This window comes from Plectropomus leopardus, chromosome 17 (genome assembly GCF_026936395.1).
Source record: "Plectropomus leopardus strain MGB_pleo_1.0 chromosome 17, ASM2693639v1, whole genome shotgun sequence".
NCBI classification, from domain to species: Eukaryota; Metazoa; Chordata; class Actinopteri; order Perciformes; family Serranidae; genus Plectropomus; species Plectropomus leopardus.
The window spans coordinates 15,946,228-16,088,681 of NC_142192.1; the positions used below are offsets into that span (position 1 = coordinate 15,946,228).

At 40.7% G+C, this 142,454-nt stretch overlaps 9 protein-coding genes and 1 long non-coding RNA gene across 18 annotated transcripts; 5 read left to right on the top strand and 5 right to left on the bottom strand.

Annotated features, from left to right (window-relative positions):
* The first annotated feature begins 887 nt into the window (after positions 1–887).
* On the top strand, positions 888–8,367 carry dazl (deleted in azoospermia-like). Of its 3 annotated transcripts, none has more exons than XM_042506679.2 (10): positions 888–1,018; positions 2,412–2,534; positions 3,186–3,277; positions 3,754–3,805; positions 3,901–3,967; positions 4,083–4,222; positions 4,746–4,826; positions 5,056–5,106; positions 5,529–5,601; positions 6,912–8,367. In XM_042506679.2, the coding sequence occupies exons 1-9, from the start codon at positions 1,016–1,018 to the stop codon at positions 5,571–5,573; spliced, it is 654 nt and encodes a 217-aa protein (XP_042362613.1). In that variant the 5' UTR covers positions 888–1,015; the 3' UTR covers positions 5,574–5,601; positions 6,912–8,367. The 3 variants fall into 3 exon arrangements, with proteins under 3 accessions (XP_042362613.1, XP_042362614.1, XP_087946843.1); XM_088090717.1 differs by lacking the exon at positions 888–1,018 and adding an exon at positions 1,234–1,369; XM_042506680.2 differs by lacking the exon at positions 5,056–5,106.
* A 1,590-nt stretch (positions 8,368–9,957) lies between these two features.
* rftn1a (raftlin, lipid raft linker 1a) lies at positions 9,958–39,303 on the top strand. The gene is made up of 10 exons (XM_042506953.2): positions 9,958–10,217; positions 18,622–18,773; positions 27,586–27,769; positions 30,276–30,384; positions 33,499–34,237; positions 34,599–34,802; positions 35,805–35,914; positions 36,110–36,213; positions 36,776–36,851; positions 37,162–39,303. The coding sequence occupies exons 2-10, from the start codon at positions 18,626–18,628 to the stop codon at positions 37,567–37,569; spliced, it is 2,082 nt and encodes a 693-aa protein (XP_042362887.2). The 5' UTR covers positions 9,958–10,217; positions 18,622–18,625; the 3' UTR covers positions 37,570–39,303.
* Positions 39,304–39,306: 3 nt separating this feature from the next.
* Positions 39,307–48,633, bottom strand: oxnad1 (oxidoreductase NAD-binding domain containing 1). 3 transcript variants are annotated; one of them, XM_088090490.1, is made up of 9 exons: positions 48,315–48,633; positions 47,850–47,979; positions 47,641–47,749; positions 46,474–46,537; positions 46,203–46,306; positions 43,888–44,029; positions 42,018–42,263; positions 41,494–41,602; positions 39,307–41,327 (listed from the first exon to the last, which is right to left on the bottom strand). In XM_088090490.1, exons 3-9 carry the CDS (start codon positions 47,745–47,747, stop codon positions 41,170–41,172), a joined length of 930 nt encoding a protein of 309 aa, XP_087946616.1. In that variant the 5' UTR covers positions 47,748–47,749; positions 47,850–47,979; positions 48,315–48,633; the 3' UTR covers positions 39,307–41,169. The 3 variants fall into 3 exon arrangements, with proteins under 3 accessions (XP_087946616.1, XP_087946615.1, XP_042362691.2); XM_088090489.1 differs by having other exon boundaries at positions 47,844–47,979; XM_042506757.2 differs by lacking the exon at positions 47,850–47,979 and having other exon boundaries at positions 48,315–48,504.
* Positions 48,634–56,466: 7,833 nt separating this feature from the next.
* On the top strand, positions 56,467–59,140 carry LOC121958214 (uncharacterized). The gene is made up of 2 exons (XM_042507082.2): positions 56,467–56,886; positions 57,354–59,140. The coding sequence occupies exon 2, from the start codon at positions 57,374–57,376 to the stop codon at positions 57,776–57,778; it is 405 nt and encodes a 134-aa protein (XP_042363016.1). The 5' UTR covers positions 56,467–56,886; positions 57,354–57,373; the 3' UTR covers positions 57,779–59,140.
* Positions 59,141–60,677: 1,537 nt separating this feature from the next.
* On the top strand, positions 60,678–70,831 carry wipf3 (WAS/WASL interacting protein family member 3). 3 transcript variants are annotated; one of them, XM_088090234.1, is made up of 8 exons: positions 60,678–60,998; positions 62,990–63,096; positions 64,324–64,462; positions 65,167–65,328; positions 65,824–66,531; positions 67,032–67,169; positions 68,515–68,616; positions 68,702–70,831. In XM_088090234.1, the coding sequence occupies exons 2-8, from the start codon at positions 63,007–63,009 to the stop codon at positions 68,740–68,742; spliced, it is 1,380 nt and encodes a 459-aa protein (XP_087946360.1). In that variant the 5' UTR covers positions 60,678–60,998; positions 62,990–63,006; the 3' UTR covers positions 68,743–70,831. The 3 variants fall into 3 exon arrangements, with proteins under 3 accessions (XP_087946360.1, XP_087946359.1, XP_042362641.2); XM_042506707.2 differs by having other exon boundaries at positions 60,682–60,998; positions 68,512–68,616; XM_088090233.1 differs by lacking the exon at positions 68,702–70,831 and having other exon boundaries at positions 60,679–60,998; positions 68,512–68,669.
* On the bottom strand, positions 70,825–75,518 carry LOC121958219 (peptidyl-prolyl cis-trans isomerase FKBP14-like). Its single transcript, XM_042507090.2, has 4 exons — positions 75,205–75,518; positions 73,838–73,989; positions 73,154–73,281; positions 70,825–72,208 (listed from the first exon to the last, which is right to left on the bottom strand). Exons 1-4 carry the CDS (start codon positions 75,396–75,398, stop codon positions 72,050–72,052), a joined length of 633 nt encoding a protein of 210 aa, XP_042363024.1. The 5' UTR covers positions 75,399–75,518; the 3' UTR covers positions 70,825–72,049.
* Positions 75,519–75,900: 382 nt separating this feature from the next.
* Positions 75,901–85,348, bottom strand: LOC121957772 (uncharacterized). 3 transcript variants are annotated; one of them, XM_088090307.1, is made up of 18 exons: positions 84,905–85,348; positions 84,109–84,218; positions 83,414–83,523; positions 83,189–83,308; positions 82,921–82,965; positions 82,735–82,761; positions 81,215–81,286; positions 80,975–81,037; positions 80,277–80,303; positions 80,142–80,186; positions 79,808–79,843; positions 79,655–79,735; positions 79,218–79,314; positions 78,949–79,088; positions 78,704–78,823; positions 78,015–78,144; positions 77,430–77,532; positions 75,901–76,883 (listed from the first exon to the last, which is right to left on the bottom strand). In XM_088090307.1, the coding sequence occupies exons 2-18, from the start codon at positions 84,203–84,205 to the stop codon at positions 76,814–76,816; spliced, it is 1,383 nt and encodes a 460-aa protein (XP_087946433.1). In that variant the 5' UTR covers positions 84,206–84,218; positions 84,905–85,348; the 3' UTR covers positions 75,901–76,813. The 3 variants fall into 3 exon arrangements, with proteins under 3 accessions (XP_087946433.1, XP_042362483.1, XP_042362482.1); XM_042506549.2 differs by having other exon boundaries at positions 84,109–84,223; XM_042506548.2 differs by having other exon boundaries at positions 84,109–84,242; positions 84,905–85,347.
* A 529-nt stretch (positions 85,349–85,877) lies between these two features.
* LOC121957822 (cytochrome c-a) lies at positions 85,878–89,539 on the bottom strand. The gene is made up of 3 exons (XM_042506609.2): positions 89,327–89,539; positions 88,092–88,269; positions 85,878–86,887 (listed from the first exon to the last, which is right to left on the bottom strand). Exons 2-3 carry the CDS (start codon positions 88,258–88,260, stop codon positions 86,742–86,744), a joined length of 315 nt encoding a protein of 104 aa, XP_042362543.1. The 5' UTR covers positions 88,261–88,269; positions 89,327–89,539; the 3' UTR covers positions 85,878–86,741.
* Positions 89,462–95,226, top strand: LOC148186630 (uncharacterized). Its single transcript, XR_015779454.1, has 2 exons — positions 89,462–89,571; positions 94,257–95,226. It is a non-coding gene; the product is annotated as an uncharacterized LOC148186630 (long non-coding RNA).
* npvf (neuropeptide VF precursor) lies at positions 93,341–94,462 on the bottom strand. The gene is made up of 2 exons (XM_042505927.2): positions 94,231–94,462; positions 93,341–93,730 (listed from the first exon to the last, which is right to left on the bottom strand). The coding sequence occupies exons 1-2, from the start codon at positions 94,408–94,410 to the stop codon at positions 93,341–93,343; spliced, it is 570 nt and encodes a 189-aa protein (XP_042361861.2). The 5' UTR covers positions 94,411–94,462.
* Positions 95,227–142,454: the final 47,228 nt, after the last annotated feature.

The following is a 142,454-nucleotide window of genomic DNA, read 5'->3' on the forward strand; positions in this document are numbered from 1 at the left end:
TTGTCATCTTCACTATCATCTAGTGGGAGGGCTAGTTCAGCCTTTTTCATGATGTACCATAAAAAAAAATTGCATTCATTCTGTAAATGGAAGAAAGATGTGTCAAATATCATCATATGCAATGTGGAAAGGACTCACAAAGTGCATTATTATAATTTATAGACTATAGAAGATCAGTGTACACCAATGCAATTGCAAAGTAGGCCTATATACAAAATGTTATCAACATGCCAGGCTAGCAATCCATAATGGTACGGTGTTGCCATATGGCAACGTACACATTTTTAACATTTTCTATTATTTATTGATCGACTACAGTGAAACTACATGATAATGAACTTAACTAACCTATTGTTGAGTGTATATTTTTTTTCCCATTGAAAAACTTCAAAAAAACACTTTTTTTGTTGAATTTTTAGGCGTCAAATGGTGAGGCTCCTCCCGTCCATGATGTCTGCAGAAAAGGGTTTCAAAATGGCCTATAGAAAGTAATGTGACAAATTTAAACACTGCAATTGGTTTACTTAGAACCCCACCTCTTTTTTAATGCATTGCATCATAACTTTGAATGTATTATCTGTGTGTAGAAGGCTTAAAATGGGGTTGTTGCCATGTGGCAACGCTGTACCATAGAGGGTTAAGAATTGTTTTGTTTGCATATGTTTACCTAGCATGTCAATCATAAATTTCAATTAAATTTACATAGATGCACTAGCCTACCAGCTTTTATATGATGATATATCAACATCAGTATGTCGACGAGCAAGACTCTGGTCGGATTTTAAAAGTGTAAAAATGTTTCAGTTGCAAAGTAGTCCTACCTAGCCCTGCGCAGGACTGTTAAAATTTAATTTTGTATCATTTACATATCTATCATTTGATAGGATGTTTGATGGGTCATGTGGACTAGGCGTGGTTTTGGCTGCTGTGAGGTGGCTGTTGTCAGGCAGAAGGAGCGCTGTAGTTTGCTTTGGAGCGTATCTGGCTAACCTATTAGTTTTAACTATTTTTAGATATGGTAAGTTTCACTTAAACGTTTATGTGCATATAATTACATTGTTACAATTCTAGCCATATAATCGATGTGTTTAATCAAAGGCGTTTGTTGACTTGTTAATCCCTATGCTAGCTAACCACGGTGTTAGCCTTGTTGCTAGCTAGCCGTATAATTAGCGACCTTCCCCTTGAAAACTGAAAAAGGCGCACTAGCTGCGGCTAACTAACATTAGCTAGGGCTAACACAGTTAGCGTTGAGCTGCGTTTAACATTAGCCAGCAACAAATAATGTTAACGATAACTTAGCTTGTCCCTGCTGACTTTTTGGTGTTGCCGTTTACCTTGTTGCTGCTTCACGGTCGGACATGTCAAGGTTTGGTCGTCGGAGTCAATTTAACGTTTAGCACAACACTGTAAAATATCATTATCCTGTTTTTGTATTATTTTTCCCCCGAGAACGAGGCGACACGCCCTAAGTGAAAGCAGTTTTTTTCAAGCACTGGTCGGTTGTGAGACTTTGGGCTGTTCTGCTTCCACAACGTGTCTTTCTTCAGTATAGTGGAAAGAAACGTGGATAATACCAATATAGGTGTTTAATTCAGTTCAGATGTCTGTTCCAGAAATTAATACCAAATGTTATATTTGGTTAGATAATCTTCATTTGTATATTTAAGTATACAATTTCAATTAATTTGTAATATTAAAAATAGTCTTAAGGTAAACAATCAGAGTTTGGGTAAGTTTTATGGTGATATCTATGAGTTTTTTATCATTACTTAAATTTTCAACTGTGTCTCATATTCTTGGTGGAAAAAAATGTATGTGATTTTATGAAACATTTTTTTCCCCATGATCTGATCCACAAATCTTCACTTTAGTAGCACATAAATACACCAAACTTTTCAGCTTTATTGTTATTTATTTTCTGTGTTTTTTATAGAGGGTTTTGTCATTTGTAGCCTAATTTTATCACATTTTACACCTAAAAACAAGACGAAAAATGATTTTTTTTGTTGTGGTTTGTTTTCATATTTGAACCTTTATCCAGGGTTTCTGTTCTGGAAGTTTGTCCATATCAGTGCATATTTAATTTGATAATATTCCATTTGCGTGTTTAAACAAGCATTTAAAAAAAAAAAAAAAAAATTTAACAAAAAATGTCTTACTTTAAGTAAGGCATTGGTGGCATCTATTACTTAAAATTTTGTAAACATTCACCTGGGGTGTCAACCCTAAAGAAGGAAAGTTTAAGAAAGTATATTACATCGCAATGAAAGCTTGCCAGTCATTTCAGTGTTACTTGATCACGAGTATTCTTTTAAATGTTGGCCCTGATATAAAATTAGGAATGCTCTTTTGTTTTTTCCTCCTGTCATGCAACTAAATAATTCAATTTTTTATTGTTTTATTGTAAGGATAATAACAAGCCCAGGAGCAGCACCCAGACTTCACCTTCCCTGAAGTTGTCTAATGGTTACATTCTGCCTGAAGGCAAACTGACTCCCAATGCCCTCTTTGTCGGTGGGATTGACATGAAGGTAAGATCAGAAGTATTTTGTTCATATATTACATCTGGTGGAACTTAATGACTGACTTTTTCCAGTCACTGATCTGGGGCCCAAGCTCTAATGCCAGCTTAATTAATTAAGATTTAATCTGGGTTTATATATTTAACTCAGTCATTTACTGTTTTGAGCATGAAATCACATATTTGAAATGGCTCACTCAAAAGCAGAAAAAGAAATTGCACTGGCATAATTATGTTATCAGAATCAGACTGCTGCCAAGTATATCAAGTATAAAATAGCTCTCCTACCCGCATGCTGCCCACACATTTCTCAGAAATAAAAATGTATTCACTTGAAAGTTTTACTCTACCTTGAATTAAAATTTCAATGTCATAGCACATTTGAATTTTTCGCCACTTGAACCTAGTAGATGAATCTTTCATTCCAATGTTTAATCATCGAGAAGGGACCCATGGCAATACAACCATATCTGCATTTAATAATTTTTACATAAATAATGGTTGAAAAATCTTGGAAACTACTGTTTTAGTGTCCTTGAAGTGCACATTGTGAACAAGTGTACTGTTTGCTTTTTTCTTTAGTATACAATGCAGTGCAGAATAAAAAGAAGTATAGAAAGTAAAATTCTGTTTGTTTTTCTAAACTGATTTAAACATTCAGGTGGATGAAAATGAAATGCGGGAATTCTTTGCGAGATATGGTGCTGTCAAGGAAGTAAAAATCATCACATACCGTGGAGGGATCTGCAAAGGGTGAGTTCTACCCTTGGTTGTAGGTGCTAAGTTTACAATTTTTGGGCCCCTATTGTTTTTAAGTTGACTGTTGTTGCTGCAGTGTACTTTGGGTGTATAACACAAACTAGCTAGCTTTTAATGAATGGGTCTGAGCTATTATTTTTCATTTCAGGGATTAGAAGAGACAAGGAAAATGAACTATGCATCAGTGTATTGCACTGCAGTCGTGTGACCTTCAGTATTTATTAAGCATAAATACAGAAATCGTTTTGAGTCATTAATTTTGCTCCATAAAGAGTATGTTCTCTGTGTTTGTCAGTTAACTTGTGAAAGTGTGTGGGTGTGATCTGGGGGATTGTTCATTTGCATATTGGTTTTATGAATATTAATTAGCATGGTTTGAGCTCGCTAATTTCTTTTTTCAGTATTTTATTGTAATATTGAGTCCAAATGTGTTTACTTATTTTCTGAGTTTTGTGTACTCCTACATGTAGGTACGGGTTTGTGTATTTCAGTGAAGATGTCAACATTCAGTCAATCATTGAGGTGAGCGGATGTCTTTCTGTGGAGCTGTCGTTCTGGGTTTTTTTCAACTCCAACTGAGAATAATGTTTCCTCTCTTCATATTTTTTGTGCCATAGCAACAGATCAGTTTTAAAGGCCGAAAACTCAAGCTGGGACCTGCCATCATGAAGGAAAGGAGCGCTCGTATGTAATCTGAAACACTTATGAAGAATTTCATCGGCTGCTCGTTTGGCAGTGAAACTTCAAGATTTTGCCACAGGTGCTTCATACATTTTTGTCATTTTTTTTCCTCATCTAGGGTCCATGCATTCCCGTCTGGTTGGCCCGGCTCCCTGGATGAACCCCACTCAGTACTTCTACTGCGCCTGCTGCTCGCCCATGGGAGGGGGTATGGCACAACCTTCGCCAATCCTCAGTGGAGGCAGCCCGTACAGTCAGGTAATGCACATAGCCAAGCTATCAAGAATCTCATTTCACTAGGTAGACAGATTTAATTCTTAAAAAGCAAAGTTGACAAGCAAAGTAAACACACCGTGTGTGGCATTAGTAATGCTGTCACACACACCTTTGTTTTCTCTCAGTTACACATTGTAAAATAAAATGAATCTTATTTTCTCTGAGGGGAAGTTGGCTCATTATCCCAGCCAAGAATAGAGGTGGAAGGTGGAGAACAATTTATCAATTTACTTTTCAATTTACCACAAAGGATATGAAAAAATAAAGTTGGCTACGGCGTGATTTATGTCATGGCTAATAATATCCAAGTTGCTGAATTATTCAGACAACACCAACTGTGAAAACATTAACAGTCATCGTGCAATACTTAGAAGAACGCCTTTTCTGTAGCCTTTCAGTCTGTTTTAAGAACAGTATGTATTTTAACATGTTTTTCTCTGTTGGCTATAAAAACATACTTTGCCGTACTGTGGTTTGAAGTGTTCCTCCTTGTTCTCTTAACCAGCCGTACTCCTACTCCAACTTTGGAGGGGTCATAATCCCACAGATGCCAATGAACTACGCACAGAATGCCTACGCCTACCAGGTATACACACTCACACTCACACACACTAATTAGACAACAGCATCCCGTGCAGGGTCTCCAGGGCACTGCACATATGCTCCTGCATATGAGATGAAGGGTTCAGGCTGACTTAGATCCACCTGTCCCTGCCCACCCCACCCTCCGCGCCTCCCCATCTCCTGTAGAGGCGATTCTGGATTTGTCTGTTGCCCTCTGTTTCACTGCTGACCCCTCTTCCCCCCACACACAGTACGCTCCACCTCACTGGATGGCGGACCAGAGGAATCAGCCTGTCAATCAGGTGACTGTGCATTAGATGTCACTATAATGAAGTCTCAAAACAACGCAAATCCATTCTCATTTGAGATGTTTGTGAGACCAGTGGGGGGAAAAAAACATTGACGGAGAGTTTCAAAATCCACGGGATGAAGTTTAATGGTTTATTTGTTTTATTATTTCATTTATTTTACAGTAGCGTTTGTGGCAACAAATTGTCCTCAATGTGCAATTTTCATGCAGGCCACTAGATGGTGTTGTCTGGCCAGTGTTCCCATCACTGGACCGCGTTCATCAACAATAAGTTCTTATATTAGTGATAAATATCTGATGTTTTGTATACTTGACAGTTTTTGAGAACCTGTTTTACGTTGGCTCTTTGTGTCTTTGAAACATCTCTGACAGATTGTTCACACAAATCTTTGTAATGTTGTACTCTTTTTCCAGAACTTTGTGGACTGTGGCGTCCAGACTATGATGACTGTGATGTAGTCCACAGTCTTACTGAGCCCCCTGCCAGGTAAAAACACTGTTTCAAACAAAGTGCTGTTGTTCCAGGGATAAAGTGGGTAACAGTTTGTCATGAAGAGCATCAGCAGGCTTCAACAGTTTTTCTTAAGAACTGTGTCAACATATATAATATGACTGAAGTGATATTAGTATTATAATTTTATGACTCGCTATGACTATTTATGACTAAGAGAGAAGTGTGCAGGGTTGTTGTCAAGTGGCATTATTACTTCTGCCAAGGAGATTATGATTTTGCCTATTTTGAGTTAAAGAGGGGAAAAAATGCTTTTTAGTAATGTTTATTTTTATAGTAATTTTTTTAGTCAGCTACAGTCTTGCAAAACAAGTTCTCCGTTCTAATATTTTTTTTTATCGTATCATGCACACATCTGTCCTAACTGACAGCGAGTTGACAGAGGGAAGCGTCTGAGCTGCTGACATAGAGCCACTGTGGTGCTTCTCACCCACATGACTAGTGTTCTTCATTGCCACTCACCGTCCCTCAGCTAGGCTCCGCTCCCTCCAGTTAGCTATGTTTGCGACGTAGTTAATCTCAAAATGTATTTTTGGTTCAGTGCAATTGATTTGGAAAGAGCAGGTCACAATCCTCTAGGTTGGTGCTTAGCTGTCATTATAGTTATCTTGTGAATCTCAGCAGCAAACACCAGCTAGTTAACGACACTTGCTTTTCAGACAAGTTGTATTGCCCCCAGCAGACACTCCTTTCTATGTCAAGAATATACATTGGATTGATTTTGATCGGCACTTAACGTGTGCAGATGTATTCTGTAGAGGAACGATAATACAGCTGCACAGTGCACACTTTAGGGAATGGGAATCAGTATCGGCAGATGTTTAATATTGGCCAAAAAAATCTTGATCTTGAAAATCTTGACATCCCTAAATGCACCCTGTCAAATTGATCTCTGTGGGGTGCCGTGTAGCTCATCTTGTAGAGCCGACGCCCAATGTACAAACCCCCAGTGGCCGGGGGTTCAGTTTAACCCTTTACTTTATTTACAATTTGTACAGTTATCTTGAAACAGATGGTTGTGGAGAAAACAATTTTATCCTTGAAAATAAAAATGAGGACTTGAAAAAGTACTTGAAAGTCCTTGAATTTGACTTGCCCTTGTCTGTATGAACCCTGATGCAATAGTCCTATAATTCTCTGTCCTCAGAGTCTTCTCATTCTGTACTACAGTTACACAAATTTGCTTAATAGTCCTTTTAATGGGACTAATCCTGTTTGGGTATGTTTAATGAAGGAGGGAACCGTTCATAGCTTGTGATGTTTTTTTTTTTCATCTGCTCTTTTAGATAAACGCCACAGTGGCTGCAGTGAGTCAAAATGCAGACAGGATGACATCTTGATGTTCCGGACGGCTGGAAGCAACCCAACGCCTCACACTGTTTCCTGAATGCCCTCCTCTCTCCTCCCCTTCCCTCAGATTCTTTTGAGACCCATTTTAACACCAGACTGCAGGAGCTCTCCACTTCCACTGTTCTAGTTTGATCACAATCACTTTGACCACGACTGGTCAGGACCACTGTCGTGTAGTCAAATCGTTTTTAACCCACATGGATCACAGTGACAGACGCACAGAAGGCGCAGAGCACCCTCACCTTACCAGCTGATAACATGGGCTCACATTCCTCTTCTTTTGTTTGCCTTTATTAGTTATCCCAAAGAAAAAATGGAAGACTTTTAAGCTCACCTTTTGTGCCTATTTATATTTTATGTTTATTTATTTTTGGAATTATTTTAAATGTTTGTTTGGGGCTTTTTTTATTCTCTGCAAGGGCTCTCTGTACATAAAAGGTATTTTTTTGTAACAGTGTCTTGAAGTAGAACGCTACTTTAACTCAAGTTCAGGTCTAATGCTCCTCTGATTAAGAAATTTCATTAACTTTTCTACTACAGTATAAGGGCACTTGGTCATTCCATTAAATTCGAGCACTCACATTTATTTTGTGATCTACTCTATTGCATTGGGTGGTGATCGAGGCAGTAAATGGACGGCAGTTTTGTCACATTATAGCACCTCGTCAGTATATTTGATTGTCTTGGTCAGGCTTTTCAAATTGAGTTCCTCAGAGCATGTTGCAGCACACATATCATCTGTGTGCTTTGTTTCTACACCGTCCCATCCTGTGACTGGGTGTTTCTCGAACAGTTCAGGGGTTCACACACAAGGACAATCACGGCATCATTTTTTTCCCCATTACTTGTCAATCAACTCACATTTGAAAGGAAGAAAAAAGTGGAAAGCAGTTTTGATCCACTTTGAAAATGAAGGACATGATTTAGAGTAAGGTGCTCTCTGTCTTGGGGGAAAAACACACTGTACATGGTTCACTTTATACTGGTTGTTTCTCTTTGGGTTTTAATCTAGTCGCAGGTGATCTTGCACAAAGCATTTTACTGTCCTACAAAAGCAATGATTATTTTATATATTCTTTTTATTAAGTGCACTTCATTTGTTTTCCTTTAAATTTACACAGAAAAAGAGCAGATATGCGTGGTTGGAGATGCACATTTGATTTTGGGTGTACGTCACAGATATTTCTTTCTCTTGATTTAGTGCTGCATAGTTTTATCAGGACATGGACCTCGAGGTCTTCTGTGTGCAGACATCTGATTGTAGTGCTAGAGTTGTTTTGTTCAGAGAGTCTGGGCACTGCACTGTTGGGTTTCGTTTATTGTCAGTGTTCATGTTTTGGAGGGTTTGGATGTTTTGGTTTGAATAAATAAAAGTTGACGTATGTTATTTAAGCTTTTGAAGGTCTTTAGTTTTCCTTGCATCATTTTCAACCCTGGTTGTGTATTTTTAGAGGGATGTTTGGATGCTGGAGCACGGGGATTTCAGACTGTTGTTCCCAGCCTCTGTAAGCCTGTCAGTGGCTGCTGGTTTTCAGTCAGGGTTGGATTCCCTGTCTTCCCTGGCAACAGGCCCATCATCTTTTGGTCACAGAGCGTTTTGTTTTTGTCACAGTCTGGTAGTGTGACTGGGCTCCCCAGGGTGCCTGGTCCAGCCCGTGACCACCCATCAGCCCCACCCACCTACTCCCCTGTCAGACGTTTCTGAATTATGGATTAGTCTGGATAGCTTCTTATGAAATATGAATTTACTAAAGGAGACCCCTGAAAAACACAAACACCTCCAACCTTGATTTGAGACCCACATCCCTGTGTGACGAACACACTGAGCCAGAATCTTAGCACTTTGACTATTGGGGCAAAGGCCTGCCCTAGACTTTTGGGGACCCCTTTATTGTAACATGGTGCCAGTTAACACGGCACTGAACCAACTTGTGTAATGGTAGCACACATAATGTATGAACAATATTGTGAAAGCCAGAGTGAGACCTCTGAGCCGTAATGCTGTGTTTAAATAGACTACAGTAAAATCAGTTTTTGTCTATTAGCCTCAAACCTTATGAATGGTCATTTTCTGGTCTATTATTTTTGTGGAAGTCCTCCTATCTAATTCAACAAAGAAAAGTTGTTTTGCTTTTAAACCAAAATGCTTGTTTTGTAGAGGACAGTAAATTACTTACTTTATTTTATTATTATTTCTTGTTTATTTAAAAAATACATTTCTAAAAAGCACCTGCACATATCGCTAAATTGGTAGGACTTGTTCTGATTGGGGCTCAAATATCTGGATACAGTTGAAGTTGCTTATGTCTATGGTACTTTTTACATTTTGTCCTCACTTTTAACCCTTTGAAACACGGATCAGCATCACTTTCCTTGTGCTGCCTTCAGATACGTTAAGTATTTAAATCTTCAAAGTCTGAATAAATTGGTTTGCTGTCTGTTGTTAAACATAGGAAACATGCAATGGGCAACTTGAGAGGAACTGTTCTGCAAAACGCAAGAAATTAGTAGATTTTAAAAATTATTTTAAAAAGTTAGAGCAAATGTTAAAAAAAAACATAATTATCATAATTATATATAAAAAAAAAATTTTAGGAATCATTGTTATTTGTAAGCACTTTTTTCATGTTTCCTTTTTTTGTTGTCCTTTACTTTTTCTTTTGTTTGTTTTTTCAAGTTTTCATGTAAATATTCTTGTGCTTTCTACTTTTTTTGTGCTCATTTTTGGGTCAGTTCCTCTTGAGTTGCTCATTGCTCTTTATCTAAAAGACATCAGGCCGTGTTGCTTAGGTCTCAAAGGGTGAAAGTAATTTACTGTCACTGAGGCAGTTTTATTCATATAAAAGCCCACAATAGGATTCATATTGTTTCCCAAAGTGATCCCAACCTGAAAAGCAGTGAGTGAGAAACAACAGGGAGGAGAGAGGATGAGTATAAAGCGCCCTCTCCTCCTCCTCCTCCTCCTCCTCCTCCTCACACACACGCTGGTGACTGAGAGGTAGACGCAGTGTTTATCATGAGCCGCCCGTGAGATCCAGCAGCAGTCAGTTGTAGTGTGTAAATGGAGGATTCATGTTTTGTTCCCGTTGGATCTAAGCAGCTGACCTGATGTGTGTGTTTGCCTCCAGCAGCAGTGACGGGGACAGACAGTGAGGAGAGGAGGGACGCACATCCACAGACTCAAGTGTGAGGAAGATTTCAGTCCAGCTTTCACTTCGCGCTCACTGCACACGACTTGACTGGTGAGTCCAACTCTTGGCTGTATTTTTTTTTTACTAGCAAAACAATAATTGGCACGAAATTGTGTTGACATTTGTTAGCCTATACAACTGACCGGACGTAAATGAATTATTTTTAAATAATATTTTTGTCTTTCTTATCGTGCCTCGCTGTTAAACATGTGATTTTACACGTTTGGGAAAAAAAACTTTAAACAGAGTTATAGACATGTATAGAGGCGAAAATGCTCTCCTAAAATGAAGGTCAGCAGTCATAGAGAAGTGTTTGGAAACCTTTCACAATAAAACACTCGTGACAGAGAGAAATCCTCTCGGTTTGGACGCTCAGCCGGGCGTTTGATTTGTGTTGCGTTGCGTGCCATTTGTTATCCGTGGCGGAACGAAATGAATAAGCCCTCTGCTCACTGTCACAGGTTGAAGTGAACTCAAGATATGCGTGACGGAGTAGATGTCTCGAGCGCAGATGGAAGAGAGAGAGAGGGGGAGTGGAGTGTGTGTGTGTGTGTGTGTGTGTGTGTGTGTGTGTGTGTGTGTGTGTGTGTGTGTGTGTGCGCGCGCGCGCGCGCGCGTGTCAAAACGTGAGAGATTTGGTGCGTAAGCGACCTGTCATGTATCATTTCCCATTCGCTAAACTACCGGCGTTAACGGGCAGCACCAGCGAGCCACGTGTTAGGTGTGTGTGTGTGTGTGTGTGTGTGTGTGTGTGTGTGTGTGTGTGTGTGTGTGTGTGTGTGTGTTTGTGCGCGAGGTGGGGAGAGACGTTGAGGTTGAACGCACCAAAGAGTGAGAACCAGAAACATGTAATTTCAAGCTAGGCTGCACCCACAAAATGCAAGGAGCATCAATTAGTTACATTGCTATGTATGGGCACTCACCCTATAGCTTGGAAATCTATTTGGAAGCACTTGAAAAAGCGCTCATTAGTAGTGAATGACATCCAGTTTATTACACAGGTCCTATTCTATAAGTCAGTGTTTCTCAACTTCGGCCTGCGGGCCAATTCTGGCCGCTTAATAGGGTGCTGGGTGGCCACCAATCATTTTCTAATTCACAGTAAAAAAAAAAAAAAAAAAAAAAGATTCATGCTGGAAATTGTTTTTGCACTTATGGTATACTTAAGGTGTCAGAGTGCATAAAACAGCACCAAAATCATAGAAACACGCTAAAATTCCAGAAACATTCTTAAATCCCAGAAATGCTTGAAATGTCCTAAAGTCAGAGAAATGTTTGACAATCCTAGAAATATCCTAAAGTCCTAGAAACATATGGGGCTGCTGCAACTGGCCCCTGGCCCCCAAGCCAAGCAAACAAGTTGAGTACCCTGCTACAAGTCATCCTCAGAAAGAGTAAGAAATTTTAAATAATGGCTATATGCATCCTGAGAGTGTACCTCAGGATTTGGTAAATTGATGCCCCAGCCCAAACAGTCTTCCTTTGTTAATAAACTGTTCTTTTTAGAGTGAAATAGGCTGTGTGAGGCGCTGCACCACACACCAATACATCAATGTCATAATTTGTTTTTATCCTCCCCATGCAGCCTCATTAAAACACTGTTTGAGGTGACTACTTTGGTGCTTGAGGGAATCGCACCTCCCTCCAGGCAACTTGACATGCTCCCAGTCTGCTCCTCTGTCTGTCTTCCTCACTCTCCTCTGTCTGTCTGTGTTGCCACCCCCTCTTCTTTATTCCCTCTTCTTGCTGTCCTTCCCCCATTCTTGGATAGAGTAGAGCTCCAACCCAGTGGGAGGAAAGCCCACTCCCCAGGTCTCAGTCTGTCACCTCTAATTTTCAAATTCAGTGAAACACATCCAGTTTAATGCAGTAATGATGTATTGACGACAATGGGACCATTTTCATTCACATACCTTCCTGTTTTTGCTGTCAAACAATAGCACGTCGATAAAAAGTGACTTAATACAGAGTCAAACTGCTGATGGGCTAAAACCATTCCTTGCATAGACAGTGCACTCACAAGCAGTAGGAATTAATGGCTTCCTAGGCCCATAAAGCCCTATAATAAAGGAGACTGGAAGCCAGTAATGAAAGTTTTAATTGCTGATGCTTGCTATAAATCAGTTAAATGCACCAGGTATAAAAAATAAACACAACCAACTGTATATTACATGCAGCAAAACAAAAACAGTCCTTCTCGGGTGGCTTGTAGTCAGCAGTGATGCCAGAAAGTTTGCGCCTTTTGATAAAAGCTTGCTCAAGACCCTGAAGTGGTCAAATATTTGTAATCCCTGGTCAAGGGGGTGTGCCAAAATTACCCCCACCCCCTTCAAAAAAAAAAAAAAAAATTGGCATTCTAAAAGATAAAAATGGAAATGGCAGAGTGCATTAGAGAAAGAGAAAATAATAAGGCAAAAGCTATGCAGGAGGCAGTACAAATAACAGAATTGTGTGACCTGATGGGGGGGGGGTTCTTTCTTTTTTAAATTTGCATTTATTTATTTTTTTTAAATCTTGTGTGTGTGTCCCTTTTTTATCAGTCCGTGTCCCCTCTCTAAATCTGGACATTTTTGCTGGTCTGTGAAGACTGCGTAGGTGGAGCTCATCATGAGTTAGTTCCCCTCAGCTGCAGTTTGAGGAGTTTGAGTCACAGGGTGGATAATTTATCTGTCACTCCGGTCAGAGCGGATCAGATGATTGGATGAGAGGAGCAGCTGCTGTAGAGGCAAAATGTAAAATTTGAAAACCAGGTTAATTAAGCAGTTTCACTTTCACTGCCCCTGGTTTTCTGCTGCTCCCTCTGTGGCCAGAGTATACTCTGTGATCAGAGAGCATTGTAAAAGGCAAAACTGAACAGTCAAGCCTACATACTCTGCCTACAGCGCTCCTAATGAATAGTCCAACTCCAAAAATATGACATCAGTTTATTGTGGCAGATGTTTTGGTGGTTGTGGGTCACCCCAAATAAACGAATGCATGGAAAACCCTACACATACCATATTCTTCTATTGTTTTTTATTTATTATTGTTCGTAAGCTAAGGTGTTTATTTGTGATCATTTTTCATTAGATCTTGTTTTTGTTAGATATAAATGCATGATGATATCGGCACGTCATTGGTATCAGCAGATATTGGCTTTAAAAGTAAATATTGGAATCGGCCAACATGCTGATTTCTACCGATATTACAAACAGCATTGTATTTCATGTCTCCATCTGCTGCTGGGCCATTATGATAATAGTATGCATAATAAGATGTTGCTTCTGCTACGGAAGAGACTTGATGATCAGTAAAATTAGGTGGGGAAAAAAGTAGAGATATTGATATTGGTAATTAGCCAAATGAGTTGTTATATATCGGCATAGTGGATATTGGTAAAAAAAAATTTTAAAAAATAGTGTGCATCCCAACAATAAACATAAAAGATTAAAGAAGAAGAGAAATACCTATGTCGTAGGGGGAGGGAGTCCACCCAGAGAAGCTTGCCGAGGGCGATGAATGTGCTAGGTCCAGCACTGACGCTGGTCTCTCTTCAGTATTTAAGATGCAATGTTCATGTTGAAAAAACTACCACGTCAGACAATCAAGTCCTTGTACCCCTATTTACTCTGACCTCCCCACATGTTACATTTTGCTGAATGCCACATTACTTCTTGCGTTGGCATCTGTTGTTAATGCTAATTCACAGGAGACAGTGTTGTGAAGACTCATGTGTGAAGCTGGATGGCATTTTCTCTGCTAAGCCCATAATTATTGGGATGCTTCAAAGTGCATTATACCGTGACCACAGGAAATACTGATTGACTGGCTGGTTAAAGTATTATAATGGGACTAGAGCGAGACAGTGACACTGGGCCAGTTTATTGGCATTCGTTAGTTAATTCATATACATCAGTGTCGGTGATCATAGCGGCTGATGAATAACCATATGCAGTACAGAAACATCAAAGATATGTTTGAGGTCATTTAGAAACAGTGTCATTATTGCTCACTTTTCATCATACCAGCTGTTGCTACCTGTAGCTAGTCAGCACATTAGTGGATTCTGATAGGTGGATTTAAATATATACATGGTAGCTATAAAATCAATGGCTAGGACGATATAAAGGTTTCAGAGGAAAAGATAAAAAAATGAACTATTGGAGAGCCTCTCTGATGGTTCAGTCCATATTTACTGTTAATTTTCTGAAGTCTATGCCCATCTGTAACTCACCCTCTGCAGGGGATGAATGTTGCCTCTTGGAAAGCAGACATCCCCCAGCCTGAGTGGCATAGGAGGTAGCAGAGCAGTGGCACAGCGCAGACGGATTATGCTCTCGCGTAAATCCGCTGTCATTTCAAAACTCTCAGTTACAAGAGATTCTCTAATGAGAAGCCCTCTGCTGCTCCCTGTCTATCTCCCCTCTTCACTCCGTTCTCTCGTTTTCACTTCTTTTATCTGTCTCTCTCTCTCTCCCGTCTCTCCCCGTTAAATGGATGTTTTTTGCTGTCAAGGCCTTTTTCTGTCTGTGTGTTTGTGTGAGAGCAAGCGAGAGATTCTGTTTGAAGTGAACATGTAGAGGAAGAAGGCCTCATATGTTGCAAAAAAGGCCTCGAGTCTTGAAGGCGACTGAGTCTCTCCGGTACTACAACCACCTTGGTTCTACGTTGTGTCCAATTACAGATATCTGCTTCTAAACCGCACAGACAGAGTTCACCGGTTAAAGCGAGGCCTTTTTGTTTTGAAACAGAACCCTCAGCGCACAATAAAAAGGATGATGAGATGTTGGATCAAACAGTAGAGCTGCAGGCTAGTCTAGACCAAGACTTGAGCCAATCAGGTTTTATTTGAGAGCAATAAAACCAACTGCCACCAGCAAAATAGTAAGCGAGTTATTCCAAATTGTTAGGATTTTTCTTTTTTTTCTTTTAGCTCTGAATAATACATTATGCATTAATACAGTTTTGAAAATTGAGATGATTTGCATTAGGGTGGGGTAGAAAGTGGATCTAAGGAAAGACTTACTAATAGAAGAATGCAAACGAACCTCCACAGACATTTCTGTCTTTCCTGATAAGTCATTATGTTCATATTTTGACCCCATCTTTCCTCTACATTTTTTAATTTTCATCCCCTTTTTTTAATATCCAGCCAGAGATGAACCCTGCTGAACGTCCTCACATTAACCTGCCCCTTGTCCCTGTTGCAGACAGAGCGTAGCACAGCCCTGGAGGGAAAATGTTTGGGAGCGGATCTACATGATCCAACTTAGTCATAACCGAGGGCCTACTTGACTGGCTCGCTGTTTGTCTGGAAACATTGTAGTAGTTTTATGGGACTGTAGAGGCTCAGCAGGGGGGGACTTCAGCTGTGAAAACTCACTGGGCCAGCAGACAGAAGGAAAGGACAGACAGTGTTTGGAGGGTGTGTGGAAGGGCATGATTTTAATGTAATGACAGGAATGATTGAGGACAGCGGTGCCACCAAATATCTTTCATAGGGGTGGCCAGATGGGGCCACTGAATCTCTTTGGGTGACACACCAAAACTGAAAGCCATAACTGAATTTCAGGAATTCGATCATGTTGTTGAAGTATATTGACTATTTGAAAACTATCTCAATATGGGAGTTAACCCCTTGAAACCTGGATTGATGCCTTTTTACAAGCATTTATGATCTTTGTGACACCTGATCAAATTAGTTTGATTTCTTTTGAAAACAAGGCAGTGAGCAACTTGGCAAGAAATGTTCTGCGAGTTGCCACAGATTTAGCAAAAGGTGATAAGAAAAATAACATGAACAAGAAGACTGAGGATAAATCACCAGAGAAGTAGCCACAGAAAAAGACAAAACTTGTTGAGGTAATGATTTATTCTAATTAAATATTCATTTTAGTACTTACCTTTTTTTCCCCAAGTTAATTACTTGTGTTTGTTTTCAGTTTTCTTTTTACTTTTTGTGTGTGCCAATTTTCAAGGCTTTTTCTTGTAACTCTTACTAACTAACTCTTTTTGGGTCATTGCTTACAAAGTTGCTCAATGCCTTTTTTGATATGTTCTACAAAGAAACCAGGCCACTTTGTTCAGGTTTCAAAGGGTTAGGGAATCACATACTGACATGCTTTTCTGCAGTTGAGAGTTTAAAGGACCCCAAATTTTAGCCTGACTCTGGAGCGATGTTTAGCCCCCTTTCGGACAAGCCACAATGACATGATTGATACCAGTTGATTCCAGGAACAAAACATTTAATGGCAACAAGAATACTGAAGCTTAGGGGAGACTGGCCGATATCCATAGAACCCATTTTCATTCAGATATCTTGAGGCTAAATTTGAAGTGCTATTTAGTCCCCTTCTCGACCAGCTATGCCAATATGGTTGTTACCAATGGATGTCTTAGGTTGTCTAGTTTCACAGATACCACTACCTTCTAGCTTAAAAAAATGAGCATGTGGCAGCCTCTTAAAGACGGTCATATCGGCCTCTGTATATTTTTGAGGCCCTGGAGGTGCCACTGATTGAGGAACTGATTGTGCGACAGTGATCAACTAAAGGACAGAATCGGGAGACTAGAGTTTTGGGAAGAGGTTGAAGGGGCAAGACTGGAGGAAAGTTGATACATCAAAAGTGGACAGATGGAGTGAAAGTAAAAGTCAAAATGAGCTGGTAATAAAATACTAAGGTTCTTGTTAGCAGGGGAATGAAAAGAATGTTAGAATGACAAAAATGGCTAGTTTACTGTCAGACTAATCAAGACCATTGTACCAGTAGAAAGAAGGGAGTTGTCCTAATCAGGATAGTGGACAGGAGCAGAGCAGAGGCCGAAGAGAAAGAGGTGATTAAGGCACGGGTCAGACAAGATGACACATTGAAGAGCTAATGGTGTGAGAGTTTAAGAGGGGAGCAGACGGGTCAAGAGGAGAGGGAAGGATAATGGGAGGGAAGAATGAGATAAGATACACTGTTGCCTCTCTTTTTCTCCTCCTCTGGAAGCTTTGCCTCCTCCGTCTCTCCTCGTTTGTCCTCATTATGAAAGACCACGTTGTATTGAAAGAATAATGACTCTTAATTGCTTGTTCTTTTCAAAATTTAAAATGACAGAGTGCACTGTCTCAAGACAGATGAGGTATGAAAATGTATCGCGGATGCTGCCTTTTGCAACTTTGTAACCTTTTCGAAATGCACGTACGGCGCAATCAAAGCTGTAAGTCACCAAACGTGCGCACACACACACACACACGAACACACACCAGGCTTAATGTCGCCTGTTAGGATCGTTAGCTGAGTTAATGTCTGTACACTTGGCCCAATGGGAGTTACTGTGTCATTCTCCATGCTCCCTAAACAGATACAGAGATGCAGATATAGACCTGCCTCTAGGGAAGACATATGCACACACACACTACACACACACACACACACTCGCACACACAGACATGTAGATGCGCACCTCACCGTGCGGGTCTTACAAGCCGTGGCAGACGGGGATATTTAGCGTAACTGTGGTGATGGTTTGAGGGTACAGACGCTGTCACATCCAATTAGCTTTACAAAATTTGACCACGCCCTTTTTTGTCCTGTCTTTACCCCACTCTCTTGTCCTCTCTTCACACCTGACACCCATTCATCATTCCTGCACTTCCAATTCCCAAATCATTTGTCCCACCTCGCTTCTTCTTGCTTTTCTTTTCATGCAACTCAAATCTTTGGGTCTAAATTGCCTGTTGAAATTCAGAAGAGGAGGAATTTAAAAGGAAATTTCAAGCTTTCTCCAAATTGTATTTCCAATCATCCACCCTTGAGGGTATCTACTGGTCCTTACGCAATCTGAAAAACTCTTACAATAACACAGATTTCTTTGTGCTTCAAGGCTACCCTTGGATCAACATTTAAATTGGTTAGCAGTGAAACATGTTTAACGTCTCTCCTCTCCTCTCCCCGTCTATCTAGTCTCATGTCGCTTTGCTTGACAGGGCAGGAAATCGGTCTCATTTCTGCTTTAATTCGTTCTGATCAAACATGTCGCTCCCAATCAGCCCCATTTGATTAGGAGATGCCCGTATCACAGCCCACCAAGCAGGTAATGGCTGACACTTTCATATTTCAGTTTTATTGCAGTGTGTGTGTGTGTGTGTGTGTGTGTGTGTGTGTGTGTGTGTGTGTGTGTGTGTGTGTGTGTGTGTGTGTGTGTGTGTGTGTGTGTGTGTGTGTGTGTGTGTTTGAAAGTGAGAGAGAGAGAGTTAGAGACGCACATATTTCCCACAGCTTGAGCTTGCACGTGAGCAATAGCGTTCAGACTTGTGTGCGACTATCACACACACTATTGGAAGTGCTAATGTGTTCTGTATATTTAGAAACTCTATCAATTTCACGTCTCCTACTCCAGTCTCTGTTAGCACCCTCCTCTGTTTTTCTCTTTTCATCTCCTGTCTTTTTTTGATGTTCTCTCCTCTCCTCTCCTCTCCTCTCCTCCACAGAAATATGGGTTGTAGGCTTCCTAAGTTCCGGAAGGCAGAGGAGAGGCGAAGCCCGGGCAATATCTACTCCACCCTTCGACGGCCTCAGGTCGAGACTAAAGTGGGCGTGGCCTACACCTACCACTTCCTGGATTTTCTGTTGGGAAAAGAAGGTATGAACACAACTGTCCACATAATGTCAATCATTTTCGTAGAATAGTTCTCCTGCGAGCACTCAGTGTTGTATACTCATTCATGTGCAGAGTTTTTCCTTTGTCCTTTTTGGGTTGGGCTTGTGAAACCCAGTGAGATTTGTGCTTCATGTGACTTCACTTGACTTCTCCCACACTTGCATACTTGGAATAGTCATGTGTTACTTGTTTCTTCATGTGACACTTCTCTATCAAAGATATTGGACACAAAAAAATGGGTGAGGATGATGATCTAGCAACTGAAGATTTTTTAAAATCTTTTGCAGGGACATAAAAATGTTTTATTTATGATCACAGGATAAACTTTTCCTTCACATCCCATTATCTTATCCCCTTATTCTCTGAGATGATTGATGGGGGGCTGGGGGGCTGGGGGCTGGGGCTGGGTTGACCAGGGCCCTCTTGATACAATTGCTGGCTTCCCCTTTGGCCCCCTTGGGGAAAATAATTGGGAGCCAACATGCGCTCATTTTTTGAGCAAGGGGTCTTTGAACACTCACTGCAAGATATGTGACTGAAATGGGTTCTAAAGGTACTCCCTAATGTTGAGAAGACTTGTTCCCAGTAACTGTTTCGTTCCTCACAATCAGTTTACTCCTTTCAAATTAAGGCAGTGGACTTGACTTTTTAAGGGAAGGAAAAACATCACTTTATGAAAAAAATTAATCTACTAATGTGTAGATATATACAACATTAAAGCAGGATTGTTGTAGAACTTAACATAAACTGTACTTGTATTAGTCTATGCATATTGGATAAATACTCATACTAGCCGTAAAATAAGAAACGAATTTATCCAATTTTTGAGCTCTCCACATTGACATAGTTTTTATCTAACCTTTACACGTTAGCTGCATAAGCAAACTCCTGAATTCAGTCGTGGCTTTTGATTTTAGTGCGCCACTCTAAGATTTTCAGTGGCCACATCTGGCCACCCCAATGAAATATGTCTTTCTCAACAGTAAAACAATGTGGGTAGCATCCATTGGCTTATTTTATGCTAAAAATCCCACAATGCAGTGCCTCTGTGCTCCTAAAATGTAAAGTAAAGATTAATAAGTTTCCGAATTGCCTCACAGTAGAGAAACTCACTGAGTGTTTATTTTGTCACTGGGGAGCAGTGAATGAGTGAGTGATAGAGGAACTGATTTCAGAAACAGCTCAAATTCAAGAAACACAGCAAATCTTGGCTGTCGGATGCAGCAGGCAGTCTCTATTCAGATTTGATTCACATTTGTCCCACTTCCACTCTGGCGAGGACAGTCTCCAAGGAATGTGTCTTCACATTTGGTCACAATTCAAAGGAATTACTGAGCACCTTGTTGCTTGTACGGTTGTCTACTTTCCGTTGAACCCTTTTCTGCATCGTCATCCTGAACTCTGGCTTCAGTGTTTGTGTGTTCCACTCGTAAAATAGCCACAGTTGCTATTCCAACTTTAACCAGTTAAAATGAAATGTTTAGGTCAGCAACTCTGCGGAACTGTGTGTGTTTTTTTCGTACTGTAAGTATCTTGAGGGTGAAAAGTGGTTTATAAGCTGAAGTTGTGTCTTTGTGCAGCTCCTGTTGCAGAGAGTTCAAAGACTTCTCTGATTCTCAGATTCAGCTATATTGTGCACCGTGCAGCCGTGCCCTCCAACTATCCCCCTGCACCTCCCTCGCAATATGACAATACACTAAAGCTGATGTGTTACAATAACACAGTTGAACTGTGTGTGTATTTTTGCAAATAAGAAAAATAGTGATAATGTGTGGGTGTGTGTTTGTTTGTGTGTGAGTGTGTGTGCATGCTTGAGGCGTCTTGAGGATGTTTGATGAGAATCCTCCAGAGGCATCTGGTTTCTAAAAATACTAATTCTGCCATTGTGTTGGTGTGGACTGTGAAGAGATAGAAGAGAGGGATGGAGCGAGGAGGAGAAACAGATAGTGTTAAAGCCGATTTTTTTTTTTTTTTTTTTTTTTTAAACAACCTCTTTTTCCTTATGGCTTAATGTTCCTACAAGCCTGCTCCATGCTCTCCTTCACCCGACAAGCTGAAACAGGTGCAAGTAGCTCACTGAAGTCCACTTTTGTTTTAGAGCACTTTCCAATGCAACACTGTAACAGACAGCAGGCAGAACGCCACAGCCAAGTGGCAATGGTCTGTTTGCCAGTCGGCTTCATTTTCAGCCAGCCCTATTATGTTTGGCAAATTGGTTAGGCTGTAGTGTTGGCTGGGAGAGATCTGGCAACTCGGAATGGTGATGGTGACCAAAACAGACAATAGACACACAGGATTTGCTCGTCTTTCTCTTTGCTAAAGGCAGGAGCAGATAAATTGTCTAATCGCACGGGCAGCAGCGGCACACACATAGATACAGACAGACCGCACACACACACACTGTTCAGACAAGCAGCGATGGCGGCTCATTCACGCTCACACAAAACACTTTTATAGCACTTTAGTCAACAGAGTTAGTGTTATCTTTCAACCGACAGGCAGGTCATTTATATGGTAAACTCACTGACGCCACCTGAGCTGCTTAAGATGGGTATACTCTATTTTAGGATAAACACTGCTACTGTGAATTGATTGTGTTTGTGTGTGTGTGTGTGTGTGTGTCTGTGGTTGTGAGTAGGTGTATGCCTGCCTCTCTCTCTCTCTCTCTCCCTCTCCATTTGTGATAGAGAGACCAAGAGAAGTGAAGGATTCCTGAAGGATTATCTGATTGTTTGTGGAGATTGAGAGACCTCATTCCCAGCAAAGGGATTTATTTGTATTTGTGCGTTTGTCCGTGTGTGTGTGTATGTAGGAGGCAGATAGAGGAATCTGTATGTCAGTCCATGACATTGAGGAAACCCACGGTCAAATCCATGCTTTAATTCAATTTGGCTTCTATTAATGACATTATTTTCCTGCCAGCGTGACTTGATGACTCCTACACAGTAGTGAAAAACAAACATCTTTGCCGGCATCACTTGGTATGTGAGTCTAGGTGGCTGTTTATTAAACTAAGTTATGTACTTTGGAAGAGGAGTTTAAATGTTGGAATGAAGAGGAGTGCAGCGTGGTTTGTAACATGACCTTTGACTTGTGAGTGATGAAACTCACCAGAAACAGTGTTGCTGATAATGTAGTGTAAGCCTTTGTTTTATGGGCTTTGCTCTAACTGCAGGAGTGTTGCAGCTGAGAAATATTTCCGTGTGACTAAGCCCGACTTGCTCACACTGGGTCAGAGCGACCCTGTGGTGAACACAGGGAGGATGAGAAAAAATGTGTTCAGTGTTTTAGGCATTTGTTCTGTGCTTCTCACATGGAGAATGTATTTGATTTTCAGCTTCAAAACCAAAGTCTTATTCTACAGAAGCCTCTCACCAATCTGCTGTACCTCGACATGCACCTTTACAATAGGTGCCATGATGTTCATTATTCCTATTTTAAAATGGATTGGTTACCCTGACATGTCGCCATGGATGTCGAGTATGAAATGTAAGAGCCAGGTGTGACATTTTAACCCTCCTTTGTGTCGAGGCTGTGCTCAGATAATGAGCGGAAGAAAGCGCGTAGCATGAGCAGAAAAGAGGTAGAGTGGAGAAGAAAAAAAAAGCAGAGTAGAAGGGAGGCAGAATAAAGTCAAGGAGGTGCGACAGTGAAGGTGAGAGAATGAACTTCACATTAACAATAAAAAAAAAATAAAAAAAACAGGTTACCAGCGTGTGTTAGTAGGGTCTGGAGCGAGGAGGGAAGCAGAATGTCTCCAGAGCGAGGAGGTGTGAGAACGAGTGAGCGAGCGGGAGTCAGGAATCTGAGAATGTGTGAGGAAGTAAGTTAGGTGTGATGCTGCGTGACTAACGCTGGTCTCTGGAGCAGACAGTGAGGAGCTGAACTCTGCTGATGACTTTCTGCCTCCCCGCAGAGACAGAGACCCACTCGGCTCATTAAAACTTACAACATGTGTCTAACGCTCAGCGGCGTATGTGGGCGTGTGTGCCTGTGTGGCTTTTTGCTACTGTACACCTGTGGGCAAGTTTATTTTGATTGGAGGTACATATCTGCTGTGCTTGTGTGTGTACACGACCTACACATGAATTCTGCGATAGATTATTTCCTCTGTTGACAAAGACTAATACATCCTCTCTGCCTTATGTGCTACATCTTTCCTATCTGATGTATTTGGCTCAGAGAGCAGGCGAAGCGAAAATCCATCACTTTGCGAGATCTTTGCTGCCTGACACACTTTTCCAGGCAAACTTTTTTTTTTTTTTTTTTTAAATTGTTCAAACCATTTCTCTGGATAGTGCTTTTTTGCAGTTTTAGTCCCATTGAGAGACAACCTAATAGCCAAAATAAGTGTTGACATTGTACCTTTGTGCTAACCACAGATATGTAACATTGACATTGGTACGTTATTTTATAGTGGGTATGGTGAAATTTTGTTTTTTAACATTTCAACAATTCCGTGGTTAACGTGTGGTTATGTTTAGGCACATAAACCATTCGATTATGGCTAGAAAAAGCCAAATGTGGCTTAAAAATCTCAGTTTTGGAACCACAATAATGGTTGCAAATGCTGTGGATTTCCACAGTTGCTGCTCAATACGCTGGTGATAAGTTGCTATAAAAAGAAAAAAAAAGGAAGAAAGAAAAAGAAATCTTACTGCTGTCTAGCTAAAAACGCCTGGTTTTGATGGCAGAGTTGCTGCTGGAAAATCAGTTGATGTGTCACTTTAAAAAAAAAAAAAAAACGTTTCTGATCTATCGCTAAAAAACCACCCAGTTTTTAATGGAAAAATTGCAGCTGGAGATGCCACCAGTGTGTTGTTTTTTTTTTTTAAAGAAATGTTGCCACTGACTTACTTAAAAAAATCCAGCTTTGGTTGCAAAATTGCTGCTGGAAATACTGCTGATGTCTCTATGAAAAAATACAGATATGCTGCTGATGTCTCGCTAAAAAACACCCCATAATGCTGCCAATGTCTTGCTAAGAAACACCAAGTTTTGGTGGCAAAATAGCTGAAAGAAATGCTGCCATGTGTCACTAAAACGACACCCGGTTTGAGTGTTTGTTGGTCCGCAGCTTGGCAGCTTTCTCACCTAGGTGTCACGCCTCCACATCCCAGACAGCTTATATAAATATAATCAGAATTATGTCACTCCAGAAATGTTGCTAAGATACATGTGAGATGCACAAATGGAAACAATCGTGGTTTGCAGAAATGTACAATGCCAACATTTTCTTCTGGTGACTGGGCTGTGAGAGAATACCAGCAAAGACGGCACACTCGCAGCATCACACGTACATTGATACTTTATGCGCCTTAAGTGCCACTCTGTCTTCTCCTGCTTGTACTGTACTTGTCAGCCATTTTTGTCAGACATTTCCTCTGAAGCAGGCCTTCTGAGGAGACCAGGCCTCATTTTGACAAAGCTCAGATGCTGACCAACATCTCTCACAGCCCCCGCGGCTGCATTCCGAAAAACAGTAGGGAGCTCCTGGCTCCAGGAAGCTGATTATTTTATAGTCACTGTTTTGGCACATATCCTTGCCTAAAACCTCTGCAAGTCATTAGAAGGCTATTTAAATAAACGTGAACCTCCAGCAAGCACAGGGATAAGCCTTGAGGTTGGCTCTGAGTAGTAATCCCCATGCATCACCTAGCAGGCTTAGTGCAAACTCTTTCTTTCTCGTTCACACACGCACACAGGCAGAAGAGATGGCCCCTACACACTGGCTGAGATACAGTGGCACACATACACTACAGAATATGCTTTACAGTACACACACAGAAATACAAGGATTTTGTACAAGGAATTAATAAGCCCTTTCAAGCGACTAGAGGGAAGGGGGATGACTCTCACAACTTTGAATGCAGCTTGTGAAATCCAGGGTCAAAAAATGAGGCGTTGCTTGCGATAAACAGTGGCTGTCATGTCGTCAGAGCTTCAGGGTGGAGATGGGAATAGCAAAGCACCCTTGGATTTCTGTATCTCACTTTTAAACATGCATGTATGGATGCAGATATTCCCACTCCATTACATACTGCATATCCCCACACTCTTCTTGTCCGATCCTCAAAGTCACGAAAAACACTCCACTCCATCAGCCGTCTCCCTTAAAGGAATACTTCACCCCATAAAGTACTCGCCCAGTGTTATGTTGAATTATGAAGAAAACTTTTTGTTTTTCTTGCATGCCTCCACAAAAATGGATACATTTTTTGATTAAGTAAAAGGACTCAATGTTTAACACCAACAACATTTATTCCAAAACATCTGTTTACAAACTCTCACACAACTAGTGCAGTGTTGTCTACGTCTCATTTATCCAATTGTATGCTCAGTTCAGACCACCCTCTCCGAAAAGGAACTGAAAGTAAAACGTGTCGATGCCCTCTTCAGACTCCACTGACAAAAACAGTAATTTTACCTCGCTGAACATGGGAGCTGCTGATCTATCACTGCCTTAATCAGTTATTGTGGTACTGTAGCATTTTCAAAGGTCAGTTCTGATTCAGCAAAGTCAAACACAAACAAACAGATATCCAGATATTTGGGCCAAGACATCCCCCATTCACTGGATATTTAGACTAATCTCTTTAAATATGTATCACATATGAATGTAGATAGTGGAAAAAAAAGCTAAAAGAAAGGTAAATCATCATCAGACAATAGCCGATGGGTTCAGAGATTGCATATGGGCCCATGTATTTTGTCTGTTCACACATTTTTTTCACTGAAATGTGGTTGGTTAATGCTAAAAATGGATTAGACAGTGGTAGACCAGCAGCTCCAGTGTTTAGAGAAATAACATTGCTGTTTTTGTTAATGGAGTCTGGCTTTGAAGAGAACTTAGATAACTTTCATTTTTGGCTCAGTTTGAGAAACAGCTGTCAGTTTAGGAAGTACTGAGCACACTAATGGATAAATGAGATGTGGACTGTACTGCATGAGTCATGTTAAGCGTTGGTAAACATATGTTTTGATATAGATTTGCTGCTGTTAACCTAACATGGAGTGAGTTACTGACATACAAATGGTCATTTTTTGGGAGGCAAAGTATTCCTTTAAACATATATGCTCACACACAATCTTTGCACACTCCCAGCACTACACCTCCCTGCCCCTTACGAGCTGGCACTATAAAACTCCACCCGGCTTTTCTGCCCCTGAGCCGTTCCCATGTTCCCATTCTGGAGCGGAATTGCAGCCTTCCTTTAAATCCCACTGTGGCAGACAGTATAAATGAAGTCGCTTCCCAGCCTAAAGCGCCACATAACACTCTAATAACTTCTGTATGCCTTGCCTGAATTAGCTGCGATGCCTTGCCCGCGTGTTGTCGGTGGGTGAGTGCCAGCCGTGCGCAGCTAATGACAGCTAATGACTGTTTACGGCGAAAGGATCGTTGTTATCCCCCTCCACCACCCCGCCCCAGTCTCCAGCTGTTATTATTATTATCATCACTGTACTGCTTTTGATAAGTCCCCACAGACACCCGTTTAAGTGTTTGCTTGATGAAAGGCTCTCGTGGTTCCAAGCAGTTATGCCAAGATGATGTGATGGTTGTATTTTCTCAGGGAGTTTTTCTCCCATTGTTTTAACCGAGGTGGGAGTCAAGAGAGTGTGTGTTCACATGCTTGTGTCCTAGCAGGCTGGCCAGCCTCTTATGTGTGTATGTTTGTGTGTATGTGTGAACACGCCAGATGATGGAGAACAAATTGAAAATGAGATGGCTTGCACATCTTTTTTTTCCTCTCCCTCTGTGTGTGCATGTGTGTGTGTGTTTTTGTGTGGGTCTAGTTAATTTATTCAGGTTATTTTCTCTTCTCCAGACCCATGCAAATGAGATTGAATGGGAAAGGATGACAAGCATTCAGGCACAAACAGACAGCCTCATCTCTCTGCTCTCTCTCTCTCTCCAACACTGCTAACTGCCTCTCTCTTTCTGTGTCTCCCTTTTCTTCACTTCTCTCATCTCTTTTTCCACGCTCCTCTCTCTCCTGAACACACCTGGCTTCGCTCAGCGATACAGAAACACACAGCCATGCATGCACGTGTTCCCTTAAAAGCCCCGTGAACAGAGAGGGAGCTTTACTACAATGTGCCGACCCTGAGAGGGCGGTTCTCACAAACATTGTGCTCTCCCTGGTGGATTTGCAGTGACAGTTTGCTCCCATACGATAAGCTCTGCTTACCATTTCCACTGAAGTAAAGGGGTTTTCTTTCCATTGTGTTTGGTAATAAGGGAACCGGCTCTGTGTTAGCGATTGGTGCTAATACCACACGCCCAAACAGGCAATGTGATAGCATTGTTTTTCCAACCTTTTGATGTATGTGTGTGTGCATTTTGACTATATTCAACTGCCTGTTAGTCTAGGTGAAAAATATGTTTATCTGTGTCTGTAATATGGATGAGTGTGTGTTTCCAGCATGCATATACATGCATCTGTGTGTCTGTGTGTGTGTTTTCCAAAAAGCAGGCTGCTGGTGACAGTGAGGACAGAGGCTAATAGTTCTGGTGTAATTAGTTTCAGATTTAGCGTGAAGATGCCATGTGTTGTTGTTCAGGGGGAATTATCATAATGAAACATGCTCGGTCTTTGTTTCTTCACACCCTTTGTCCCTGTTTCTCTTTCCCCCTTCTTTTTTTCTTCCCTCTTTCTCTTAGTTGCAGCTCTTGCCTATTTCTTTTCTATTTTTTTCTGCCTCTTTTGCAAACTGTCACGTCCATGTGTTGACTTCTTATTGTCTAACTATGTGATTCTCCCTCCCCTCTCACCCATTGTCCTCCCTCCAGAGGTGCCGGTGTCGTCCGTGCTTTGTCTCTCCTCTGTGAGAGAGCTACCAGTTCAGGTCAGAGAACTCTATGCGCAGGGTTTTGTCCTGGTCGCCGTCCATCCATTTGTCCATCCCTGTGGCCCTCGTCACGCACACATCCAACGCCAGCTCCACAGGGCCGTGCTGGTCCGAGAGACTCCGAGGTACGCACACCAAACACACCTTTGTCTTTAGCAGGAACACCACTTTCATAGAGAAAACAGGTTTGGGAGTAAGGATTTATGCAGCAGATTGATTAAGATAAATGAGCTTTTCCATCTGCAGCCAGATTTATATAATAGTTAGCAGCTTTTGCAACTTCATTGTTTTGACATGGAAGCCAATTGAGACCCATTACCACAAGCAAAATTCTGCACCTCACCTCTTTCTCTTGATGTAAAATTAATTGCCGATGAGTCAGCCACAAAAAAAATTGTCTAACTTTAGCTCACTGTCCCAATTCTTTCACTTTTGACTGTACATAATAATATAGTGTACTGTGTGACTACACTGCTTGCTGTGTATCTCTTTTGTAACCCAGTTATTCTCTCAGAAAAACTATAATATTCACATCTATATTTGAGCAGAGCATTATGGTCATACTCTCCTACTATCAGCTCTGGTACAGCATGAAAGCTGAGCTTTATTCTCAGCAAATCATTGTGGAAGTTATTGACACATCTGCTCCAAACGCCAAGTACATGTACGCAGAGACCTCTGAAGTCCCTATTGTGAATACAATTGTAGCTCCATTTCAATTTGAGTCTTAAATAATGTCAATCTTTTCCATTCTCACACCAGTTTTGTCTTTATATATTTATTGTTTTTTTTGGGGGGTTTAGAGGCATCTGGCAGTGGGGACTGTAGATTGTAGCTAAAAATTTCCCCCATGTGCCAAGTGTGATCTCCCAGTTAGGATTCCTTCAGTGTCCATTGGAGGTTTTTACTGGGAGCCAAATTACCTGCAGAGGTCTCATCCTCTCCAAAACATACAAACCAAAAAGTTAATACTGCTTAAACACTGAGTAAAGCAGTTTCAGAAAAATCTGTGTTTCTCTGATGCTGTTGAGCTCATGGCGGACAGTCACTAATTCAGCACCTGCTAACGCGTGCTCACCCTTTTTTCTCTAAAATCCAGATGTTCAGGAGGCTTTTAGTGGGAGCCGAATAATTTGCAGCAGTCTCCTTCTCTCCTAAACAAATGGATTTAAATAGTAAAAACACTGAATGAAGCAGTGTCATGTTAAAAATCTGTGTTTTTCTAGTGCTCGTCGGCGCAGCCAGAGAGGCTTCCAACCAAAGTGGCTGGTGCAAAAACTGAATTAACCATATCTAGAGCCAGTGTTTCATTGGTCCATTAAATGTCATGGCAATGTTTTGAAATGTTGTCCATTAATATGTGGGGAGGTTGGATAAAAGTAACATCCATATAACTCAGGGATCTTATATCCTAGTATTTATTGTCAAACTTTATATATAATTCCCTAAAACACAATTATTTTCTGACAGTTCCCAAACATATGTGAGTGATCTACAATACATCAAATGATCCACCCTCCCTCCAACATATCTGACAGATATCAGCTTATAGAACTTCATGATAATTTGGATGAAGAAATGTCTCTGTCGTATAGAGACGGGGACCCCTGTGGATCAGTCTTTGTGTCTCTTCACTTAAATAACCATATGTTGTCACTTACTCTTCGCAATTAAAGGAGTTACTTTGCTTAGCCCACAGTTTTGGGCATCCTGCCGCGTACTGTGTACGCTTTGTAATGTGAATTCAAGGCGTAGGGTACTGTATACACACTCACTCACACGCAAACACCGATGCACACACACACTCTAGTGCACAGGCAGGTGCCGGGCTGCTCCTTTGATGCCCCTCCTGCCAAGTGGTCCTGCTGCTTCCTGGCACCTGTCACCGTGGAGACGGTTGATTGCATCATCAGCGCTCGCCAGAGGGGAACGGCACGCTGAAAGAGAGAAACCATCTCTCCATCCTTTCATCTGCTTTCTTCAGTGATGGCCGTCCCCCCTTTTCTTTTGTCCTCCTCACCCCCCTCTGTCCCCTATAACTCCGCCTTTTATCTCCCCATCGCCGCCATCCCCTTTCATCAAAAACCCTAAAAATGAAAGAAAAACAATCTGACAGATCTAGTGTTTCAAATCTAGCTGAGAATGTCACTCACGCCTCAGAGCACAAGATATTACCACGGCCTTCCCACTGACCTCAATCCAAATCTGAAGAGGCGTATCTGAATACTCCTTTTATGATGGTGTCTTGCAGTGGGAGCAGAAGGAAATTCAGTCCCTTTTTCTATCTAATGAATCTATTGTGATTGTGGTGATTGTGTGCTCTCCTTAAATGGAAAGTTCAGCCTGCACCAGAATTGACATTATGTTTTTGCTGTGATCATTCTGGGTCAATGAGTGCTCGTGAACATGAGCATGTCAGCAAGAATCTCATTTAGACTGTAATGTTACTGGGTGATGGAACTGCTCTGGTGATAATGGAGAGAAAAACAAACCTAAAGGAAATGCAATGTAACAGTACGAGAACATTTGACATGTTTTGGTTCATAAGAGAGGAATTGAACTGAAATAAAGGACATGATTGATGCTTGATACTATATATTTGTCTGAATTGTGTTATTTTTCACCCTGTAGTTCAGAGAAAAGCCAACTGAGGTGGGCAAGACATCGTCTGGAGACAGATGTGTGTGTGGCAGGTCACCAGGCTGCTGACCCAGAAGTGATCCAGAGCTACGTCAAGAGAGTGAGTACGAATTTTGCAATCAGTGTTCTGCAGATTACGTCTAAGGGGGTAAAAAATATTTTTTTTAATTAGTGTGATAACCAGGATGTGCACCATGGCTTTAATATAAATCTTCGCCCGCATCATTTCGGTCATTTTGGGAAATACCATGTGCATACACATGATAGTGCATGTAAAAGTTGAGCTGTGCTTGTAATTTTCAGCCTGACAGGCAGTGGTGCATGTAACTGCGGCTTCCAACTCTCATGCATTGACTGCAAGACCATGGCAATTGACAGTTTTCACAGGCTCTCATGCCACATGTCCTTTTTCTCATGCAATGAAGAACAAATTTATAATTGATAATGGCGCAGTGCAAAAAGAGGACACTGTCAGCGCACGGACAGACAAGACAGTGCAGCGCAGTGCAACAACAGCACTGTGTAAAACACTGTGGTCAATTCATTTTGTGACTGTACCAAAGAAGGACAAAAAAGACAAAGCAAGACGCGTATTTCAGCTATTAACTATTTAAAACACTTCCACATACATGTAGCGTTCTTGAGTTTGAACTCTGCTTGTGCATTGCAGTGAGATGTCGAAGTGTGCTACTCACCTGTAAATGAGTCTATATGCATAAGTGTTTTAAATAGTAAGGTTCTAGCAAAAATACGTGTTAGGAAAATGCATGCTTGTGTGAGAGTTTGTAAAAGGATATTTGGTTTTAATTTTGCTTCTGTGCTCCCATTTATTTCCATTCATCAGGAGTGTTTATTTCTGGATTCACAATGCTTCAGTTAAATGAAGAAATATTTTAAATCAACACTCGTTATTTGTGTGGTGGTACAAGAGATGCACTGATCCAGCCTTTTTTCCCCCCAATACCTGAACTTCGACTGCCTATGCAAATCTGATACCTGTTCTTTTTTTTGTCACAGTCTGTTTCCCAATTTGTTAAGACTTTTGGGAAGACTGGGCTAATGTATAAGACTCATTTAAGTAGCCTTTATAAGTAAGCCTGTCTTTGTTTTCACTTTTTCAGATTATTGTTTTGAAGACTGTGTTTTCTTGGTTTTGGGGTTTCAGTTTATTGTGTTATTTCCCCTCCTGTGTTCGTGTGTTGCTTTTCCCTCTTTTACCCATCTGCGCACCTGCCCTGCATCAGCCTCGTTTATCCTTCTTTTCATCTGAGTTTCTTCCTGCCATCTACACACCTGCCCTGCATCAGCCTCGTTTGTTCCTCCCTGGTCCCACAATTTTCTCAGCCAATCAGCTGCCTGCCTGTTCTTGCCTCATCACCTTATACCCCCTCACCTGAGCCTCTCCCCCCTTATACTGCACCTGCACTTCCCATCATCAGTCTAGTTTGTGTTTGCAGGTTTTTAGTTTTCAGTTGTTGTTCCTTTGGTTTAAAGAGTGATCTTTTTGGGTTTGTGTTGTCTCCTGCATTTAGGTCCACCTGCTCTGCATTACATGTCATTTTTCTACCCAAGGCAACAGGAGCCTAGGGATTGCTGTGGCACTAAAAACTGAGTTTCAGCTTGAAATGTTGTTGCATTGTGGGCAATGTAGGTGGCAGGAATGTGTGGAATAAAAAACAACTTTTTTTTTTAAAACAATGTTGCAAGTCTCACAATGCCTCAGGAGTGCAATGCTAAATCTGTGGACTCTTATACCAAAAGTGAGCTATTTAGAATAGATAGATGGATAAAACTTTATTAATCCCACATTGAGGAAATTTGTGCATTACCACAGCTCAGATACAGATGACAGCAGGAAAACAGCAATTTAAAGAGATATAAATAAGAAAAGTAGCATTATATACAGCAATTTAAAAATAAAGATATCAGAGAAAAAAAGACACAATATATACCCCAATATAGACCCCTCCCCCCTGCTCATTCTCCACATTGGTTTTTTGTGCGTATGCCTCTCATGTTGGCGCGACATTACAGGGCTCAAAGAGCTACAGGCAACTGCCTATTATTGCCTGTCTGTGCCATGTGGTAACCTCCACCTCTAAAATGGATGGAAGACGAAAAGAAATCTGCAAAACATACCAGATTCCCACTAGTTGCATCTTCTGTGACATTGCTCACCGTCCTGTCACTAGGAAACAGGAGTAGCTACATAATGAATGGAAGGTGGCAGAAGGTTTGGTAAGCTATAATGAGACAGACTTAACCCTGAGATACCCTGCCAACCGCCGCGTCATCACCGGCATTTATCAGCTGTAAACCTCACTTTTAGTCTCTCTGCTCATGAATTCTCCAACAGTCCTACAATGGGAAATGAAAATGTGCTCTATTGAATAGATTTGCATCTGAACACCCATCGAGCACAAAGGGAAACCTGATTGGATGGAAATGCATATCACTGTGTATAATGTGATAGGCACTGGCAGCGTGACATGAATAACCAATCAGATCACAAGCTGCCAGAGAGAGTTCGAGATAAGAACCCAGGAGCGGTACCGGGCACACAGAGTGACAGGCTGGTTTTGTGTGTGTGTGTGTTTTAAAATTCTATACTTCCATTTCTCCAGCACTCTCTATCCCACCCACTCCCAATCTGTCTCCGGACATGCTCATCAGATAAAACTGTGCGACTTTGTGTAATTGCGAGTGTGTCGGGTTGGTAAAGGAGAGACTGGTAATATATGTTGTGTGTGTGTGTGTATGTATGAGTGTCAAAAATAGTGGGTAATGGGGAAGGATGTGTCTCATTATTGTTTGGTGGTAGTTTGCAATCTGATTTCTCTCCCGTTGAGCCTGTCTAAAACTGTCAGCCCAAATATCAACTGACAATTAACCACCAGAGCTCCATGGGAGAGAGCAGAACACACACACACACACAAACGCTGTCACACGCGTACACACACGGATGCGTTGAGATAATGAGGTCCTTTTGTCATTTGAATATTTGATCTTTGCAGATGATTAGGGTGGTTGTTATTTTGCCGAATATCTACTCCTCGTACGTCAGCCTTTGTTTGTGTGTAAATGAGGCTTTGTTTGTCTGACTGTAGTACTGTGCGAATTTATTTGAGGCGCTGTGAATGACGTCCTTTGTATTTATGTGTCACTCAAAATTTATTCCAATGGAGTTTTTTGTGTGTTTTTGTTACACCTGCAGATCCAGGATGTAGCAGAACAAGGGGTGATGTTTGTAGGCTTTCTCCAGCAGCCCGGTGGAGGGCCCTGCTACTTGGGGCACTGGGACCCTGAAGAGCTATCCTCTTTACATTCAAGCCCTTCACCCATACGTAGACACCCTTTCAGCGCCAACATCAGCCCAACAGATCCCACAGAGCCACATCATAATGACACGGACCGTCACCACTTTGAACTTCAAGAGTTAGATCATGAAGGAGTAGAGCGAAACGTACGGGACCACAAGATAAGAGAGCCGGACTTCAGTCCTCTGAAACCTATTCAGTGTTTTAACCAAGATGAGCAGATCCAGACCTTACAGATGAGCCTCAAAGAGTCACTAGAATCAACAAACCAACCTCAACATCACAGCAAACCCAGTTCAGACACAGTTCAGTGGTGTCCAAATCAAAACCAAGCAGAAGCCCAAGGGAACCAAATGTGTCCCAGCCCTCTGGAAACTGCAGGTATAATCAGACGGCATCTACCAGACCTCCAGGAATCCCCAGAGGAACGATTTAACCTTTCCAAACAGAGAGACGGACAAAGCTCAAGCTCCGACAGTTGGCCCAGCTCACCAGAACTGAATCGAGACCACGAAAGAAAGTCTAGCTCTACCTGCACAGATGGGCAAAACAGAGTGTCGACATACAACAATAACAATATCCGGCTCAAGGGTTCGGAGAAAGACAAGAATACAACTTCACCACCAGCGCAGGGTAGTGAGTAATCACATTTCTGTTTGTATGGGGGTTAATGCATAAATCATCACATAGGGTTCCTACGGATCCTTAAAAAGTCTTAAAAGGTACCGAATTTGTCAATTTAAAAAATAAGGAATTTATTATTAGTATGAAAATGTCTTACCGTATTTATTCAAAAGTCGTAAAATGCTAAGACATAGGAAGTGGCATGTTTTTTTTTCTCCTCTTCAACTGTTGTTATTATAAAATCGGCGGTGAATTTAATTATAGTGGCATTAAAAAGTAAAAATCTATATTTTCTTAGCCTTAAGCTTAAGACTCATTATGCAGAGTTCTTTTTTGGTATCCAATTGTCAATTTTCTATCTGTGTTCCTGCAGGGATGCAGCTCTTTGCCTTGTACAACCACACAGAGGAGATGAACACTTCTCTGAGGTTTTATTCACTCAGGGTGCCACTACAGGTGCAAAAGGAGGCAGGGCTTGTCATGGAAGTTGACACACACTGGCTCGACCACATGACTCAGCATTTCAGCAGCGGCGCACACCTCATTGATGGGTTTTTCCACCTTGAAGATGATAACGGTATGTTTTGTGTCCATAGCAATGATCTATTGCTGATTGTCTTTTTTTTAAGCACTTTGTACGAGAAATGTGATGAAATTTCAGACAGGATGCCAGTTCACAAACACAAAAGAAAATCCAAAACAAATACAATAATGAAAACAATGAAAAAACATGCTTCAGAAAGCCAAAATAAATACAGTAATAGCAAACACTGCAAATGCAATGCAAAGTCCAAAACACACTTACCCTTGGGGTTTGTTTTGGCTCTCTGCAGCACTTTTTTGTAATTTCATCATGTTTCTTTTGTATTTGTTTTGTCTTATTTATTTTTGAATTGGGCTCATTTGTGAAGCTACAGCATCTTTCACCTAATGGATATGTTTTTGGCCATTGTAGCGCATTTGCTCTTGTCAGCCATCATAACTTTCACCCTGCAGTCATGTATAGCAAAAAAAAAAAGTATGCAGATGAAATCTAGGCAGCTTGAGTCAAACCCCACCAGAAAATGGCACAGAAAATTAATTTTGCATCGGCACAGAATAGCTCCTGATAGAATCTTGGTCTATAGTGTTCCTGAAAATGTCTGGTCGCTGTGACAGGACATGAAGTTAACAAGATGGTTAGGACTGAACCAAAATGTTTTTGGCCATAAAACCAAAACAAGGAGCTGAAAATAAGCTATTGGGGGAACGACAGAGATATTGATTATTGCAGCTTTAGAGTAACTATTTCACCATATGTCCTTAGCTTTCCATTCCACCAGTTCTTGACAAGAGGAAAAAGCAGCTCAGGCTGTAGATCTCTGCTCCACTGCTGGTAATGGATGACATGCATGAAGTGACATGCCATAAGTCCACGGCTTATACCATAAATCACTGCTCAGTCACCCATGGAATAAGTAGGCTTAAGCCACAGAGAACTGGGGGATCAATAGAGAGATTGGAGAGTGGAGATGAGCTTGTAACTCCTGTCTGACTCAAATACATCCTCTTCTGTCTCTAATTTGTCCCGTTTCCACAGACAATGGTGTTTCATCTGTGGATAGTGTGTTCATCTTCCAGAGCTCATCAGAGGAGACCGCAAACACCTCCTACGATGCTATCGTGGTTGAGCAGTGGACCATTGTTGATGTGGGTCTTTCGAGTTTTTAATACTTTGGTTGAGCCGTGCACTCTGAGAAATCCTTTGTGACTGAAGGTTTAAGCTGGTTTCTGTCAAACATTACATAAGAGTGGAAATGAAGGAAAGTAGCATGTGTGCTTGTGGCTGAGCTTAAATTTGCCTACCTGCATGTGACTGTAATGTGTTTTTTTCCTCCTGGTCAGGGTGTTGTGGTGAAGACAGACTACATTCCCCTGCTCCAGTCTTTGGCTCCGTATGGATGGAGGCTGATGTGTGTGTTACCCACACCAATTGTCAAGACCAACAGGTACAGAGCTACACCTCAGGACTGTTAGGTCTGGGACGATATGTTTATCTACCAATAATATACTATACTTGGGTGCCGAATCGATATGTGTTGGTTTGTTTTGTGTTGGGTTTTTTTTGTTGTTTTTTTGTTTTTTTTTACAGATCTACCAGTATTGCCACTTGAGATTATGATTTATTGCAATTTATGTTTACTTTTTAACACTAGACCATGGGGAAAAAGTTAAAACTTACATTTGTGGAGACTGTATGTCATAATTTATATTTCCAGACACAATGCACATCTCATGCCGTTCAGCCTTTCTGACTTTCATTCAGCAGCGTCATATACTGCATACAAAGTGGTGAATATTGCTACTTTGGAAGACATACTATACTCTGACTTTTTTTGCTATTTCGGACAAAATACTATACCATGACTTTTTTTTCGGCTATTTTGGATGACATACTATAGTATGACTTTTTTATGGCTATGTTGGACAATATACTACAGTACGACTTTTTTTTGCTACAACAGAACAGAAGGCAACAGAAGTGAAAGTGCTGTTCTTTTCTTTCTGCAGTGACGGGAGTTTGTCGACCAAGCAAATCCTCTTCCTTCAGAGACCCGTTTTGCAGCGCAAGAGAAAAGACTTCAAGGTTTGTTCCCCTTTGTCTTCCATCCTCGCAGCAAATCTGTCACTTGTGTCTGTTGTGCCTTTAGGATACGTGGCTTTATGTCACAGAGGGTGCCATTAAAACATTGTGTTACTAAATATGGGATGTACAGCAAATATAAAACCGCTCAAGAGAAGTCTAATAATAGGCAAAGAGGCAACCTCAAACTGTACAGGAAAGAGGCGTCAATGAAGGAGGCTTTGTAGTGGTTTGGCAGGTGTCTGGAGAGATGGAAAGAAAAAGACGTGGCACAAAGCGCAAAACTGTCTCAAACAAATCTGTTTGGTTTCAGATGCTCAACCTCAGGGGTCGCAGCAAGGCGAAGAAAAAATCTACTGAAGAGACGGAGGAGGAGAGAGAGAACATGTCCCCTCTGATGGAGACGGAGATGGACAGGTTGAGAGGAAACACAACAGAGGAGGAAGAAGAGGCAGAGGGGAGAAGGAGCAGAGACAGCGGAAGGAGCGAAGGTGAAGAGGAGAGGGAACAGGATGCGCAGCATCAAAGGGGCTTCTTGCTCCTTTCGAGGAGCAGGGCTTCTGTCGAGGAAGAGGAAACGGACGTCGACAGGATCCCTCTGTCCGAGCAGGAGTCGGCGGTGAGATGGACAGATGTGTGTCAGAGAGATGATGGAGGGGTCAAGGAGGAGGTGAAGACGGAGGAGCGCATCAAACAGCAGCTGTTTTCTGGTGTCTGTTGACACATTGGGCACAAAGCAGTTGGGGGAAAGTTAAGCCCTTTTAAAGTAACGTTTTGTTGATCTGGAGTTTCAGTTCCTCTGACAACCCAGGTGTAGTCAGTCGTACTGGTCGTCATGTACTGTAACCTTCGCTTCAGTCTGCTCGGTTTAGAGCCAGAACGCTGTTGCGAGTCTTTGAGGTTGTAGCTCCCGTATAGGGGAAAGTGTCGTGCAGTTCTCTGCTTTGGGTCAGTGTTGCTATTTGATGTATCCTTATATGAAACGAAACTGTACAAGGCGTATAGAGTTCAACCTAGAGCAAGTCTCCAGTCAAAGCCTTACAGTGAGTATTATTTTCTTGCCCATTGTTGTATTTTACTACTTTCTTGTAATAGGACTGCTTAAAAAGGGAGTACTGATTTCATTGGGCTCACTGTATTTTTATATGTAAAGTATATAATTTAAGATGGAAACAAGAGGCACAGTATGTAGTACGCTGTATCAGAGCCTGACCGATACATCTGCATTGGCAAATTTTAGCTTATCACAGATAATCTGTATTTGTTTAAATAATAAACTACTAGCAAATATTTTTGAGGTAATTTAGAAACACTGTCGTCAGATACTGTAGTTTCTTCACTAGGGAATGTTTTAAATTCTAAATGATTTCACGTATCAAAATTTAAAGCTACAGTAGGTAACATTAATTTAAAAAAAACAACCTTTTTGTCATATGTGCTTAGGGTGTCATTATAACCTGACGGTAGTGCAGCACTAGGAGGAGGGGGAGGAACAATTGTTTCTCAGATTATCTCTCAGGATAGTGACAGTTTCAGTAAATATGCAAAAAAATAAAATAAAATAAATGTACTGTAGCTTTAAACAACCAAAATTAAGTTGTTTTTTTCTTTTAATTTAAAATGTTCTGTAGAAAAATTAATATCAGCCAATTACAGATCTGTACAATTAGGCCCCTGCCAACGACCAGTGTGAGGACTCTATTAAAATTGAAGGAATTGTTATTATTCTCTCAAATGAATCATATTTTTGAGCGGCTAACGGTGCGTAGTGGACATGGGAAGTGGTAAACAATTTGTAATGCGTCATTTCCACGCCCATGCAGGAAATGACACCTAACTCCTGCACGTGTCCAACAGTCGCAGAGATGCGCGGCTGAGTTGTCCAGCATCCTGCCAGAACCCTTGACTTTCAGCTTTAATTCTCTGTTGGTATCGGCCAGGCTCTACACAGCACTGAGATATCGGATGGTTCATTAATTAGGGCTAAACATTAAAGGGTCAGTTCATGTAAATTACAAAAAGATTCCTGTTACTCTAAAAGATACCGCTTAGCTCTCTTCACCTCAGTACAATGTATTAAGATATTAGGTGATTTTTTTATTTTAAAAGTTCCTATAAAAACTGATTTCAATGAGATATTGCAATTCTTCAGTTCTGGGAGCATCACAATCACAACAAATGTGATTGAAATGTCCATACATCGCATTTGTAATGGGGTGGTAGCAGAAATGTCAGAGACAGATATCTCAATTAAAAATGTCTGCTTTGTTAGATAAAAGAGGTGAGGGGAAATACTTCTTGTAATTTGTTAGGACTGACCTTTAACAGGTGTCTTCTTTGAAAAATGTGTAAATTAGGAATCAACTATTTATTATTTTCTGGGCCGCGTGTGTCGTGTCTAAGTAGTGTGACATGTGAGTCTTTATATAAAAAGCAAGGTCAATAAAGTGTCTAAAAACAGATTTACTCAATTTCCTTTATTTCCATTAAATCTCATGTTACCAGCAAAAACTGATTTCCTTATATGAGGAAAAAAACCCGTAAAAAACAACTCAAATGAGTCTCAACAGCGTAACCCCCACTGGGAGTTGACGACAAGAAGCTCGCAACGATTTCCGAGGGATGTTCAGTGATCCAAGCCAATCAGAAACCACCCGGAGGTTCCATTACAGTGCACCATGGGATACTCACTCCACCCCGGGATGAGAATCATTTATGGGTGTGTGGATCTGTGTGATTGAGTAAAAATGTATGTGAGATAGGCACTGCATACAGTGTGTGATTGAGTATAACAAGCAGGGACACTGGCCAATATGTGGGAGAGTGTTAGGATTTTGACTCCAAAAATACACTCAGTGTGAAGTTTGCATGTGAGTAAAATGTGAAAAAAACAATCGCTTCAATGTAACTCAGTCAAACTCAAATGCCAAACAACTCTAAATTCTTCAGTTCTGTGAATAACAAGTTCTAAGGTACATATACACATGGTATAACACTTCTAAGAACGCATGGTCAGATCAGCAGAGGTATTTTGATGGCATGTCGAAAAAAAGAGCTGAAATCGACATAGTAATAGTATGTCCAAAAATCTGAAATTTTGACATGTTGAAAAAATGGCTGACAACTGCATATTATAGCTTCTAGAGACACGTCATAGTATAGCACTTTTGAAAAAAAAAGGCCAAAAACGTCATAATATAGCATGTCAAAAAAATGGCTGAAAACAACACAGTGAAGTATGTCTAAAAACAGCAAATTTTGACAAGTCGGAAAAAAATGCATATTATAGCTTGTAGAGACACGTCATTGTATACGATGTTGAAAGAATGGCCCAAAACGTAGAAATAATGGCTGAAAATGACATGGTATAGTATGTCGAAAAAAACTCAAATTTTCACGTCAAGAATATGTCTGAAAACTGCATGTTATAGCTTGTACAGACATCTCATAGTGTAGCATGTCAACTGCATGTTGTAGCTCGTAGAGATGCGTCATAGTATAGCATGTTGAAAAACAGCCATAAAAGGCCAAAAACCGTCATAATATCATGCCAAAAAAATGACTGAAAATGGCTTAGTATAGTATGGTGAAAAATCTCAAATTTTGACATGTCCAAAAAATAGCTGAAAACAGCATATTAAAGCTTGAAGAGATGCATCAAAGTATAGCATGTCATTAAGAGGCCAAAAATCTCATACTATAGCATGTTGAAACAATGGCTGATGGGATTTATGTCCAAATAACCCCCAAGTTTTACCATGTTGTTTAACAAATCAGACACTGATGGCACACTGCAGTGTTGTGCCTCTTTTGTTTTAATTACCAAAAATGTTTTGCACTGATCAGGGGGTACTTGGCTGAAAAAAAAATTCAAAGGGGGTACATTAATGGAAAAAGTTTGGGAACCACTGGTGTAAAATAACAGTACAGATGGCAGTAGTTTGCACTGATCCTCTATATCCTAGGAACCTAAAAGCAGTGCTGGGAAGTTACTTTTGAAATATAAGTTATATATTACTAATTACCCTTTTAAAAATCTAATAAGTTACATAAGTATTTTAATTACTTCATCAAATTAATGTACCTTATTACATTTGATTACGTTCCCAACAAATGTTTTAAATAGGGCAATAGAGCTGAAAAAAAACTAAAAATATGAGTGTACAAATGTTGCACTCAAATTGTCTCAACAACATTGCTGACCCACATTGTCCAAAAATATGCCAAAAGAAGGCAGTCCTGCGTGGCAAAAGATGTAAAGCCTCCTTCCCCTGAAAGAGGGAAAGACGAGCACAATCCAGGAGGACAAAGCTGTAAGTTTCTACCACCACTTCTCAAAGAGGATTCTGTCTTTTGGGAGGCCAAAGTCCATGATGGTTTTTGAAAAAGCTTCGATCATGGGCGGGGGCCCACACAGGAAACACAAAGTCCTCTGCGGGTCCACATGAGCCCGCAACTGCTCTTCTGTGATTCTCCCGCCTGGGCAGACACAAAGGAAGTCAATCAATTAACCAAAACTCATGTTCTATATGACGACAGAGAGAAATCAAGAAAGACTCTGACAGAAGGTGACAGTCGCTAAAACACGCCTGCTAAAAAAAGAAAAGTGTATGCGTGTGTGTGTGTGTGTGTGGGCATTACTTACGGTTGATAAATGGCTGGAGGTGCGAGTCAACATCTGTGCTCTGTTGCGTGACGTGGAGGTCACAGGTGATCTTGTCAGGGAACTCCCGGCATGCCTCGATGATGGAGCTCTGGGAACAGAAGGAAGGTAGAGTTTCCCCTTACACACTATACTATGACTTTTTTATGTAATTTTAGACGACATACTATACTATGGCATCTTTGTGCTTTTTTGGACAACATACTCTACTGTGACTTTTTTAGCCTATTTTGAATGACATAGTACACTAAGACATTGTTTGCTATTTTAGACGACATACTAAAGTATAACTTTTTTAAGCTATTTTGGGCAACATACTAAAGAATGTTTTTTTTTTCATGCTATTTTGGAGGACATACTATACTATGACTTTTTATGTCATTTTGGACAACATACTATAGTATGATGTTTTCATGCCTTCCTGCCAACGCAGAGGCACTACAATCAGCAACATTCCCAAAATTCCCCACAAATACATTCCAGAAGTCAAAAACAACACCACATACCTTAAAGAGCAGTTCCTGAGTGTTCTTTGCACTGTAGCAGACGTGAGCAGAGCCTATGTTGTAGTCCCGCCCACCAGAGGCGTGGCTGAGTTGAAGCAGATCTGTAGTATGCAACAGGATAGAGTACAAAGGGTTGATCCCGACGCCACCGGCTACTAGCAGCAAATCCACAGATGGGTCAGATGGCAGTGGGTCAAAGAAGAAGTCTCCGCCAACGCGCATGGCCACCTGGGAGCCCACTGTACACTGAGGGGAAGGAGAGACGAGAAAGAAATAAGAAGAGACAGTAGAATGCGTTGGGCTGGGTAACTTGGGCTCCCAACATTTCTCTTCTTCATCTTTTGAAATAAGTCCCATGAAAAATACAGCATCGCTTTAACTACATGGAAGATAAGCCTCAGGAAACAAACACTTTAGAGTTAACATGCATACACATAACAACCTAAGCTATAGTATGGGTGAGAGTGATTTCACAAGTTGTGCAGAAAAGGTCTTTTGTAGTCAAAAGGAGCTGTAAATATGGCTTCATCTGCTTTAACACGCTAACACACGCACGCACGCACGCACGCACGCACGCACGCACGCACGCACGCACGCACGCACGCACGCACGCACGCACGCACGCACGCACGCACACACACACACACACACACACACACACACACACACACACACACACACACACACACACACTAACGCTCGCGCTCTTTATCTGCTGTTGTGCTCCCTACACTATTCCTGCTTACAGAGTGGAGTCAGAACGCAATATCAAACAAATGGTTCATCAAACGATCCCAGAGCAGAGAGCTGTAAGTCTCAGAATGCTCAAACACATCCCACTGCTTTCTGATACTTATTTACACAAGGCGTAGTCGCTCAAAGATATTTATTAGGGCCCATCATCAAACACAGAAGCCGCCAACAGACATGCTGAGTACAGAAATGGAAGGGAAAGGTAAGGCAAGCAGGAAGGAAGCATTGTTCATATTGTTGCACTGGATTAAATAGCTCCCTTTTGGAGCATGACAAAATACAGTGTTACGCATCAGGGACGTCACAGTTTTATCATCACAAATCAGGATAAATAAACATATGATAAAGAGACAGCAAAGACTGAATCACCTTCAAAATTTTTTTATACATTTATTTATGTTTTCACAGTTCACACAGCTTTTGTTTACCTTGTCGACTTTCTCAACACACACTTTAACACCAACTACTCTTGAGTTTTTAGCTTCACTATCACAGGTCAGAACTACAACACAGGCAATTTTTAAATTTTCCCGACTCACCTTAACTAACCCTTGACAGCAATTACACATGATTGAAAAACATCAGGGGTCACAACATCTAAAAAAAAACTATGAAACAAATTATGATTTGCACAGTTAAATGAACTAAATGCTCATTTGGGAGCATATCCCAAGTTTCTAATTTAACTTTATAGTACAGGTAAGTGCTCACTGCCTCTGCAGGCCTGAGAAAAAAAAGAAAATATCATCTGACTTGCCATTTTCCTTTTTACGCTTCACTTTTTAGAATAACCGATGGTGTGATTATCTGGCGGCAGTCTTCATTTCCAACTCTATCACACCCTAAGCATTTCTCAACACCCTGATCGCTTCACTCGTTCTCTTTCTGCGTCTGTCTCTTTTTCGCCGTCTCCCTCATGCATATACTAGCAATCTAATCTTCCGAACCATTAGACAGCCATGTGGATGACCAGATTTACTCTTCTAGAATATTCAAACTCATAAAAAGCAATCTTTCCAGGTAACTTTCAATAATTCCCCGGGAAAATCACCACTTATTTTAATTTTATACATTTCATAAAATGACATGCAATATCACAGTTCTCTGCCTCACTCACCATGGTGTGGACCCAGTGTGCCGGAGGGTGTTTGGTGTATTTGACAGCCAGTTCAATGACGCCCTCCCTCTGCAGCAACCCCGGGCTGGAGCACATGGAGAAACCTCCCACCTTCTCCACACCAGGGATGAAGAAATCCACCCTGCACACATGGCCACAAAACACAATTCAATGAAAAAAAAGGATATTTGAACTTGATAATCCATATCTGGGCTAAAATCTGTGAAGTTATGTGTAAATCACTGCAGCTAAAACTACTGAAAAACCTCTTGAAAATGAGATGCTGCATCTCAAGGGTCTTTCCTTTCAATAAATTCCTGACTAGGGTGAGAGTTGCTCACTGACGTCACCGACAGCTGACCCTCTGCTTAGTGTGTCATGGTCCTGCATGCACATCGTCATAAAGCATATGCAATCCTTTTCTTTTTTTTTTAACACTAAAGTCATGTGTCATTCTGTTTGGAAATACATGCTGACCTTTTAAGATTTCCTAACAAAAGTTAATTCAAGAGTAAAACGTGCTGAACTGAGGGGTCAAAGTGTGAATGAAGTTAGAGTGGTGCCCTTTGACCTCCTGTTCCAGAAACCCAGCAGAACAAAACCAAACCAGATGGAAAGATGCCTGCTAGTTAGTTTCTACAAAGTGCAGCATCCCATTCTTACACCCGACGTTGTCGCATCTGTCCGTCAACGAGCGGCGCAGAGCACCCCCAGAGGAAAACAGCAATGCTTAACAGTTGGGCTAATGTTCCAACCAACACAATGACCCACTGTTACACTAGAGAGAGACACTGACTCCTCAGCGCCTCGGAGGCATCATAAATATGGATCTGCTGTGAGGACGCACACATATGTTCCGCCCACCTCCTCCTTTTTCTCCTCCTCCTCCTCCTCTCCCACCTGGAGATGAACAACTTAACAGTCCCTTTTCTCAGAAACACTGAAACTCAAGGATTTCCATCTATTTACATTCATTATCAGGCGCTGCGGGGCAACTGGCTGCCGGTTTGATATCCCACCACCGCCCACCTACAGTATGGGCTTGTGCGCATATATCTCATGTGCAGGGTACTAATTAACATTGGCAACACTGACCGACAGACGCAGAGAAAAAAAAAGCTCAGCCTTCCCCAAAGAAGTACTTAACTTGATATGAGGGTTATAAGAGAGTCATTGAGAGTTAGCTTGAAAGCAAAAATAGTCACAAATGTTATGCACATGTCAAAAACAAGCCACTGTGTCTCAGGCTCCTTTCAAGTCAGAGCTGCAAGCATCCAGCGCAGTTTACTGACGCACATCTATGAGCAAAGTTAAGCTCGACCTTATTTCAGAAGCTCTAAAAAATTCATAAGCTTGGATCATTACCTTAGCTAATGAGATTTATTCTATGGCAACAATAAACTAGAGCTGGCATACTTGTTGATTGTGATGTAGGATTGAATCATCTTGTAGCTTTAAAAGTTTGGTGAGAAAGAAAACCACCAAGCCACTGATAAGACAAATCAAACCCAATGCCACCACCTTGTGATTACTATGAGCGCTACAGGTGCTGGGAAAGGACAGCAGAGGGATGTTGAACAGCACACTCAGGCGGTACCTTAGACATGATTTGGCAGATTGTGCTGATTTCTGTTTCATGGAGAAAGTGTTACTATGGTAACTTGTGCTTTGAGCCTAGCTGGTCAGATACAAGACTGAGGGGGCTAACGTTGCATTCATGCGACGTTGGCAGAATGGGAAGAATGTCAAGCGGTGGGTTCTTCCCAAAAGCTGTTTGGCTACCACGGCAACACTGGTTTTCTAAGAACTGACCAGTGTGACCAGTAAAGGCAGCTTCAGTACTACTACATGCATCAGGGGACAGACCGGTCATCTCAACTGTCAATTTTCATGCCAAAGTATATGTTGAAACCCGTATATAGTCACAACCATACAACACTATGACCTTTTTTTTGCTTTTTTGGATACATACTATACAATGATTTATTTAATGTGTTTTGGATGACATACTATACTATGACCTTTTTTACAACATACTATACCATGACTTTTTGACACTACCTTGGACAACACACTATACGATGAAGTTTTTATGCCATTTTGGACAACATATTATACTATGACTTTTTTTGCTATTTTGGATGACATACGATGGGGTTGCAACGGTATGAAATTTTCATGGTATGGTAACTGTCATGAGCCACTAAACAATGCAGTTTAGTTTAAACATATGTGTCAAAACACAATAGGACATTAGACAATGTTCCTTAACCTGATAATGAGTTTGTGAAGAGTGATCATGAGTGTCCACTCACCACTGTCCTGCTTTGAAGCTGAAGTCTGGATGGACAGCTATTCTCAAACGTTTCACCGTCTCTGACTCGTTCATGATGCCACATACTTGAGCTGGAAAAAGAGCCTGTGTTATAGCCACACACACACACACACACACACACACACACACACAGCAGAGTTTAAGAGCGGGTTAAAAATCTTAAAATGGGCTGTTAGCAACTGATTTTCTTAAAAAGTGGCACATGCAATGGAAACAAGATTAATGCATTCCACTAACAAATATCAACTTACATTTTGTCTGTAGTTGCTCGCTGTTCTCTCTAGATGGTCCATTTGCCTTTTGGAGGACATTTTTCTGGAAAAAAAGCGTGGTTTGTTCTGTCACTTGTCTCGCATGTAAAACATTATTTTTTGCTGTAAGTGCAGAGCTACACAGACGCCATGTGACAAGATCATTTAAAAACTGCAGGTGGACTCTGCCCTCAAGCAAGCATCAATAAACTTAAAGGGCCAGCTCACATAATTACGACTCACACCTAGTTGTGTCCATGGAGATAGTTTCAGTTTCATGTGGTTACATTTTGAGATGCTGGCCATTGATACTTCTGCTGTTGCCCCAATACAACCAAGGCAAATAGCATTTTGTTCAAAGAACTGAAACAATTACATTTGAAAAACTCTATTATGTAAAATTAAAACTATCTGTGTGGCTATATAGTGGTAAGAGTAAGTAACCCTTCATGTTAAAACACACTTTTACACCTGTATACCTTTGTAAGATACTTGCATATTGTGCGCTACGTTAAGTGTAATTGAATTGAAGGTCTTGCATCGCTCTCACCTCTCTAAATCTAGGCTAGCCAGAATCTATCCCACTGTAGATAACAACTGTAGCAGATGTCTTGGTGCTCCAGCAACCCTAACACGCATGTTTTGGTCATGCCCTTCCTTACTAAATCATTAGTCAGCAGTTTTTGAGACCGTCTCACAGGCACTAGCTCTAAATTTACACCTTACCGCATATTGACCTACCTTTAGAAAAAAAGTGGTTTATTGCTTAGCTTATTACGCATTTGCTAAAGGCATTTAAACAAAGTTTTGTGTTGGAGTTTGTTATATTCCAAATTCTCAATGTTGACAGAAAGATTCACATATTTATTGTAACTGTAAATATCAAGTATAATAGATCTCATTAACTACTAATAATCAATATTGGTATCGGCCATGAAAAACCAATATTGGTCGACTCCTTGTGACTATATACAGCTTTATGATGAGATTTTTTTGAATACTTGAGCTTTTTCAAAGCAAGTACTCCAGTAATTATTTGACTTAGCAAGTTCCACTTGCATTATTAATAATGTTGCACTAGGAGTATCTATACTTTGACTCAAGTATTACAGCTGTATTCACCACTGGATGAGTCACAGATTTGGGTGTAATAGTTATAAAACTGACCTTGTGACGGAGCTGGGGCCCAGCAGCCGACAGCAGAGCAGACCGGCGGTGGGACACTGCAGGCGGAGGCTTCGGCCGGCGGAGGACAGGAGACAGGGGACACTCATGGCTGATATCACAGAAGAGCAGGGGACATTCGGCGTTATCTGTCAAAGCTGTCTTATACACTCAGCATCACATATGTAAACACTGACAGTTCATACATTCACCCTCTTCTGCTAAGTGTTTTTCTGTCTCATTGACAAATCCTCACTACAACAGCTGTTGATTCATCAGCTGAGCCTCTCACAATGCAGGTTAGCCGACACATCAGCCCTCTGGGTGGGAGGGCACCCAACACTAAAGACACAGAAAAATCCAGAAAACCTCATGTCAGGTAGATGCAACCCTATTACATCACAAAACGTGCCTGAAGTCTTCAGGTTAATGCTCGCTGCCACACACTGTAGTGGTCGAAAATGACATTACAAAGAGGCAGGCTGATGATAAAACGCTGCATACCGATTTAAGAAAACCCCAGTAGATATTTTTGTGGTTATTTTAAAGGGACTTTGGTGTGATCTCCATGCTGATGGTTAGCTCCCTGGCTACAGCTGCTAACACCGGGTGTCCGCTATTTGACACGGACACACAGTGTTAAACCTAATCTCGAGCTGCTGAGCGCCTTTTCTTACCGAGATAAGAAGAAACTCTGATTCCGTCAAGTGATGCTCATATTTTTCTCCAGTTTCTTCGAGATAACCTTGGTCATGTTATGATTACATGACTCTTCCTCTTCTATGAGCTTGCACTGCAGCCGGTGTCTTCTTCTGCTACATGAAAGTTTAGCTCTCATGTCCCTGCAGTAGCGCCCTCCTCTGGATAGTTTTCTTGCAGCATGGACAACAAAACAGGGGTGATTAACCCTTTGAAACCTGGAGCGACATCGCTTATATTGTGTTGCTCTCAGACGCCTATGGACAGAAGTATGTATATCACTAGAGGCTGAATTTCAGTTTTTAGAAAAGTGATTTTTTTAAGGTTTAAATGGGAACAAAAAATGAATTCACATTCACACGATTACATAATTTCATAGTTTGAGAATAAATTTATAATACGATAGATACAATGAATACAATACATTATGCAAGTTCATATAAAAACAACAACAAAACTCAGCAGAAATTTTCTTCTGGCTTTTGGTATGGACAAATTCCCAAAGATCTTTTTGTGAACAGATTTCCCAGGATCTAGGTCACAGGTCATCAGGAGCTATTGGGTGCACCTGGTGTGTTCCCCCTCAGCTGACTGCAATCAGTCAGCTGGGATGCTTTATAAAGGGATTGCAGTTCCTCTGCTCAGTTGGTTGTGTGTGTTTGGGAGTCAACACCTTCAGTTGGCTTTCTGTGTTTTCTGTTTTGAGTGTGTATCTGAGTTGAGTGTGGTTGAGATCATTCTTTTGGGCAGTTTCCATACGTTTTGCTTTGACCCTTTTTTATGATTTGTGCAGTGTTTTGTTAATTTACCAGCATGCGACCCCTGTCCTTCAGATTATGTGTAAAGGGGAAACGCAACACTCTCTTAACTCACAGATTCACACGGACACACATCCATACACTCACTCAGAAACTTGGGGATGTTACAGAAGCATGTTTACACCAGCAGGTGGCAGACACAAACAGCTGCTTAAAATTGTCTCAGCTCATCAGGAGGGGAATTACAGATAATAATGTTCTTCCTTTTAATTTTTTTTTTTTTTTTTGGTTCACTCAGTGCTCTCTTCAATCTTATTACCACTGCTAGAGGCAGGCAGAGGTACACATTTGATCTCGTTATCCATTTTACTCGTCCAAATATTTCTGATATTGATTCATTTTCTATATATTCTCCAAATGCCATATTTGGAGTGCGGTTGTTTATTTGCCTTCATCTTGAAATTAAACATGTCTGTATAAAATCACTACTGATGTCTGGGAGCTCTAACCTGCCTGAGTCTGTGCTTCACTGAAATGGCTTTTAATGCATTCTAGCTGTTACCAAGACATTCTTTAGATAATAATTATCTATATAAAACAAGCTGAAATGTGTGTTTGGTAGCTGTGTGCCACTGGCAGCACTGTCAACAGATGTGTTTCATTTGACTGATTATCACCAGGCCTGTCGTGATACCCTGAAGTGTAAAAAGGAGATTATCAGGAGGGAATTCTGGCTCCATCTGCATCTGGTGTTCAAATAACAGATAATGTGACACTGTTTTGTAAGAAGCAGCTTGTTACTGGACTTTTTCTCAGGATGCTATTTTGGACAGTAAAAAAAGTATAGATATCAGAGCTTGAGTGTTGAAAAAAGTGCCATGTTGTAATATGCTTTTAAAGTGCTTTTAATGTCCTTTTTCAAAATCTGCTTTTAAGCGTTATGTAGCTTATAGTCTAAATTTATAGCTACAATTACGTTTTGGAACATGAGTTGTCGTTATGTATATTTGAAAAAAAGTTTTATCGAACTTTAAACTACTTGATGTAATAGTTGGTAGAAGTGTTTAAAGCTTGTTTTTGTGGTTGTGTTTCTTTTCTTCTGTGTTTACAAGGAAATGTAAGCACTAGAAAAATAGCAGAACAATAGGGGCAAGTTTCCAAAGTGAAGGCTGAACAGGTCAGTTGAGATTTAGAACTTTTGGTTTAAAGGTACAATTGAAGTGTAAGGCAGCTAATATTAGGCATGTGATTATGTGCGTGTGTTAATTTTGTATTTCATGTCTTTGTGGTCATGTTTTGTCTCTTTGAAGTCATTAGCCTTTGGTAACACCTTGGCCAGAAACTACAGATGAAAAAAAGCCTCTTGGCTTATCTTAACATTTTTATGTATCGTCTCCATTAATATTCACAGCCCCTTCTCAGATTAGCAAAACCATCTTGTGTCCCTCCTTTTTTTTTGTAGTTTTTTTTCCTTTTAGTTCCTTGCATCTCTTTGTGGTCTTTTACGTCTCTTTGGGGTCATCCTGAGTCTCTTCCTGGTCAGTACATCATAATTTTAGTGACATTTTGTAGGTGAAGTCCAGTAAGGGGCCCCTATTTTGGGCCCCTTTGCCTGTGCCGAATAGACCACTTAAGCAATCCATCCAAAGGATTTTGTAGTCAGTCAGTCAGTCAGTCACTTTCTGTAAGAAAGACACAAGAAACACAAAAAATGGCTAGAATCTGTTTCATTCCTTTCTGCATTCCTGAAAGTTTAGTCTTAAGCACCTGCAGAGAAGCTCAGGCGAGTTTCAGATGCTTTACTTAATCTTTTATAATAGAGAATTTACAAAGAGGAAAACAGTCAAAACAATGCAATCCTCAACTCAAGCACACAATGAAATATAATTGAAACTCGGCCTGCTCCACCCAAACGCTCGGGACAGCTTGTTTAGTTTGTATTCCCTCCACTATTTTTACCCATATAACCCTCAGTTGTGGACTGGAATGTATACATATGTTTACATGCGAGATAGTCAGTGTTTAAACAGCCTTTAAAGTGTTGGTGCTGTCTGAGACGGCCAGTAAACCGTGTCTGCGCTTGTGACTGTCCTCAGATACAGTAGCCGCTCACTTCCTTTGAGAGGTTTTTGTGAGCTGACTCTACCAGTCCGACTGGCTGCCTTCCTGCTCCCTTTCCCATGGTTAACACGCCTCGGCTTAACCTGTTGTGCAGTGAAACACAATGGCAGTGATTTTCAGGTTTATCATGTCACAATGACTTACTGGACTCATACGCACACAGCACATGCGTGATGTAGGCACACTGCTGTCATCACACGAGCGTAGACGGGCGCACATAGCCTAGTTTGAACTGTGTGCATCTGAGTCAACATAAATATTTATGCATGGTTGAGTGAGTCCCTTTGGTTTGTTCAGGTGTCTCCCAATGTACATTTGTGACATCACCTCTCAAATCTCAGCTAATATTTTATTCATCATAACTGGGGCTTTTCAAATGTAAAAATGATTATTGACACCAGTTGTGTGCCGATAATAATTGAATACCAGTTTTTATACTTGACAAAAATGTTATTGACTCCAGAAGTTCAGAGCAACTGAAAGTTAAGCCTCCATCCTTGTGTTTGGCTGGTTGTTAGGGAGAAAATATGTTGATTCATGCAGTTTGTAACAGAGGCAAGCTCTACGAGACAGAAACCGATACAGGTGGACAGGTATTCCTCTGTTTCAATATCGCTACAACGTCATTTAGTTTTCTACACGCATTCTCTACATGTTTCTCTGTCTCAGCAGGCAAATACTCAGATTTCACCCTGAGGAAATCCCTCATTCAAAACGGCAACATGCTCAATGAGAGCTATGTACTCAGAGGTGGAGAAACTAACTGTAATCATGCAGCTCTATCTGAAAGATTCCTGTACGGATGTTTTGTTTATCTGGTCTGGTTGGAGTTAATGATCAAACTTTCAGTGAGAAAGCAGATGGGGAGATATAGAGACAGAGCAAAACTGAGAGGTATGATAAGATAACATCCTGCGGTTATGATGCTGTTTGGACCAGAAGCTGTATCCATGTGGGTCGTGGGTGAGTAGGGAAAGCAGGATGTGTCGAAATGATTAATGGTTTATTTTGACAGTTTATCAGGTAAAACTAGAGTTGGATCTATACAATCAGTTTCAAGATCATTGTCATCAATTCAGTATCTGACTAAATGTCTCCCCTTCTGTTTCTGAGACACTGTATGATGCTGAGTAATAGCCAGAAAAAAACATTATGATGTCACAGTAAAGTTGGCCTTTGACCTTTTGAATCTAAAATGTCATCACTTCATTATTTTATCCTATTAGATATTTGTGTGAAATTTTGTCATAATTAACATTGGATTCTTGAGTAATGGCCAAAAACATGATTTGTGATGTCTCAGTGACCATAGACCTTCTACCACCAAATTCTTATCACTTGATTCTTCAGTCAAAGTCAACATTTGTCCCAAATTTCAGGAAACTCCCTCAAGGCCTTCTTGAGATATTGTGTTCATTAGAATGAGATGGGTGCAAGGTCACAGTGACCTTGACCTTTGACCCCCAAATTCTAATCAGTTCATTCTTGAGTTCAGGTGGATGTTTGTACCAAATTTGAAAAAAAAATTCCTCAAGGTGATCTTGAGATATTGCATTTGTGAGAATGGGATGGACATACATATGAACAGATGGATGGAAAACCCAAGAACATAATGCCGACGTGGCTCTCACCGACGTGGATGCATAAAAATGTCAATATTGCAAAGGTTACCCAGTTCCAGATTCTTAAAAGTAAGGATCTGTTCCTATTTCCTAATTGAATGAAATATCCTTATGATTTAATTGAATAAAATACTCGATCATCAGTCATCTGAGGTGCTGAAAAATTGTAATGGGTAATTTTCTCCCAGCAAGCAATTAAGAGGAATCAGAAAACATACAACAGATTATATCACAATGTAAATAATCATTAGTTGCAGCCATAGAATATTAAACTGTAAGGCCATCTGCATCATTTACAATGTGTACAAGTTTACCTTATATTATCCATTGCATTCATGCTTACCTATGTGTGTAGAATAAAGTAAAATGATAAAAAGCATTTTACGTGTGGTGGCATGAAGAAATGACTCCAGAGTTTCGACTGTGATGGGAGATGGGAGGAGAGGGAGTCCCCAGGTATGCAGGCAGGGCACCATCCGCTGAAGGAGAGACAGACAGAAACACATTCTTGTTGCCACAACAACTTTCAGCTGGAGGAGAGAGACAAAAGGCATTCCCTGATTTCCTCCCTCCTCTCTCTCTGTTTCTGTCTTTCTCTGTTTCAGACCAGGTCTTCCCTGTTGGCACAGAACCACACAGAAACCGTTTAGGATTCCAGGGGCACACACACACAAAAAAACAGCTTGTAGTATAACATCATACTGAGAGATGTCATTCTTTCACATCAACAATTTGAAACTTGGCTTCGCTATAGCAAATAGTTTCTAAAAAACACCTAAAATTATAATGTACAATATGTTAATCTCTACATGAGGCTCTGATTATCTGTGGTTGAAATTCTTAAAACATTTGCTCGACTTCTCTGGCTTTTTTTCTTCTTTTTGGACACAAATCATATTGTGAACATCTGATTGCGTTTTACGCATTTCTTGTAGCTTGAAAATGTTCCTAATTTTACAGAGATTTTGTAGTTTCACATATTGTATGAGTTACATTTTATATCATGTTTTTATAATGAGGCTTATCCTAAATGATAAGATTAATCTCATGATGCATGCCACTTAATTGCGTATTCAAACTCACAGTGTGAAGTTAAATTGTTGATAAATCGTAACTAATTCATCAGTTATAAGCCACTCCAACGCTGGATACACATTTTGACTTTGTGGCTTTTTAGTTCATTAGGAAGACAGCTCAAATGAACCATGCTGGTGAAGAGCTGCGGGACACGTGGACCAATACTTATTTACACAAATAGCCTGTGGTGGAATAAGTATTCAGATCCTTTATTTGGTGTAAAAAAAAATACACTAAAAATTAAAAAAAACAAAAAACACACATATTGCAAAATTAACTAGTTAAAGTACAATATTATCAGCAGAATGTCATTACATGTAAAAAATGCAAATTGTGTTGAAAAATTGTGACAAACCCAGTATGTAATTTTTCCCATGTCTAGATGACACCTATGGAAAGATCTGCCTGTCAGAAATTGTATGATTGTATTCTCAATATCAATGCATTCAACTGAGGGTTACAAGTTTAGTATTTCCCACTACTGCTATGTTATAATGACTGTTTAGTTTAGCCAAATTACTAGCATGTGATAAACCAGGTTCTTAGAAAGTATGAAACTCATGACTTACAATATTGTAATGACTACGTTATTGTTACTTCAAAATCACAAAAGATTTAAAAAAGCAATTAACAAAGTAAATATAAGTGTTCACCATGAGCAACAGTGTCAGGAATGGTATTGTTTTCACCTTATGAGTCTGTGTGTCATCATGGTGAAATGAAGTCCAGGTGACGCATAGCATTTTGCCAGGTGTTTATATGTCTGTCGGCCCGTCTGTGGACAGATTTTGACAATGTGACAGTATCACAGCTATGCAAGATGCAGTCATGAACCTTGACAAGTGAGTAGTTGAAGGTCAAAATGAAGGTTGGGTTGAAGATGGGTGTGGTTCAAACAAAAGGGCCGGCACAGGGACGGGGTAATTGCTTCCCACACATAGGTCCGCTTTTATTTGGTGTCACAAATCTCTGTATTGTGGCTGGAGTTTATTTTCTCAAAAGGGCAGCCCAAAAGTTCTACTAAGGATTTATCTGTAAATTAATTTTTAACATTTCATTTATTATATAATGCTTAAACATGTTTTGGTTGTTTCTAAGTGTCCTTAAGAAATCAAAATCAGAGCTGAACACTGTCATATTCCAAAGGTGTTATTTAGATTGGCCTGGACGTCTGGATGTTTCTAACTCTGGCCAGTAGGTGATGCAGCATGAGTTGAAGCCATGGATATGTTAATGTGTCCTGGTCATGTGTCATTCTGACAGACTCAGACAGACAGGCAGAAAAACTACTTGAAACTGACCCCAGACTTGAAATTCAGTATGAGGAGAAGCATCTGGAAGAATCATGTGTGACAAGTAGGCCCAGCCCAGCAGGTGAAACCGGCGCCAGGCCAAACTGCTTCCCCTCACTTTATGTGAACTTACAACAGCAACAATTGCACGTCTAGTGCAGTAATGTTACTTCAGGAGACTACTGACTCCCCCTCTGATAATGTCAGCAGAGGGTCTCATTTAAACACTAGTGGACAAAGTACACAACTCTATTACTTGAGTCAAAGTATAGGTGCTACAGGTCAAATATATAGTAAATGATATTTCCAGAGTCTTATTATGACTTGAATTAAAGTACTTGCTTTTAAAAATACATTAGTATTCAAAGTACTTTTTAAAAAAAAAATCTCAGTGCATTGTTGTATAGTGTCACAATACATTTATAGAACCTAATGACTCTGAAACAACACACTCAATGCACTGACTTGCATGTAAAACCTGTATAATGAAAAGCTTGATCAATTTGCTGAAAAGCCTATAGAAATGCCCATAGAAACACTGAAAAAAGCACCAGCACTGTCATTTAGATTTTTTAAAACTTAAATATGAGTAGTACATTTGTGAGACAGAGGTTCGGGAACACAACTTTGACAAACAAACCACATGCAGAACCACATGGTCAAAGTTTATGGACTTTTGATTTTAGAAAAAAATGAAAAAAATCATCCACAGACTTCAAAGCAAATGTAACAGGTAACGAGAGCCCTCAAAGAAATATAGCAACAATATTGGTCTCTCAAATGTAGTCGAGTCAAAGTAATAAGTAAAAATAACATAAAAAACTAAAAGTAAGGTACAGATACTCAAAAACTGTACTTAAGTATAGTACTTAAGTAAATGTACTTTGTTACTGTCCACCATTGCAGCCTTATTTAAACCATTTAACAGTTTAAACCATATAGAAGAGCTGCATGCTGCTAAGTAACTTGCCTGTTTTAGTTGGTGACTAGTGATACCATTAATTAAATAAACATCTCACTATTTCATTCCACTCCTTTGCATGACATGCAGGCTACAAGCTATTGTTTCTCACACTAATGGGCGTCCAAAATAGGAACATAATTTGGCTCCGTGGCTTGGGTTGGGTTCAGGTGATACAAAGGGATCTTTTTTTTTAATCTGTCACCGAAGAGGCGCACGCTCCCATGGGGTTTGTTGCCATGCAACCACAAGCACCGCCCACCACCGCAGTGTATATACCTGAGCGGGAGTTCACGTGACAGTCCCAGAGAGTTCATCCAATCAAGAGTGGGGACAGGTGCTCCGACAGGAGAGTTTCGGAGGCGGAAACCTGCTGGTTCAGTAAGAGAAAGACGTTCCTTATAAATGTATCAATTCATTTGTGGTGTTCTAGAGAAGTACAGAAGAAGAGTTGAGATATTTGACGAAGAAAACAGGAGAGAAATGAAAGTGTTTGGAGGTGGGAGATGTGAGGGGGCAGGACACCTGGCTCGTGCGTGAAATGGATACTGCTGCGACCCCTTAAAGAACTGCTGTCACAGTTGCGCTCCAACTCTGAGGACGAAAACACTGACCTCTACAGTGGATTTATAGGCTATCTCTACACAGTTAAAAGTGTGGCATTTCCACTTTGTTTCGGGTCTTTCTAAGTGTCCACCCACTTCACTTCTGTTGCTCAGGTAAGTGTTCACGAGAGCTTTTTTTCGCATTGTTCACCTGTGAATCACTGCTTGGCTTTGCTCTTCTGTTAAGACTCATTAAACCAGTTTTACAGAGAACATGGCCACACTGGTTATTCCTAGGATTAGTTGGTAAGAAGTTTTCTCACCATAGTGGGAAGTAAGATTGAATCACATATTTAGAGACCATGGTAATCAAACAGAAAATTGTATTTGTAACTATTATGGGGGTGGGGCTAAAGATGCAGAGGATGAAAGTTGATGTTTCACAGTGATATTATTGAAACCCAAAGACATGATATGTTTTTTAAAGGACTAATATGATGTTTTACGAGAAATCAGAGAGAAAGGTAAATCAAGAGCACAGGTGATAAAATGACCTCACAGATGAAGTTTACATGACTGATTAATTCTGAAGCAGAGGGGATGATATCGACTACAGCTGATTATTGTGTTTTCTGTTACAGTTTCCTCCCTCCAGTCAAAGATGACAGAGAGGACCCCATGGTGGATGGCATTTCTGCCAAAAAAGAAGAGTGGAAGCTCCAAGGACACCAGTACATCCCACACCACCCCGCACTTTGACCCTTTTGCACAAAAACCAGAGAAGCAAAAAGTCTCCTGTGATCAGACTCAACAAGAGTCCAACATCTTCCGAGATGACACCTATGACGACTCAGCCCTGGACACATACTTCAACGAGCAGACGTGTCGCAGGAACATGAAGATTTCACGCTCGGGTCGATATAAGGAGAAGCGTAGGATTCGACAGAGCCTTCCCGTGCAGGAGAAAGAGACAGATAATGTGGCCTCAGGCAAAGAGGACATGTGGGAATGGCGAGGAGGAGTAGATGATCGAAGACCGCAAAAGGAGAGGGACTCGAAGACATGAAGACGCTTCAGTCTCTAGAGGCATACCAAGAGAAGCTGTGTGTTGGTTAGGGTGATGAAGAAGCTTTCAACTTTTTGCCCAATACTGCTGGAATGAAGGTTATTTGAAATATTGGAAATTTTTAAATTTTTTTTAATGGACTTGTGCCAGAAGGCCACAGAAACAATAATCAACTTGAAATTGATTGTATTTGTCCTTTACGATGGTTATTGAACCACTTTGCCAACGATATCCCATAATCAGCTTAAAAAAAGAGATACATTACCATTAGTAAAAGCACTTAAAAGCCAAGTATGTAGTTAATGTCCCACTGTGTCCTTGCTAGGGGTTGGCCAATATTGATTTTTTAGGGCAGATACCTATACCGATTATTAGTAGTTAATGAGACTAATAACCAATACTTGGAACTGATTTGCATTTACAATAAAAATTAAAATCTTTCTGTCAATATTTAGACTTTGGAATATAACAAACTCCAACACAAAACTTTGCTTAAATGCGTTTAGCAATGGTTTAATCAAAACTGAGACTTTCAACATCATATACAGCAAGTTCCCAGCAACTTTTTTTATAAAGTTAAGTGAAAATTTAAATAAAACAAGTAAACAAAAATAGCTCCCTGAGGTTTTACATAGTAAAAGTTCCTCCCATGCTGACACTTTTTTTGCACTTTATAATTAATTAGTTTGATCGTAGATCATTAAAATAAAATGCTGATACAGATAACTGCCAAAATGCCAAATACTGGCCCCGATAATCGGCCAGGCTGATAATCTGTCGACCCCTAGTCCCTGCATCATTCACAAACAGTGTCATCATTGGACAAATCTTAAAATGACTTCAAGGAAACACAGTTCACAAATGCAATTTTCCATCAGGATTAAGTGTGATATGCTCCAGAAAAATGTTGTTTATAAGATGTTTACATTATTCCTGTAAAAAGAATGATATATGTTTGATAATGAAGGTTAAGTATAATGCTCCTTTTTGCAAAGCTTTTAAAAAAATGTTGATTCTAAATGGTTAGAAGGATGTTTATGAAGGTGTAAAATGATTGTATTATTATAATGTGTGAAAAAAAAACAGTTAGTGGAAGAAATCAAGGATTGCTTGTAAGAAGCTTTTAGTCAGATGCACGTCACTTGCCAGCAAAAATTGTATGAAGGATGAAATCCAGCATGTTGTAAGACATAATGGGTCCAAAAACAAGCTACTGCTGACCTTAAAGTAAGATGCTAATGTTGTGATATCCAGCTGAATGTGATACGGCCATGTAGCTAAGGAAGTATTACTACTGTATTTTGGACCAGCTGTGAATACTTAGATGAAGGCAAAATTTGAGAAATAAATCTGATCACTGGGTGTGCATGTGCATATGTGCCTCATTATTCCTATAAAGTCACAATTTAATGGCTAAACTGGGCATGGCAAGGATAACTTTGTTTTGCCTTCCTTGAGTAAATACTCTCGAAACAGACTATGTCAAAATTATGAGAAGCCAGGTACATAAACAGAAGAACATGTGCACTTCAAAACATAAACTGGAAATGCAAAATGTACAGAGAGGTCATATGACTCCTCTTGGCAGCAGCGTTGGTGCCTTATCATCACCTTACTGGAGTAGTCGAGGAGCGGGGCTAGTGTGTGATCATCACATTGTCTGAAAAAGACTATTACAAGATATTAGTGCCATCTGTATGTAGCGTCCGCATGGCATGTCAAACCCAGGCCTAATTATACTGTTGTGTCACATAAAGGGAGGAGCACGCCTGTGTCACCGCATTCCTCTGTCACTGCTGAGGTTTGAGGTGTGTGTGTGTGTGTGTGTGTGCCTGCAGCATTTGTGTTTATGTAACAGTATTTTGACAGCTGCTTCATTTATGGCTTCAAAATCATTATCTGATTTTTTAATGAAATGCATTAATGTAATTTCATTAACTAAGATGCAGTAAGTGCAGTGCTGGATGTAGCTCATTCACCGCCCCAGGCAACAAAATCACCTCAATGAGACAAAACAAGCACAGGGAGACACAAAATGACCACAGACACATTAAAATCCTACAAAGAGATGCCAAAAAAGAGTCTCGAGATAACCACAAAGCAAAACAACCCAAAACTGACCAAAATGACTTGGAAAAATGACCACAAATGACCTGAAAGAAAACAAAAAATGACCTTAAAGAGACTGAACAAAAATAGCCACAATGCAAACAACAATAAAAAAACAAACAAACAACCAGAAAATGACCAAAACACACCCAAATAAGTACAACAACCAAAAATTACTTGAAAAAAAATCCAAAAATGACCTGAAAGAAAACACAAAATGATTTCAAGGAGACTTTCCAGACTACAAAGAGACACCAAACAATCTCAAGGAGACACTAAATGATTGCAAAAACACACAAAACAACAACAAAAACACAAAATCAAAATCAATCAATCAATCATGCTGACTACAAAGACGCACAAAACCATCGCAAAGTCTGTCTGTCTTGTTCCAAGGCAGAAGAGGTGGTGGGGCCCTTTTGCACATTTATGCACAGTGGCCCACTGTCTCATAATCTACCACTGAGTGTGTGATACAGATAATTTGGGGCTGACACATTTGAAAAAAAGATGACTTGTGATGCCATATTTTTAACACAGGGGGGCGAAAATGTACGACCTTACAGCTGGAAATAAAAATGAATAGGACTAAAATACACGGAGTTGAAAAAAAAGTCAGATCAAGTTATGGAAAAGTCACGAGAGCAGACTTTTTTTTAAAGTCTGAACCAGTTCTCGTGCCAACATAGTGTTTATTTCATTCCACAGAGATGTAATTTAAGGTGAGAGAAAGTTTCTCTCTCTGTCTGTGTCTCTCTCTCTCTCTCTCTCTCCCCCCATTGGTCTCGTGCTGGGGCGGTAAGGTGTGGCCTCGCACCGCGTCGCCTCCTGTCGCGCGCTCACGGGGGAATAAACAGACAGAAAGGGAACATTGTGCACGACCACCGCCGCGTGCTTACAGTGACTGCAGTTTGAAGTAAAATGAAAAAGTTTCTATAACTTTTTGTAGCTCGACAACATTTAGTCACTGACAGCACAAACGCCGGATAAGTGCTGTCCCCATTCGACTAAAAATAACAGTATGGGAAGCGCACTATTAGGCCAGTGCTGCTGTGGTCCATCTCACTGAAGCATTCTCTGCAAACAGGTGGATTTTGGATATTTTCTGAAGGTAAGACAACGCTGCTATCTATTATTAATGCACACTTGTTTGTGGCATATGGGTTTTCTTATTCCCACTAACCTGCCTGATGAAATGTACAAAAATAAAGGAGAGGCTGGGAAGTCTTTACAGAAGATGAGCTGGTTTTTTCAAGCACTTTCTCTGTCCAAAGGCATGGCGCATCCAATGTTCCTGTCTCCTAACTTCAAGGCTTCACTGTTTTAAAGTATTTACGGTGCATTTTTGTTCCAGCAGTCTACTTCAAATTAAAAAAATAATGTAGTAAGTTATTATAATATGAACTATAAATTTGTTTCACCATAGTTAAAAATGCATTTTGTTTTATTTTTGTGAGATTAACAAAGAAATTATTGACAAGTAGACAACTAAAGGGTATATAAAGATGATTGTTTTAACACTTGTGTTTTGTAGACATTGGCTTTACTTATTGTTTGTGGTCCCACAGACCCACTGTGTGTTTCAACAATCAAAGTCAAGCTCTTTTCCTTATAGGGACAGTTCACCCCCAAATCAAAAATACATATTTTACATCTTACCTGTAGTGCTATCAGTCTAGATTGTTCTGATGTGAGTTGCAGAGTATTGGAAATACTGGCTGTAGAGATGTCTGCTTTCTCTCCAACATAAAGGAACCAGATGGTGCTCGCCTTGTGGTGCCCAAAGCGCAAAAAAAAAAAGAAAAAATTAAAAAACTTACTAGCAATGTCTCTCTCCAGAAACCATAGCTCCATTAATCAAAAAAAATATATACAAAATATAAACATTATAACAGCACCCTTTTCATTAATTCATACATTAGAGATTAAGCGCTGTGACATATCCTCAAGTGAGTTAGGACGGCCTCAGCTTGGGCTCCATGTAGCAGGCTTTTGGCATGTCTTTTACATAAAAAAGTGTATACATTTCTTGCTTAGTCTGCAGCAGCTGCCTCTTCCTGCTACTTGTGTTGTTTGTCATTAAATCTTTACTCCAGGATGAACAAAGATGTACTACAGGTCAAAGAAAAACAACTGGTATGAGAGGTGCATTTCCACTCAATGTCCCACCTGTTCTTCTCGAGCTCAGCAAACCAGCATCCAGTTTGCCCCCTTTAAAGACCTACACTAGTGTCACAGAAGCTGCTTGACACAGATATGGAGATAGAAATAGCAACAGAGGACAGTCTGCCAGTTACATAGATGGGAATTGTACACATGCGCACACACACAAACACACAAGAGCAGGACATATACAAAAACAGGTTCTGTTCTGTTTTATTAAATTGCTCAGGAGGAGCATGCACAAATTCCAAAGAGAACCCAATGTGCACAAAGGTCTGGCTGTTTTCAGTCTTTCACAGCCATGCAAGACAGCTCGTCAAGAATTTATGATGTCAAGAAAGTTGTGTGGAGGTCTCAGTGACTGTCGCTGTGGATCGTTTACTAGCTGAGTTGCCATCAACGCGTGGAGATTGAAAGACGGTGACATAATCCGGGGCATGAGCTGTTCCTGGAAAGTTGCAGCAGTGCTTATCACTTTGATAATTGCACCAGTTGCTCTTGATGATAGAACCACAAGACATCCTGTACACAAAAGAACAATGTGTGAGCACGCTGTAGCATTTTCCTGCTAAGTTTCCTGAATGTGTTTCCATTCACTTACTGCAGTGTGAGCCTTTGGTCAGTGAGCGACTGAAGGGTAGGGGTCCGTTACGTTGCACACAACACTCTCCATTGTTCCTCTCCCAAGTCCCTGCCACAGGACAGTGTGGGAAGAAGAGGAGGACAAGGGCGGGGGGGATGTGTCAGATTTCTCTAGAGAGGATGGAGCGCTCTCTGTTTCCTGTTTTGTGCTACACGCTGGTGAAAGCTCTTCCTGTTCAGGAAAGCGGGCAGGAGGTCATTGAAAGTGCCCCTTTACACAGTAGCAGCTTATGGAAAAAAAACATCCTAAAATGTGCTCACTGGCTGCAGTGTTCATTTGTCTATTGTCTTCTTTAGGTATCTGAGACCTCAGCATGCCAGTCCCCCCTCCTCCCCCTCCACCTCCCCTGGCACCCCCTCCTCCTCCACCAGCACCGCCGCCGCCCAGTTCTGCCCTGCCGCAGGTAAGACTGTCTTTCTCTAACTCTGTCATGCAATTGAATTGAAGTAAACACTCACTCGTGTCCTTCTCGCTGACCATCAACCATCACCTGTAGGTTATTTGCATTATTGATTGAGGTAATACACACACACACACACACACACACACACACACACACACACACAGTAGGGCAGACAGCAGAGTCTCAGTAGCAGCAGAGTGTTATGTTTCCACAGCAGGCGCTCAGTGTCCTCATGTTAAATGAGTTGCCGCTGCCAGCAAACAAGGCCACACCGCAGAGACACAGCTCAGCAGCTTCAGAAACTGAAGTCACAGTGCTTCTCATCACTCTGTGAACCCAGACATGACTAAAAAAGATCCATTCCTCTGCTCTGTCTCCTCCTCTACCTTCACTTTTATCACCTCCTCTGCCTCATTTAAACCTTTGATGAATGCTTTCAGTGCACCTTCTTGCTTTTCTTCGCTTGTATCTGTTTAAACTGAGGTGAGTAGATGATGATAGTGCCACACATACACTATATTCTCACTCACCTCTTTATCTAAAAAGATGACATCAAATGAAACTTAAAGATCTCAAGAATACACTTAGCAGGGCTACAAATTACGACTAAAGTAAAAGAAAGTATAATTGAGAACATATGCTTAACGTATTAATAGTGGAAGTATTCAGTCCAGAAAAAATCTAAAAAAACAAGTTAAGTAAAACAAAAATAATTGAAAATAAATTAGAAAACGACTAGCCAAATAGCCATTTAATTTTTGGTCAATTGTCTAATTGATTAATGGACTAATTATTTCAGATGTACTTGTATTAATTGTTGGATAGTCTAATTTATTTTTTTTACTTTTTTATGCTTGTTAAACAAAAGCACTAAGATGTAAAGTAACTAATAACCAAAGTTGTCGCGGAAATAGGCAAAACATACAATATCTTCACTAAAATGTAATGGAATACAAGTATAAAATGGCATGGAAAGAATAGACTCAAATTCAAGTACCACAAATTCGTCCTTAAGTACAGTACATTAGTAAATATACTCTATTACATTCCACCACTGCACTGATGTAAACTGCAACTTGACTGGATAGCTGAGGCAGTAATTCAAGTTTGCTTTATAAATGCCATAAATTCATTGATTATCAAAATAGTCTATATCATCAGAACAGAACACATATTCGATAAAACACTGGTCCTGTTAAAAAGCTGTTTTTTGTCTCTGTGTGACAGTGTCCGTCGGAGCCTCCTAAGCTCCAGTCTGGTGGAGGAGGAGGAGGTGGAAGGAATGCCCTGCTGGCCGACATCCAGAGAGGAGCCAGACTCAAGAAAGTCACACAGGTCAACGACCGCAGTGCCCCCGTCGTCGATAGTAAGAGCAACATTCTTACAGTACTATCAAAGGAAATACTCAGTACTAGTGTTAAGACACTAAACGGTACTGGTTTTGAGTGGGAAAATAGGGTGGAAAGGGTAATATGTGTAGTTTCTCTTTGAGCTATATTTTAGAATAGACACACACTTATACACATCACGTGCACACTTCAGGAAGGAATGCCCCACAGCAGATAAGGATGCAGGCACAACAGGAAACTACTATATACAATAGACAAGATGTACATTGTGTCCACAGTATACAGTACCGTGAGATTTACAAAAAACTGAAAGGTTTTAATGTATATTACCTGTTCAATTTTCTGTTTTCCACTTACTTGCATAGAGATTCCCATTAAGAGATGCTTATGAGTGTTATTATGTTTAATGTACAGTATTTTCAAGTCTGTGAGCATGCAGCAGTATGTTTTGCCTTTTTGTCAGACACATGGTCCTAAACTTTTAGATGCATTAAATATAAGATAAAAATTGAGTAACTGGTGTTACTGTCAGTTACATGAGTGGAGCTGGACCAGCTGAAACAGACCAGTCTGTTTTGTGAAAAGGTGTGTGGTAGGCCCTCAGGAAGAGTAAGTGATTTGGGTGGTGCGAAATAAAGATTCCCAGGACACATATATAATGGACTCTGATGTCATTGCTATTAATTATTTATGAAGTGTGTTTACATGTGTTGTTCCCCAGAGCCCAAGGCGAGCACCGGAGATGTATCCAGTAGTGTTGGTGCTTCTCAGGGCTCATCAGGAGGGACGGCACCCATGGGACCCTCTTTGGGTGGGCTCTTTGCTGGAGGGTTCCCCACTCTAAGGCCTATAGGACAAAGAGATTTAACAGGCAAGACTCCAGGTTGGTGCAAAATGTCTTGCTCTTACTAAATCTATGTGTTATTATTAGAGATGTCCCAATCAGATAGGAAGGATCTGCCCGATCAACGCAGGTTTTATTAGATCGGGATCAGTTATTTTGAGGATGCACCCCGTCCAATACGTTGTTTACATCCGCCATCACACAGGCGGCATAACAGAGAGCACAATTTGCTGCAGATTTTCAGGTTTTATTGTAATGATGCTTGTCTGTTTGGATGCAGACATTTTTTCAGAGCTATAAAACTGTTAAGCATATACACTGGATTGAATAAATAACTTTAAAGCAGTTGAAATGTGCATTGTGCAGATGTATTATGCAGGTAAAAACAAGTATCAGATCGGGACTCGGTATCAACAAACACTCAATATCACATGACTTGGATCGATCGAAAAAGACTTGATCTAGACATCCCTAAATATTATTTATATGTTGACCATCCAAATGTCTCCTCTTGTGTGTGTGTGTTTGATAAAGTGTCTCGATCGAGCTCCTCCGCCTCCCTGAAGCCTCTGTGGAACGCCCCCATGCCAGCAGACACAAGCAGTGTCTCGGAGACTCACAGGACGTCTGATCTCCGAAACTCCGTCCACCGTCAGCTCGCTCCCTCGTCCTCTGCTCCTCCCTCCCCCTCTCACAGCAGCAAACACTTGCCTCCTTTCCCTTCTTCTTCTCCCCCTCCACCTCCACCCGCCCCACCCTCTTCCCTTCCTCCGCCTCCCCCACCCCAAGCCTTCCAGGACCGGCCTGCCAACAAGCCTCCGCCTCTCCCCTCCTGCCCTCCTCCTCCACCTCCGTCCCAGGTCACCAAGCCTACCTGGCTCCCCATCCAGCACTCCTACCACACAACCATCTCGCAGCCCTCTACTCCTCCTCCTCCACCTCCACCTTTCCAATCTCCCTCTGCTGTTCCAGGGGACCGCTCCTCAGGGTGCTTCTACCCTCCGCCCCCAGTCCACTCTGAACCCTCGAGGTTCCCCATCCTGCGGGACAGCCCACTGGGCCCTCCTCCTCCACCTCCTCCTCCTCCTCTCCCGGCTTCTTTCACCCCAAACTGCCCGTCCACCCTCCCCCCTCCACCACCCAAGGTGCCTGCAGTGCCCTCCCCGGCCATGCGCTGTCTGCCTCCCTCGTACCCCTGCAACGCCCCCACCCGACGGCCACCTGCTGTGCCCAGAGGTGCAGGTGGGTGAACACCAACATAAGGAATTGTTTTTTTTTGGCACATGGTAGAACTTTGCATCTATTCATTTTAACCCAAACTACGATGATGATCATATGCAGAATACACAAATGTTAATAGACAATGTAATTGTACTTTTTACAATGTCTGATTCAACAACAATTTTATGAGGGCAAAAACACCAATATAAATATTTGCAGTAACTGTTAGTTGTGCGTTCGAAACACGTCTGAAACTGCTGAACAAATGCAGGTTGTAAACTGTGGCAGCTGTTACAGCTTGTTATTAAAGCCAACAGGGTAGTAGTTGTGCAACTCTTTAGTTTCTTAGCAGCATTTACAAATCAGCTCTCTTTTTCTGACAGAAATGTGTGAATAAGGCTTACTGCCTTCCTTACAATCATAGAAGATCATATTGGATTTGGATGTATATTTCATGTGGTATATTTTGTTGCTTAAGTGTCTGACCTCTGACTTTTTCTCTCTGTCACCCATGGCAACAGGTGTGGGTCGGTTGGCTCCTCCTCCAGCTCCCCCGGCACGTTCCCCCTCTACTGAGCTGTCCAGCCGCATTCCTCCCCCTCCGCCACCACCTCCCTTGCCTCCATCAAGTCTCAGGAATGGACACCTGCACAGCCTGGGTGAGCGTACAATTATATATCTGACGGTTTAGAGTACATGTGAGACCTTTAGTAGATTTTTTAAATCTAGAGTTAAACTGAGAGTTGCAATACAATTAGATGCATTCCATTTTATTTATTCAATATATCCATATATCTTAATTGGAGCTTTAGTGCTTTTCATACACCCCTGTGGTGATGGTATAATATATCAATACTTCTATTGATGACAGACATCCCCTCTATATAGACAATATGGACAGTTGTATTGAATAAACAGCAAGCTAAGGACCTTTTACGTGTAAGAAACGTTAACAAAATTGTAAGGGTGACAGGAATTGTCAATTGAAAAGTTTTAATGATTTTGCTCTATTGTTTTAATGCCACACAGCAGTTGTCATTGCCTGTGAAATATATATATTTTTATGATGTCTACTTTTATCTTATGGACATTTCTATCTTGTATATGATTTGATTGTGACAGTACCACAGTAATTTAATATTATTTCATGGACGCCAGAGCCATGGAGGGATCACTGAACAGGACTACTGGGCACAGGCACAGGGCCAATCAAAGGCCTCCCTGGCCTTCACTTTCAAAATGTCAATGCAAGCCTCAAAATGACTACAAAGGACATAAAACAACTGCAAAGAGACACAGAAGGACCAGAAGAAAAGCCAATGAACTGCAAAGAGGCACAAAATAACTGCAAATAGGGGCTAAACAATCACAGACAAAAAAAATACCCCAAAGAGACACAAATCAACCACAAAGAGAAACATAATATCCTAAAAGAGACACAAAACACCTACAAAGTAACACAAAATACCCTTAAAGAGAAACAAAACGACTATAAAAAGACACAAAATTACCTCAAGACATAAAATGCCCCAAAAGAGACACAAAACAACCAATAAGAAATGCAAAATATTCTCAGTGACACAAAACAACCACAAAGACACACAAAATACCTTCAAAGAGACACAAAACAACTATGGAAATATACAAAATGACCTCAGAGTCAAAAAATGACCTAAATGAGACAAAAATCAACCACAGGGCCATAAAAGGACCTAAAAGGAAAATTACTTCAAAAAGACAACAAAAATTCAATGAGATGCAACAACAACAAAAAAGCTCCACAGAGTCTGTGTGTCTTGCTCATGTGTAGGAGAGGTGGTGGGGCCATTGGCATGTTTGTGCCCAAGGGCCAATTATCACATCATCTGCCCATCGTCAGAGCAAAATTACTGTAGAGGGAAGGACACTAGAGGACAGTTGTTTGTAGGTGCAAATGAGCTTGTCTTTGAAAATGGGGCAAAATAACAACTTTCAATTGCATCTTTGCTTTACATCTATTAGCAGATGACTTTGAATCCAAGTTCCAGTTCCACCCCGTCGAGGACTTCCCCCCTCCCGATGAATTCAAGCCTTTACCTCGGATCTACCCCAGCAAAGAGAACAGAGGTAACACCACAGCACACTCTAACATTACCCATCACTTCAATAGCATCTATTGAGTCTTTTTCTTCCTCTTTCCTCTCTCTTACAGTGAACCCGAAACCACCTGGGATGAGGACACACCTCAGATGAGTCAAGGCCTCACTCTGTTCTTCATCAGGCCCCACACATATCAAGCAGTAAGACTCAGTCCTCCTCCTCATGACAGTAACAGAACTGTCACGGACATTTGGATGTAGGCTCTGTATGTGCATGTGTTGTTTGTGTTTAGCATATTTGTGTGTGCGTGTGTATGTGTGAGTGTCAAACAGAGGTCCCGCCTTATACTGACTATGTGACCTCTGACCTTTTCCAGTGTGGAATGTTTTGAATGTGTGTGAGGAGGAGGGCTCTCCCTACTCGTACTCATAAGTTACATACAGACTCTACACACACACACACACACACACACACACACACACACACACACACACACACACACACACACACACACACACACACACACACACACACTCTCCAGGGACAGTGTCTTCCAGCAGCTATATTTAACATGACTCGTGACACAGTTCATAGCATTTCAGTATCTACCTACAGGATAGAATTTTTTTATTTTGATGTCTTGATCTCTTTTTAGAGTAACCCAGAAATGTTCTTAAACACACAGATAGTAAAGATCTTTTAAGGACAAATATGTACAAGAAGAAGCCCCTTAAAGGTTCAGTATGTAACTTTTATCAAAATAACTTGATGAAGCTGTCACTATAATCTGTGAAAAAAAGGACAACAAAACATGTTCCTCTGGATTCTCTTGGTGCTCCTAATGACATTTGCAAGAATCTACCGTGCCTGAACAAAAACAACCAGTCAGAGCCAGGATGAGTCTCTACCATTTATACACGGCAGTATGCCTGCGGTGCCAAGTAGGTGTAGTCTGCACATCATTTGACAGTTATCGAAAGGAACCGCAGCAAAATTTCAGCAAGAGCAATGCTTACATCACCACAACCACATGAACCATACAAACACAAACTAATCAAAGGAGATTGATAAGACAGAGAACTGATGAATTTCATTTAGGCTAAAAAAAAATCTTACTGTGAACATCACAGTCCATGAGTGCATTTATTTTCCAGTATTGTCTACTGGAAATAGCTACCATGACTTTTTACCTTTAGGCTGACATTGTTGTTTGTAAATGTACGTGGTTGCTGCCACTGGCTGACAGATTACACGTCATTTAAACAGCTTTCGTGGTCCTCACCGTTATGTGTAAAGCGGTGCATCAGCGCACTGAAATGGAGCGGACCCACTGTTTGTGCACATGCCACCCTTACACGTGCCTGCTCTCACTCAGTCATGCTCAATATTTTCAACACGCAGCTTCAGTTTTAAATTCTCCAGTTCAGAAAAGTTACTCCAGTGGTTTGTCTTGTTTTCTTAGTCGTAGTTTAAAAATTGTTTTAGCTTGCTTTTCATCATCTGTCTTCTTCTATTTACTTGTCTCTGCTGTGGATGCTGTTGTTGGCAGTGCAGCATGTGCATAAGCACTTAAGCAGTGATTCACAGACTCCTCCTGGCTCTGACTGGTTGTTCTCGTTCAGGTGCAGTGGATTTTTTGCAAATGCCATTAGGAGCACAGGGATGAGACAGATGAACCAGATTTTTTCACAGATTATCCATCTCATAAGCTGCTATCAGAGAGATATTCACACTTTTGCTGCAATTTCTTGTAACAATGTTCTCCCTAAACCTTTTGCTCAAGCAGGACAATGCTCTCAAGAGTTCATCTGTTTTTGTTTTGGGAATTCAGTGCGCTATGTGGCCACTGTTAGTAGGAAATTATGTAACCCTCATTAAACACAATGTGAAAAAAAGCAGGTGAATGCTTTGTGACCATTCACTTGCACTGCAGGATATGCTAACCTTGGGGGCTCACAAATCCTTGTACAGTACATATAGTGGTGCTCTCCTGTTTTTATGAGCATATTTTTATAAGTATCAAATGCATCCACAGAAGTATATAATATACTGACATTACAGAGATTATGGAAATTCCTCTTTAAGTTACACTGTTATGAATAGATAACGAATGAATGAGGTTTAGTGTTTCCTTTCAAACTTTATTAACAGATACTAACACCTGTAAAGACAGTGCCACCTGCTGGCTCAATGTGTAAAGTATTACAAGACATGACCACCAAATAAACCACAGTATTTTGTTTTCAGGAGTTGACTTTATTCATCACATTGGTTGCAAAATAGAACATTAAAAATCTACCTTTACCAGAGCAGTCAATTACATATTGAGTTTAGTTCTTATGTTTTTACACTAAAGAACACAGAGGCTGTAGAAACAGGATAGTCTAGATTTCAATTAACGCCATGGGAATGTTTTCAGATTTAAGACACGTGTGCAAATCTCAGAACAGCTGCCAACATGTTATCAAAAAGCAGGGCACTTTTGAGATGCATTTCGGAAATCAGAATGTGTTTTGCAGAATAGGAATGATTAATATGTCTTTTCAGTATTGATATTGCAGTGTATATGCATGTGCAATGCAGCTGTCTCACAGTAGTTTTCACATGTCAAAAATGTTAATGATGGCTGCATTCCATTTAGGTGTGCAAGTGCTAGGATCTGAGTATTGTGTATATTGGCACACTGGGAGCACTTACGGAAAGTGAAACGGAGCGGTTATGTTCTTGGTCACACCTGCTTTTCCTGCTATGTTAAGTCAACATGTCTGCCACAAAAATGTCCTATAAAAATACACATTTAACGTCTTAATAGAAAATGAAAAAAATACCAAAAGTTCACATTTTCATGACTTTAACACACAGTCTAACCAATATGATAAGCCTGAGTTAATGACATTTTCTTGATTTAATGATGATTATTCTCTGAAGTGGAATGAATTGTTCACCATACAGGGAAAAATAAGCAAAGCATTCTCTCTATATTGTTGTGGACCCACAAAAGATGAACAACATTGATCTGGTAACATTTTTTCAATGAAAATAAACACTTTATTTACATTAAGGGTATTTTCAAAGTCAAATTTGGCAACTGTTTCCTACTTACACTGTCTGTCCACGGGCATGCCCTCTGATATCTGGTGACACTGATAACTCTATTTAAATAAATTCCTAAAAGTTTATAAGTAAGACAGAGTGGAATGGGCTCTTAAAGACGTAAACACACTCAAAAGCAAAGACTTGCAAAAGTAAAACATCACTGAAATAATCAGATTATCAAACCTGTTGGCTCTCACAGGAAGAGTTTACACATCACCCACCAGACAAACACAATGGTTCTATAACAGTGAAATACTTTCATGCAGACGATGAACGTCTGCATCAGGATTTCTAGCACAAAATCAGTGAAACCTGGAGGACACTGGACTAGTGAGTGGTTTGTGAGATTAACCTGGGAGAGAAGTTAAAGTTCGTCGTGTCTGTAAGTAAATTCCCTGGAGGATATGAAGCCGTCTTTGTTCTCATCCTCTTTGGCAAAGATATCCTCCACCATGTTCTCATGTAGAGTGTCGTTGGGAGGGTAGCCGTGACGCTCAAACTCTTTCCTCAGATACTCTTTCACCTGGTAGATTGAGTGAGACGATTAGTGAGACCGACACAGGTTGAGATGAAAAAACAAAAGCTCTGGTGTTCTGTGTGCAGGCCGATCAGTAAATCAAATTCCAGCTACATCTTTACAATTCAGAAATAACAAAGTTTAAATTCTACTGTCATTTTTTGAAAAACAGAAAAAAACCCTCAAGATATACAATAATTGATGGGCAGCACTATATTTTTACCTAAATTTTGGTCAAAAATAATGTGTAAATTCAATAATATACCTACTATTTACCTTCACTATAAAACAGTATACGTACACAGCACTAGTATTTTCATATTACATAAGATGTGCTTCCTTATCTTATTTTTTGTTGTTAATGATTGTAAGTTGGGCCTGTTTTTTTGTTTCAACATAATTTGCAATCACATTGGGGCCCCATATATCAGGTCTAGTTTGGTATTTTTCAGCTTGGACCCTTTTTTCCCTTTTTTAAAAAATTTGTCCTGTATCGAGTGTGACCACTGCAGCCGGCAACAGCAAAACTCCATTAAAATGAACAGTAACTATAGCGTATATAAAGCCAGCATATTTTCACATCTAAATGAGTATGTAAAGATTTTATTTAAACCAAACCAGAGTCAAAGTCAAAGTCAAAACCAAGATGATTTTTCTGTTTTTTTGGGGGGTTTTTTCGGTTTATGTCGACTTTAAAGTGATGTGTGTTTTACAACAATAAAATTACTGTTTATTTAAGCAAGTCTGGTGTGAGAGGGTCACATGCACAGTGATTTGTTTAAAGTAGTAGTTAAATCTGAGGGGGCAAGAGGTGATTTTCCAATAAGCAAAGAAATAGGACTTTAGGGAATTTTACCTGTACTAGGCTCTGAAAAAAGAGAGAAAATAACACAATCGGAGAAGTGAAATGCTCCTGGGTTGTGAAGCACTGTTTGAGATCCTTTTGTTTACCTCATGCTTGGAGAGCCTCCAGTCATCGTTGAGGTCCATCTCCTGGAAAGACTCATGAGACCTCGGTCCATTTCTGATCTCAAGCACCTCAATAACGAAGGTCAGCGTGCTTTCAGGTGGGATCTTACCTGAGCAGACAATACCACAAGGCAATCATTCAGCTAAAACTGAGTAGCTATTATTAGCTGAGGTTGCTATATGCATGCTTTAGCATGAAGAAAACAAATGCTTTGTGCTGTGGTGAATGATGCAGCAACACATTGTGTGTTAATCTGTAAATAACTTGGAAAACATGTTAAAAGTGTTAATGAGAAGCAGACTCAGGTTGTATTATTAGTCATATCAAGACATTTAAGTTGTTGTTATTGTCATGGCAAGGGCAAGTTAGACACAGAAGAAATAGATGTTATTGGTTAGGTTGGTGTGTGCTTACCAGGACAAAGCATTGTATTGTTCACATGCTTCAGAAAAAGTGGACTAATATCTCTGAAAGAAGCCTTCATTCAGTGTAGGAGTCCTAGAGAGCCATTCAAAACAAGACAGACAAGTATAATACACACATGCTCAGTATAGGGGATAATACACATTTTATAAAGCCTCAAGCACTTTTATGAAACACAGTTTAATGTGTCTGCATAGCATCATGCAGTGAAACTTGCATGCGTATGGTCAAATCCACAGTACCTTTCCCTTCCTTCCCATAGGCCAGAGCTGGAGGTACGATAAGTCTCCTCTTCTCTCCAGCGCACATGTCCTGCAGGCCTTTATCCCAGCCTTTGATCGCTTCTTTGATGCCCAGCGTAAACCAAGCAGGCTGCTTGTCACCCTCTGTTCGACTGGTGGACAGACATAAAGTGGAGAGTAAATTGTTAATGTGTTAAATAATTAGAGTGAGCACCCCTTTGCTACTGGGCGTGCTCTGGCTGTAATATCACAATTATGCATTTTATAAATTTTTTCACATATTGCTGATGTAAAATCTCAGAAATTTAAGGGTCAGCTGACCCAGATCACAGAAACATATTATCCTCACTCAAATCACAATAAACAACTCATATTTCCCCAATTACCACCCCTCACTGTCCAGTCAGCCAGTTTTATTTGTCGAAGTTTTGAGTTATACAGTGTTTTGAAGAACTGCTGTCTGTATTTTGTTTGTAGTGCTTTAAATGGACACCAGTATGTTGGATTTAGCAGTATCTAGTGGTGAGGGCAGTGTAAGACCAGCAGCTCCCATATTCAGCGAGGTAAAATTACTGTTTTTGTCAATGGAGTTTTGTGTATGGAGTCTGGATTTGAAGGGAGCATGGATAAAGTTGAACTTCCTGTCTAGTTCCCCATTGGAAAGGGCGAGGTGCTGAGCATACAACTGTACAAATGAAAACAATTTTGTGATTAGTCCCAATTTAAAAACATCAATTATTTGACAGCCCTTGTTGTTTAACAGTTTTACTGTTGTTAAATGCTGCCCCTTTTACTGCAATTCATCAAACATTTTCTCCGTTTTTGGATTCTTCGTTTACTGGAAGGCATACGTTACGTAATTACTCCTTTAAAAACTATGCACAACATTTCCTTTACTGCCATTGTAATGTGTTGGTGACAGAAGTTTCAATGAATAACTTAAAACATTAGCTCTTAAAACCGAGACACTAAAAATAATTAAGAAAATCATGGAATGCCATGTTTGTCAATATTTATTAAATACACACACACACACACACACACACACATATATTTCCGTTTTTTGCTCCTTTTATTTATTTATTCAGTGTAAGTTTTATCACGTGACCCTACTAGACTGATGCGTCACCAAGGATATCAAACACGCGTACACTTGAAAAGGAAATCGGCGTTTTTAAAGTTTTAACAACAAATTTCTGATGAGTATGAACTGTTTATCAAACTGAAGAAAAATTAATACAGCAAATGCCTTCCACTAAACGCAGTGAAACGGTAACTTTGTACCAACTCTGTATGAACGAGTAATGCAGGCAAACTAGCTCCGTAAAAACTCCTTAGCTCTAAAAAACATAAAACATAAAACAAACCTGGAGTGAAACATGGTCCCATTCTCAAAGTATCCCTCATGATGCACGAGCAGGATGTCTCCGTACTTTGATTTTCGGTGACAGAGGAAAGGTCTGTGCAGGACTTCTATGTTCACCTCGGCCTCAGGCAGCTTGGCCCCGCTGACAGACACCAGCAGGGAGGAGCAGAGCCAGCTCAGCACTGTCACCAACATGCTGCCACACTCACACCCTCCGCACAAACAGCAGGACAAAACAGATAACTAAAAATGTTTGCTTAAACCACAGCTACGTGGCAGTTACGTTTCATCATGCATGTTGTTGCAGGAAGTCTTTTTCTAATTGGTTGCGTAGTCTCAGTAAACCCCGCCCACAGACGCCCCCCCCCCTTCCAGGTCCTCGCGAGTCTTAAAAGGCGTTGAATTAATTGAATTAATCAGTCTAAAAAATAAGGCCTTAAAATATCTTAAATTATTTTTTTTCTTTAAAGTGCTGAGACATAAAAGGTACGGTTTTATGAATATTTTTTTTCTGACAGTGCATTGTTAAATCTTGAAATAAGAAATAACTTCTAAAAAGTTCTAAAAGTAACTTCTAAAAGTGACTAAAAAAATCACAGAATATCACTTGCATTGCTTTCACCCAAAAGTTGTGTTTTATATCAAAGTAAATATTTGGGAACATTTTTTCTCCCTAACCCTTAGTAATTGGTGTCAGGTCGCCCCTGATTTTGGTTATAATGAAATCAGTCTTAAATTTCATTCTGAGTTGCACTGAAAAAGTCACTTGCTGTAAGCTGTAGGAACCCTGTTTATTAGTGTACAGTGTTTTAAGAATTTTACAGTCATGCAGGCAGATTATCCACTAATCACATTTCACTGAATTCATTTTGGAGTCATTCTGAATTAATTGATCAGTTTCTTCATGCTGCTGCAATAATCACAGGTATTTTTCTTGCAGTTGTTGCAATATGACATTCGTTTTTTCTTTCTGTTGGGGTATTTGAACATTCACTTTAAGGGGGCCACACTTTGGCTGGTACATTTACAGCACTGGTTAAAGCAGTCCGCTGGGCACTGGTACACATTTCATGCAATATCACAGCATTGCACTTCATAAATACATGTTTTGTAATACATTGCACATGAATAAAGACATTTACACACCCCTGATTTGCATACTACAGTATATATAGTATCAATAATATCATTTCCTCTTTAGGAAAAGGCTCTTTTTCCTCTCTTATTACAAAAGAAGTTCAGAATACAGCTTATTTTTGCATCAACAGTCAGCAAGTCATACACATTGTAACTATTTCATATGATACAATCGTTAAAATGTTCCCTACAATCGCCAGTGTCCATAACAGTGCTGCAGCCGATGGAGTGACAGTAACAGGAAGCTGCTCCCTGAGGCGAGTAAAAGAATTAAACCTCCGGTCCATTCAGAGCTTGCTCCCATGACTGTTCGTGGCTCAGAGCAGGCACAAGAGCTTTCCTTAAGTACTCTTTCTCAGTCCATCAGTTGTTTTTTAAGGGGTGAGACTCAGGAAAAAATCTGAAGTATACTCCCCGTGAGCAGAAAAAGAACTGCTAAGTCTCAATTTGGTTATTTCTGTCACTTTCCAAGTTCAGGTGAAATACTTGCAACCAGTGGAATCAATGAGGCAGGAGTCAGTGCATCTGAGCTGCCCAAAGGACCTGCAGAAGACATGGAAAGAGATTCTGAACAAGTGCAACTGATTGCGTTATGTTGCCAGGTCATGCAGTACACCTCCAAATTTCAATCATTTTGCTCTTTAGTAAAGGAGTGGTTCAAAATTTGGGGAAATGCGCTTATTGTTTTCTTCCATTATTTTTACAGTCTATGCTCGATGCTTTATACTAAGCATACGGATATGAGAGAAGTACCAAATTTGGCAAGAAAAGTAATAAATATTAAATGCATTTCTCAAAAATGTTGAATTAGCTATTCCTTTTAATATGAAGCATTCTGAGTGGCGCCATTTAAGCATCTAAAACGTTGTACAGTAACTGGTGCCAGGACAATGCACCATCATCTCAGGTTTTAGAGGCATCAAAGTAAAAGTATAGCAGTTGATTTCCAATCCTTAAATGGGTGCAGTATAAATGTACTGCTGATTAAAAAGGATATGCATGGCACTTTCTTGGCATTGAAGTAGCAAGGTGCACCCAGATAAACAGGTGTGTTTGTGTATGCATGTTGTACGCTTTCAGTGAACATACCCAGGAAGATAGGATTTGCAGGTCTGATAACCAAAGTCCTTTCCATCACACTCCTCGATGCCGTCATGTTTGTAGCCATCTCCACAGTAGGCCCACTTACAGTCTGAGGTGACGATAGAAAAGGAGATGAGGAAAATGTAGTGGCAGAGTCAGGAGAGTGAGCGAGGGGAGGGAGGGAGAGAGAAGACGTTACTGATTGCTTTGGCACTCCTGTGTGTTTCAGTGATGCCAATACAGCATTTTGCTGCTAATTTAATTGAACAGAGAAGAAGAGAAAAGTGAGAGGATGGCAGAAGAAGAGAGGGGGAGATTAATGAAAGATCAAGGAAAGGTTTCGCAGTGCTTACTGCTTTTATCCTCTGTCATGCGGGTTCAGACTCTGCGGTGCTCTGCAGGGCATCTTATGAGCAGGTGGATGTGCAACAGTATTGTTGTGTTGTGTTTGTACTAACATAAACCGTTTTTGATATTAATTCTTGTTGCGCTGTATTATATTACATGAAAGGGTAACTGATTGAACTGTTTTCCTTTACTTCTACATGAGTATGCATGTGTGCATGTGTTCAGCTGATGCATGTAACTCACTGAGACAAGCATCAGTGACAATCTGGTTCCCGTCATCACACTCCTCTCCGTGCTGGGCTTGCACCTTTCCGTCCCCACACACACCAACTCTGTCCGGGACTTTTTCTGTGGATTGGAATGGCTGGAAGGGCTGGACAATTTGTAAAAAGAAAAAACAAACGCAAACTTGACACTTCAGGGGAGGAGAAATCTTGGCTTCAGTGTCAAAGCATTTTGGCTAAAACTAGGCTTTATTAAGTCAAAAGGTTTCATGTAACCTGGTGCATTACATGCCTTAAGTTTTCAACCAAATGTAGCCCAGTATGACCAAAGAAATCTTAACCCATGGTACACTTGGTTGCTTTTCAACTGAACTTCATGGTCTTCTTTAGCAGTTGGAGTTTGCCTACTTGTCATGGGATGCATGATCATATAGACTCTTTTACAGTTTGTAAACAATGATGATGTACATAAACATGCACACACAGTTTGGCAATGGAAATATGGCAGAGTGTAGTAGTTTAATAAGAGATTCAAAGGCAGTAACCACCAAAGAATTGCAAATTCTACCAACATAAATAGACTGACAAATGGTAGCCGACTCAGAATTATGTGCCAATTGGAGATGGTTTGAAAAACATATACAATTAATTATTTGGAAATTTGTAGTGTTACAGCTCGGTATTGCAATTACATAACACAGATGTTACCTGTATGGGTTTCCATCCATCTTTATCTTTGAAGTAGAGCACCCTCTGATCCTTCCTAAATGCTATTGCATTGTCTAGACGTAGCTGGTCCATCTCTTCCTCACTCTTCACCACAAATATCTGCACAGGTACATACAGTAGAGGAGAAAGTGAGAGCTAATGAGTAATCAGAGATTTAGTATAAACATGGATTCAGTTCAGATGGTAATATTCTGACGGAGATGTTTTATGTGAGCAAGTCTTACTGCAGGGACTTTACTGAGGCCACCACGTTGAGTGTAGCTTCCAAAACGAGCATTATTCTCTCCAAGAGTGGAGTCACAGTCGCAGCGACCTGGTGGACCTGGAGGACCCTGCTCTCCCTTTTCCCCTACTAGATAGAGACCTGCAAAAAAGTATTGTGATAATACAGTATCGTGGGGCCTCTAGTGATTCCCATCTTGACTTAATTATACTTTGATATTTTGCATTATAAAGTAAATTTGGGTCTGTTTGTTTTTGTGAGTTACCATACCTGATGCAGGTGGTCCAGGTGGCCCTGGATGGCCGTTTGGACCTGGGGGTCCCTGGGGGCCCATGACTCCTGCGGCTCCAGAATGGCCCTTCATGCCCTTTGCAAACCAGGCAACATCCCAATATTAGAAAACACACACTGAAGGTGACCTACATGCCACTGCCACTTGTGAACAGCTGTGATAATCTTGTCTATGCGACAAACGTGTGTGTGTGTGTGTGTGCATACATAAATGTATAGGGCTAAGAAGATCTAAGATGCCAAACACCCCGCAGCCCCTAAGGAAGTCTATACTTAGAGCTGGAGGTTAAACCTGAGTGACTGAATTAGCCGGTGAGAAGCAGTGGCAGAATGAGGAAGAGCAGAGAGTCAGCGCACCACACCAGCGTTTAATGATGCTGTCAGGATGTGCATCATTCTTTCTCATCTGTCCTCACCTGTTTGCCTCTCTTCCCGGGCCGTCCGGTGGGTCCTCGCTTTCCTGTGATTCCCTGCTCTCCCTTTGGTCCCTGCTCACCCTGGGCAAGGAGTTGAGGAATTATCAGTTTAAATCAAATTCTTCACCGTCCTCATTATTTAATCACTCTTACCTTCTGTCCAAGCATCCCAGGCAAACCAATGGAACCCTAAATAGAGACAAAATGAGAGCTTTGTGAGAAAAGTTATCTCTGCAGAGCAGGCGTAAAATGTTTCATGTTAATTTAATCAGTCTCTGAGGTAGAGGGCGCATAAGAGCTTGAAATGTCAGAACCTGCAAGAAACAGTCTCAAGTCATGAGGATTCTCACTAATTATTCAGCAAACTGTTTTAGAGTTTTTCACTCTCTAAATTATTAAGGCACCGCATGAGGTGAGACACTCATAGTCAAAGCCAAGCATAAATGAGCTGTAAATGGTTACACAACATAATATGTATTCCACCAACCTTATCCCCCTTTGGTCCTGCAGCTCCACGGTCACCATTAGACCCCTTTTGAAAAAGAAGGATAAAAATAAATAAATGGATTTAATAGCTTGTAGTGACAAACAAGTGTAGTGTGAGAAGGGATTCTGAGTTTACCTTATCTCCTTTGTAACCAGGCAAACCCTGAAAAAATACATAAGGAATATAACAGCAGATTCAGATTCAGACACCTTTATAATCCTGCCAGGGGCAGTTTGTTTGAACAGCTTGCTGTTCACTCGTACAGTAATATGAAGACACATTAATGGATTGGTAATAAATAAAAAATAAAAATAAAAAGGAGTTCAGTGAAACAAGGGAATCTATACGTAGAATAAAGTTAATTGTGATTATCACACAGCGCCCTGAAGGCAACAGAAAAAAGTTCATCTGCAAGAACGTGTCCAGAAGACGTTAAAATACATGTCACTTGGTGAATTTGTTGATTGCAAACAGTGGTCAAGTCCCTTTGTGACACTCCTGTGATCTTAGAATAGACTTTAACAATGCTGTTTCAACTGTTTCTGTCTTTGAGTGTGAGGCTCTACAACCAGCAGATAAATGAAAAACATAGGAGGCTCTTGATAAAAGACAATAAAGAGATAAAAGATGAAAACAGCAGAGGATGGCGGGACTGACTGAAAAGGAATTAAGTCTACAAAAACAGAGAAATCTCTGTTGCCCTTGCTTCTCAATACCTGCAGTGTTTGCATCAAATTTAAGACACAGATAATATCAGTCACTAAAGGACTAAATAAGATCTCTCTCTCCCAACATAAAAATTGTGTATATGTTGTTTTAAGGTTGTGACTAACCTTTGTTCCTGGTGGTCCCCTCAATCCTGGTAGCCCCATGAGTCCTGGATCCCCTTTCTCACCCTACAAAAACATACATTTGTGACAGTTCATATTTTATTGGTATTACATCATAAACGTTAATACTTTAATGTTATTGGTCAATACTACTTGGACTCAAATGGACTATAAACACAAACTAAAATTCTTCTGATACCAAAATCTCGTCCCGTTGCCTATGGATTTGGCCATGAGACTTACCTTGGGTCCCTCTGGACCAGGCCATCCTTGTAGTCCTTGTTTCCCGGGGAGCCCAGGAGCCCCCATGCGACCCTAGAGAAACACAAAAATAATCAGTGCCAGTGCTTACTGAAACCATAAATACATTTTCTGCGCACTTCTGATAAGAGAGTGATGGGAAGCTGAGAGAGTTTCTTGCTTTAAATTGTATGAGGGATTTTGGCAGACTCAATCTCTTATCACCTGATCCTAAACAGCAGGACGTTTTACCTTGTTCTCTTAAATAAAAACTAATTTGCATTTTGACTGAATATGTTACTTACAGAATTACTTCAATTAGCTTTTTTGCTCTCTTCATCTAGAGTTAGATGAAGCACCGGTCTATATGGAGTAGTTGAAGCTACTGCTAGCAGCTGGTTACATTCAATTAGTTCAGCACAAATTCTGAAAAGAGGTGAGAACAGCTAGGTTTTAGTCCAAATGTTACAAAATCAGCCTTCCAGCACCCCTATAGCTCATATATTAACACATTATTAATCCTTACAAAAACTGGTTGCCTGCCAAGAACTCTCAGTCCTCTCATTTAATTCTTGGGAAGAAAGCAACATAGTTTCCAAAATGTCAAGCTTTTCATTTATATTTTGATTAAATCTTGCTATTGCACTCCGCTTTTGTACTTTGCTATATATGCTGACGATCTGCAACTTTTTATATTGATCAAGATGCTTCCTTCGTCGCCCTGTTTCCCCTGAAAAAGAGCTGCTGATTTTCACAGAGACTAACCAGGTTAGATAAGAGTCTGAAGCAAATAAGCATGTCAGACTGACCTCCTATGATCTGCTAAGCAGACATAACAGAGGACAAAACCTTGCATGAAAAGCTTTAACAGTGAGATTTGCTAATTAGTGGACAGGAATAAAGGCTCAATCAATCTTGCCATTTTGCCAGTTCCTTTGCAGGAGAGCCAAATGTATTACACAACGGCCTTGCATCTTAGTGACACCTGGAAGCTGCTGCCATGCTTGCAGCGTGCTCTCATTTAGCTGCCTGCCATTAAAACAGCAGCCTGTAGAGACACCATGGACCTGCTGCTGTGTGGAGTGATTTATCGCGGAGAGCAAAAGCACTTAGGGAGATTAAAGTGAAGTGCTGGAGAGCCTGGATCAGCAGGACTGGAGTCCAGTACGAGAGCTAATGGAGCCAGGCCAAAGAAAGAAGGAGGAGAAAGAAAAGAATCAGAGGAAAAGGAAAGAAGAGGGGGATGACAGAGAGGTGAGGAGCAGGAGGACAACAGGAGAGACGCGATCAAGCTTTTCCTATGTGGTTAGAGCGGCTACTGAGACTAATGTGGCATGACCCATTTAGCAGCTGCAGAGATATTCTGAGCACATCAATAGACAAATCACATCACAGGGATTGAGCGTGCATAGAGGGGAAAACGAAGGGAGAAATCCACATCCCATTATTTCAAGGACATGAGAGATGGACCAGAGAGAGATGAGCAGGAGAACGCGACATGCAGGAGGGGAGGAGCAGCTCACCTTTGACCCTGGACGTCCAATTTCTCCCTTTAGGAGGACAAATGAGGAGGGAGGAGTTAGAGCAGTCATTAGAGCAAAGAGGAACACAAGGACACACGCACAAATACTTCTAAATATATACTGTATGTAGCAAAATACATTACAGACATATTTCAAGATCTATAAAAATAAAAAATAGAGACACACCTTCTCCCCTTTTGGTCCTCTTATTCCAGGTAATCCACCATGACCCTGAAAAATGACACCAAATTTATATCCAATTCACATTTTCTAATATAGCATGATGCATTTCTAGAAAAATCAATACTATAAAGGTTGTTTTGTTTCATTTCCATTTAACAATGTTTCCTTCTTCTGTCTTTACGTGGCTTCAGCCGGCTGATTGCATTTTGACTTAATACGCCCCTGATGTGAGGTTTTAAATGCGCTGTAGTGTTTTGAAAAGGTACCTTACCTCTGGGCCCCTGGGTCCTGGAGGTCCTGGAGGTCCAGGCAAACACCCAGGTATCACAGGTTTTTGTTTTTCCTGCACCTTTCCTCCCAACACATTTGGCTCCAACAGGCTTTTACCATCCTTTAATCAAGCAGACACAGAATCAAAGGAGTTTCAGCCAGTGGCCGACTGTGAGCATACATGTGCGTAAATGAGGTGTGTTTATGCATGTGTGTGAACGCTTACAGGGCTGCCCCGTTTCCACAGCTGAGGTGGTGGAGGGAAGAGCGGTGGTGGGGGCGGTGACATGAGACAACAGGGGTCAAAAGTCAACGGCTCATCGAGAAACCTGAGACCTGAAGGGAAGATAATCCGCCATGATGAAACATGGTTTGTGAAAGGCACATGCAACATGTGCTCCTTCGGTTATGTAGGGCTGGGTATTGTTTTAAAAAATTACAATACCAATACCAGTACTAATACCTGTACTTAAAAGTCAAACAGATGCCAATATTTTAGTTTTTAATGTGTTCTGCTTTTATTGTAGAGCACTTTCTGTGTTTTAAAGGTGCTATATAAATAAAGTATACTCGTGATCCTTTCATACCGATAATGTGAATGGACTGGTGTGCTGTTTAGCTATGAACATTGAGGTGCCATCTCAGCATGCCTAACTGCCAATACCCTTGTCTTATTAATATGAACTTAAATAATGTAGTTTTTAACAAAAAAAAATCATATTAATCATATCTGTTATAGTTTTCTATATATACTATTGTCTGTTTTCATATAGTATGCTATGGCACATTTTCTATGTCCTTAATAAAGTCATTATTATTTATTATTACGTCGTTCTGGGTTATCTCAGTTGATATCTTAAAGGTACGAAGTACAAATACTCACTACTACTTTTATGTGACAGTCAGTCTCACACAAGTTACCTGAGCGGGCTGAGAGGATGCTGTCCATGTAAGAGTGACGGGCCCACGCAGGACACAGAAGGATGTGGATGGACACTGCAAGTCTGACCAGATCCATCCTGATGGTTTACCTTCTCTTACACACAAAACACAAACTGTCAAACACACACACACACACACACACACACACACACACACACACACAATTTCTGCTGATGCAGTTAATGCAGTTACTGGCAGCTGTCACTTTTCCTTACTCCCCTTTAGAGGGTGTCACTATTTGATCACCCCCCCTCCCCCCTCTCTCTTTCTATCTCTCTCTCTTCGTGGCATAATAAATAAACTTGTTGCAGCTCCACACTGCAGCAGATGCAGCCACCGCTGTAATTCCAGCCGTGCCACCAACAACCCCTCTCAGCCTTGCGCCAGATTTAGTCCGGGGGCGGGGGGGCTGTCACTCAGGTTTATTATGACTTCTGACACTTCATGAGAGAAGTCATAGTAGATAACAATAGTAGACCTACACACAGGTCACAGCTTTAATAACACAAACGTTTCCTTCATGCTCATATTTCATCTTGTAGTGCATGCAATAAGATGTTACAGGTCCTAAAAAAATGTAATCTCGTGTTGAACCACGTGCAGAAAATATGCTGTACCTGGTTCAATCAGTATTTCAAATCTTCATCAATATGGTTCAACATTTGTCCTTCTACTTTAGATAATCGTACAGTATGCCTTAATTTTTATTATGATCCATTCAACTGAAACAATGTCATCCACATCCACGGCTTTTAAAGCACAAGATCCACCTTACCTTCCACTTGAGATTGCGCCGCACTTGCAGACACGCTGTCTGGCGCTCCTCTAACCTAAATGAAATGCGCGGTGTACGGTCCCACTGACTGTGGCTCCTCTCGGCATTTGGTGTGCTGTAGCCAATCTGGACCGCTAATAAATCTGGTCCACTTATCGACCCACTTCTTCTCCCTCCGCCGGTCAATAACAACACAATTGAGGAGGGAGGACCTTTTTTTTTCTCCCAGCAGAGGCCACTGAGTGGAGCCAACACAGCGGTGGCAGCTCCGGTCCCAGCGGGTCTGGATCAGAGGCTCAGTCTGAGGTGTCTTCTGGATCGACTTCAGTGCAGCTGGCTGAGGTCTGGGATGGCACTTACATTTTATGCTGGCATGCTTACACTGGTTTGGCACGTTTAATGTCCACAGTAATGCTGATAGTGTCTTCAGCAGGGAAATGGCGTCCTCTGCAGGATATTTTAGGTAACGGAGGAACTATTGGCAAAATTTATGTTTCATATTCTTGCATACCTGTTAACAATTGACGCATTCTGATATATTTATAACAGAGATGAAAATATCAGAATATAGAGAAGAATAAATATGTGTTTACAGTCCCCCCCCCTTCATAACTGAATTTAGTCTCGCATGAGAATCGTGTTGTTGATGTCGGCTCTTTGTTAACCCTTTGAAACCTGGATCAACATCAGTTTTCTTGTGCTGCGCTCAGACGCCTTTTACCAGCAATAGTCTATGACCCTTTAAAAATTGAGAAAATTGGTTTGATTTCTTTTGGAAAGATAAGGGGAAAAAAATAACTTCACAAGAAATGTCCCACAAGTTGCAAATTTTAACAGAAAGGAGTTTCAGGTGGTTGCAATCTTTAGTCCCTACCCTTAAATCTTACAAACTGTTCCTCTAACTGAATATGTCATTTCAAAGTGGAAGGAAACAATAGCATCATCACATGGAAAGAATGGCCCACTGAAATAATTCACTGAAGCAGAAACATTTTATTGCCACATCCGTTCTCTCCAGTGAAGGTCAAGGTATTGTCTAGAAAAGTGATGACAGAGTATAAAAAAGTAACTCACGATAAAGAATAGAATATAAATGTGAGTGCGCAGGATTGCCCCTGTTTAACATTATTTGATCAAATAAGAACTGCAAATATTACTTTAACAAAAAAATGGCAGTGTTTCTGTAAATGACAAATCTGTTTGACCTCCCTGTTCTTTAGTTAAATACATATATTAATTTAGAGTACATAGACATATAAAACACTCATTTTAAGTTGCAACTTTATAAAATTAAAAGTCACTTGGGGCTTTAAAAAGGAAAAGTAGACATTTCAGCACCACTACAGATAACACTTTTACAAATTTCACCAATTTTAATACTAATAAGACTGCATGTAAACAGAAAGAGTTCTAGCAAGTCATAATATAATAGAACCGCCCCCCTGAAAAAACAGTGATCAGCAGTGCAGTAAGAGAAAGAAATGCAAAGCGTGCAGTTCCTGTGCAAGCCGTTGTTATTTTTTAGGAAAACAACTCTGTTTTCAGAAAATCCCAGAGGAAGGCTGCCTCTTTAAGAAGCCTCAACTGAGAAATATCTGGAAAACCCACAAGTTGCACGAAGGCTGACTCATGTGATAATTAAAAACAGTCTCCTACACACAAGAACAGTGTAGCAGTAAAGCTGTAATGTAACAAAATGTAGTGATAGACATTTCAAAACTTCCTTAAATAATGAATTTGATTTTTTTTTTTTTTAAAAAAAAAAAGCACACTATGTTTTTCCCCTAAATGCTTCTGTCCACAGCTGCATGTGTGTGTGTTCTGTGTTGACAGTGTATTAGGAAGTTGCATCCTTTAAATAGGCTATAATATCCAGTCTTTCCTTTTTCTTTTTGATGCCACTGAAGACCATCTTGGTACCAGGAATGTACTTCTTTGGGTTTGTAAGGTACACATTCAGAGTTTCCTCATCCCATATAATACCTGAGAAAAACACAAGCAACAGTTACAATATGTTATCATGAACAGCATGGTATTGTATAGGCTTGTGACAAATCTGCATGTTCAGGCATTAGCTGACTGTGTTTAGGTTTTATTGCCTCATGTTAGAGCAGAGCTCGGAGTCAGACATGAAATCTCTCAGCTGTCCTGCATGTTCAGACCTGCTGCAGCAAAGCTTCACAGAGATTCAAACAGGAAGACTGTCCTCACGCTTTCTCTATTTATTTACTCTTTATCTCCCTCTTTCCTGTCCAACTCAATCAGCTGACTCAGGGCGTTGCTCTTTCAGTGACAGCAATCAGATTTTGCCACGACCTGCTAGCCAATCATCTCGTAGACAAAACTATTCCCTTCTCTTATGTAATTTCATTGTTAATATGTGAATATGATCCTCCTACACCCCATTGACCTTGAGTTTTCATAACAATCAGCAGCCACTGAATGATTCACATGTCCCGCTCCACATCACATCCGTCCAGCTCTTCAGCACCACCACTGGACTCCAATGGGGGATATTTGGGTACAGCTTATTCACTTAGGACTGGGGCAATGTACATACAATCTACATGATGTTGATATTGTGATATGAGACTGATGTCATAACTTTGTTATATGCCTAACTGCTCTATTATTTGCCTTTACCCATTAAGGGTGTTTGTCTACAGTTTTTTTTTCAACCCTTCATTATGTTGCAATATCATTTCCAAGGTACCTGGTGAAAACATCATAATATTTCATTTTCTACCACCACCACCCCCTTAAAATAATGATGTCATGATGGGGTGTAATTACTTAAGTCTCCACATTTTCCTCCAACTTAACTTTTGTGCACAATATCAAATACATAAGTTGAATTACACTTTAAGCCTCTTTTCAAATAAGTCTGATTGAACTACTTTTCATTTACACTAAAAGGAAAATTTAGCTGGCACAAAATAACACTTCCCATTGCAAATGCATAACGAGTCAACAAATAAAGTGATTAACATTCCACAATTAAAATACTGCTTCAGGGCTCAAAACTGTCATGTGTGCATTGTTTGTGTCTCTAAAGCAGGTATGCCTCCTATTGGTGCATGACTCCTGAGTTTCAGTGACACCTTTCACAAGTATTTAAACTGTTGAGGGATCATTTCTCTCCAGCTTACTAGAATTGAGGTGTTGTGTACTGCCTAGTGATCCATACCTTTATCGATGTTGGCCTGTGTGTAGCTGAAGCCAGGTGCCTGTCCCGTCTTCCTCCCAAACAGACCCCACAGGTTTGGTCCTGTCTTGTGCTTTCCCTTCTCTGCCACTGTGTGACACTGGGAACATTTCTGGACAAAAACCTTTTTCCCTTTATTAATGTCGCCCATGTCCAGTAGCTGGAAGAAGAGAAGATCAGTGAGTGGCTTTCACAAGCATTTTAACCTTTGCAATGTCAGGAAATTGGTTTGATTTCTTTCAGAAACATGGGGAAAAAGACAATCAGTGACTTGACATGAAATATTTTTCAAACTGCAAAATATTAGTAAAAGGTGACAAGAAAATTACATAAAGATTAAAGCTTTAAAGAGAGAGAGAGAGAGAGAGAGATAATTATTATTTACTAGTTATTTGATAACTAGTAAAACATATCAAGAAAAACAAGTTGATGAATGCAATTAAATGTTTAAATGTAAAATTAGGTAACAAAATGTCTATATCTATCTATCTATACATACATACAAACAACATTTTTTCTTTAACCTAATTCTAGATTAAAATATTTAGCTGTAATAATAATAATTTATTTCTTGATATTTTTTCTAGATATTTGATCATTTTCTAATAATTCCCTTTCTCTTTAAAGCCTTTTTAAAATTTTACTGTCAGTCTTTTTTTGTTACCAATTAAATTATATATATATATATAATTTCATTAGGTCATTTCCTGTTTTCCTGTTTTGTTTTTTTTTTTGTTGTTTTTTCCTTGGATAATAATTTCTTGCTTCTTAGGTCATTTTTTGTTGTTCAATTTGCTCATTTCCATGAATTTTAAAGCAATCAAGACAATTTGCCTGGTGGTATAAGTGCATGAGTAAGTGGAAAAATACTAGTGAAACAAAATGTGATAGAGGAATGGGGTCTGAAAGTCTTTTGAAAGTAGTCCAGGGCACACCAGTTACTCACACACTTCCGGATTGTTGTTTTAAAAGAGTCGTGAAAAATGGGTTATTAAATCGGAACTTGAAACTGAACTGTTTGTTTACTTACCTGGATGAGGAAGTATAAAATAAAATAACCCATTTTGACCACTGAAAACATGAAACTGCGCGATAAAACAATAAAACACAGCAAACAGCACCATAATTCACCACAGATACATGGCACGCCGCGATGGTAACAGTGTTTTTCGCCTGAAGTAGACACTGAAAACAACCAAAAGACGAAGCCACCGTACCTGACGCGATTGTGTAGTTCGGAGCCTCCAGGAAAAAAAACTTTCCTCCCTTTTACAAAGTCTCGTAGGTTTTTGTTGTCTGGAAGTTTGGAGCTGTTTCCTGTTGTAAACTAGTCGTTTCAGGAACACTACTGGATTAAAACCTGTTTTGAAACGCTCTCAAATTTAGGGAAGGGAGTGGTCTGATCAGGTTGAATTGCAGGGATAAAATACGCAGCTTCAGTGTGCGGGTCACACCCATGAAGGTGAGTTATGTATGGGAATGCATTTGCTGACTTGGTTGTTGGAGTATTTTTCAATGACATTAAAGCAAATTAGGATGTGTCACTTTTATCTAATAGGGCGTTGTTGGGATCATATCATTCATCATGTGCTCATGCGTAATACATACAAGTATGTGGTTTACAGCAGCAGAACAAGTTCACGGTCTGGCACAAAGTGTTCCCTCATACTGGAGGCACCTGTGTGGACCCACAAACTGAGAGCCGCAACACTCACCATAACCCCACCTGCTTTGTTGAGGATGTGCAGGGACAGCAGGGGCGCCCCCAGAAGCTTTTGGGGCAACTGAAAATCTTGGGGTGGCACACCAAAACCGAAAGCCATAAGTGAATTACAGCAATTTTAATATTAGTGGTGTAATGTGACAAAGTAGATATACTTTGCTGCAGTACTTTGTATTTTAATTTGGAAGTTTCTGTACTTGAGGATTTATATTTCTGTCTACTTCCAATTTTAGTCCACTATTCCACCAAGCATTTTAGTTATTTAGTTATTTAAATAGTAATGAAAGGGAGGGAAAGAGGGAGGGGATGGATGGACGATGGGAGGGAAGGAAAAAATGGATTTGGTTCCTCAGATCCTTCTAGTTGCCAAAAAAGGGCTTGTTTTTATTCAAGTTTAATGTATGCTCAATATTTAAGATGGTGTATGTTGTGAAGAAGTCAACATCACAATTCTTAAAATTCTGACCACTTCTTTTTTATATAATAATTTATTTGTACTTTTACTCTCAATGCTTAAGTACATTAAATATTATAAAGTTACTTTTGATACTTAACGGTGTAAATATCACTTTAAGACTTTTACTCAAATAATATTTTAATCGGTGAATTTGACTAAAGTCATTTTGTGGTAAAATATTTGTACTTTTTCTCAAGTGTGGCTTTCAGGTTCTTCATCATGTGTATTTGTTATGCTGTTGTGGTATACAACTCAAGTGGCAACCTCCAAGGTAGAAAAATTAAGCAAATGCAAAAGAGCCAAAAACTGCAGTTCATCAACTGGCCACTTGAAGCTGACTCCAAAACGGAGTAAATCCCCATAGACGACCATGTTAAAATGTCCATTGCCCAACTTTCTACCACCATTAATGATGCCTCCATTGTATTTAGGTGTCTTATATTACGAGGGACCTACAACTGACACACCTTAAAATAGTTCAGCCATTATTAATGCTATAAGCTATAAATTACACTGGTGCTTTTCCTGTCCTGACAAGTGTGTGCTGTGAAAATGGTCTATGAAAGCAGATAATTTTGGCTTCTTTCAATATATATCAGTGCAATTACTGAGAACACATGGGTGATTTCATTTGAAAATAACCAGTAATTGAAATGAAAGGTAAACAGCCCATGACACCTCACCTCAGACACTTCAAGCTGCTTCAATGAAATTGAATTGGTACACATAGCAGGCCTATAATATTTTGGAACATTGGTGTCGGAAGTAAATCATGACAGAGTTTTAAAAGTTAGATTTTGAGAACAAAGTCATAATATTACAAGAAGTACCTCTGAATTTCAAGAATAAAGTTGTAATATTATTATTACAGGTTACCTGTTGACTGTGTGTGGCATGGCATGACACTGGGGACAGTGGTTGCCGAGGAGGCTACCTTTTCTCTGGCCTGTTTTATAGTTCACTGAAAATATGTTTATTTCCATAATATAATATCCCCTTTCTCGTAAAATTGCGCTTTTTTCCCACTAAATTTATGACGGTATTCTTGTAATATTATGACTTTATTCTCGTAAAATTATGACTTTTTACCCCTAAAATTACAACTTTATTCTCCTAATATTACAGATTTATTCTCTATAAAATTATAACTTTTTTTCTTGTGAAACTATGACTTTATTCTCGTAATATTGTGACTTTTTTCCTCATAATATTACAAACTTATCCTCCAAGTCTCAAAAAAAAGTCCCTCAATGTGGCCCTTAAACCTCCACTGTAGTAAACAGACACCATTTACCACCATTTAAAAGTTTTTTTCTTCCATACAATATGGTGAAATGTGTTTTTTAAAACCACTGTTAAAAGTTCTCAGAAAAATCATGACCCAAGTGAGGTGAGGAGGATAAATCAAGCGCTCATGCCGTGGAAGGCACCACCTCCCTCAGGTGCAACCACTCTCCCTTAAATGATGGGGTAGGCTATATATGTTGCCTCCACGTTTTGTTTGTCCTTTTGCGTGGCAGAAATGATGTGTGTTTCACCTTAGTTTGTTTCTTCACCATTTGATTACCCCTGTAGCTATTGTTTGATGTTTGATTTATCCGCTTTTTGTTCTTGCAGAGCTCAAACCACACACACCAAAGGTCATTTTAGAGAATATTGAAAGACATTGACATAAATGTGCTCTGCTCTGACTCAGTACCTGCTGGCTGCATCTCCTACCTTTATTCATTAAGACAACATCCAGTGCTTCTGCAAACACATACTCCAATATGTTTTCAATATCAAAAGTGCCACTCAGCATTGTTCCTAATCTCTCCTGTCACATGTTAGACCACTCTGATCTAACCTGCAAAATGTTTGTTACTTGGTCCAGCACTCTGTGATGGACCTTAGCACCACCCTGATCTCCAGATCATGAAGACACTGGATGGATGTAAAATGGCATAAATAATTTTGTGTTTGTCTCCTTCTAGTGGCCGATCAGTATACTAAAAGTCCCTTCCTGTTCTCTTTGTGGCAGCTTCACTCATAGACACACGTCCACCAATATGAGACGTATTTTATGATTAAAGTGTTCTCATAATCAAAATAAGTAGGACTCAATAAAAGAGCAAAAATAAAACCCAAACCACTTGCTTCTAACTTTTATTGTTATCGTTTAACATGATTTCTGTCACAATTATCTAACTTTAATTAAAGGAACTCATACATTTAAATATTTCAACTCATCTATTTTTGTTCATTTTGATCTTTAATTTTTCACTTCACAGTAAAAACTCTGTATGCTGATATTTACATACTACAATAGATGTGCTGACCTATTTAATCCTCCTTTAACCCTTAAAGGTTTTTTCCTTCATCTCCAGTGAAAATCCTCAGCTCTGTGGGAAGAGAATACAGTTTGTTATCCACAACCACCAAAACTGATAGATGGATAAGGATGTTAACCCTTTGAAACCTGGAGCGACGTCACTTTTCGTGAGCTGCTTTCAGACACCTTTCACAAATTTTTAAATCTTTCTTTCAAAAACATGGGAGAAAGGCAAAATGTAGTTAATGATGCACAAATTGCAAGAAATTAGTAGATTTGAAAAATATTTTTTAAAAAGCGAGGGAAAATATCTAGGGAAAATATCTAGGAGAAGAAAAGGTTATGTTAAATAAATGTTTATATTTTTGATTTGATTTGATTTGTTTTAAAGTCTTGCTTGCCCTTTTTTCCACTAGATTTTCAGATAATGGTCTTTTTAAAAAATTTTTATTTCTTATTTTTTACTAATTTCTTGCTAATTTGTTGGGTCATTTCTACTTTCATTGCTAATTGCTTGTTTTTGAAAGGAATCAAGTGACATTGCTCAGGTTTCAGTGAGTTAAACTGAACAGAGAAACAAATAACAGCCTTTTAATATGTTACCTAATGTATGATGGGAGATGTAATAAATCAAAGTGACTTACTGTATATATAACATAAACCATCTATACAAATACATTTGCAATGCATAGGGTTATGGCATCCTTTTTGTAACTAAATATTTACAGTCATTATGTTGCTTACCAGTGCAAGCCAATGTTGAATAACCACGTATTGTACAGAGTCCTGAGATGGCTCCAGTTTGGACTGTTTCTCCCAAAGCTTAGTGGCAGCTCTGGGTTGAGTGCTTCTCGATCATCAGGACACTTGGCACACATTTGAATCACTTCCCAAAACCGCCCAAACCTCTGGGGCATGTTGGGGGTCAAGCTTGTGGCCTTGTCCTCTTCTGGAAAACTCTCTCTCCCAAAGCGCATGGGCATGTTGGCGTACAGGTGGAGAGGTTTGGCAGTGGGCGGGTAGAGCCTGATGATGGTCGGGAGGCTGCTTTTGCTGTTTTTGCTGGTATTGGGGGTCATGTTTACGTTGTAGCTCTCAACATCTAAACTCCTGCGGATTTCCCCTTTTGCCTGGAAACACACACATGCTGAAGCCCAGATCCGTTTGATTAAAGAATATTTTTACAAGAGCTAGAACAATTTGTGGATTCATTGATAAGTCGACCAGTAGGCAATTAATCAACCAGTTTTCTAGCCAGTCAGTTAATTTTTGTTGTTTAATTTCTCTAGCAAAGATGCCAAACATTTGCTGTTTCAAATGTGAGGATTTGTTGCTTTTCTTTGTCATGTAAGATAATAAAGGATTAGCAATATCTTTGGCGTTTCACTGTTGCTCTTCAATAATGTATCACCACCAGCCCCAAAAGTATTTGATTTACTATCACATATGACAATGAAAACCCTTACTTTTGAAAAACAGGATTCATACATTGTTTTGCATTTTTGCTTTAAAAAAAAACCAACCTATTATTGATTGACAAATCGATGAATCAACTAATCTTTTCAGCCTTAAAGGAAAACCTAAAAACATGGATGGAGCAAGCATCGTTGTCCTATTAAAAAGTTCGTACCTGTTGATGTGGCTGTTTCCTCACAGTGTGTCGTCCATCATCGCTCCTCTGCAAAGTTTTATCCCTGTGGATTGATTTCCCATGGACCTGCAAGTCAGATGCTGCTGACCCTCTAAGACCTCCCAGCATCAGGAGTGCTGAAAGGAACATCGTGGTCAACATGCCAAGAGTAGGAGACATGTTCTCTCACACAGCGCCAGGGCACACGCCTTTCTTCCTACCGACCACTCTGATATTAAAGACCCCTGAAAACCTACGTCACCTGCCATGAGTGATAAAGACACAGACACACATGAAGCTGACACATGCTCGTATACCCTCAGCCTTAGTCTCATTTATACTGATTCAATTCCTGTCTCACTAATTATTCAGCTCTGACCAACATATTTGAAAAGGCATGTATGTCCTAATTGGCCATTCAAAACTACTGTTTAAAGGAAATGGTGAATGGCAGCAGTATTCACATGCAATGCATGTGATAAAACTTGTATTGTCCACTTCTACAGAGGCTGTATATTCTCTTTACAGCAGACGTTTCTCATTATATCCAAGCTGGCTATGCCAATTAGGAAAAAGTAGCAAGCTTCATTGAGAGCACATTGGGGTTTTGCAGTCTTTCATTCACCTTTTCAGTGTGTAAAGTGTTTAAAGTATAAGCATCAGTATAATAATCTTACATTTCTGTAATTCCTTTTAGACAGAATTTAATTTGAAACATACTGTAAACTGGTGTGTTAACACCTCCACTGTCGTCATTATTGAAGTTATTGCTCGTGGACACAGTTAATGAAGACCTGCACATATAATTTGCAGTGGTCATAATGGGAAGAGGATCCCAGCAAATTACTGGTTGATGACCTTGTATAATACTCTGTCCTGTCCTAAACAAAGAGAAATGTTAGACACATGCATTGTGGGAAGTCAATGATCTGGTGTATTTCCAGAATGACCTGTAAGACATTATATCACTTAAAGAATAAAGCTTTCAATATTTTACACATTGATTGATTGAAACGTTTATTTCGAATATGCAATGAACAAAGCATTAAAAAACAGTTTTTAAAACAAAGAGAAGAAAAAAAGGCACAAAAGGATAATGAAGCATAATGAAAAGAAACATAAAGCAAAGACATGCATATTCAAAAAGGAGTGAGAAGAAGTGTAACTTATTTGCTCCCACCCTCTCCATGAATAAATGAATAACAATAACAAGCTTCCTCGCTGGTCCATACCTATCAATACCCTAATGTCTAATATAATTTTTAGATAATTTCAATTCTGACATCATATCTAAAACATATAAATGTATATGTATATAAATATGTTACATACATACATATGCTATGTACATGCATACACATACACATACACATACACACATTCAGTACAATACCACAGAAAAGAAGAAAAGAAACCAAGAAAAATAACAAAATAAACAGAAGCCCCTATAACACCTGGTGATTTCTCACACCTCCCTCACCCCTGCACCTCTTGAATATCATGTCTTTATAACACACAGATCAGCCACAACATTAAGACCGCTGACAGATGAACAGAGCAACATCTTGTAACAATGCAATGTTCTGCTGGGAAACCTTGGGTAATTGTAGAGTTACAGAGGTTACATTTGAAATAAAGAAACACGGTGAGGACTATGACTCAGAGTTCACATGGTTCCAAACACACCTCTACAAGGGAACGTCCCGGGGGAAAGTTTGGATTTTTGTGACCCATCCACCACTTTAACCAGCCTTAAAGACCGTTCAGCCTTAAAGACCGCTCGGGACTGCATACTTGTTTACAGCCTTTCAAAATACGTGGCATATGTTGGAATTTGGGTGCAATACTTCCTACTTTGTAGGAAAGAAAGCTGAAAAATTAAGCCAATGCAGAAGTGCCAAAAACTGCAGTTCATCGACTGGCCACTTGAGACTGGCTCCAAAAAAGAAGGTTCCCGATAGAAACCCATGTTAAAATTCAAAATGCCCAAATTCCTTCAATTATTCACCTGGTGGACGAAGGCCAAGACCTTGCCACACCCGCTGCAGGTTGAATTCCAACCCATGGCCCTTTGCTGCATGTCAATCCCTCTCTTTCACTCTGCAGCCGTCCTCTTAAATAAAGGCAAAAAAAAAAAAAATGACAGCAGAAATCAACATGTTTGTCCCAGGTACAAAAACACTTTTGGTCTTTATTGATAGTGTCAACCTCTATAACAGCTGTATGGGGCTAAAATGTTATTATAACTTACCTGTTTACAGTTTTATCAAGGTCCGAAGTTACGCATATTTAGTGGCGAGGCCGCCTGAGTGACAGACTGTCTGCAGCTAACTGCCAACAGTTGCTGCAGTTTGTGAGTCAGATCCAGCTCTCACTCATCTACAGCACCAGCCTTTCGTCCATATAATGGCCACCTCTGGCTCCAAAAAACAAGATGGTGACTGCCAAAATGCTGACCTTGAGGCTTCAAACCAATGGGCGACAACATGATAGTTATGTTTGTAAAACAGGCTTTCTTTTATAAATGTGAAGTCCAAGACATGACATCTTCAGGGCTGTTTTCTCAGACTTGCCCAAGCTTCTCCAGAACCACCGAAAAGGTTAATTGTTTTTCAAACTTTTTTTAAGCGCATCAAACTTTCGTTCCAATAATTCAAATTAACTGCTTGTTATTGTGGCCAGCCTGGTGAACTCTCCCCACACGTGCTTCCTTCAGTTTGACGTTGGCACTGTTGTGTTAATTATCTTGTCCGACGATGCCTCTTTCTTTCATTCATTCGTGCATTTGTTGTTAACAAAAATGTTTCTTTTTGGATCAGCGTTTCATTATTTGTAATATCTAAGGTTAAAGGAAAGCTTTATATGTCTATGATGTGAATGCCAGGAGCTTCAGTGTGCCATCTTGTCACGTTTAATGTGGACATTTTATCAAAAGGTACCCAAATTGTCTCATAAAATATCTTATAGTTATGTGTTGCTGATCTTATTTTGGAGCAAATCTCAGACAAACATAATTATAGAAGACATTTTCTTCCTCTCTGTGTTATTCATCTATTGAAGCTACTGTTATCAAGCAACCATTAGACAATTCAGCCTTGATGAGTATTTGCACCACAGGACGACGCACTCACCATTCTTGTTTCTGAATGCGTCAATAGCATGTTTACAATGACTCACTGGAGCTGTATTTGCATCCTGAGGAGACAGAATGTCAGGAATGGCTGCTGGGAGACACAGGTTGATAATGACAACCTGCGGGGAACTTTTGTGTGATCCATGCTTCATGACCCTGACATTGTATCCATTTGCCATGTCTGGCTCACCTTTATTAACACAACAGTTTGAAGCATCTCAGCGCAAAAGTATCCAAACCACATCTGGTTTCAGTGACTCAGTATCAACCTTAGATGTTTTTTATGGCTACGGTTTCAGTCTATCTTTCTGTATTATCATTTACCTCCCACCTCTCTCCAGCCCTTCTCGTTGTGCTCTCCCTCTCTGACCCCGGCCCCAGCCTGCCGACTATGGGGTTTGGGATTTACGATCCTGTCTCCGACACTTATCCAGAGTCTTATCCACAGAGGGCTTCCCTGTACCTCAAGCCCTCCCTTTGTTCTTTCCCCGAGCTTTTTGAGCACTCCCTCAAAGACCTTGTTCTCCGCCACTGTAATTCTCTCTTCTTAATGTTTTTAATGTGCATCCCTCGCCACCCTGGCGGCCTTTTCATCTTTCCATTTTTTTTGCTTTCGTTCCTCCTCTCCCTCCCCTCTTCTCTGCCTCTACATGCTGTCTGCTTGCTTGAAAACAGACGCTGCTCCTTTGATAGGAATACTGCTCAGCAGGTTTGATTTATCACAACTTGAAACTCCCATATATAACGTGCTTTTGACTTATTTTGCAACCATGTTTCATGTTAATTGTACTAGATTCCTGAAATGTCCATCCATCTGTCCTATAATTCATTTTTTTGTGAACTCTGTGCAAACTAATCAAGAAAACAGACTGATAGAGAGGCAAAGATAAAAACTGATTGATCCAAAGACGAGACAGAAACAGGAAGCAGAATGAAACAGGCCACTTTGACACCGTTGATCCTCACCTGTCTTCTCTTCCATCTGGGAACTGGCAGCCTTCCCAGAATTCCTCTCCAGGACCGGGACACCCTCGGATTCCCGGGATGATTTGTGGGAATGTGCTGTTATCCTCCCGTTGAGCTGATTTATGTGGAGTTTTATCTTCCGCCTCACTTAGACATCAGCTGGGTCATCATCACAACACTTTACATGCCCGTACACTCAGCGAGGAGACACATTCATCAAGCCCTTGTGACGGGTTATAGTTTTATCAATGGTCAAATCCATTTCTGCGGGATTATGATGTATGGGAAGACACACTGACGCCGAGGGGACAGACACATAGGCTCATTGGGCTGTATGTGTGGTCGGTGTGATTACAGATTGTGTTGTTGTGATTGTGGCAGATGAGGATGGATTCATGTCTTGCACATGACCACATCCAATGAAAGAAGTGACAAAATAAAAACTCTGAGCCTATAGGAGGTTCAGGAGGTGGCCATTTAGAGAGGCAAGAAGTGGTACAACTAGCCTGAACATTTTATGTTAAAGTACTTAAACTGCTACACACGCAGAGGCCTGAGCATTTTTGGAGCCGTAAGCAGAATTTGACAGCCCCCTCAATGACAGGATCTCAGGAAAAGACAATAAATTATCCTAATTAGTTTCCTTCTAATGACAGGTAGTAAAATATTAGAAAAACAGGATAAGGGTGGTAATATTCTGTATTGTTGTAACTGTCCACAAGTCCAGAGAAATGGTCAAAACCAACAATGTGTTTGTCTGTACAAACTTTCAAACCTACCCTGTAGGAACTAGCGAGGAACTCTCACTAACAAACTTGATTACTACTGAAATCGTGCACTTTTGAGAATGGGTCTGAAATATATAACATTTGAAATGGGCTAAATCATTTGATGAACCCTTTGAAACCATCACCTTTATTGTGCTGCATTCAGATGCCTTTCACAATTATTTTAACCTTTGAACCTTGTGTAAATTGGTTTAGCAAATTATATATATATATTTTTAAAAGCGAGGAAAATATATAGAGAATTATATTCTAAATGTTTTTAAACTATTTAACTGCATTACAGAATTAAAAAAAGAAAGAAGAAAGAAAGAAATCAAGCCAATTTTCTCAGGTTTCAAAGGGTTAAACTGCTGGGCGCTGTAGTTTTTAGCAAACTTTACTCAAAAAGGTGTAAATAGTGCGTGTGTTTGACATTAATTTCAGCTGTGGATTTGTTACTATTGTTAGTATTTACAGTGCCTGTATAGTGTATGTGGGATTGTCTTCCTCATAGTGAAGAAACATGTCAGTTGGTGCAATTGTGTGTCACTGAAGTGTTTTAAATACTTTTTACATAACAATGGAAAGTTATATATCATAAGGATGCGATCATAAGGAATACTTTGATCAGTTCATTGTTGGTCTTTTCAGTGGCTTTGTTGACAGTGAAAAAGCCATAGATTCACACATTTTGTCCTGAATTTGTTAAAAAAACCCTTGAATTTCCAATTCTGATTTATTGCTCCTCCATAGACTATTGAGCATATTATGAGACTATTTTAAATTTCTGCAAGAAAGTTACACCTCTCATGTGTCTTGGATAATATTCAGACTAAAACAAGGGCATTTTGCTTCTGAAAAACTATTTTAAAGAAAAAACCTTTTTCCTTACATCAGCAATTTCTAATCTGCTGATCTGGACCCCCTACATGGCCCCTGGGGTACCTGAGCAGCTGTTCTTCACTTGAGACACGCACATATTTCTTGACTCTAAATCAGTTTTTTATGATTTCATTTAATTCAGATTTTTAATCAGTGATGCCTTTTCTATTCTTATGCACACTGGGCATGGGGCGAGCTCCAAGATGTTGTTGCATTAAAAGCATTGCCTTCCTTAGATACTTTTAAAATTCTTTTAAAAATGACCTGAAGGAAACATGCTGTTGCTGTTTCTTATAATCCTTTGGAATGGACGTCACTGGTATGGCCTGTATACCCCTCTTCTTTACCTTTTTTTCTCCTGTGTTGCTTTTATTTGTTGTATGGCTATGTGTTTCATGATGTGACATTGTTTTGTCTTTTTTTGGTCTTTTTTTTTTTTTTTTTTTAAAGAGAAACTGATTATGCCACTGTTTTTACCAGAACTCCCTGGAAGAGCATTTGCATCACAATTGGGACTTCTCTGGCTAAATAAAGGATGAATAAAAAATAAAATTAGTACATTTAGTCAGTTTATCAGTGTGCAAAAAAATCCTGTTCAAGCACTGAGTCCAGAATAAATAAATAAATAAATAAATTGTAGTCTCTGCCACCCCAAACCACAATTATGTGGCTTTTTTTCAATTTCTAAAATGTTATTACATTAGTAGATTAGAATGTTTGTAGCCCAAACTGGCTATGAAGAGCCAAAGATGCTTCTGTACCAGATAAAAAGGCAGATTGGGCTTGAAATTTACTTCTTCTAATGTAACAAATAGTGTTTTGAGAGGGAGCTTTTGACAGTCTTGCAAGTCCATGAGTCATAATTACATCTGTAACACTTTTAATTCCCTCAGGCTTTGATTCATTTACACTTTCAGCTCTACCTTAGTGCCATGTTTGTTGAATTTTAAATACTGTCAAGAATAATATTGTTTAATATTTTTATTTTTTTATTTTTTAGGATTGAATTTGTTTGCCTTCTGATTTCTATTAAAGTTTACATTTAAAAACCACTAGATGGCGCTCTAAGTCTGGATGATCACACCAGTGTTTGTAGATTTGTTTGTAAGAGCCTCTTGTCTGTTTCTGTTTCTTAAACTATGTTTTTTCTGTTAAGCAGCCTGGTCAATTTCAGACTTTAAGATCTAAGATTTTCTTTTTTAGAGAAAAAAGTAATAATCTTTTACTGTTTTTAGTGCAAAAAAGCGTGAGACAATAAACATCATAGCGCACATCTTAAAACATCTGATCCACCAGGAGGCACTCTAACACTCTTCTCCTCTGTTTGTAGAGGAGGAGGAGCACCCAACAAGAGGCGGGGAGTCAGAGGAGGAGGCCGTCCTAACAGAAAATAGGAGTGTCCCTTCAAAAGGGGAGGTGCTTTCATAATTGTTTTTAAGGGGAGGCGCTGAAAAAACTGGCCAATCAGAGACATGTAGCAATTCACCAATCAGGGACGGAGAGGAAAAGCCAGGAGAGGCAGGCAGGAAACTGAGCAAATGACCCTTGATGAGAGAGGGGAGGGGGAGGATAGGAAGGATGAGGGGAGGAAAAGGGGCCCTGGGAGAGGGGTGTGTGTGTGCGTGTGAGCATGTGTGTGAGAAGTGTAGGCTTGGTTGAAAAAAATATGCCAAAGCATATGTTTTGTCTCGTGTTTTTATTAAAAGATATATTCCTTTTCCCAAACATGAATGTTAAAGCTCAGTTCAAGTGTAGAGAGATAAATATCATGTGGATGATGGAGAAAATGAATCGTGGAAAGAGGTAAAAAATACTTTGATGAAAGAAATAGGAGAGAAGATGTGTTATGTGTAATGAAAAATTGTAAAATATGGAGAAAATATTATACGAATTGCCTGAAAATAATAGATCAACATGAAAAAAGATGAGTTGAGAATAAGATGGCAGCTAGAATGATAAATTCCTGCATTCTGGGTAAAAAAAAAGTCTTTGCCATGTTGTTATCCTTTCTCCTACTACATTTGAATGTTTACACGGCCGTTTATCTGTTCACTAAGTTTCATGATCCTTGGGCCCTTGAAACCTCTTAAAAACCTGGTGCGTAAATCCCAAAGACACTGGTGTCAATAAGAAAATAAACAGCAATTTCGTCACTCTTCACTCTAAATTAAGGGCTTAGATTTTTCACGTAGTATTTATGCAGTTATAGCAATGGGAGGGTAAAGTGAGAAAGAGAATAAAAAGCAGAAAATTAAGTTGTGAGCAGAGAAAGAGGCTGAGAAAACGTTCTTTCTCTCAGTGTTTCTCCTGACCCCTGGGCCCTCTCTCTGCTCCCAGTTGGAAGGCCAGTTTGGCTGCTGTTCAGCGGGTCAGAGGGGGTCAAAAGTCACCTCAGACACCCACACGGAGATCTACAGCGTGACCTCCAACCTCTCTCCAACATGCAGCTGAACCCTGCACAGCACCTAAAGCAAAGCAAGGAGAAGGAAACACTAAATTTTTGAACACATAAAAATCTGATTTGTTTGACTCTTAAATTGTTTTTGGTCTTGTTCAAGATGTTTGTAATTTACCATGTGGAAAAAAGTCTGAAGTAAAAATAGAATTCAAAGATTCACTCTGACCATAATGATGAAGACCGCGCTGTTCTGCATCACTGCTGACTCGATACATGACTTTCATACACTATGTTGTAACAGGAAGCATGTGCTACCGCGATTAATTTACTGATGACTTTGTGCTGTGTGTTAGATGGGGAAGGGGCTCGGCAAAAACATGAGAGGAAAAAATACCAGGCTTTAATATCACCATTTTCTTAGCCATAGCTATTTTGAACATTTCTCAACATGTCTTTTTGCTGTATTTATCTGCAGAAACAGTGAGTTTTGGAGGTCAGATTTGACTTGAGGACCCTCATAGACTGGAAAGGGAAACTTCTCATTTGCCTTTGATTAAGAAATTGAACTTTTTTTTATAGGAACATTTGGTTGTTGTTACACAAATAGGGCATAGAGAAATTTACAACAAAATATCTTGCATAGTTTACCTAATTTAAACATAATGACCTTTGGTAAATTCACCAAGTTATATCAGTGTGAATGTCGAGATACTGTGTGCACTGTATGACGTAGGAGTGGGAAAAACCCTTAATTAAATCAAAACAGATATAAAATTATAGACCTCCATTCAGAAAACTGTGTCAATACAAGTACTAAAGTGCATGCACTTATCTGCGTTCAGTTACAGTATGAATGCTCATGTTTCACTTCCAGGAAGCTTTCAACCTCTGATGCGTTAACCTCCATAAATTAAGAGCATACAGTTGTTATGCTATATTAAGTGTGCAATTAAATGTACACATTATATGTTGTGCTTTCTTGTATGAAAATTTAAAGATTTTTCTGAATCTATTATACTATTTATATGAAAATATTCTATATTGTGAAGATGCACATGCTTTATTAGTAGCTTTATTAAATACATTAAAAAACTATCTGTAATAATGGATGCAGTATGTTTTTATGATTTTAACATTTCAAACTGGCTTCAATAAAACTGAAAGTTTGCATCAAAACTGGAAGTTTGTATCAAAAAAGCTCACTACGCTGATGAAAGGGATCTCGGCCTTGACTTAAAGTGCTCATACTCAATTTGGGCCAAATCTGGCCCATGGTAGGGTGCCGGGTGGCCCGCTGACCATGCTCTAATTCACAATAAAAATAAATTGATTCATACTTGAAATTTGTTTTGTACTTTGAATGTAAATTAAGGTGTCAGGGTGTACAAAAATATAGAAATAGAGCTTGTTTATATATTTATATATATATATGTATATGACTGATATGTAGGTTTTACACCAGAACCAGTGATTTAATTGATCTAAAGTATATTGATTTGCATTCTTTCTAGCGTTCTCTGAATGCAGATCAGTAAGAAGGAACAAACCTGCTTTATTTATTAACTATTTCCACCAGAACCCAGGGACTAAAAAAATTTGATCAATTTTAAATATTTAAAACACATATGGTGTAATCATCACAATTATTTTTTATTTTGCAGCCATGCAGGAGTTAGAAATAAAAAATCTTGGTTCATTTCTCATCATATAATTTATCATCATGATCATACTGGCAGTCCTTCAGCCGCCTCTTTTTCAAGAGCAAAGCCAATTCTTTGAAAAAGAAAGAAAAATAATTCTGTTTGACAAATCAGAATGAGTGAGTACAGCACTCAAGTACGTTACTGTCCATATTGACTTTCTCTCTGTTTCCACATATTCACCAGCTCAGTATACAGTGTGTGTGTGTGGCCAGTTATGTGTTAATAAAATATGGCCATCCTCTGATGGTTTGTGATGGTTCTGCTGTAAAAGCATCCCCACTCTCCCCTCATTCCCCCTCCTTTTCCCACTCTCTCCCCATGCCATTCCCGGCACTTAGGATTGGAGTATACAGAGTGTGTGTGTGTGTGTGTGTGTGTGTGTGTGTGTGTGTGTGTGTGTGTGTGTGTGTGTGTGTGTGTGTGTGTGTGTGTGTGCGCATGCCTGTGTTTTGGATACACACAGAGGGAACTTGATCCGTACCGTGGCTTTCAGCACGGTCAGTATGAACCCAAGAGTTTTGAAAGAGTTCAGAATTAAAGAGAGAGAGACAGGGAGAGAGTCCAATTTGACCTCAGCAGAGCTTTCCACGCACACACACACACACACACACACACACACACACACACGCGCACACACACACACACATACACACTGCACTGCAGCGCTGAGTGGTGGGGACAGCTGTGGGATAGTGACATCATCTTTAGTTGCCGGCTGGTGTACTTGATCTGGGCTGAGGGGAAGATTGAAACTGAAACACCAGACTGCTCTCTGGACCCACATCCTCTGCCAGAAAGCCCCTGTGTGTGAGTCAATGTGTGTGTGCTCCAATGCGTGCATTCGTGTGTATTTGTAGGTTTAAGAGCACCAATAAAACCACAGCACTGAACCATACTTCTCTCTCTCTCTCTTGTTGTCTCTCTCTTCCCCTGCCTCCCTGCTGATTGATGCGTTGTATATATTCCTCGTGGTAATCAGATCCTTTTCTTCCAGAGCTTTCTGTAAATACAGTCTACTGAAGTGCCAGCCTGCCAGGCAGCCAGGCTGGCTGTCTCTGACGGGGGATTTAGCCAACTCTCTGAAGCCTGGCACTGTGCTGTGGAGGTCCTTGAGGGCACCAAGGAGCACATGATGCCGCCCATGATGGCAGACACTAATTGTGATTTGTGCATTTGTGTGTTTGCATGTGTTTGTGTGTGTGTGTATGTGTGTGTGTGTGTGTGTGTGTGTTTGTAAGGGGGAGAGGGGTCATCCAAGGTCTGTGTTAACAAAGATGTGAAGATTCATTAGACATCTGACTTGATTTGAGCAGTAAATTAGCTATTACATGGAAATGAGCGGAGCAGTGAGGTGAAGCACAGATGTGACTTTTTGCGGTTCTGTGAGGATGAATTAAGAGGGAGCACTCACACACACACACATGCATGTCACACAGTCTCAATGGCATCTCTGTCTCCCTCAGCCGTCAGATACCTACATAGTCAGATCATCATCTCCCAGAGAATTCACCACCTAAATCATCTTCTATTGCTGCAGCCAAACTAGCAAGGGGAGGTATGTCTGTGTGCATGCATGCATGCATGCATGCGTGTGTGTGTGTGTGTGGTTTTAGACATTAAGCCTGAGCATGGGAAAAAGTGCAGCTTTAAACAGCAAAATGAGCAACCACCACCACAAATACCGAATTCCACAAAACCTTTTAAACAAAACAGCATGTCTGGGACAGCATGAACACAAACATACTCACACACACACAGAAGGAGGATGCTATTAGTGGCTACTAATAAAGTCACAAATAAACAACATAATCTGACATTATTTAGGTTTAGAGACACAGTGTAGGTTTTATGTACAGAGACAAAATTATAACCAGTGAAATAATAGAGTAAAATCACAATGACTATAGAAGTCTTTGTCCCATGATGATCATTAATCACATATCTTTACCTGATTTTGCATGATGGCATGTGATTATTTAAACAAAAGACTCTTGTGGGTTTTATTAGAAGGCAAAAATATGCAACCTCTGTGGTCTTATGGGTTTGAGCGCTTGTTGATGAAAATCAGAAAACAACAGTATTTTTTTCCCCTAATTATTTATTGTTTTTAATCTGTTGTTGTTGTTTTCAATCTGTTGTTGTTGTGTTTTAATGTGTGTTGTCTTATTTTAATTGTTGTTTTATGTGAATGTTTTGTTGTATTTAAATGTTTTGGCTGCTATGAACTTAATTTCCCTTCGGGGATTTCATCATAAACACATGATGTAGGCCTAAATGTGAATCTCTTTCATTTGATTATTAAAGTTATTAAACTGGTCAAAAACAGATTTTATATTTTATAATGTTTTATTTTTGAGTATTGTGACTGTATGTAACCTTAATATTTGTGTCTTTTTTTTCATGTAACTGTATGTTTTAGTTTTATGTAATCTTTATATAATATTAACCCCTTTGTCTTTTTTTTTTTTTTACCATAACTGTTATGGTATGCATGTTATTGTATGTATTGTAGGTATTTGTAGCAGGCTGAAGGTGTACTATGTTAATTTGCATTGTTCCTATCAAATAAACCATATAAATAAATAAAAAAAAACTAACTTGGGGTCACAAACTCACTGTGGTGAGGTTTTGAAGTAATGACCAAATGTGCAGCAGAGTTGTACTTTTTCAAATAAGCAATCTCGTTAGAGTCATTTCTAGAAAGCCCTTATAATTTCCTTTTTTTTTGAGTCACTTGAATGCATCACCTGACCTGACATCCCAGGATCCTCTCATTGAAGGCAGGTGTGCTTGATTAGTCGAGCAGGGAAGACACCAAGAGGACACAGTCTTCAACCGCTGTATGTTTGGTTAAATCTTAGTTTTATTGTTTGATAAATTTGTTTATCACCACATTGATTTGAACTTTGTTTTTGTAAAGGCCTGTTTGTTTGAGTTCTTAAAATTTTGTTTGAACGAGACAGTCAGACAGATCAGTTTAGAGCCACACAGCAACTCTCCTCACATCCTACAAATCAATCCACACCCGGTGCACCCTGGATCAACAAAAAACAGTGAGTATAACCAAATACAGCGAGTTGGTCATGGCTCTGTGGCAGCTTTTTCGGTCTCATTTAGATCTTTTACTTCTAAAATATTTATTTTACTGTGATTTCCCTTTCTCTTTTGTTGCCTTCAACTGCATGTTTGTTGAAACACATTGTTATGTTGCTGCCTCTGAAGAACAGAGGAGGGCAGCTGCTCAGTGGGCAGCTGAGAGAATGAGAGACTGCAGGGCTACACAGTGTGCAGATCAGCATATTTTCACATCAAACTCAATAATTAAGGATTTATTTTGACCAAACCAGAGTTGGTGATTGTTGAAACAGTGGACTAACTAACTAACTAGATGACTTACATGACTAATTTCTACAGTTTGGATGAGTTTTAGTTTGTTTCTGTCAAGTTTGGGTTAACAAGATAAGCTAAAATTTGTTTTCATTTGGTGAAACAGAGAACCTTAGATTGGCGCACAGTTGTATTTTTCTATTTAATAAGGTAATTAGGGGTGTCCAGTGGCTTGCCTGGTGAAGCGGGTTGATCCCAGCCTGCGGCCCTTTGCTGCATGTCATTCCCTCTCTCCCCCTTTTTCTCTTTAACTTACGTCCCATCGTAATGGTCCGTGTTGGTTGCCATGAGCTCATGTTGTGTACACATAAGGTAATACTGCGTCATCCCACTATGTGCATTTGTTGACATCACTGTAACAGCATCTCAAAGCGTAAACAGCTGACACAGAAGGATACTAAAAATGTCACAACAAAAAAATTGTTTTCCAAGATTGGCGTGTGAAAGCTCTGAAGAAGTACTCTATCTAACACCTTTGGGGTGAATCTAAACTGAGGTCTACTGACCCTCACTAATGCTCTCCCTGCTGAAAGTAAGCAAATCCCTACCACCAGGCTCTTACATTATGTAGAGACCCTCACAGTGTCCACATACTTTTGGCCACATATGAGTTTAAGTTGAGCTGTTCTGTCAGCATATGTTTATTTTGCTTTGGAAACAGTGTTTCTAAACCTCCATGGCAATAAAGCCCATTTGAAGTCAACTGAATCAACACATTGAGAAACAAGAGAGTGAGAGACAAAGAGACAGAGAGAGAGAAGCTAATGAAAGCGAGCAGAGGGCTACCACCCACTGGAGTAGACGGCATTCACTGTCTCACTCTGCAGAAAGTCAGCATAGACACAAAAGGTGCAAATGCCATCTGGGCTAGGAGGCTACGCTACATCCAGAAACAATAGGGGCTCATTCACGCTGCCCAGCCCAGCCAGGGCCATCTGCTATTGGTGAGAGTGAGTGGGAGAGGGGACCCCTTGTACCTCCAGGACCCCCACAGCTCCCATAATACAGCAGGATGGTAGACTGAAATCAGCATAATATTAAAATCAGTGTAGAAAAATATGAACGAAGATTATCTGCTTATCAACATGAGCCGACACAATAGAGATGGTGACTGAATAAGGCGTGTGAGGCCGTGCAAGCCTCCGACACCGGGAATGAGAACACGTGTGGTGTTTTTCTGAGAAACAATGGTGAGAGGAGAGCAACTGTTATAACAGCGGGGGACAGGACGGCGGAAAGGGAGAGTGGATGCATTCAAAACATCTATAGATACGACACTCAAGCACAGATGTACGCACAGTGTAACACAACAGCAGCCATTCATCATGCAGAGGAAAATGAAACTAAGACACAGAGCAGAAGCGTTTGACTTTAGTTTCATCTCGTGACAAACTAAATTTAGATATCTCTCTCTAGCTATGACCATCTATACTTTGATAGTGGTGGAATTTAACTAGTACATTTACTCAAGTACTGTACTTAAGTACTGCTAAGCGACTGCTGACTGTGCGCCCTAGGCCTACTTCTGGACTATGAATTAGCCTACCCTGACTCAATGCAATATAGATTAGAGAATTCTTCTCTTCCTAATAAGCATTTGTTTGTCCCCAGTTTGGATAATTGCTTTGGGTGGAAACCTGAACGGAGGGGGTGGAGGGGGATTTTATTGGTTGCATATTTCAAAATCTTTCAAAATTTTTGTAAGGTTTAATTAGGGTGGAAAATTAGTAATTTCTTCCTTGGTCCCATGACAAACCTTATGTCAAAGCTGTGTGGTGTTATGTGAAACCGATGAGAAGATATGCCACTTTTTGTGATCGACCTCACCCACTGCGGGTTAATCGATTGTTACTTTTCCCATAATAAACTTTTTGTCAAAGTTTTGTGGCATTAGGTGAAACTGATTGCAGGTACTTTTTACTTCACTGTATTTATCTGACAACTTTTGTAAATTTACAGATTAATATTTTTTGCATAAAAACATAAAAAGAGGTTATAATATATTGTATATTTTTATAAATTAAATTTCCAAACATTTTATACAAGTACGGCTGCAATTTAAGGTAATTAATTAATCAGTCGACTGGCAGAAAAGTAATTGCTAACTGTTTTGATTAAAAAATGTTATAATTTTTGTTATTAGTATTACAACCTTTATTTAAAGGTTTGGGCAGTATTTTGTTCTGTTTGTTATTTTTAAACAATTTAACCCCCCTCCACCTCTTATTATTTTTTTTTATTAAATAATTTCAAGGGTTTTGTATACTGCATTGTATACTTTTAATTTTAATTATTTAAGTACACATTGCTGATTATACTTACTTTGACTTAAGAAACATTTTTTAATGCAGGACTTCTTTAACAATGTGGTATTAGTACTTTTACTAAAGTGAAAGATCTGAATGCTTCTTCCCTGGTTGTATTAATGCAGTGAAGTCATGTCACGCCACAGCAATCAGCAAAGCAGCCAAAAAGAGGAAGCACCTCAAGAATTTAAGTTTGGGATGTGCAACTGGGGGCACTGAACCCAGACAGCAACAAGCTCACACTGAAAAACGCAAGTAGATATACTAAAAATATATATAGTACGTGCCACACATGCACATAACAAGCATGCAATCATGCAGTCCATGAAGACATGTACCATCCGTCTCCTGCCATCAAACCAGGGGCATGCCATATACATATCATATCTCCCACTCATTGCTCCCTGAGCCTCTCAAACAGAGATCCACTGTGAGATGCTGAGCTTTAAGTCTGTAGTTTAAGATCAAAGCAGTCCAGACATACCAGTGTTGCGACATGTTAAAAGCTTGTGTGACGGTAACTTTAGTTTTGAAGAGCAGGATTTATCCATGTTTCTGACATGATCCTCTTGCTGATCTCTCTTATTGGATTGTTGTATTATGTTCAGCCAGTGTTCAATTTCTTTAAGCAGTTTCTTGAAAGGAACTGTATGCAATCCTGAAAACATTACAGAAACAAACAGCTTTTACCTATCTAGAGATACAGTGGCGTAATGGCATCCTGAGCAGAGAATGCATGGATGTATTAAGAGAACTGGATATAGCATTGGAAGTAGGGCCTCTTAAATTCATGGTTACGGTCCAACGTTACCACTTCGTCATGGTCATCAGCTGCAGCAGGCAGCTGTAAGAAAGCTCTGATAAACCCATTGTGCATTACCCGCCAACATCAAACAGAAGAAAAAGTTAGCGGCTAACTGGTGAAAACAGAGGAGCATTCAGCAGTTGAAGAGTCAGATTATTTCCCTCGGAGTTGGTGGAGACCAAAAGTATATCAAAACTGACTTCCAATTAATGCTATTGTTGGTATGCGTCCGCTCACTGTGTAAGTGTTTGCTTACTCGTTTGCCATATCAGCTTTATAAGGCAGCCGATGTCAATGTTTTGTTTACAGTTTGTTATTCTGTTATGTTAAAATAATATTATAGCTTGTTTCTTAAAAAAAAGTTGTAACAGAGTCATTTTCACACAACTTTATTTAGCCCCAGTAAAACTTGAAGACAACACAAACACTCGATTAGCAGCTATTGCTAAACTGTATCAGTCACAATAACATGTCAGCATGCGTTCTTTAAAGTTTCTTTTTGTCAACATCATCAGCTTCATGCTTTTGTGTATCCACTTTCACCGCCACTGACTGTTCAAACTTGGTGGATTGTGCAGACAGGTTAGCAAATATTTTAGGCCTGTGTATCAAGTGATTTAGGATTGTTTACTTACATAAGTGCGAGAATGAATGCATGCAACTGTGTATCTGTCTGGCGTAAATTTATGGATGTACAGCTCAAAGGGAAACACCTGAATTAGTTCAGAGACGAGCGACGTCAAGCCAGCCACCGATGAGAGATCCCGCCTCAAAATTTATGCTTGGCGCTAATGAATGGTTTTGTTCTCAAGCACAACCAGACACAGAAGGTGTGGAAATCCCCTTCAGCTGCTGACAGACAGTTGTCAGAGGCCTCAGATTAATGAAGGCGTCTCTCAGTCAGCCAAGTTCCCAGAGGTTGACACAGCTCACCCCTGGGGCTTAGGTGGCCTTTAAGTGGTTAGAGGTTTAAATTGAACACAGGAATTGTGAAAGCTGACAAACACATTGGAAAACAAGCTTTGATGTTTTAAAAATGGAATATCCATATAAAGAAACAAATGTAGTAAAATACCTACAGTCCCAGCTGATGTTAGTTGATCTTCAGTGTTCATAATGTATTAAATTATTCTGCATGCAGGAGATTTGTTGAGGTGAAACAAATAAGTATAATTGTTTGTTGTATTAAAATTTATCTGCATGTGTGTTGGCTTGATGTGATGAAGGAGAACGCAGCTCAAAGGAGGCGTTTCATTTTCTTACTTGTCCCTGGCGTGCACCCAGAGAGAGAGAGACGATTAAAGCAGCAGTAAAACAGGCAAACACTACAACTATCAGTAAACTGACTACAGTGACACAGTAGAAGGGTCAGATGGTTGGTATCAGCTTGTAGGTGTAAATGAATTTTATTAACAGTTTAAGGTCACCAAGAAGTTCTTGGTTATTTGACTGACCACATCTGTTTAATTTCTCATATTTTATTTAAAAGGCAGACACACAATAATCAACATTTCTGTACATGTGCCAGCGTTTTCCAGGTGGCCAATTTTCAACTGTAGTCCCTTGGCAAGATGTTTTGAAACCTATTAAAAAAAACCTGATTCATTGGCATATTTTTATTTATAAAGCCATACTGTACACATTTTTATCACACTATATAAATTATTGCCAAGGGATTATCTCTAGGTCTAAAAAGTGAAGCAAATGTGGAAGAACCTTCAACCTGCATTTTTTCTAATGGCCAGCAGGGGGCGACTCCACCGGTTGCAAAGAGAAGCCCCTCAATGACCCCACTTCTTACGTGATTTGTTGCCTCTGTTAAACCTTTTTCCAATGAGTTTATGGTCTCAATCACTACTTTCAAATCTTCTTCAATACAACATGATATGTGTTTTGTAAATTACGGTTCCATTTAGATGATAAAGCGGGGTATGCTCTTGGGCTTTACTTGTGAATCCCAAGTGTGTCAAAATAGGTTTAGCTGCAGGTGGAGTAGCTATGTGACCAGTGACATGACTTACTCACCATAGCTATGCAATTAGTCCCCATCACTCCTTAGTCTGGACATGGAAACCCTGAAAAAAGTGCTAAGTTAGTGAATGGCTAGCAATGAAGTGTTAGCTTAAAAAAGACAATTACAGTGAAAGTTAGAGTAAGGGTAGGGTTTGTATCTCATTACTTAAAAGGTGAATCATGTCCTCATGAATAATAAATAAAGTAAATGAAAAAAGTAGATTATTGCTACTTTTGGCCTCATATGTATTCATCACAATGTTGCATTATTGCAGGATTTTTATAATTGTAAAGCTGGTTCATTCCAGTGATTGAATAGCACCACTTTTGCAGGGATTTTGGTGTAAGATCCAACAAACACCGGACTTTCATACAGGGGTCCAGTGTTTTGATTTCCCGTCTTAATGGGATGTTTTTTTTGTACACCGGACCATGGGCCTTTTTTGCCTAAACCTTACCATCCATGCCTTAGTCGCCTGATCCTAAACATGTGCAGGCTTCAAATGGAATATGGCTGCAGCTGCACACCTCAGTGCCTTAGGTTTTCCGCTCCTCCACAGCTACACCCTCATGTGAAATGTTACTTCTGGCTGAATTAAAAAAAAAACAAAAAACACAAAAAACCCCAACAAGTTGGTGTTGGCCAAAATGACAAACTCAAGCCTTCAAAATGGTAGTCTGCAAACCAATGGGTGATGTCACAGTGGCTACATTCACTTTTTTATATAGTCTGTGCTTACTATGCAGACTTCATTGACATCATTAATTCAGATCATTAGATATAAACTTGCTGTACTATTCTAAATGCCCCTTTATCAATAGTTTCTGTTCTTAGCTTAAGTCTGATTTTTGTAGGCTATCATCTGTTAGGATTTATTTTATTGAGTTTGTCAGAGTTTGGCCAGGTCTCACTTGCAAAAAAGGTTTCAAATCTCAATGAAATATACCTGGTTAAAGGTTAAATAAATAAATATATTGGTGTAATCAATACATGTGCTATACATACTTTAAACAGTCACAACAACCATGTTGATAATAACTCCCCAAACAGTCATTTTAGCCAAATATGTGCTTTGAGTATTTGGTGGTGATCTGATAAGTCATGTCCCATCTAAAGAGGCGACATCTGGATTTCAAATCATGCGTGGGTGATTTACATCATGTGTGCTTATTGCCAATGAGTCTGGAATTTCATTTGGGCTCGTGAAAGTGAAGACGGGTCAACATAGAAGCATTCAAAGAGAACCTTTCCAGCGTAACCAGTAGAAACCCACCTACAAGTCTTCAGTAAACTCCTTTTTAGGAAACAGGTCGGGACAAGCTACTGTGTTTTGCCATTGTGATGACAGCTGTGGGTGCATATCCAGTCTGCAGGCCAAAATGCTGATTGAATTTGCAGAATAGTTAAAACGCATTCTCCATGACAAGGTTGAAATCAACAATTGCTTTATGTGTGCAGCAAATGGTAGAACAATATCTTGGTTTCTACAAAGAATTCAGACTTTTAGACTGTTTAGGTGATGATTTGCTAACAGTTTATCATGTACATTTATTCAAAACAAGTCTCTATTTTCTCTGTTTCTCTCTCTGTCTGTGTGTGTGTGTGTGTGTGTGTGTGTGTATGTATGTACCCACAGGGCAGAAAGAGGTTTGTGACAGGCTTTGACAGATACTGCATGGTGGCAGACCTCCCAGCTGTCAAACAAACAGACAAACCAAGGAAACTAGAAGATAAAGAGCGCTGATACGAGGAGTGAGTGACTGATAACCGAGCAGACAGGGATGAGTATGTACCAGTGACTGAAAGGCAAAACATTATAATAATAAATTACCTTCAGTCACTTCCCATGTTCTGTTTTCTTCCACCCTACCTCTCATTTCTTCACCTCCCTTTGCTGTATGATTTCTCACTTAGCTCTCTCATCTCTCAACACCCAGCCCTCACCTGGACAAACTGAAAATTGCAGCACCCGTTTTTTTTGCACAGGCTAAGTCTAAATGGTGCAAACTTGCCTGAGCATGAGTGTAGGTGATGTGTGTGTGCAAAGAGCTGCCAAGTATGAACTCTCAGTCAGAGGAAAAATAGAAGAGTCAGAGGCAGGAGGGGAAAAGACAAACCTTCTGAAACGGTAATACAGCGTGGAAGGAGTTGTGTAAAAGAGAGGGAGATCTGTGTGTGTTTGTATATTTCCTTGGTGAAAGGCTGTTGACGCTTTAGTCAGAGTGTGCTGTCAGGGCCTGTCACCTTGACAACCAGGCCTGTATTTCACTCACTTGCTAAAGAGAGACACCAAGAGAGGGCCCCTGGCTTCTAACCCCCTGTCAGGCCCATGTACACACACACACACACACACACACACACCCTTTCTCTCTCACACACACACACCCACACCAACTCTCTCACACACACATAGCAAATTCATCCTCCCTATTCATTTAGCTCACCCAGCTCACGATTCATTTCACAGAAGTTACACAACCTGTTTACATCGCACTGAAACCCTCCACTGTGTTCAAGAGCAGCAGCTCACCTGGCACGTAAGGTGAAAACAACAGGTACATAAGGTCATGGGAAACAGCGTGCCTCTGTGTGCATCTGCATGTTGTGAGGCGCACAGGTGTGTTTGGCCTTGTGTGAAAGCACGTGCTGGCTGAGCCATTTTCAACATCAAATCTGTCACCATAACTCGGGCAGAGAGGAGTCAAGATCACAGCGTCAGCCACAACAACGTCACAGCGCACAAAAGACAGGATGGACAGATGAATGAATAAGGGACGCACTGAAAAGTAGATGAGTGCGTGGCTTGAAAGATGGATGGCCTAATGGACGGATGATTTAAGTGACAAGAGAAATGACAGATGCTGCGGGATAAATGGACGGATTGACAGATAGATGGAAGGGCAGACAGATGAATAGAGACGCAAAGTGAAAGAAAGAGAAATGAAAGCAACAGATAGATGATCTCTCAGGTAACAGCAGAAAGAAAGACATCGTGTTTAGCTGGTGAGTGATGAAAACAATGACCAACAAAATTGACTAATACTGCTGATTTATTGTTACACATTTTTTATGGCTGAAGCTTGAAGTGTTGACGGCTTCCACAGTGAGTAAGAACCAGCATTTAAACTAGTCCTGGTTGGAGAGTAGACTTCCGATTTCTTCTGCTTGACTGGATGGGCAGAAAGGAGGAGGGGGGGGCTGGCATTCCCTTGCGTCTTCTCAATAGAGCCATCTGATGCTGAAAAGAGTGAATCCCCTCGCTCCCTGCCTCGCCCTGTCACATCGATCAATGCTGTGGCTGAAAGGCGGGACGAGGAGAGAGCAAACGAAGAGCTCTCAGAGAAACACACTTCCCATCCAACACACACACACACACACACACACACACACACACACACACACACACACACACACACACACAAGGGATTGAAAGGAGGGGTGGGAATGTTTGACTAATACATCTGTACTTCATAATTATGTTGCGTGCCTCCAACCCTCATAAGGCTTTTGTCAGTGTCTTGCTGTGAGTGTTGACGTCTTGCTATTTATGTCCCTGGTGTTGGCCATTTGTTTTTGCTGTTGTCTCGGTTTACTGTCTTTTGTCATTCGAGACAAACTGTCGTGTAGAAGCTGCGATATTAATCAGTTGTAGGGTATATTTATTGTGGACCCAGCACACAACGCAGGCATCAGACAGTACTTCATTTGTGGCTTGTAACTGTCAACACTCATAATCGTTAAGTTTTATATAACCCCAAAATATCTAGTCATAGATTTAATTTAAGACCCCCTCTGATACGCATGGAGTTCTTAATCTTATTAACATGTCTATCTGATGTCTTTTGTATGATGTAAGACATATCATTAGCAAAATGAGCAATCAACGCCACATTTCTGCCTTGGAACTGTAGTGTACCAATGATTACCAACGGATTCTTAACTTCCAGGGTCTGTTATATCACAAATCAAGGAACCAATCATGTCAATTCAAGGGCTGAGGCTTTCCATAATGCCACCGTTAGTTTTACCTATGTATTGGTATTTTGCAAGTTAAGTTTCACTTAAATGTCTACTTGTTTGAGCTAACAATAAGGAACAAGTTAATTTAACACAATACTAGCTGTTAGATAACATAGTCAAGCTGATGGCTCTTGTTTTCTGTTGCGTCCATGTTTTTAACGTTGTAGAGTGTGATACATGAAACAAATTAGGCTACCATCCTGAAAACTCAATTTGTTTGCAGCCCTGCAAAATTCGTTTTCCCTCTCCTTCTTCCGAATGAGTTTCTGGTTCCAACATGTATGGCTGATTTACTCCCTCATTACCCCTTGCCATTGTGTAGTGCACAGTCAGTGGTGGATGATGGACCTGATGAATGAAGGCCATGTAAAAGTGCAGATATATTACCAAAAAAAAACTCAGTCTCAGCAGTCTCAGTTGAAGTTAAAATCAACTATTTGAATATTACTTGAGTAAAAGTCTTAAAGTGTGTGATATTTACTGTACTTAAGAATCAAAAGTTATACAGTACAGTAAAAAAAAGTAGTACTTAAGTATTGAAAGTAATACAAGTGCAATTAAAAGCAAGTAGTGGAATGAAGTTGCTAGCATGTAGTATCTGACATGCAGCCTGGGCTTGACTGGAAATCGAAACTTATATATATATATAAAAGTTTCGATTGGTGCTTTGGAAACAGAGGGGTGTAAAAACATTATCTGCTTAAGCGTTGTTATGTCTTATTAAATGATACAAACTCCACCTCTGTACAAACAAAACTTTTTCGGTAGAGATAAAGTTTCACTACACACATGCTGTTTATGCTCTCTGGCTTTGTAGCGCAGCAACATCTTGCTTCCTTCAGAGGTTCACAGCATTACTGTGATTTACCGTTTGCTTAGAACGACATCTGCCACAGATATAAAACCAGCTTAGCTGTAATTTTCTTTTGATGTGTGGACTGATTCATTCTTTGCAAAGTATGCATCACATTTAAAGTAATAGCAATCATTTTTAATCTGAAGATAGAGAGACATATTTTTCTTGTCTGCTTGGTGATAGATGTGGAGCAGCCTGGACTTTTTACTTGTCAGTCAATTAGTTTGATGTTGAAATTGTTACAAATGTACACATGCAAATAATCATCCCCGTCCTTTTCTTTTTACACACAGAACAGACAGACATGCACACACACAGAATAAAAGTAGATGTTTTGGACTTGTTGAATCGTGCGGTTATAGTGAAGCTTAGAGAGTTTCTCTCATGTCACTCTGCACCTCACAGCTGTGGGACAAGAAGTGTTGAAAACTTAAAAGACAGTATAAACTGGCACACAGACACACACACACACAGACACACACACACTTACAAACCAACACACACACATACTGTAAGTAAACACAAGCTCCAGTTTGTGCACTCTTTGACATGCGTCCACTGACCCTTCAGTCTCGTCCACACACACACGCATTAGGGTCTCATTCATTAATCTTCATTTCAACACACACTCTGGCCGCCGTCAGCACATATGCTCCCAACAATCACTTGGCACTGTGCACTCTCCCTCTCTCCCCCAAACACACGCACGGACACACACACACAAACAAGTTCTCAGAGGCTGAGATCTGATTGCTGACACTGATATCTGGTCCCCTCCTGCTGCTGAGCTGTCCATCTGGCTGCCCGATCAGAAGACAGACTGGGGTCCTCACAGCAGGGCGCCCGTCACTGTGCATTACGAGAGGGCTGACGGCAAATCTGAGCTGACATTGAGGATAATATTGGCATCAACAGAATCCTTTGGTGCCGGTATCGCATCAGGGTTACGGTGGAACACGATGACATCTGAGGTGGCCAGGTCGAGTCGTTTTGAGGGCACAGTGTTCCCAGATGATCCGACGGATCTTTTCCTGGAGTTTGCAGGAGTTTGGGCCATGTCCAGAGGACAAATCCACGTGGTGTGTGTGAGCTATTAGTGGATTGAGAAGCTGGGACGCCCTACTTTTAGTCCACAGTTCGACAAGAAGTGCTAGTCTATTCGTTTCCATCTTATTTCTGTGGTCTGATCTGACTCAAATCCAGACCTCATGAAACATGTCATGTCGGTAGAAAATCACCCATGGAGATGAAGTGCCAATCCACTCAATTTTTACAATGTTGTTTACAAAGATCCCCAAATAGTGGGAGCCGTGTGTTTGTTTGAATCATTTTTCTAACAGAGATGACTGAGTGCAGTCCTGTCCAAGCCTCTGATTCACTACAACAGAGACAAATAAACTCCAAGCCTGCGTTTGGCCAAGCAAATCAGTGCTGTTGAATGATTCAATCCCACCGTTTATTATGGTTTTTACGCCATGCATTCCAAATGAAGCCCTGAGCACGAACAGGCACGTAGGAAAAACCAGGCACTTATGCTTTGTATATTTCTCTCTCTCCCACTCTCTGTCTGTAGCTCCCTCAATAAGCCTCTTGTTCGGAAAGATAAATTATTCGCCGTAGTGCTGTAATAAATGCAAACAATGGTTAAAAAAATGTAGAAAAACTGTTTTCACATCATTGACTGCTCATTCACAAATTGCACTGAACAGAGAGGGCTGTGTGGGCTGTAACATTTTCTGCTGCTGTCCCCAGCTGTGACTTGGCTGTCAGTGAGACATTTGGGGTGCTGGCTGGGGGCGACAGGAAGGTTTAGGTGTCGTAATCAAACTCCCTTTATTCCCCTCAGGCTCGTTACAGCACTCAAATTCTGCACTAATTGGTCGGCGAGTCACACGGCAGCCAGGGACCCTGTCTGCCCGGTAACCCCCAAGAGAGAGCCAAAAGGAGGGTAGTTTTATTATTTTCAATTTGTAACAATATATAACCTTTAAGTTGATTTTCTGCATCGTGAGAAATGTAGCTGTGAAAGTGGCAAATATAACAGACTCTCATTATTGTGGTTTAAGTGTAAAAGTGACTCAGGGGCTGAGCATTCGCCGGCGCTGTCATGTTCACAATATGGATAATGTGTGTTTTCATAGAGATTTCTCAAGGATATTGCAGATGGATTTTGAAGCTTAATGGATTCCGACATGGCCAGGTAGTAAACATAATGAAGTGTAACGCATAAAACTGTGTGATGCAACCGTGGTTTTTCAATAATTGAACTTGGAAGATAAACAATCTTCTTTTATCTGCTCTTCTATCTCTGTAACCACCCCCCTCCTTCCTTTCCTTTGTCGGGCCCCCTCCTCCTTCTCCTTCAATCTTCCTTGTTCCCCCGGTGCCTCCCTTTCGGAGGTTTATGGCTCGCAGTTCTTTGACTGGTGAACCATTACCCCAAAGAGCAACAAACTGATCCGCGGTCACACTTTATAAGCTGTCAGCTGAACCGTGCTCCTCTGCCGACAGGTGAGGAATGTTTTCATTCACCTCTCTGCCTCTCTGTGGGTGTCTCGCTCTCTGTCACACATACACACACACACAGTTAAATGCATCTTTTTCTTTGCACCTGGGTGCAGCACTTCAAAAACATGAAAGGAAAGGGACAGCAGAAGACAGAGGATGAGAGGTGGAGGCGATCGGGAAATGTGATCCATCATAACATGGGTCTTCCTTTTCAGCTCCTAAGCCACAATCCCCTCACCCCTCGTTCCTGTGGGGCAGTGCTAAAAGTGGAAAAGTATAAGCACCGCTACTCCCCTTATTCACATGTTGCCGAGTGTGTCAGCGGTGAAGGAGTGGCAAAAAGCAAAAAAGGTCCTTTATGACAGTTTGGTAGGAGTAGTGGATGACTGACACCAATCGGATTACTTAAAACAGTCGCTCTTTTCACCACTAACCATGCAGTGGTTTTGCCAACATGTTCTCATCCCAAACATGTCGCTGCTTTGCACTGCATTTCTGTGTTTACATATTATGTTTCAGGTATTGGGATGCCGCCATCATGATGTTAATAAATGCACATGGTGGGATTTAGACAACACAAGCAGACAGCAACCAGCACTGGAATGCCGACAAATGCACATGCTGGCAATGGTTAGGTTTAGGCAACAAGGGCACAGATGGTTAGGATTAGGGGAAGGAGGCACATGGTAAGGTGTAGAAAAAAACAACAAATTCAAACGGGAAGGGAACACTGGACTCCTGCATGAAGTCCGGGGTTTGTTGGTCCAATCCACTGCCCCACCAGCCCACCCTATAGGTGCACTTGTGCTTTTTGCAATACATTGTGGTTACTTGCAGTGTTTAACCTAACCTGTTCTGCGGTGTATCATGCACATGTAGCAAGTTCTTTCCGGCTGGATTCTAAAGTGACCCTATTTGTCTGTGTATGAGGTTGACGTGGCAGATGCCGTCTGGCAGCAAGTAATAACAATGTGATTGGTTCGGTTCAACCACATTCTCAATTAATGCCATCAAGGTGCGTATCATGCACTAGCATTGTGTCTCTTTGAGGTTATTTTATGTAGGCTATATCTTTGTTGTTATGTGTCTCTTTGTAGTCATTTTGCATCTCTTTTGCCTAAATTATAGTTAATCTTTGCCGTAATTTCGAGTCTTTTCTTGGTCTGTTATTTAAGTGATATCTTGCAGATGAGTACACATTGGGCCACTTTCACTGGCTATGGTTATGTGCAGACCAATATTGCCCTTTTATTCCAAAAATGACAATATTCATAATTTGACATGGTCATATAAACAGCATATTCCATTTAAATATTCTGAATCAGTGTTAGAATCAGTGTTAGAAGCATTGTTTGGAAATGCATACGGCCAATTTGTAATATTCATCTCAACAGGGGTTTTTACCGCTGCAACACACTGTCTCTTGTTCATTTAACAGTTGTCAAAGTTGTGTGGTAGAGATGCATGAAAAAGAATTTCTGGTGGGAAGGAAAAACACACCTGATTTTAAACTTTATAAAAGACTTGGACATCAACAGGTTTTTGAATATGCGCAAATATCCCAGCACTGACCTTTTCAAGAAGGTCAGGGAATGAAAGAGAGTCCAAAAAGTCCACCACTGGTAAGAAACTGTTAAAAAAAAATCCTTTTTTTGGATGCAAAGATGCAAAATGACAAGTGGCTCCAGCTGTTCTGTTTCCTCATATTTTGACATGATAAATGATGGGGCACGTTAATCGGAGTATGCAGGGCTACATGTAAATGGAAGTGTTAGTGGAATATTCATTTTCATTAGACATATAAACAGCTAGATAAAAGATACTATCTTTTTCTGAATAAGAGCAAAAACTGGACTAGTTTGTGCCTGACAATGTACTCACTGTTACAAACAGAAGTTAAAAAATGTTAGAAGCAAAAACATCGTCTAAAATAAACTTCCTTCTGTAATTTTGGCTCACCAGACAGTTATTGGTCGTTTGATCTTTGTGTTGATCCGTATTAACTGTGAATTAGTCTGTGCCCGTGTGGCTGATTAGTGTGTGTTTGATGAGGGCTTAGGTTTCTGGCTCTGACTGGTGCCCACCCAGCAGCCATCATGGGTATCTGCTGACGGAAGAGAGGGATTGCGGCAAAACACGGAGGCGTGGGGTTGACGTGTCACCTTCGCTCAGCATCCTCCAGTCTCATAGCCATTCTGCACACACACACATACACACACACACACCGACACACACACACACACACACACACACATATGAAAATGTCCCAGCCATCAGCTTGTATGTGATATCAGAGCTCTGACAAAGACAAGCTGGCCTGGCAGTCTCGATTTTAACAAGCTCCAGCTGAGGGTGGACATAGGCCACTGTGAGTGTGTGTGTGTGTGTGTGTGTGTGTGTGTGTGTGTGTGTGTGTGTGTGTGTGTGTGTGTGTGTGTCGGTTCATACCCACGGTGACACAAGGCAGCCTGTGTATGTGTCTACTCCTTCATTTCCTGTTCCTGTGAGGCAGACTTTCCTCTCACAGAACATGGCAGCTCACCGTCGGGGGGCAAATGGGCCTGTTGTGAGTATGCATGTGTTTGCGCGCGTGTGTGTGTGTCCTCTTACTGATGGGAACGAAAAGTCATGCACTCAAAATGGAATCAATCGCACTTGTTGCTGATTGAGACACGACTCCACCCCTTTGCTTTCCTCCTCCTCAGCTGTGAGTGATTAAGTTGAGCTAGAGGGGCGGGTGGTGGTGGGGGGCTGGAGAGGGTTGGAAGGGTGAGAGGAGGGGACAGGGTACTCACTCACAGGCTGAGTAATGGCTTCCAGAGACCCCCGACTCCCTGGCTCTGTGCAGCACGAGGGCTAATCAGGAGTGACGGCTCGGCCCGTTTGGACAGTGTAAAGGCAGCCCCGCTCCTGTCAGGCACAGACATGGACAGCCAACCCACGCCCCCCCCGTCTCTCCCTCCCTTCACCACAGGACCCCCACCGCTAGGCCACTAGTCCCTGCCACAACCATCTGACAAGGAAATGTTGGCTAAGAACGACAGAGAGAAAAAGAGAAAAATGAAAATGAGAGAATAATTCGAGCAGATTTGAGGTTGAGGAAGAGAAAAGGCGGCCAAAGAATGGCGCAGAGGGAGATACATGGAAAACTGATGTACAGTGGAGTGGTTGCTGCGGTGTGTTGGTTTTGTGTTTGTGCGTGCTTGTGTATCAGATTGACTGTGTGTGTTTAATGGAAGCTCAGAGCAGCTGGGGGAAACCCATCGTGTTCATTTAACAGTACAGATCTCAGGCAAAAGCAATACTGAGGTTACCATGCCTATGTGTGTGTTTGCGAGGGTTACGATGCGGTCTGCTGATTCGTGCTGTTTCCACGGTGATTGGTTTCCATCACGCGTCCAAGGGCTAAACCATTGACAGCGCTCCCTCCTTCCCCGCGACCTGACTTCTTTTCATTTTTCAATTTCACTTTCATCAACCGCTGCCGCCTGTTTTTTCATTTTTCTATTTCCAGCCGATGACAGAAAGAGTGTGAAGTGTGAAATTAGAAAGAGCGCGTGTAAATAATGGCGTGTAACACAGAGAACACACACGTGAACAGATGCGTTTGAACACACACATACGCTATTGCATAAGCCATGAGACAAAACTCATTACCTTCAAACTGAGCGATGGGGAAAGTGTGAACCAAATGCATGGCCTTGCCTCCAAATGACATAATTAAATACAGCGGATGATAATGGGAATTCTTCTTCTTTGATTTTGTCAAGTGGGAATTCAGAATAATGTGTAAGACGTGTAAAAAGAGGCCTGTGTTACTTTATGGCGTTGTCTGAGACATTATGAGCAGAATTTAAGTGTGCTTTTCTGTCCTTTTAGGGTCTCACTGTAAAGACGCCCCTGTTCTATGTCACCATGTGGCGCGTACACACACTTTCACACACGCACATCTTGTCCCCCCACCTGGGTTTAACTGTCTGACAGAGTGAGATGTTGGCGCGGTGGAGGGCTTGAGAAGGAGGTCAGGGGCGCAAGGGCAGTCAGGTCCCTCAGACGTCCATCAAAATGACAGGTACCCCAGCCTTAAAACTCCCCGACCCACCCCAAAACCTAGTTTCCCTCCTTTTTGCAGACACACATGTGCAAACACACACACACACACACAGAAATACCAGGCCTAAAAAAGTAGCCCCGCAGCGAAGGAGACCAGCTCTCCGCAATTAGGACATTCTGCGGCCATGAAATCATTCTGAAAATTAGCTCCAGGAAGCGAGAGGAGGGAGACAGAGTCCTAAAGACAGACAAAAAGAAAAGGGAAAAAAATGAGAGTGAAAGAAAAGGGTGAAGTTAGGGGAGAAAGAAAGTGTTCTGGATCTCCTCAGCAGTCAAATGGACAGGCCACATGTGCTGGCAAGGCGAGAATGAAGGAATTTAGAATTATCCCAGATAATGACGGCTGTTAAGATTAACAATTAATCCTCTGGCCTCATGACATGTTAGATTTGGATCTGGGGAAACAGCTCTAAGAGGTGCGAAAGGGCTCCAACAAGGACTCAGTCAGCTAAAATACTCCCTCTTAGTGTGTGTGTGTGTGCCTCCGGTGGCTGACAGTGTCCAGGCCCCAGGTCCTGACAGCAGAAGGAACCAGGGTTCGGATCTCAGCTCACGACCGAAGAGACCTGCTCTATGTTCTCCATTCGTCCTGGACATGGCAACAACGTCTGTTCTATTTTCTGCAGATCTGCAGCGCTCCTGTCGCCCCTGGTTTACCCTGCTGTGACCTTCTGCCTTTACACAAACAGCATCTGCCAGCGATCAGCCCCCGACAAGCCCTAAGTAACGCTGGGACAACATTACCCAGTGCCACCCCAACCCTCAGGCCATCTTACGCTTGGCATTTGAGAGATAGACTTTGGGATTGCTTGCTGCTGGCCATCTCACTAACTTTAAAATAAATGGATGTGTGTGTGAGCCCAGCTGTGGGTTGTTAGTAGCGAACTCAGCTCAGTGGGGAAGGGGCACCAGATGGTTGGATGAAACGATAGGAGAGTTGAAAGGAAGAGGTGTAAATCGCAATTAGAGACGACAAAGGAAAGCCTTCGGAATGGGGAAATGTGGAGAAATTGCAGACACAATCCAAAGCTAAACTTTTCCGTCATCGTCATCCAGCAGTATCCCACTGAGACACACAAACGATCACATCAAAATAGACGCACAGTTGCTAGGAAATCAATAAACAGCAGCTTCATTAACTGACGTAGTGTCTATACCAACATGTGGGCATGTACCTTCAGCCCGCACGTGCATCAGTGTGATTGTGCAAAAACAAAACCGTCCCGCTTTTTTTTGTACCTTGACATGTTCTTCAAACTCAAGATTTTTCCCATGTAGCTCCGCACATCTTGGAGGGAAAAGAGGGAAGACATATGGTTCCAAGGTTCTGTAATTCGGATCTTGTATTGTTACAACATGTGCTTTTCTCGACGTGGGGAGAGTCTGACAGTCGAGTGTGGATCACGCGATTGGGTTAGCTGCTAATCAAGCAATGGGAGAGGTTGGGAATTCCTTGGGAGGCAGACAATGGAGGCAGCGGGGTGTTTTTGTGGTATCCGGAGCAGCAGGCATTGGGAAATCAAGTTCAGCTGAGCTGTCCCGCACACACACACATTGCTATTTGACAAACATTTGGCAAGAGACGTACCCATCTTGATTAAAGGCTGTATGGTTGTGTGATGTATGTTTCTGCTGATGACAAGTTTCGTTCTCAGTGTTGTCAGCGTGTATGGACATGTTAACTTTTCCTCTGTGTGAACTTGCTTGTTGTGTGTGTCTCCTGTCTGATTAGCTGCTGTTTCTTTCAGGTGCCCCTCGTCCTCCTGTTCTTTAATCAGAGTTGAGGCCCAAGGAAACCCTGTTCCAGGAAGTGCTGGCCTGATACTGTGCAGCTGGCCTCGCTGTGCCCTCAGTGCCAATCAGACATCTATTCATCTGAGGAAAAGGAAAACCGACATTCCCATCCTAAGTCATTCCCAAATCCAGTTACTGTAGAATCCTGTCCTGAATAGAAGGCGTGGTCCTCTGTGTTTGTTTTGAGCCCAGTGATTGGCATCTTGTTGACAGGTGTGACAGAAATACACACCGGTTACAGTCCATGACTCCCCTGCATAAAATTTTCTAAGGAATGTTCCTTTTTTTTTTTTTTTAAACAAGTCAAACTCTAGTTGCATCTGAAGTGCACCACGGGTCATTGAGCCCTCACTCAGGCGCTGAGTGATGATGTCATACTTAGGAAACCACCACAGGGACAGGAGGAAGGAAAATAAGAGCTGTGGCAAAAAGAGAGGGGAAAAGACAGAGATTGGAGGCGACGGTTGTGATGTGAAAGAGTGTTTCTGGGCGCCGGGGCTGAGAGTGTGCAGTGCGGTTGCTGGCAGGCTGAGGGTTTTTAATAAACAGCCTGTTGAAACATGACAGGAATATTGGGTGAAATCATGGTTGTTTTACTGTGATGACTGCAGACCTGGGAGACAAAGCAGATGGGTAAAACGGGGTGAGAGCACGAATGTCGGTTTTTATGATTGTCAGTGGTGACACATTTGGTTCCACTACATTTCGACAAACTGGTTTGATCAGGTCTGAGGATCAAAGACCTTTCCAGCTCTTAAACCATCAAATATCAGTCCATCTTGTTTAATAGTGAGGAGTCAGATCGCCAGGGCCTCTACCAGCAATATTTGCACCTTCAGAAACTGACACTTTGACTATCTTGCCCACATGATACAACAATTGTCCAGTCTGTTCTCATTCTGAACTTGAAAATAGTGCTACCACGTTGGTTCTTTTGGCTTAATTGCAAAAGTCACCTTTCTCGTGTGCAAGAAACGCCGCCGGATGGCGCAGCCAAGAACGCAGTCGGACAGAACAGGTCATGGTGTTGTGATACGCCAGCGGAAAGCTAGACGGCATCTGTTGCATCCACATGATATGTGCACAGGCGGCATCAGGCAGTATGGTGCAAGGTTGAAACGCTGCTGGTTATAACTTAATTGATGGAGTGCAACAGAGCTTATAGAGCATGTGGGAGGGGTCCCACAAACAACTGACTTTCATGCAGGAGTCTGGTGTTCACTTCCCATGTGAATGTGATGTTTTTTATCTACACATTACCATGTGCCTCCTTCCCCTAACCTAACTAACCGTGCCAGCATGTACGTTTGTTCTGTTGTCTAAACATAACCATGTGCAGTGTCATCCCACCATGTGCATTTTTTGACATCATAGTAGCTGCATCCTGGAACGTAAACAGCGGACATTGAAGGATACCTACAACACAATATGTAGATACAGAAGTCCACTGACAAAGCTGCAACATGTGAAAAGTTAGGATGAGAATGTGTTGGATTGTCCAGGTGCACAGAAGTTAGAGTAGGCAGGACTGGAACTTTTTATTTTCACAAAACTACTTCAATCAGTATTTGTATGGACGAGGAAGTGCAGTGCTGTGAATGCATTGGACAAGAGTTCGACTAAGCCAGTATCCCCATTGGAACATTTACTATGATTGCCCGTTCACCCTGACCATACCTTGAGGCTCTCGGTACACTTAAACAACAACTTCTTCATGTGATCACACCGTTTAAATGTCTCTGCCATGCTAATGCTGCAACCAGGAATGCTGGAAAACTGAACAAAACAGGGTTTACCAGCCACCCCCAAGGCACTAAGTGCTTTCAAAGGCAATTTGGAGGACAGAGAGGATGCTGATGCGAGCAGAAAGCAACCTTGCCTGCCCTGATCCTTCAACAGACGTATTATGCTGCTGTTAGGGTGAGGGGTGAGAGGTTGGAGGTGAGAGGCGAGGGGGAGGGGACTTGCCTCTGGATGACGGCTCCCTCCTTCATCCGTAGACCAGCTGCCCCTCACGCGTACACACACACACATTCACAAACACACACACATACACATGCATATGCTGACATTCATGCGTAAGCACAGTACACATTAACCCACTCAACCTCTGTCCCCCCGAGCTCCAATCCCTTCTATTTTCAACAAACACTTTTTCACCATGTAATGCCAACGTTGTTCACATTTTTTTAAATGCAGGTGCTTGATGTCTTTGCTAGATCTGTCCTGCGGTCACAGTTTGACATTTAGCCAGTCCTCTGCTCTCTATGTGATGGCTGACAGGTTGTGTTATACAGGCTCTAGCCTCAGTTTGATGGTGATGCCTCGCTAAACAAAAGTGGTTATGGTTACTTGCACACCAATATTCAACAGCATATTCCATTTAAATATTCTGAATCAGTTTTTCTGAATTGAGTATTTTCTGATTAAGACGTGGGATATGCTGGTATTATTCGTGTTTTAATGGCAGAATCTGGCAATGTAAACAGCTAATTCAGAATATGCGTCTCAAATGGGGTTTTTACTGCAGTTTACAACACATGGCCTCTTGATGGCTCAGTGCGTTGTCATGGATATGTTATACACAAACTAAATCACCAAAAGCTTACAAGACTGTGGTGGAAATGCATGCAAAAAAGCCTGCATATAAACATTATGGAAAAACTTGGATATCAACAGTTTTTTGGATAGATGCAGATTTCACAATGCTGACCTTTCTAAGAAGGTAGTTGAAGAAATCAAAGAGGGCGGATGAACTCTCGTGGTCCAACAAGTCCACCTCCAGTAAGAAACTGTGAAAAAAAAATTGCAAAGATGCAAGATGACAAGCAGCTCCAGCTGTTTTACTTTTCCATATTTGAATGTGACAAATGACATGTTAGGGCATATTAACCAGAGTCTGCACAGTTGCATGTAAACAGGAGTGTTAGTGGAATATTCTTTTTAATTGCACATGTAAAACAACTTAGTAGGAATATTGTCTTTTGTGTAAAAAGGGCAGAAACTAGACTATTTTGTGCATGTAAGGTACTGTCCTCAATGTATTCAATGGTACTTGAGCTGCAGGCTAATGAGGGCCGTTTTCGGTGCAACTACAGCACCATGGTGTTGCGACGAGTGCTGAAAGGCTGTGAGAGGCACAGGCCTATGGGGCAGATGTTAAACACACTGTGACTGAGGGGAGACAGAGCGAAAGACAGGGCTACTGTCAGAGCCTGACCGCAGCACAAAACTGAAAAGAAAACCACACAGCACCTGCCACGAAAAAACAAAAAGATGGTGGGAGAAATGATTTTGTTGTTTTAAAGAACGTGAGTTCATCTTTCAAGACCTCAAAGTGTGAAACATCTGCACGCTGAATCAAGTTTAATCAAGCTGTGATCAAAGATCTCACATCTATGGGAAAGGAATTGCATATTTGGCCAGGAGGCCTTGTTCTCCATTTCTTCCCTTGGTGGTGCGATGTAGGTCTGAGCCGTCAAGGTGATGGAAATGAGCACAGGCGCTGATCCGTGGGCCCGATCGACACGTGTGCTGGCCCGTGAGCACTTCGAAAGATCTCCCCTCTCCTCCTCCTCCTTCTTCTCTGTCATCTCTCCGTCTCTCCCATGGTTTCCTCCCATGGTTTATTATTACGGTATAATCGCTTCCATCTGCCTGTCAAGCCACCGGGTAGACAGAGATCAGGAACAAAAGACAGTGAGAGCGAGAAAGAAAAAGAGGGCAGGAGGGATTTTTCTCTCCAATACAAACACGTCTCCTCCCTCCCCTCGCCTCCTCTCAAAGTCCCTCGTCAGACCAAATCAAAATGCTGCAGAGTCACTTTTCTCTTTCTGTCCGGGATATTATAATTCAGCATGACTTCTGGACAGCTTCATGCACAATTAGGAATTCAGCGGCTCTGGGCAAGAAAATGTGATTCAAATTAGTGCTGTATTACATTACTGTTTACTTATGATCTCTGCTGCCATCTCACACCCTCTCAGTTTCTCTTTGAGGCCGTTTGGTGTGTGTATGTTTTTGGACGCATGAATGCACTTATACGTATGATGCGTACACACACCCAGCAAGAATGTGTTTATATAAGGAAGATTTGAAGCAATTTGAAACCCCATAAACTCAAAGCATTGTCAGGGAAGTTGTAGTTAAACACATATAAACTTGTTATGTAGTTCTGCTCCCAAATCACATGGCAATGACCGGTAGCAATCAGCTGTGTTACAAACACACGTTTGATGTGTACATCTTGGGTCAGCGGAGGGGCGAGGGAATACACTCTCACAAACCACACAGGACCCCCAGCCCTCTGATCTCGAATCAGATTAGCCCATCGCCCCAATTACAGCCAATCAAAGCCAATTAAATCCAATTATGACCAATTATGGACAATTAGAATGCCCCGGAGATTGATAGCTCTGAGAGATGGGGCAGCAGGCTGTCACTTTCAAGATTTCGTGACACTCATCGTTTTTCTTTTTTTTTTTTTGCTTTGGTCACTCAATCTCTGTCCAAGGCAAAGTGCTGGATCTTTGAAAGGATTCCCACTGACTTCAAAAGGACTTCATGATAAATCAGCCTAAATATATAAATAAAACAAGACTTCGTCTCGCATTTTTTTTTTTGCCTGCCCATCTGTGTTCTCTCGTCCATTGCCTCCAAATTATGGAGGTTCCTGCTGAAAACTGGAACACTGAAATGAATGACCACCAATCTGCAGTCCGCCGCAAGTTCAGGATGGTTTTTGTGCTGCTTTTCTAAGACGTATGACCACTTTGATTGTCAGCCATTTACCACAAAATAATCCGCTCTTTCGACAGTTGGGTATTTTGGTTATGTGGTTTGCAAGCTTCAGTCAGAGAAGGCTTTCATTCCCACTTCCACATCATTTCGAGACTAACGTTCTTAAAAATATCAAATACTGTGTGTTTTCTGGGGTTTCCTTATATGTTGAATGTTTTTGGAGTAGTTCAAGCCCTCTCACTGGGTGCTATAGAATGTCTATGGGTTTTGTTATTGTATGGCTTTGAGTTTCGGACTGCCAGGGTGTTGATGTTTGACTTGGACTGATACAAGTTAGACGGACACACATTTCCATCTTTTGCACAGACATGGAGAAATGTGGAAAATGAAACAGGTCCTCAGTTTGAAGTCAAGCTGACATTCTTGAGCTCCACAGGTTTGTCCGTCAAACCATGGGGGCTCCTGTCAGTCAAAAGGTCAACCTCTGACCACGTCCTGTCCCGCCCTCTTGTTATCATTCAGTCCACTTAAGGTAGTTACAGCATAGCCTTTTATTTCGACAATTCTGTTTTCCATTCCGCAAAGCAATTGATGTTATCGTTTTGATTAAAATCACTCTGCAGATATTTGGCTCTAATGGCTGACAGAGAATAATGAGACCTGTTTTAGAAAAAGTCCAGCCAAGATAAAGTGTATAAAGTGCGGAGCGTAGTCTTTTGCTGTTTGGAGCATTTTGAAGATTGAAATAATTGCAACAAAATACTCACATAAAAGCTTCCTTCTGTTTCACCTCGTCAGATTTCCGAGATAGTGCCTGCAGGGTTTTCTCTTTGCACTGGAGCTGAGCGGGACTGAAATAACCTCCGTTACTAAAGCTCCACAGTGACCCAACTTTGGATGAACCCAATCATCGGTCATCAGGGGAAATTTTGGTTGTTTTGGGTGTCTTTTTTACATTAATCAGTCTTACTCTGTCTTTCTTTCTCTGTCTCTTTTCTGTGTTCCTTTCTTTCTCTTGGGTTATATAAGTTCATATATATCAGTGTGTGTTTGGGGTGGGGGGGTTCAAAGGAAACATGGAGGATAAACAAACAGACTTGCAGAACCGTAGAAGGCTAGGCCCTGACTGCCCGGCTTAGACTGCCTCTGCCCTGGTTTATTTGTCTATGTCACTGAGATAAACATCACAGTAACCCTTCGACAAGAAAAATGAACCTGCAAGAGGATGAATGCTGCAAAGCAGAAAGCACTCACACATGTACATGCTTAGATGTAAAAATGCACCCACAAACACACGCTCCCTCTATTTTACATACACACACATTCCCTCATGCCTTCCTTGGCCCCTGCGATGAAGAGACCTCTGTAAGAGCTGTCAGTCAACGGCGGTCACCATGGAAGTGACTCAAGCTTGTAACAAAGACCCTTAAGAGTTTCTCACAAGGCAAAGGCAAGGCACACAGAGGAAAACAACAAAGGAGAAAGACAGAAACAGACAGTGAGAGACTCACCGGGAGACACATCAGCGCTTGTGAGGTACAGAGATTGACTGACTGAGCGAGTGAGACGCCACGCAGATGGAGATGGATTGAAAGGAAAGTGATGGACAAATGAGACAGAAACATATTGAGATAAAGAGGTTGGGAGTTAAAGTTGGCAAGGAGGAGAGAGAAGCTGGAGAGACAGACAGAGAGGGGAAGCAGATTTTCTTCCATTGGTAGACATCCTGCTAAGCCTCATTAAACACTGCTGGAGACCCCACTAACTCTCTCTCTCTTTCTCTCTCTCACACGCACACACACACGCACACATATATTCACAAATACTAAGTACATGCACGGCACATGTACAAGACAAACTTTTTGTATATATTTTAGAGGGTTGAGGATCAGTGTGGGTGGTGGTTGGCTGAGGTGGCAAAAAGAGCCAGAAGGAGCGTGGGACAGTGGGTCAAGAGGTGAGGGGTCAATGGGTGCAAAGGGGACCAGGGCAATGGGCCTGTGGCTACGGGGTCAGATGGGTGTGTGGGCCGTGGGCAGAGTGCCAGGCTGAAAGGCACTTGGGTGGGCTTACTGTGAGTGTGATGGGTGAGAGGGGCATGGAGTGCAGGGCGGAGGCCCGGAGGGTTAGGGGTGGAGATACACACTGGAATATTTCCTAAAGCCAACTGAGCATCAAAGTAACTCAACCGTGTAATGTTTCCAAAACGCTGATGCTCCATTAAAATTGAACCCAACAGCGTTTGCCAAGAAACCTCCGAACTTGGGTGGAACAGCTTTGCACTAAGCAAGAAGCATTTTAGAAGTGTGTTTTAGGTCCAGTCTGTAGGATTTAAGAGAATATTTTGGCAGAAATGGAATATGATATAATAAGTATGTTTTCTTTAGTGTCTAATCAGTAAAAATAAAAGTCACTCCATGTTGCAATGCCATGTTTCTACAGTAGCCCCAAATGGACAAACCAAACGCTGGCTCCAGGTAGGGCAATTTGCACTTTCCTGTTGGAGACTGTAGTTATAAGCCCATTTGCAACGAGCAGCATCAGGATTTTTAATGTGAAGCTGCTTTATTCAGCCTTTTTACTGATTTAAATTATGAGGTCCATTTGTTTTTGAAAAGAAGAGACCTTTGCAGATATTTTGGCTCTCAGTTAAAACCTCCTTAATGTTTAGATCTTAAGCACAAATAAGCATGTGATTGGTGAGCCACTGATCTCCAGTATGCCAAATAGCGTATTATATGAGATATATATATATATATATATGTATATATATATATATATATATATGAGAGTGAGAAACTCTGATGTGAAACTGCTTTATTCTGTTTGTTTTTGTTTCTATGTTTGTTTTTTGTTTGTGTGTTTGTTTTTGTTTTATTTATTTATTTATTTATTTATTTTAAATTTTTTAGCATCTGGTCTGTATGTTTTGGAGAGGAAGAGACCTCTGTGGATAATTGGGCTCCTGGTTAAAATCTCCTAAACATCTGGATCTCTTGTTCTCACAGAAAAACAATGAGCACACAGGCAAGTATATACCAAAAAGCATAGGAGAAACACTCATTTGTAATGTCAAACTGCTTTATTCAGTGTTTTTACCTGTTTAAATCACCTGGTCAGTTTGTTTTGGATAGGAGGATAACTGCAATCTGCAATCCTGGATGCCACTAAATCCTCCAAATCTTACACACTTTACCTTTAATGCAAAAATACAGATAGCAAGGGCAGAACAAAAAGAGGGCACAGAGGACTTTATGCTACATTATGAATACCAGCTTAAACTCTCTCTTCCTCTCAAACACACACACAGGCACACACACACACACAAACGAAGTCCTTCTCTCACTACCCTGTGTCTATTTTGACTCGTTTCAAACCACTTTTCATCCCAGTTTTGACTGAGAGACAGAACCGAGAGGCAGTCAAGCTGCTCCTTAAGACTCTGTGACACAGTGATAGAAAACAGCACAGAGCAGTGACAGACAGAGTGAAAGGGAGAAAGAGAGGGGAGGAGGAGAGACAGTGAAAAAAGACAGAGGCCTTCAATGGAAGAGAAAAATACCCACAGAGAACGAAAGAAAGAGACTTTTTTTTTTTTTAAAAAAAAAAAAGGCTGAGAGGAAGAGGGAGAGCCAAGGCGAGGAAGACGAAGGGCAAGCCAAGAAGAAGGAGAAAGAGCGAAGAAGCAATGCCGAAAAAGAGAAAGAGAGTTTAAGAGATTACTTTCAGGTTCAGAGACGCTCTTTCTGGCCGCTTACTGGCTGTCACTCAGTGCCTAGCTCCTAGGGGGAGGGACGGCTGGCTCTCATTGGTGTCATTCACCTGTCAATCGGCCTGACAGGCAGACCATAGGGCCCCATGTTGTGGTGCGGAAACTGTCTGTCAGCCATGCAGCAGCTGCATATGACATCATCCAAGACCAGGTTTGAACATACACAAACCATGTGTGTGACAAAGAACATACATGTTAAATTTGGAAATTCAAACTAGGGAAATAACATACCATAAACACCTTCTGCAGCCCCGCAACATGCACATGTTAAGACACACAACTCAACTCCCTGTGGAGTGCATCTCGTGGCCTTGCCAATCCCCTGGCTGTCCTCCCCTCCACTTTGCACCCCGAAAGCCCTCGTTACTGGCAGGACAACAACCCTACGACATCTGCACACCAGAACACACTCGCACACACATGCATCTGCACATACGACAGCTGGACAGTTAGACAGCCAAAGAGGAAAGACAGGTTTTGTGCACAAGTCTAGGCTGTAATTAGCCACGCACACAAACGTAGAGGGAGATCAGTACATGAATTTAAAAAAAATGAAAACAAAACCTGTCTGGCTTAACCCCCCCACACACAAACACACACACACTCATGCACAGGACACACACATAGCTCTCATAGAGAAGGCTTGGCAACAAGACAGCACCCATCTGTTTTGAGCTAATTTAACATGGTCACTAAAACAAAGCAGACAAAGGCCCATCTTGTGAATAATGATGAAGTGACTGTCAACCGAAAAACACTTCTGGCTCTCGCATTCACAATTCACTCCGTCCGACTCTATTGGTTCACGTGGCAATATGCAGCATTGTGGTTGGAACATCGGGGCGTTTGAACCAGTGAAATTTGGGCTCCTGTTGGTTGTGTTTTTGTACTCTGTGTGAGTACTCACTGTCTGAGTGGAAAGTGTTTACACTGAATTTGTGTAAATCACTGTATTGTAATGATGAATACTGTGTGTAATATTCTGTAAAACTTAAAACTTTAAATACATCAAAAGCAGTTTCAGTCAAGATTATGATCACCTTAATGTACACAACATGACATACCTAACATAACTATATATTAAACGAAGTGGTTTAAAGTAAGGAAGTTCATTTACTAAAGAAATGAATGTAGTTGCAGTTCAGGTCAATTTTTTGCTACTTTTCACCTCTTCTTAACTGACTTTCAGACAGAATATTGCACCTTTTACAACTACATGGTATTTGGAATAAGACTTTACGGACAAAATATATTATCAGCTTATGAAATATGATTACTTTAAGATGCAACCACCAAAAAACATATAAAGCCATTAAAATCAGCGTTACCTTAACCAAATACAACATAAAATAACTGCTTCCACGTTAATACATTAATAATATTAGTCCAGTCAATCAGTAAATTAATAACATAACACTGACACGACGTTCTTTATAAGTAATACTATACTATGTAATATAGTATACTATGAAACTTTAAGTACATTTTGTTGTCATTGCTTTTGTACTTTCATTTACATTAAATTTCTGATGACCTGAGCACCACTGATTAAATTAATTTAGCAGTGATGGAATGTATCTGAGTACATGTACTCAAGTGTTGTACTTTAGCACATTTGGTATTCCACTCTTCTACATTTTCGAGGTAAATGTTGTTGCATTTACTACAGTACATGTACTGGACAGCTATAGTTACTACACTGAACTCACATGGATTAAGCTGATGATAGACGGCAGACGGACAACACTGAACGGCACAGGAGAAACAAAGAGTCCGGTGAAATGGCAGGAAGGTAAAACAAAACATGCATGATGATATGTTTTGCTGATGATGTTATATTGTTCACAAAGAATGGAGTAAAATATGATAAGTAAAAATGTTTCCCGGACATCGTTTTATTTTATTTTTCAAGTGAAATCTGGTAATTGTCCAGATCACCGGATCACCAGATGGAAACATTCAAAATAAATCACTGGCTCATCAATTATTACACATTTGTGATATTCTTGCAAGGTTCTGTTCATGTGTTTTTGTCCACTTCCTGTTTTATTTTGAAATGTGCTCTCACTGTGTTTAGTGCTACCTTCATTTCCTGAGTTTTCCCACCTTTTTTGATCACCTCATGTGTTTCACCTGTCTTCTTTCACTCACCTGTGTGCACTTAGTAATCAGCCCTTGTGTATTTAAAGCTCAGTCATTCATCCGTTCACTTGTCAGATAGTCATTGTGTTTTCAAGCTCTCCAGCCTTTACCTCACGTTTGCTTCCCTGGTTTTTGACTCTGCTTGGATTTATTGACTTTGTTTCTTGTGTGATTTCCCTAAATGGATTTTTCTGCCTTCACCTACATGTGTATGACCCTTGATCTCCTAAGTGAAAATTTGAATTTGATGATCTGCAAAATTGCTATACTTAAACTACCCAACAATATAAAAGTAGCTCTACATTAACCAGCTGCAAAAGTCAAATTTTACTTATAGATGGATACTTCAGCAATAATAATAATGAGCAGTAAACCAGTAATGTAATATATAATGATATATCTATATATTACAGGGAACATTTTTGTTTTTGATGCTTTAAGTCAATTTTGCTGATAATATATATGATTTTTTCTTGAGAACAATTTTGATTTCAAGACTTAAAATGGAGTATTTCTCATCATTGCATCACACTTAGGTAAAGGATGAGAATAATATACATCTTCCACCACATTATTTTTTACTGTGTATGCCGTGTGATGAAGTTTGTGTACATATAGACAGATGTGTGTTCCCGCAGGCACACTCGACACGCACACCCAAACATACACAGCAGATGGGGAAATGGGAGCTGTTGAACCATATCATTGTGACAGCTATTATGACGGATGACTGTATCATCTTAGAGAGGAAATCCTTCTCACTCCTCGCTTGTGTCTTCTGAGGTCTGATTACTCTGTCTCTCACCAGCTCGTCTCTGATTTTCTGTATTGGGGTCAAAAGGCGACATCTCAAAGGTTGCAGAAGAAAATAAAACCATTAAGCACAGAGGCACACTTCCATTAAACAACAAAAATGAAAAAAGTTACACATGCCTGGGTAAACAGGAAGTGCCCACATTTTGTCCGTCTATTTTATTAGGCTGACATTAATCTTTGACAAATTCTTACACAAAGATGTTTCTGCTTTTATAATTAAAATTAATTAAATTAGCTGTTTTGTTTTTAATACATTTTTGTCTCTTATCCATTACTTTTTGCAGGTCATAGTTTAGACAGCTATTTATTTACACTGATAATTATAGAGGAAACATGTTCATTGTCTTCCTATAACCCCATTGATCTTCAGTTTACACCAATCAAACACAGGCATGCAGACATCCTTTGAAGAAAACAGGCAGCTCTGCTGAATGTCCTCGCCTCTGTCTGTGATGTGTTGCCTGCTGACAGTTTTGTGCATTGGTGAAAGCAGCCAGAGGGCTGTTCACACACCATGACAGTCCACAGATTCTCTGAATGCCTTGCATGGATGCTCAGAGGGTTCGGAATGGTTGCTGCGGACGCTGTTGCTCACAGTTACATCTCATTCGGATCACAGGCTCACAAAAGCACATCCAGCTATTCATATTACTGATATTATCTCCAAATTGTATGTCTTGGTGTATCAGCTGAATGAGATCAAGCTGATGACTGTAAATCTGTACTCTTATGGCACTGACCTTTGGAGTAATAAAAAATGAAAAACGGCTTTGGCCAAAACCTGCGATTTCTCCCTAAGAACTGCTGAGTGGGAATGTTCTGCTGCAGATACATGCGGAGAGCTGTGAGCCTTTTGCACAGATTTCCCTGTTTCTTTTTTCTTCTTCTCTTTACCTCATCTGTTTTTCCTCCCTGGATCTGCAGCTTAAAGTGGTGGTGTTATTCCAGATGGCTTGGTGCTATATGGAGAACAGACAAGAGGAATACTGCACTGAAAATATGAAAGTATGTCAGCATGCGGACATCATTATGGCAGCCTAGATCATTTAAGCGCCCCTAAAATTACCTCCAGGCCTCATGAAGAAAAATAATAAATGTGTGTGTGCATACATGAAGGCTCACATGTATGCCTCTGCATCTGCACTGAACTCAGATGTGCAGATTTCAAACACATGTCTGCCTGTTTCTCAGAAACCTTGATAGCAAATCATATCTAGCGCTAACCCAATTAGCTTTACATCTGGTTTAGAAGCCGAAATCCTGTGACAACATAGAGATAAATAAGAAAACACAAGACAATCAGAAACACAGTCTCCAAAGCAGAAATGAATTGCAAGAGCCAGATATATGTTTTACATTCCTCCTCCACTCACTGTTTTATATCACTGCGATTGGTGCGGGGAGCCAGTCTCCATGTGGGGCTCTGTTTCTCCCTAAATCTGCCTCCGGTGGGTCCTGAATGTGCCCCTATGCCAAATGAGCAGCGTAAAGCATGCCCTAAGGCATGGCCCAAAACGACACACAAACAGCAAAGCTGTCAGCCCATGAGCCAATGCACTAAAACATGAGTGCAGTCGAACCGTTGGGTTTTATAGCCTACAACTCCCAGTCACAAGCCCTCTAATGCCCCGTTTAACAAGCTGAAAATCCTCCATTTATTCCCCCTCCATCTCCCTTTAGGAGCTCCTCCATTACCATTCACAAACAAAGGCGGGCTGAAATACACTCCATGTAGTGCTTATGTGCTGATGTAAATGGTGATAATGCACGAGTGAGGTGAGGGAATAGATGGCGCCCCCAGTTTGCACGTGTGCAAGTTTGCATTCATGCATACAGTGTATGCAGACCACAGTGTTTTCACATCTAGTTTAGCCTCAGCAGGGAGAAAAAAACTTCTCATACAGCAGTTCATTCAGCAGATCATTAAATTGTACTGAAACTGATAATGATGACACTGTTTGAACCGTTTTGTTTTTTTCTCCCGAGTGTATAGATTTGTGTGCTGGCCATGTACATGCAGGCTGTTCTCATGTACTGTTGTAGCCTGTAAGATGAGTGGCACCATGTGATGAATTGGGATGAGAACGTGTTGACTGTTCATACGTTTACCCATGGAAAGTAATGCACTACAATTCATATATACCATATGTAATAATGAGCCAGTAATTTTGGTTTAACTCGTGTAATCAGGAAAGCTGCAATCACGTGACCAATATGCTGATGGGAGTAAGGAAATAAGTAGTCCTCATAAGGGGGCAGATTGAGGTGGTGGGTGGGTCACATAACTCAGAATTCATTCGATATAACATGAACTGTTGTTTGAGGATACGTGATTTAAAGATGACTCTTTCTCAATTCAATCTTTAGAAAAATATCTTGTTACCTCGATCAAGGTAACAAGATATAACTGATATCAGGTGCTATCCACAGCTTTTATTAATGGAAAACCAAAACACATCAGGCTGTGCTGCGACAGTAGAAATCTGCATGAGTGGATGGTAGCATAAGAAGAAGGAACTGAGGGAGAAGAAAAAGATGTGGTGAGAAGAGAGATAGCGCTGCGGGGTGGAGAGGTTCAGGGGAGGATAGGGGTCACTCTCCCTGCTCGCCCATCATGAACACAGCAGATTGGATGAAGTCTTCATCAGCGTTACACTCCACCAGTCACAGTCCCGTGAAACCAGCACCATTTCCCCAGTACACACACACACGCACACACCTCCTCCTTTGACAATGGTGTCACTCATGTAGGCCAAAGAGACACAGGGAGTGCTTCATCATGGGTATTAGCTATGGGGATCAGTTGCTTTAAACAAGAGAGGAGGGGTGTGCTTTTGCAGCCTATCATGTAACAACTGCAGATGAATACCTTTGAAGTTTTGTCCTTATTTATTAGATGTATTTCACGTTCAAATTGGTTTGTAAGGACAATAATGTGGCAGCACAGGCAGGACAAGTAGAACTTGTTGAATCATTTCCAGGTGTATATTGTAATTTGTTTTTTTCATTTTCATCATAGGTTTCACCACTTTCTATTGAAGTGGCGTGCTCTTTCCACTTCATTTCGTTTTACAGCACATACTGTGGGGTCCTGCTTTTCTGTCTCAGGGAGAAGAAATTAAATCAAGTTTGAATGCACGACACAAAATAGCTATGAAAGCCCCGTATTAAGCCGATCTAGATTCCTGAGTGGTCATATTTTCCAATGAGGTTTTGTTTGCTTGTTTGTTTTGGGGATTGGAAACATGCAAACTATACTGTCTCAGTGGCCTAACGAACCAGTGGTCTTGGAGCGGTGAACACGCTCTACGAGCCAAATTGTTTTTTTCCCCTCATCTGTTTTCTCCTAGTCAAGCATGGCAAATCATGGGTCATCATAATTAATATGCGTGCTTGCTAAATCCACCATCTCCACGTAAGTCCCAGACGATTTAAGGTTACATGAATTTATCAGCATTAAATTTTAACTCATTGTACACCAAACTTTCCATTTGAATCTCCAGTCTGTCAAAGTAAAACGTGACATTAAAAGTGAAGAATGAGGAAAAGATGGTCCAAGCGGGAGTTGTAAATGCCCACATGCATGAGGGAATTATGAATTCCTTCACAATTTTTAAGGATGACCAGCAGCCCAAAACACAGACTGGATTAGCCACACTCATCTTCAGCAATGTGCCTCCAAACAAATTTTTTTTTGACCATGTGTTTATAGCTTTGGGAGGACATGTTTATGTTCGACGCCGTGACAGGACTAGAATCCTCAAGAGTGCTATGATGTGGACAGGAAACTCTGAATCTCTCTCCCTCACAAACATCGTACACATTTTCCCCTCTCCTCGCCCAGCGCTCTAAAATAACAGCTTTGACACGATCTGCGCCGGGTTGCCGGTAACTCGAGAACAGCCTCGGAACGCTGAGGAATCCCGCGGCTGTGAAAGAGAGGCAGTCAAATAACGGGTCCACACTGAGGTGGGTAGAAATCGATGGGATGGATGGCATAGGGGGCCTACACAAGACCCCACTGGGCCTCGGCCCCTGGTGAGATAGACACGGGCCATCTGGATAGGGTAGTGGCTAAAGAGACTGACAGGGGAGGCCAGTGTTTTTGCCACAGCAAAGAGGAGCATTCACCACCGTGTCCCTTACAGTGGACATGGACTGGGAATTTTTGTTGGAGGTGGTGAGGTACATAGCACACACACAAAATCCGTCTCTCTTCTTATGGTCACAGAAGTGCAGTCAGGCCTCTGTAAACATCTGTCAGCTATTGCCTCTGCTTGTCCACCCCTCCTCCCCAGGCCCCAGCAATTCAGTGTGCCCTTTGACCTTCAACTAAAGAAAGAGCAACTGTGACTTTCTGCCAAAAACTAGTTCAATTCTTTGACAACTCCATCAAAAGGGGAGACAGACTTAACTGCATGTCTGTATATGGATAAACTGGTGTTATCATAACAACAAATAGTTGTTTGGCTCTGGGTTCATAGTCCAGGAAAGAGGCCTTTTGAGAACACAGCTGTACGTTAGTGATTAGCTAAAAATGTGGCAGAGTGGAAAGCCCTGCGGTTATTTAGTCTTTTCAATTGTTTTTGGACATAAATACTTGAATGTAAGCCCAAAAGCAGCCAAAATTAGAGATATATTTGTCTGAAACACTGTTCAGCGGTACCAAATAGTAGTTAACCCTTTAACACCTGGAGCAACATCTTTTACTGGCATTTAAACCTCTGAAACCTTAGAAAATTAGTTTGATTTCTTTGAAAAAACACAGGAGAAACACCACATGAGCAGCATGGGAAGAAAAAAAAGTACTGGTGACAGGAAATGATCTGAAAATTAGCCTAATGGGATTATTAAATCTGATCAAAAAACAAGGTAAAACATCCAGAAAATTATATTTATATTTCTCTTCATTATCTATTCAAAATTATGTCACAGATTTTTTTTGTTCTTTTGTGATGTCACTTTCTTTTCTTTTTTTTTTTGTTGATGTCATTTGATTTTTTTTCCTTTTCCCATTTTAAAATCTTATTTTCAGGTAATTTTCTTGTAACTTTTCACTCATTTCTGGATATGTTTTGGGTTGTCTCTATTTTTGAAACACA

Coding starts and splice junctions, on each gene's coding strand:
- npvf (XM_042505927.2), bottom strand. CDS start 94,410: ATGTCTCCTACTCTTGGCATGTTGACCACGATGTTCCTTTCAGCACTC. Junction 93,731..94,230: donor GGAAACAGCCACATCAACAG/GTACGAACTTTT, acceptor GTGTGTTTCCAG/GCAAAAGGGGAAATCCGCAG.
- rftn1a (XM_042506953.2), top strand. CDS start 18,626: ATGGGTTGTAGGCTTCCTAAGTTCCGGAAGGCAGAGGAGAGGCGAAGC. Junction 34,803..35,804: donor CCACCTTGAAGATGATAACG/GTATGTTTTGTG, acceptor CCGTTTCCACAG/ACAATGGTGTTTCATCTGTG. Junction 36,852..37,161: donor GCAAGAGAAAAGACTTCAAG/GTTTGTTCCCCT, acceptor GTTTGGTTTCAG/ATGCTCAACCTCAGGGGTCG.
- LOC121958214 (XM_042507082.2), top strand. CDS start 57,374: ATGACAGAGAGGACCCCATGGTGGATGGCATTTCTGCCAAAAAAGAAG.
- dazl (XM_042506679.2), top strand. Junction 2,535..3,185: donor TCGGTGGGATTGACATGAAG/GTAAGATCAGAA, acceptor TTAAACATTCAG/GTGGATGAAAATGAAATGCG. Junction 4,223..4,745: donor GAGGCAGCCCGTACAGTCAG/GTAATGCACATA, acceptor TCTCTTAACCAG/CCGTACTCCTACTCCAACTT.
- oxnad1 (XM_088090490.1), bottom strand. CDS start 47,747: ATGAGTGTCCCCTGTCTCCTGTCCTCCGCCGGCCGAAGCCTCCGCCTG. Junction 42,264..43,887: donor CACACTGGGTCCACACCATG/GTGAGTGAGGCA, acceptor CCTTCCCCTCAG/TGTACAGTGGGCTCCCAGGT. Junction 41,328..41,493: donor CCTCCAGCCATTTATCAACC/GTAAGTAATGCC, acceptor GTGTCTGCCCAG/GCGGGAGAATCACAGAAGAG.
- LOC121958219 (XM_042507090.2), bottom strand. CDS start 75,398: ATGTTGGTGACAGTGCTGAGCTGGCTCTGCTCCTCCCTGCTGGTGTCT. Junction 73,282..73,837: donor CTATGGGAAGGAAGGGAAAG/GTACTGTGGATT, acceptor TTGTCTGCTCAG/GTAAGATCCCACCTGAAAGC. Junction 72,209..73,153: donor GGAGGCTCTCCAAGCATGAG/GTAAACAAAAGG, acceptor TCAATCTACCAG/GTGAAAGAGTATCTGAGGAA.
- LOC121957822 (XM_042506609.2), bottom strand. CDS start 88,260: ATGGGCGACATTAATAAAGGGAAAAAGGTTTTTGTCCAGAAATGTTCC. Junction 86,888..88,091: donor ACAGGCCAACATCGATAAAG/GTATGGATCACT, acceptor TGTTTTTCTCAG/GTATTATATGGGATGAGGAA.
- LOC121957772 (XM_088090307.1), bottom strand. CDS start 84,205: ATGGATCTGGTCAGACTTGCAGTGTCCATCCACATCCTTCTGTGTCCT. Junction 80,304..80,974: donor GGGGACCACCAGGAACAAAG/GTTAGTCACAAC, acceptor GTATTTTTTCAG/GGTTTGCCTGGTTACAAAGG. Junction 80,187..80,276: donor CTGGTTACAAAGGAGATAAG/GTAAACTCAGAA, acceptor CTTTTTCAAAAG/GGGTCTAATGGTGACCGTGG.
- wipf3 (XM_088090233.1), top strand. CDS start 63,007: ATGCCAGTCCCCCCTCCTCCCCCTCCACCTCCCCTGGCACCCCCTCCT. Junction 63,097..64,323: donor CCAGTTCTGCCCTGCCGCAG/GTAAGACTGTCT, acceptor TCTGTGTGACAG/TGTCCGTCGGAGCCTCCTAA. Junction 64,463..65,166: donor CAGTGCCCCCGTCGTCGATA/GTAAGAGCAACA, acceptor GTTGTTCCCCAG/AGCCCAAGGCGAGCACCGGA.